The sequence below is a fragment of the Cupressus sempervirens genome, chromosome 1 (assembly GCF_028749045.1).
Source record: "Cupressus sempervirens isolate cs-2001-9-10 chromosome 1, ASM2874904v1, whole genome shotgun sequence".
Lineage (NCBI taxonomy): Eukaryota > Viridiplantae > Streptophyta > Pinopsida > Cupressales > Cupressaceae > Cupressus > Cupressus sempervirens.
Genome location: NC_143118.1, coordinates 411,988,292 through 412,132,470, shown reverse-complemented (window position 1 = coordinate 412,132,470; position 144,179 = coordinate 411,988,292). Strand labels below are relative to the sequence as shown.

Genomic DNA, 144,179 nt, shown 5'->3' with positions numbered 1-144,179 from the left:
CTAGTTTACCAAAATGATGGCCCAAATACATGCTCCTATTTTTTTTGGATTTTCAAACGCACTGATAGTTGAACTATGAGAGTTGGAACCTTTATTTGAGCCAAATGGGTATCCAAAAATGTAAATACATGAAATAGAAACTAAGTCTAAGTACATTTTTTTTGGGTGACACAAGATTGCCCTTATACCTCTGGATGCTCCTGCATCAGACACCCAGGGTAGATTGAAAAGTGACCCTATCACTTTATGGATGGTAGAGGAAATCCCAAATGGGAAACCTCAGCTACTAAAATCCAAGTTGAGTCCTCGATCGGCCGTCCTTTCCACTTCACCAAATACTCTTCATATTGCCTGTTTCTAGTACTCCTGCCCACACGATGATCTAGAATGTCTTCTATCTCCTCCTTCTTAGAGGCAGGAATTGGACATGGCTCTAACACCAGCTCCTCATCTGCACCATCATCATGATACTCTATTAAATCTACAATGTTGAAAATGGGAGAAATGTGAATACCATCTGGCAGCTCCACCTCATATGCATTTCCTGAGTCATGTTTCTTTAGAATTTTGTAGGGGCCAAATTTCTTCATTTTCAGCTTGTTGTAAGTATCAACTGGAAATCTTTCTTTTCGTAAGTGCACCATGACTAGATCCCCTACTTGGAATTCCTTATGTCTTCTCCTTTGATCAGCCCTAGCTATATACTCTTGATTCATCTTGATAATGTGTGCTTGAACCTCCTCATGTAGACGCTTGATGTGTTCAGCAAATTCCTCAGCTTCAGCACTTGTCCTCTCCCCTTGTTCTATCTTCCTCAATTCTGGTGCAGTCCTTGGGCCATTCCCATATACAATTTGAAATGGTGATTTTCCAGTACTCCTATTTACAAAGTTATTATAAGCAAACTCTGCCTGTGGTAGAATCAAATCCCATTGCTTGGGCTTATCTCCAACTAAACATCTCAGCAAATTGCCCAGACTTCTATTTACCACTTCTGTTTGGCCATTAGTCTGTGGGTGATGCGTGGAACTAAATTTCAAGTCTGTTCTCAACTTCTTCCACAATGTCCTCCAGAAATGCCCCACAAATTTAGTATCTCTGTCAGAAACTATACTCCTTGGAAGACCATGTAGTCTTACCACCTCTTTGAAAAACAAGTCTGCAATATGGACAGCATCATGAGTTTTGTGGCATGGAATGAAATGTTCCATTTTGGAGAACCTATCAACCACCATGAATACTGAGTCATTACCCCTTTGTGTCCTTGGCAATCCAAGAACAAAATCCATACTTATGTCCTCCCATGGCCTTGATGGAACAGGCAATGGCTGATATAGGCCAGTATTTTGACTAAACCCCTTGGCAACTTGACAAACCTGGCAACTCTATACAAACTTCTTCACATCCTGTGTAATTTGAGGCCAAAAATAATGTTCTCTAAGAATGGAAATGGTCTTATCCCGACCAAAATGTCCTGCCATCCCTCCACTGTGTTTCTCCTTAATCAGATTTTCCCTCATGGAACTCCTTGGAATGCACAATTGACTACCTTTGAACAACATGCCATCCTGAATCAAATAGTCTAACCACTTGGTTCTATCTACAACAACAAGTTCTTTACAAGCTTTCCATGCTTCAGCAAAATCAAGATCCTCAGGGTACAAATTCTTGAGTTCATCAAACCCAACTACTTCAACCTGCATTGTTGTAAGCAACAACTGTCTCCTACTTAGTGCATCTGCAACCCTGTTAGATTTTCCACTTCTATGCTTCAACACAAATGTATAACTCTGCAAGAATTCTACCCACTTCATATGCCTCTGATTCAATTTACCTTGGCTATTTAGGTACTGTAATGCCTAATGATCAGTATACAAAACAAATTACTTTGGCAATAAATAATGCCTCCATTTCTTTAAGGCCTAAACTATTGCATAGAACTCTTGATCATAAACAGAATACTTCTTCTTTGCATCATTCAATTTTTCACTAAAATATACAATAGGCTTACCTTCTTGGCTTAATACAGCCCCAATAGCGCTACCACTAGCATCACAATCCACCTGGAATACTTTTCTAAAATTTGGAAGTGCCAACACAGGTTGTTCAATCACCTTCTTCTTCAGCAATTCAAAACTTCTTGCAGCTGTTGCAGTCCATTTGAACTCTTTTCTATCCCCTCTTATTATATCAGTTAGGGGTGCACATATGCCACTGAAATTCTTAATAAACTTCCTGTAAAAACTAACCAGACCATGAAATGATCTTACCTCAGTAGCAGACCTTGGAGTAGGCCATTCCAAGATGGCTTTTACCTTCTCTGGATCCATTTTGAGACCTTCAGGTGATATAACAAATCCCAAATAGACTAACTCCCTTTTTGCAAAGACACACTTCTTTAGATTAATTAACAGTTTCTCTTCCCTTAGCCTTTCAAGGACACTACGAATATGCAGTAAATGTTCTTCCAAAGTCTTGCTGAAAATTAAAATATCATCCAAATAGACAATAACAAATTTTCCCAAGAACTTCTTAAGTACCTCATTCATGAGCCGCATGAAGGTGCTTGGGGCATTCGTCAATCCAAAGGGCATGACTAACCACTCATAAAGACCCTCCTTGGTCTTGAAGGTTGTTTTCCACTCATCTCCTTCTCAAATCCATATCTGATGATAGCCACTCTTCAAATCTATCTTTGTGAAGTACTGAGTTTCACTCAAGCAGTCCATAAGATCATCCATCCTTGGTAAAGGGAACCGGTACTTGATGGTTATCCTATTTATAGCTCGAGAATCTATACACATCCTCCACTCTCCATCCTTCTTTGGTGCAAGTATTGTAGGTACTGCACATGGACTCAGGCTCTCTCGAATCAAGCCCTTCCTCAGCAACTCCTAAACCTGTCTATTTAGCTCCTCTATTTTAGTAGGAGTCATCTTGTGAGCAGCCTTGTTAGGAAAACTAGCTCCTGGAATCAGATCTATCTGATGACTAATTTGCCTTACTGGTGGCAATCCATCTGGAACATTATCAGAGATAATATCTCCAAATTCCCCTAGTAAATCTAAAACTTCAAATGGTATTTCACTACTACCTTCTTTATCTTTCCTAGGAATCAAAGCATAGCACATATGCTGATGTTTCATGCCATCTAAAAACTTCCTTCCATCAACAAGACAAATCCTAGCACTGCTACATACCTTTTCACCTTCCTTTTTCATAGGCTTCAATTTGTGGCAAACTCCATCCTTTGTCAGAGAGTATGTGTTTGCATGTCCATCATGTATTGCATGTCTATCAAACTACCATGGTCTACCCAACAATATATGGCAAACATCCATCGAAATAATATCACAGAGAACTTCATCATGGTAACTCCCAATTTTGAATTTCACTAAACATTGTTCACTTACCAGGACCTTATGATCATCTTTTACCCAAGAAATCTGATAGGGTTGGGGATATTTCTCCCTCTTGAGCTTTATCTTAGAGACCATCTCTTCTAATACTAGGTTATCAGTGCTACCACCATCAATGATCACGTCACAACATTTATCCTCACACTTGCATCTAGTACGAAATAAACTCCTTTGTTGTCCTGGTTCATTCTCACCACTTAGTAGGACTCTTTCATTTACCAAGGTCTCTCCTCTTTTTGCATCCTCTGAATGTGATGATTGTGCATCCTCATCCACATCAGCAACCCTAGCTTGGCCCTCAGCTCTCCTATCTCTCCTTCCTTGTCGTTGAGGGCATTCAAAGGCACGATGACCTTCTTCATTGCAATGGAAATAGGTACCACGGAAGCCTCCTCTTCCTTGTCCACATCCTCTACCTCTTCCTCTTTGATTTCCAAAGTCTTGATCATGGGAGCAGTTGAAACCCTCATTCCTCTGGTTTCTGCTAGTACCCACATCTTCATTTTTCTTTTGGGTTTCATTGCAGCCTCCAGATGATCTACCGCTTCCCCTTCCTCCTTGACCGCGCCCTCTTTGTCTTCCTTCAAACCTTTTATTCAAATTCTCTTCAACTCGTAGGGAAAACTGGTATGCCTCTTCAACTCTGGTTATTCTTACTAGACTTAATTCCTCCTGGATGCTAGGTCGCAACCCACTGATATAACGAGCAACCTTCTCCTTATTTGCTTCTGCATGCCCCGCTCTAATCAAGAGTCGGTAAAACTCCTCTGTATATTCTTGGACTGATCTTCCTGCTTTCTTTAACCCATGCATCTTTTAAACAGATCAAGCTCATAGTCCACAGGAATGAACTGCTTCTTCAATTTGTCCACCATGTGTTCCCATCAAGTGGTATTAGAGCGGGTTTTCCTAAGTGTGTAGACAGAGCGCCAACTGTGAGGCAGTTTGCACCAGGACTGTGTGGTTGTGGGTTCAAGTTAGAAGATGCCTCCATGAAGAGAGCGTGGCAGAAGGGCCAGAGCTATTGATCCTGAGGAGGTTAGAGCCCTCCAGAGGTAGGTACAAGCATTGCAAGAGGAGCTTCATAGAGGAGCAAATGTTGCCACAGGTGACAATAGTGAGGATTAAAATGAAGAGGAAGTAATGGGACCAGAAGAGGAAGTTGATGGGGAAGTTCTGAATCCTATAGAGGAAAGGCTTTTTAGGACCATTACTAAGTTTGGGAAAAGACCTACAATTGAAGTGGGTATATTTTCAAGAAATCTGAAACCAGATGAGTTGATCGATTGGATCAATGAACTGGAAGAATACTTTGAGTATGAGGATATAAGGGACCCAGATAGGGTTAAGTTTGCAAAGGCCAAACTGAAAGGCCATGCCAAAATCTAGTGTCCATTATGTTCTTGGGTTGTTCCCCATCAAGTGAAACTAAACTTCAAAACTTGCCCTAAGGGCTTACAATAGCATAAATCTGGATAATATTTCTCCTTTTAGCACCTCCTCTCAAACTCCACTCCGAACTGCCTTTTACAATGCCAGAAATCTCCTTAAAGAGACCCCAGAGGGTTAAGGACTAGGATTACATTCTAGAAAGTGCTAGTAGGCATCCACCAAAGAAATAGAAGGTTCTGGAAGCTGTGTTAGAAGTCGGTGCAATTCTAGAAGAATCCAGAAACGGTAACCGAACTTTTGGGAGGCATAACTTTTGAACCGTAGCTCTGATTGATGAACCGTTTACATTTTTGGAAAGCTCTCAAAGTGCTCTATAGCCCTATGGACCAGCTTTGCTTGTCCCCCATTTTTCAACCCTTTTCGAGGTCATTTAATGCTCCAAACTTGACTTTGAAGCATTCTTAGGAGGTCTCCAAAACCCAAAAAACTACAATAACTTTCAAACCGTGGGGCCTATTGATCTAATTCTTTTTTTGGAATTCTCTAAATCATGATTACATTCATCTGGCCAATTCACACCTTCTAGTTTACCGAAATGATGGCCCAAATACATGCTCCTATTTTTCTAGGATTTTCAAATGCACTGATAGTTGAACTATGAGAGTTGGAACCTTTATTTGAGCCAAATGGGTATCCAAAAATGTAAAGACATGAAACAAAAACTAAGTCTAAGTACATTTTTTTGGGTGACATAGGATTGCCCTTATACCTCTGGATGCTCCTGCATCAAGATGACACCCACAAATCTCCACTATTGTAGTAATAAATTTTATCCAATGAAGGTTACAATGTTTGATCATGAAACATGATCTACCTTGTGAAAGGTATGCCTTATTAAAGGCTTACAAGATTGTTAGATCTTACCCAACTAAAGGATTTCAACACCCTATTAGAAGTGTGCCCGATAAAAGGACTTTAGCTTACAATGAAGTAAGCACCCTATTAAAGGATTTACAATAGGCTACTAACACTACTTTGTGAAGAGGTTTAACTAATTTACGTGTTAGAATGTCTCAGCAATGATCCTAAAGTTAGCACTTTACTACTAGATAAAAGATCACCTCTTTCTTGATGTTTATTTGATCCTTACTAATCATTTGTATCTCTATTTTCTTCTAATTCCTTTCATCTATTGTCCTCTAACTAATTGTGCAATGTATCTCAAATGACAACTCATTAGTCACCATGATTGCTTTGTTTTCACATGCAAAATTCTCTCTTTTCTCCTTATGCATTCATAAAAAGTCTAGGGTTTTTCCTCCTTAAGAAGACCTAGGTGACTTAGAATTAAGTATGAATCAACAATTTTGATTCATCCATATTATCACTTAATTCTTTCCTTTTTTTATTGGTTTCATGTAATGCATAGGGATTCACAATAAAGATTTAGCATTATCATCTAATATCACAAAATAATCCTGTCATCTCAAAAATGGTTACATAGAAGTTTGTGCCAATACAAATAAATATGTCAAAACTATCTTACTCAGCACTTAAAGTCCCTAATGCTTGGCATCAATAGCAACTTCAATGTTGTAACTCGACCTCTAAATGACTTTGCATCCATTGATCACTCGGTATCTGAATGACACAGCACTTACTATCTGCTTAGCACTTGAGTGACTCAACACTTACTAGTTACTCGGCACATACTAAATATCTCTTGCTCAACATTTACTATCTAACAACTTATGCTTAGCATGCATTACCATTTTAGCATGAACTAAGTAAATGACTTAAGTATATTTTCACTCATATGTCAAAACCAATCTGAGATTAACAAGGCTTACTAAGCTGTGAAAAGTTTTATTTGTACATCTAGACCTTAGATTACATATTCACCCCCCACTTTAGTTATTTGAAAAAATTCCAACAATTAGTATCAGAGCCATCTTCTTAAGAGGACTAGTTTGAAGGTACTAGAAGTAAAAGATCAAGATGTTAAAAAGAGAGGTACCCAAGCTTAACAAGGACTTCCATGTATGAAAAAATCTAATGAAGCTACACCTACGAGGTCTTGGAGATCATCCATAATCTACCATCATCACTGAGCATGTTGATCCTATTGGAGCCCTAACTATAGAAAATCTAAGAAAAAAAAAAAAAAAACACAAGTAGGCAATGCTAGAGATTTCCTCTACCCTAAGTTATTCTAAGTTTGATGATATCAAGGGTTGCGATAGTGCAAAGGAGATGTGAGATGCTCTACATACCATTTATGGAGGAGTCACAAATTTTCTAAGAGCCAAATCTAAAATTCATAGAGGTCAGTTTGATGATATGAGAATGGAATAAGGTGAGAATGTTGCTCAATATTTCTCTAGAATAATAGATTTTGTTAATGTTATAAGAGGAGCTACTAGTAAGATAGATGATAATAGTGTATTAAGTAAAGTACTGAACACTATTTCCTGTCTATTCTATTAGAGTTTTTGTCATGAAAGAAATGAGATGTATACCAGATTCTAATTTGAATTAGGAACATTTGGTAGGTAGGCTCACTGCCTTTGAGCTCTCTAATTTTGATAATTTCAAACTTGATAAAGTTGAATTTTCTTTCAAAGCTAAGCTATCATTGAAAGAACCTAAAGAGAGGAAGAAAAAGGTCAAATATATTTCCGGTGATAGTGATACAAATGAGGAAGATGTAGAATTGTGTGAAGCACTATAGCAAGGAGATTTCACTGAGGCAAAGGAAAATTTAAAGGTAAATTACATATTGTGTATTTTAATTGCAATGAGGTTGGTCAAATTTCTACTAGATGTCCAAAGAAAAAGAACAATAGAAGTGGTGACAAATATAGAGGTAGAAGAGATGAGGATAGAAAAGATTACAAAGACAAAGGCAAGTAGTCTTGCTACATTGTTGAAAAGGAAACCAAAGATGGATCTAATAATCATGATGATGAAGTGGTGTATGTTGCAATGAAGGATGAATATTATGAAGATGATGCAACTACACTAGTGTATTGTGTGAACAAAAATGATAGATAGATCATAGGTAGTGGGTGTTCACATCACATGACTAGAGATAAAAGTAAGTTCATTACCTTGAATTATTATGATGCAAATAGTGTAAGGTTTGGTAATAATGCACCATGTCTGATAAAAGGAAAAGGTTCTATCAAACTCACAGAAAAGATTTTGTGTGATAATGCTTATTATGTTAAAGGACTTAACTATAATTTACAGAGTATGTCACCACTATATGACCCAAAATTTTCCTTCTATTACACAAAAAATAGACTTTTTGGGATTAAGTGAGATTCCATGTTCTTGACATCTTTGTAAAACTTTCTTCAAATCATCTATGTGATTTTTCCTTTTCTTTGAAAAAATGGTGAGGTCATCCAAGTATATGACTATAATCCAATCCTTTAGATCTGCAAATGTTTTACTGATGCATCTTTGAACTATAGTGCCAGCATTAATAAGTTTGAAAAGCATTCTATGGTATGCAAAGATACCCCATGGAGTAGTGAAGGCCATTTTTTGTTGATCCTTCTCCTCTACTTCTATTTGATTATACCTTGAAACACCATCAAGCATGGACATCATTTCAGCTCCAGCTACTATTTGCAATAGGTAATACATATTGGGAAGGGAAAAACTATTTTTCAATGATGCTTAGTTCAAATTCTAGAAATCAACATAGATTCGTATTTCTCCATTCTTTTTCCTTACTAGCACTATATTGGCTACCCAGGTGGAATGATGAATGGGATAGATTATCCTCAATTTTAACATCTTGTCTACCTCTCTAAATATAGCATCAACTACTCTAGAATTATAATTCCTCTATTTTTTTTGGAAAGGGACCGCATCATGCTTTAGGGGAATTTATGTTTCACCATCCCACCCATATAACTCTTCAAGTCCTTGTAGCTCCAGGTGAATACATCTTGGTACTCTATGAAAAGTTGTCTAGCAGCTTCTTTCTCCTCTGATGAACAACACTTTCCAATATTGATCATTTTAGGATTATAAACATCTCTAATCTTCACTCCTTCATACTCACCAGTAGTAGGACCTTTTTCTACAGTCTTTTTCTTTATGTATGCATCATGTCTATTAAACAATTTTTCCAAAGATACAAAGTGTGGGGGAATGATATTACCTCATAATTAAACTTCACCAATTTGATCTTCTTTTGGCTCATGATTAGAGTCTCCATTATTGTCTTCGTTAGACTAATGTTTTCAAGTAGCCTTGCCATTTTCTAAGAATAGTCACAAGCTCATGTCATCTTCAAAGATTTGCTAGGATTCTATATTATCTAGAATAGAGGCTTGATACATAATCTCAACCTAGTATTTCTTATCTTTGAATTTAGGATGGGGTAGTAGCAGAGAAGTAGAAATAGCTAAGGAATTAGCTTTTTTGTTCATCTCCCTTGGTATTGCTTCAATAGAAAAAGCATCTAGGCCTTCTCTTTCAGCCCAAACTCAGTTTTTGTACTTTTTCAACTTATGGTTCTTTACAGAGTATTGCTCCTTAATTTGTCTCACAATATATTCTACATCACTCAGGCTTTCAAGATCTTCACTCCCTTTTCCTTAGTAGCTATTATCCCAAGGAGTAAGGCATCATATTCTATGGTGTTATTTGTGTCTACAAAATCTAGTTTAAAAGAAATGGGTTTAGGTTCTCCTTCAGGAGGTATCAACACTACACTTGCACCAAATCTTGAAGAGGAATAGCTTCCATCAAACTCTAATGTCCAAATATTTATTAACTCTTCTTTCTCATTGAGGATTCCATTTCTTAGGTCTCTGCTTCTTTTTTCATCTAGAGCTTCCTCAATAAATAGCATATAATTACCAAACTCCAGCTCCTAGTAGAGGATCTGAGATTTAGGATCATCTAACTTTAGCATAGTAAATTTTGCCTTTTCTTCAGGTTCTAATTTAACTTTCTTGTTTCCTAAGGGTATGACTACTTGGGACCAGTCTAATTTTATTTCTCCTCCTAAATCTTGAAAAAAAATCTTGCTTAAGAGAAGCCCATAACTGGCTGGAATATTTTCCATTAGGATAGTCAGTAATAGTTTCATTTTTGGATGAGAAGATAAGGCTACTTGAGCATCTTTGATCTGTCTGAGCAAGGGGACTTGTTTGGTGTCCATAGAGTAACACCTTCCATGAACTTTAGTGATATTGAGAGGTAGATATTTAGCTATAGAATAAGGCATCACATTTTCTAATGCACCTAAATCTATTATGCAATTGCTCAATTTGCATACATTAATATACAATGAAATATAAAAAGGGTCAAGTTTTTTCCCAGGAGAGGTCACTAGGATAGTAAACTCCTCTTGGTTGAATAGGTTAGATATCAAAGTTTTATCCCCCTCTTCAATGGTCACATTCTGATTCAAATCTGAAGCATTCCCTTTACAATGATCTACCAATCTTTTCAACTCAGAGGGATGAGATTTCAAATAATTGATAAGGGCAATTTGTATTTTTGACTTTTCATAGAATTGGATGAAATCAAAAGGAATTTTGCCTCTACCTATTTGAGATATTGGTGCTCCTTTATCAATGTAAATATTATTTGTTGAAGAATTAGAGTTGGTCCCTAGAGCATGACTGGAGGATTGATTCTTGAGTTTTTGGCCTCAAGTCAACACTATGTATCAAGTTCCATCAATGGTCATATAACATTCACCCTTAGGTTTAAAATATAACTCATACTCCAAAAATAAATTTCTAGAGTCGCCATTTGTGTATGAATCTAACTACCAGCAAGGAGTTGTAGTATTTAATTCATTGGTGGATAACAACCACATCATATGAGCAATTTTTGGACAAATCTCACTATCATGATCCATTGTCAAATGAAACACACACATGTTTCCTTTCTTTTGTGTGGCCTCAATTTCCAACCTTGGTTGTGAACCTTGCAAAAATTTCCCATCGTTATTCCTTCCTAGTAGATTTTGATAGTTTCATTGATAAGATTGATTAAATCTAGGTAATTGTCTCTTCACTGCTACCAACTCATTTGATAGCTTCTAAATCATTTCATCAAATGTGGTATTACTAGAACTACCTTTAGTTTGAAGTCCTCATTTCCATTTTCTCAAAGAAATCAAGTCATCTTCAAATTCAACTGCATTCTTTTGTACATCTATGGGATGTGCACTTCTTAGGCCATAATTGATATCTAGGGGCATTGCACTTATGAAGAATGTTTTTAGACTACCAATAGTGGGTCTATCAGTTGTGGGGATTCTACTAGTGATCTTATTTAAAGTCACAATGAAATGCCTCATACTCATGGTCGGTTTTTTTTTAATGAATGTCAACTGTGTTAACAAGACATTTTCACCTTCCATAGTTTCCAACCTTATCTCGAAGGCTATTCTCATTGTATCCCAATTAGTGATTGAACCATCATGCAAGTGATAGAACCAATTTGTTGCACTTTCTTTCAAGGTATCTACAAATAATCTTACAGCAACATCTTCATATGCAACCCTTAAGATGTGAGTAGCTACAAAAAAGGCCTTAATATATTCATCTGTGGTAACCTTCTCATCACCTAAAAACTTAGGAAAATTCTTCCTTGAACAAGTTGGGTGTGGGTGATATGCTATTAGTGCTAATGGACCTATTTTTTCAGCCCAAGGAGGAGCCATATTTTTTCTAGCAAGGTATGGCAGGAAATTGACAACTAGGGGAGTAGTAACTTCATGCAAGGCCAATATCTAGTAGCTAGTATGTGAAGATCTTTGATTTGTAATGGGTGAAGGTGGTCTACTCTATCTTTTCTTTTCACCTTTATTCTTAGGAAGATCTAGGATGGGAAAACCAATTTTGATGAGTTTATCAATAATAGGGTCTTTCCCACCCTGTTCTTTGGTACTTTGGAGAAACCTTGATTGTTTCAAGGTGCTAGATTAGTTTTATCTTTGAGATTCACGTCTTAAGTACCTTTTAGCCCTTCAAATTTCTCTCCTCTAAACAACTCTTTCTAATATTTCAACCCTAGATTCTTCTTCCTCCAATACTTGGCTACCACTCTTGTAGTGTTCAATGTTCCTCCTATTTCTCCAAAAAAATGTATTGAGAGATGAAATTATGTCTTCTTAGTAATCTTGGAAACCAAGGTTAGGTTGGAGCACTGGGACAATATTCTCATGAGTTAGTACTATTTTTCCTCATGATATAAACTTATTGGTCAAGTGACTATTCATGTCCCCAGTAGAGTTGCAAAAAATTTGTTGGTAAATAGATTTGTTCTTTATGAATTTAACTCTTAGATGCCCTAATGCATGAACAATAACTGATTACAATAGTTGGAAAGTTGCTTTTGAAGAGACTAGCTTCCATCTAAATTATTAGGTACAACTCCCTATTATAGATTTGCAATGAATTTTGTTTATTTCTAAATCTAAATAGTGTATGTTCTTAACTAGGGAATAAGAGAGGTAAACCAAGCTAAACCTATACAAGATTCAACTCAGGCTAGAAATAGTTTAAGAAGTTAATTAACTTTTGTGGACTCACACATCTTATAAACTCATAAAATTTAATGATTCAATGTTGTATGTTAATTGATGCTAAACTAAACTAATTAGAAACATAAAATGCAGAAAAACTAAACTTAACTTGAAGGAAAACACTTAAAGGACTCCTTTGAACCTAAGCTGACAATACTTATGACATTCAGCTCACTATCTCAAAGTAGGGGAATGAAGCTCTATTCACTCCTTGTTTTAATCCAGATAAAATTGAAGGTTAACAATTAATTACTAATAGAATGGAATAGAAAATAATTAATACAAAAATACCATTCAATTGACTCTGCAACATCAAGTACTTCACACCAAAAATTTGTCAACCTTTTATTAATCATTCAATATCATACATATAGGATTTTGAGATGATTTTTATAAAGGAAGTTTAATCTATTCATCATCTCAAAAATGACAAATAGAAAAGAGCTAGTTCATCTATTACAATGATTACATAACAAAAATGGAAAGGGAAAAATATGAATCACTTCACCTTCTTCCCCTCTTCTACCTTTTCCTTACAGGCTTTGGCAGCAACAATAATCAAAATCAGCTCTTCATGCTTATGGACATGCATATTTGTCTAACTCAAGAGCCAGTTAGAATTCTCCTAGGCTAGATCTCTAATAGCACCCAACTAGTCTTGTAGTTCTTCCATTGCCACGTGCACACATCCACCAAGCTTTTGAAGCTCAAAAATTCTATCCTGGTGACTAGATGTTATCCCTATCAGCTCATCTATGAAGTTTGTGAAGTTTACTTGCATGACAGTTACTCCAATTATTACCTTCCCTTGTCCACTAGATTGTGAGTCAGTATGCAATCCTTTTAGCAGTTCATAGTCTCTATCTTGCTCTTTCTTCATTTTAGCTTTAGTTTCTTTAAGTCCTTCTTTTGCCACCATAATCATTTTAGATTTGAATTGCATGCTCTGGAACCACTCAAATAGGGGCTCATCTCTTTTGGGTAAAATCTCTACTTCAATGGCCTACTTCACTTTCATGTGGATGATCATTTTCAACAAGGAGACACAATCATCACTCTTGACCTTTTTTGGAACCAAGGTAGCCCTATTTGATGATATATTATCTTTTTCTATTTCCACTCCTAAAATAGCATTACCAATCTGGTCTATAATAGAGAGTCCTTCAACCTTGATCTTCTCACTCCACTCTTTATCAATTTTCCCAAAATGCTTACTTCTTGAAGTTGAGATATAAGTGCCTAGACATCTACAGCAGTGGGGTTTCTCGTTGTAGGCATCCCAGAGATGCTTGCCAATAGAGTGACCAATTTTCTAATATACCTATTCAATTCTTGTATCTCTACTTTTATTCAAACCTTTGACAACTTAAGACTTTCTAGTTGTCCTTTGATCACCTTGTTCATGGACTTCTATAAGCTAACTTTGGTATCATGTTTGGCTTCCTAAAGGTCAACTAAATGCATGAAAAAATCATCTATAGTCATATCCTCAATCATTCCTTCTTTGTTAGGTTTGGCTATCTCCATTGTTAAATGCCCTATTTCAGGATCCCACCCGAGGATAGATAAGGTCTTCTATTTCTTCACCTTAGTCAATGCAGATCTAGAATGAATAGCAAGGGATAAGGTATCCTTTCCAGGAGCACCTTCATCTTTCCTCTTTCTCTTCCTATCCAAAGTGTCTTCTAACCATGAATCTATGCCTATCACCTTTGAGGTCATCCCAAGAGAATCTATGCTGAACATTTTCATTTTGATTGGAGTAATTTTTTTTGTGATCAAATAGAAAGGATTCTTTTGAGCTTGGGAGACAAGCTTTGAGAACTCTTAGCCTTTCTCTATCTCTATAGTCTTCTTAGCTACTTCATTTATCTCATTGGACTAACTATCACTACTTCCTCCATCGCCTAAGTGCACTACTTGTACATGAGGATTTCTTGGGAGGAGAAGTGCAGGGCTTGTAGATGGGACTAGACTACTAGTAGGTGAAAACACCAGAGTCATTGTACTATCTTTTACCTCATCTACTTTATTCTCAACTTCTAACTAGGTACCAACCACTGCAAGGGAGCTATCTTGACAAGTCTTAGTCAAAAGAATGTTTTTATCTAGAGGTTGGTCACCTCCACCTGCCAGTTGCCATTACTTCTAGATTGAATCTCCTCTCTAGCCATCCTTGGAGCTCCCCAAAAATTCTCATTGTAAATGCATCATTAACTCTTATATATTATGCATAACTATTTTCTAGTTGCAAACATGGGTAGAATTCATAGGACTTCACAACATCAGGGAAATTTTCTACCCTTGAGAGCCCGACCATAACTATAAAGAAGCTAACATGTAAATTAGAAAAGAGGACATATATGAAGTTGTTGTAGAATTTTGCAGCACTAAGAGCATTGGATAGATTCTCACTTACCTCATGAGCCTAATCAATTTATGGGTATCTGAACGGATGACTTGTACCAAAAAGAAATATTGCTCAATGAAATTTAAAGCTTCTACCTTACCTTCTAATCTGTGTGGGAGAACCAGGATGTCTATAATCTCAAGTTTGAGATTAGTACCAAAAAGGGTCTTAGAGACCTTACTTTTGGCACTCTGTGGCTTTTGAAACTATGACTACATAATTTCCTTTCTCCAAACCATTTTCTTTGCAGAAAACTTAGAGATAGCTCCACCAATTGTCAAATCTAAAAAATCCTCTTGTTCTAGAATTCATAGACAATTTGCCACTATTTTTCTATCAACAAAAATCAATATCATATCATCTGTTAATACAATCTACCTAGTGTCTAGGTTTTAATGATTTATGCATTTGTGGATCAATTCCTAGGCTTGGACTGCTCCTAGGAAAGTAGTTGCTTCAACTAGCCCACATCCTCAGAGCTTCTTAGTTATGAGATGAATTGGCTTCGATATTACTCTCTTCTGAAAGTCTAGCATATCATAGAAATAGAAAGAGGTGTCTATGAAATTCTACAATGTAGATTTGATTCCATTCAGCCCATCAAAACCCAAAAACCTAGTTGCCATTCTATTTGTGGGTGAATTTCAAAATCTAGGAAAGCAAAGAATGGTAAATGCACAAATGCTCACTTTTTAAACAAAAGTTGTGCAAGTTAACAAAATAATAGTTTGAGTAAGAGTGTTAATTTTTACAACGGTTGATATATCTCTATATAAAATTTTCAATCCATCCTTTAATCTTTAGGTTTCGTGCCACACACATGAATTAAAGGAGAGGTTTGTTGTAGCAATAAATGCATATTTTCAATGGATAACTTGATGTCCTTTCATTTTTCCATTGGTCCAATGGTAAATTTCTATCCTTCACATTCAATTTCTTATTTTACACATCTAAGTTTCAGAAAGTTATAAATAAAGTACTTCATAACAAAATATCTGCCGAAGTGAATTTTGCTTAATAGATATTTCTTACCATGGTTAGGTTTTTTTTTTTATCATCTTGAGAGGTTTAGCAAACAAAAAATGGGTTTCATTCACTCACCAACTCAATTTTCTTTAAAATCAAGAAAATTGTCTTCATGGGTGGAAAACCCACCGAGGAGAAGATGATTTTCAATTCTCCACCTAAGCTTGCCTTTTAACTTTTCTTTTTGACTTATTCCTTCCTTTGAGTTCAGATATGTCCATAAGGAGTGTGAAGCTTCATTAGGGACCCACCTTTCATTTCTTTTCCTTTAGAATTTTTTTTTGCAGAAAATAGACTTCATGGGTTGAAAATTCGCCAAGGAGAAGTCAATATTTTAGTTTTCTACCTAGGATGATTTTGAGAGTTGTGATGAATCTTTAATACTTCCTAAGGTAGATAATCATAAAGGAAACAATAATTTATCATAAGTTACTTCATCATCTTCTTATTGTGGCTCATGTGCATCATTTGGTGCTCTTTGCAATAAATTGCCTTCATGGGTTGAAAACCTGCCAAGGAGAATGCGGAGTCTAAATTTTCTCAAGCTTCTTCTTTTCATGGAGAAAATGATAGGCCACAAGTAGATAAAACTCTTGTGAATGATCATTGCATGTTATGATAATCTCCATTGGATTAGGTACTAAGCTACCTACAAAAACTCACAACACAAAAGGAAAACCACCTAGCTATGAAATGTGGGGAATAGGAAAATAAAAAATCTAATGAAGACCCCTTCCACCTAAAGGGGCTTGAATTTAGACTTGGGCATACCTAGGACTTTATCAGGACACAAAATTTCCACTTTATAGAATGATTAAGGGATGGAAAGTGGGGCAAATCCTGGCTCTAACTGGGGACTTAGGTAGACTATACCCAAGCAAGGAATCCAAAATCTCTGGTTTTGCAAAAATAAAAGGGGCACACAACAAAACTAAAATAAGGAAAAGCAAGGAAAAGAGGAAAGCAAGGGTAACTTAAGTAGGAAAACAAAAATAAGAAATAAACTTAACTATTGCATTGATCTCATATTAGTTTTTCCAATTGAGCATCAACACATTTAAGATATTCACTAACCTCATGCTGAGCTAGTAACACATGCTAAGTATAATATGTATAGATGCCAAGTTGCAATGAGTGCCAAGTAAATAGTTGATGCTAAGAAATTTCACGTGTTGAGCAAGATAGAATTACAGTAAGTGTTAGGCATCAGTATTATCAAGTGTCGAGTAACATAGAATGGAACTAGTTGCTTGTGATGGCACAAACAACTATGTAAACCACTTTTATGTCAACTTATGTATAGATCTTGAAGCTTTGAAGATAAGATCAAATCTATTTGGTTTTTCTATGCAATCAACATGTAACCAATCATAAAAATGGAAGGAATTAAGTGGGAAAATGAATGAATCTCAGTCGTAGATTCATACCTAACCCTAAGCCACTAAAGTCTTTATAAGGAACATGAAACCCTATAATTCAGTATGAATAAGGAAGTGATGTGTGTAAATAATTGAAGAAAGGAGAGGGGTGAATTGATCATAAAGCATTCAAGGTGACTTAGACATGTGAAAGAATTGTAGAATCAATTTGTAGAATAGAGGAGAAGTTATACAGCTTTGTCATAACTAATCAAGAGGATCAAGATGGACAAAACTATAATCTAAAATCAGCAAGGTAGTGTTTTAAGTTGTTAGATAAAACATTATACTATTAATTTATAACAACTGTATCAACAGAGTGACATCCTTTGGACTAAGGTTGATTTAATAGTCATTGTAAAATTCTTTAACAGGGTGACATTCCAAGTGAGTGTTCTAAAGTCCTTTAACCAAGAACACTTCTAACAAGATGTTAAAATCCTTTAATAGGCTAGGATCTAACAATCCTTTATAAGCTTTTAATACGGTAGGTGTTCCACAGGGAAAATCATGAGAATGGTCAAACTATGTAACCTCAATAGGTGACACTTTATTGCTATAGTAATGAAGAATTGTAGGTGTCATCCCCACCCCAATTTTACCTTTTGATTTGGAGGGTTTCTAGGTAATCACAGCAGGTGTCAAGTGTGTGTATGATTATATGTTTGATGCATTTTCTTTACATTTCATTTTAGTTTTTACATGCATCTAATGAATGGTAAAAATTGGTTTAAGTATTAAAGTTTGAACTTTTGATTCACCCACCCCCCCCAGAAGTATATATTTCCCATTTGAAAAAACAACAATTGGTATCAAAGCTAAGTTATCATCAAGAGAAGCCTTATAGCTTGGAGAAAAGATCTTGAAATGGAAGTTTTCAATTTGGGAAAGACTATTGAAAATTAGGAGATTAAGATACATCTCATACTACAACAACTAAATGAAGCTAGAGATGCTTTTAGGAGTCTGCTAAAGAGAAGGAAAAGATTTCTATGGTAGAAAATGACACACAATACAATGAGAATGACACCACAAAGTTATTTGTAGATGGTAACCCCTATAAATTCAATGTAGCAATTGCAAATCTAATGGAAAAGAATAGAGCACAAGCTAAAGAAATTAGAAATCTCAAGTTGGAATAAGAATCAAAAGCTATACTACTATATGAGGTGACTGAACAAAAGAAGAAAGTTATAGAAAACAAGGACATGATTGAAGAAGACAAAAGAATTTTGGCAAACAGAAAGGAGAAAAAGTTAGTAGATCTATCCAAGATCTTAAACATGAAATTGGATGCCCTAACCCAAATGATGAATGCTCATCATGAGTTGAATGTCAAGGACATTGAGATAACTATATTGAAGTTGCAGAATGAATAGCTACAAAATGACTTGAAATGAGAAAAGGAGTTTGCTAAAAGTTTGAACAAGCCAAATGAAGCCATCAAGTACTTTGAGCAACTACTAAAATCATCTAGATCCAGTAAAGACACATTAGGATTGGGCTACATAAGCACTAAAGAAGGAGAATCATCCAAAGATGTTGAGGAAAGGAACAATAAAGGTAAGAAATCTAAACCTACTTATCATCATTGTGGTAAGAAAGGACACACAGCCAATGTTTGTAGGAGTAAGAATACTAGTCAGAATGCTAAGCCAAAGAACATGACTCATTATCACAAGTGTAACAGAAAAATTCATTAGGAACATGAATGTAGAACCAGAACCATGCATGCACCAAAATTTAAATGACACTACTACAATTGTCAGAAGTTTGGACACAAAGCCTTTGAATACAGATCCAAGTCCACATGGTTATCAAACAAGCCAATAAAGGTAAGAAGCTATAAAAAAATCCTATAACTAGGATTACAATACAAGACATAGTTGTCATTATTGTCAAGAGTATGGACACATCCCTAATAATTTCATAAGAACACACTTCAATGGTAACTACAACAAATGGTTGAGTCAAACTACATGCTTTAGCTATTTAAAAACCGGTCATATCAGCAAGCATTACCCAACAAGGTCAAAGGCACCCAATTCAAAGTTCAACAAAGGAAAAGGAAAGGTAGATGTTGAACATATTAGAGGAGAGATGAACAAAACATGGAAGAAGAAAGATGGATGCAACACATCAAATGAAGGGATCACTTCACCTAATAGGTCAAGTTGTCACACCTCATCAAACTAAGCTAAAAGGAGGTATGTGGGACTAATATTTAAAATTTTTTATCATACATCAGTTCCAAATGAAGTTAGTACTAAAAAAGATATATTAGCATGAAGAAAGATGCAAAATAATAAGGAAAATACAAGGTCAAATCTTCAAGTTTTCATATCACTACCGAGTGTGAAAAGTTCTCTTTAGTTGCAGAGTAAAACACTAGTATGTGTCAAACTGTCAGCCAAAGCTAGTTGGAGTTGAGTTAGTAATAGTTTTTGAGTGAGGGAAATTTTTATAGGTTCCAAGTAAAGGTAATTCTAATAGCTGTCGAGTGATGGTACAATCAATGGATGCTAAGTAAAATAGAAATTGTATTGAAGCCAAGTTTATAGCTATACATGTCCCATGCAATAAATACTATATTTTGAAACGGAATAAGGATGAATTTCACATATTTATTGTCATTATGAACTCAGAGCAAGAGGAAGCAAAGTGAAGAAGTGATTCACAAGTGAGATCAAAGCATTTGCATGGATCATAGTGAAGATCAAGCATCAGTCCATCGATTTCAAAGGTATTCTTCATTTGTCGAGCTACACAATTTCATATTTGTTAAAACCCTAGCTTGCATAATGGCCTTAAGTTCAAAGAATGTAAAGGAGAAAGAAATTTTTGATGTTCAATTAGTCAGCAATGAGGTTAAACAACCAAATTTCAAGGCTATACCAGAAGTTTCTTATAAAAATGACCCAAAAGGCACATTATCTATCATTTTTCCTAAGGTTGTAATGGTCCAAGATGTGAGGAAGTGTTATAATTGCAAGGTAGGAGGAATTGCAGACATGGAAATTAGACAAGCATATGAAAAATTATGTGTAAACAATGTATTGAAGAAGGAATTTAAAATTGTAAAGAGGAAGGTCTTAACTTGTGCCCTAGATTTCCCAACAGTTTTCAAAACTGAATGGATCAAAATAGTTTTGAGCAGAATACATTATGGATGTCTATGATTACAAGGAGGACCCATTAAAATTTCAAAGAGAATTGTACATAGGGTTACTAGATATCCAACCCTAGATCAGCCCAAGACATTGAGGAGCAATTCTAAAGAGGTAATTAAGAGAAACACACGGGCTAAGTGGAATAAGCATGGAATGACTATTGACACTATTATAGATCCACTTCTTGAATTTTTCATTAGAGTCATATCAAATAAATTTTATTATTCAAGCAAACTAAATAGTTTGCCCTATATAGTAGTTGATGTAGACTACAAGATTGTCAAGAAAGATCATACCTATGATCTTGCAAAACTCTAGTTGCAGTAGATAATGGAGAACCTAGGAGCAATAAGAAAGTCAAAGAGTGCTCAATGTAAGTTTGGATAAATATTGGTATGTATATTTTTCTATGTGCAAAATGAGTTCCCATATTTTGGCAAATTAGGATGGAAGACCAACAGGTCAGTTGCTATGCAAATCAATGAGTATATTGAGAAAATGGGAGAGAATTTTGAGTTATTAATGACTAGCTATTTTGAAGACTTCAAGATGTCCATGAAATAGAGGTTAATAATTCCTATTTCCCTAGTACAGAAACATTATAATGATATGTGTTTCCTTGTAGACATTGACTACACTTTCATCCAAGCTATTGTACCTAGAGTTAGATGATTAAGGCCTCTGGGATATGAAATTAATATTGATGAAGCCTTAGCTGCTATCACTACACCACTTGTTGAAGAAGTTGATAAGACTGCTAAATTTTTTGGTAATTATGATGTTGTAAAGTCAAAGGTTGAGATTGAATTGAAGAGAGCCTCAACTTTGAAGAAGAAAGATAAAATGGTGAGAAAACTAAAAGCTAAGTTTGGGTAAGGTGTAGGAGATAACAATAAAGAAGATGATGAAGAAGATGAAGAGGAAGAAGAGGTACAAGGTCAAGTACCTCTTTCTTTGACCCAAGGCATGGGTGGTGTAGGAGCACCCCATCAAACAAAGTAGTTTAAAGTCTTTTAGGCTTTTTGAATCTTTGATTCTAGCATATTTTTAGGCTTTCTTGCATTATGATCCTATTGTGTGAACCCTTGAACAAATTTTGGTATTTCTATAAACTAGTTGTTTCATGAGGTCATAGGGGTCTATTAGTCTCCTAGGGTCTTGTTGGAAGTCTTAGGAGGTGTTAGAATCTTTTAGAAGTCATGGTAAAGTCATAAAAGCAAAATAAGTTGCATAATAATAGCAATAATGCAACATTTATACTATAATAATGATTTTTGTTTGTAATGGTTCCCTCCAATGGTCACAACCTTCAAAATTTAGTTGAGCTAGTTGGAGGAAGGTCTTTATCAGCCCTTATAGGTGGGTGGAAGACATACAATGTAATATTTTTCTTTGGAATCAATAAAAAACAATCTTTTTTCCTACAAAAATACTATGTTTCTGTTCATTGTATAGACTATATAGATAGTGGTGGCTAGAGAGTTAGATTTTATTCAAGCTTGCAGAGTCACCTTTCTAATGAGCCTACTATGGGCTCTTGAATCAATTGAAGATTGGAGATATAAGAGATTTTGTGAAAACTACTCACAAACCCTAACTACCTAGGGTTTTGAAGGAAAATGACAATTTCTCCCATTTCCTCGATTGGAAAAATCTGAGTTTTAGTGGAATGGGAGGTTGTCAAGTTGCTATAGGATTTTGGGAATTTCAAGACAAGAGCATATCTTGGTCATACTATACATGCAAGAGTGAGTTGGCATTACCATGTGACAACTCTGTTGCATTCTGAGATTTTCTGATTTGCATGCCTTAGGGTTTGAGCTAGTGGGTGAAACCTTGGAATCCCTCTTTCCTTGTCCTAACCTAACTATCTCATGCATTGGTTTGGTCCATTTCATTGAATGTTTGGTACTTCCTTTGTTAAAGTGACCTAATTGGGGCAATTAGATCTGTTAAGCATTGTTGTTTTGGAAGGTCAAAAGGTGACTTCATAACTTGGCTTTTTGGGAATACGAAAAACTCAATAAAGGGTGTCAAGAATTTTGATTTTTTCTTAGGGTCCTTTGGAGAATTTTGCACTTATGGCACAAATTGCTTTGGAAAGGGCTACTAGGCTTGTTGTTGCATTATTAGGACAAGGTAATGAAAGTTGCATTTGGATTGTTGTTAGATTGTGATTCCTTGGTTTTTGGTGTTGTATTGAATCCCTTGACATGCTAATAGATCTAAAATGTGTGAATCCACCATTTATGGGTAATGAGTCAAGTTTTCCAAGTGTGAAGTTGAATGGATTAGTAACAATCCATTCGTGTTATTCTTGTATTAAGGTGTAGAAGTTTGGGTGAATTGTCAGTCCAGATTGGATTGGTGTTAGCATAATCTATGATTGTGCTTATTAAACCCTTACCTCTACATCAATTGATATCAAAGCCTTAAGATCTATAAGGCTTGAAGTTTTTCATCATGTCTAAAGAAGAAAGAGATGGATTGTCATTAAGGATGAAAAATGCTAAGATTGTGAAGTATTTGAGGGAGAAAAAACAAAAGGAGACTGAGAAAAGAAGTAGGGATGATCTCAGAAATACTAAGATAATGCAGATGAGGGATGGGATAATTAGGCTTAAGGTAGAGCTTGGAAAGAGTAGTGGGAACTCTGGTGATCTTAAATAAGGGAGTGATGATGAACCCCTTTTGGAGGAAGAAGAAGAAGAATGCCCTCCAGATTAGAGGCTACTTGTGAAGACTCTAAAGTCCATAGAAATGATATCCTTGGATGCTAAGTTTGATTTACCCACTTATGATGGGAAGATGGATCCTAATGCTACTGTGGATTGGGTGAATGCCTTAACTAGTTTCTTTGATTGTGAAACCATCCTTGAAAATCAAAAGGTTAAGATAGAAAAATCAAGGCTAAGAGGGTTTCCATTGGTATGGTGGAACTTTATTCAAGATGATAGGGTAAAGAAAGGAAAAAATCAGGTCTCCACATAGAAGAAAATGGCGGCCTTGCTCCAAGAAGCCTATGTACCTATAGATTATGAAGTGAAACTTCATAAGAGGAGGATGGGATTGAGACAAAAAGACATGGATGTTTCAAAATATACTAAAGAATTCCACAATCTTGTGATGAAGTTTGGTATTGTAGAACCAGAGAACTTGAAGCTTGCAAGGTATTTGCAAGGACTGAAATTGTCAATTCAAGATGAATTGAGCCTAACCACCATAACTACTATCCAACAATGTTTCATGTTGGTTTCCAAGGTAGAAGAAAGGTTCAAAAGGAGGAGTGAACAAGGTGGAAGAGGTAGAGGAAGGAATTATAGATCAAGAACAAACTCTTGGAATAAAGGGAAATTAGATAAGTCAGATAAGTCCTCTGATCAAGAGACTAAAGAGCAAGGAGAATCTAGTTCAAGAGGATATGCAAGAACTAGATATCCTTTGGTAGGGGTAGAGGAAGATCAAATAGGCCTCCAAAGTGTTACAGCTACAATTAAATAGGAAATTACTCCAACAAATGCCAGAGAAAGAAAACAAGAATGAAGGTGAAAGGATAGCTCAACTTGTCTGTGAGGAAAGAGACCTTGAAGCAGAAGAAGGCATAGCATTGATGATGAGACAAGAATTTTTGTAAGTGCCACATACTCAAGAGCATCCATAAAGGAATAATTTTTTTAGAACAAGGTTCAAATGCCAAGGGAAGGTATGTAATCTATTAATAGATTCTGGTTCCACTGAAAATCTAGTTTCTAAGGAAATGGTACAAAATTTAGAATTAGTCAAGACTCCTCATCCTTTCCCCTATCAGGTTTCATGGCTCACTAAAGGTTAACAAACCCTTGTGACTGAATAAACCATGGTAGAATTCTCCTTGGGTGACTTTAAGGATATTTTCCTATGTGATGTAGTGGAGATGGATGCCTACCAATTGCTACTTGGTAGACTCTAGCAATATGACATGGATGCCACTTATAGTTGCAAGAAAAATACCTATACCATAATTAGGGATGGAAAAACTTACACCTCAAAACCCTTGCCTAACCAAAAACATGAAAAGGACCCTTTAGTTTTTGTGGTGAATGAAAAGGAGATGTTTGAAACCATTAAGGAATGATATTAGGGGTATGTGTTAATCCATAAGCCTAGGGAGGAAGCAAATCCTGATAAAGTTAAGCCAATCCCGAAAGAGGTGCAAAAACTTCTTGAGGAGTACCATGAGGTAGTAGTAAATAATTTACTTTCTTTCTTGCCACCCATTAGGGATGTAAGTCATCAAATAGACTTTATACCCGATGCTTCCTTGCCCAATAAAGCCCCTTACAAAATAACACCTGCACAAAATGTTGACATTGCTAAATAAGTCAGTGAATTTCTAGGAAAAGGTCTAATACAAAAAAAAGTATAAGTCCTTGTGTAGTGCCTACTATTTTGGCTCCAAAGAAGGATGGAAAATGGAGATTGTGTACTGACAGCAGGGTAGTCAACAAGATCACTATTAAATATAGGTTTCCAATCCCAAGGATAGAGGATTTTCTTGACCAACTAGGGGGTGCTTCCTACTTCTCAAAAATTTATTTAAAATAAGGTTATCATTAAATAAGGATAAAGCTAGGGGATGAATGGAAAACAACATTTAAAACAATAGAAGGTTTGTATGAATGGCTTGTTATGCCATTTGGATTAAGCAATGCACCTTCAACCTTCATGACATTAATGAATGAAATTTTTCAAGACTACAATGGAAAGTTCTTGGTTATCTATCTTGAGGATATACTGATTGCAATTTGGAAGAGCACCTTAAACATTTGAGCATGGTATTCAAAAGGTTACAGGAACATAAACTAATTATCAACCTTGAAAAGTGTACCTTCTTGCAAAAGGAACTTACCTTCTTGGGATTTGTGAACTCTCAAGGAACTTTGAAAATGGATCCTTCAAAGGTTGAAGAAATAGTTAACTAGCCTCCTCCTAAAACACAAAATGATGTTAATAGCTTCCATGGGTTAGCCACATTTTATAGGAAGTTTGTGAATAATTTTAGCCATGTGCATGCTCTTATTTTGGATACCATTAAAGGTGGAAAAAAGGTTAAGTTTGTATCAAAAAAACAAGCCAATGATGCCTTTGAATACCTTAAATCTAGGATTGCACAATATCCTATACTAACCCTCCCTGATTTCAACAATGTTTTCACAATGGAAATAGATTCTAGCAACCTAGCTATGGGGGTAGTCCTAAGTCAAGATGGAAAACTAGTTGCATTTTTCTCAAAAAAAAAAATGATGCCAAGAAGAAATATTCCACCTATGACTTAGAACTTTATGCTATGGTCCAAGCTCTTAGAAAATGGAGACATTATCTCCTACCTAAAGAATTTTTAGTTTTCACTGATAACCATGCTTTAAGCTACCTAAACTCACAAGACAAGTTGAATGGCAGGCACCTTAAATGGATGGAACAATTGCAAGCATATTCCTACAGCATTAAACATAAAAAGGGTCAAGCCAACAAGGTGGCTGATGCATTGAGTAGGAGGATCACTTTGGTGCAGAAAATCCAACTCCAAAGCATTGGGATAAGTGCTCTCAAGAACCTTTACAAAGATGACACTAATTTTGGCAATATTTATCAGGTATGCACTACATTAGTGGGTAGGTATAACACTTATTTCTTTGATTATCTCATTCAAGATGGCTTACTTTTCAAGGGACATCAGTTATGTATCCCTAAGTGTTCAATGAGGGATAACATTATTAAAGAAAAGCATTGTGGGGGAATAAGTGGCCATTTTTCATCTAGATAAAACATTAGAGGTAGTTAGGAGGTATTACCATTGGCCAAAGATGCAAAATGATGTCAAAACATTTGTGGAAACTTGTGTCATATGCCAACAAGCCAAAGGAACATCAACTAACCAAGGTCTTTACCAACCTCTTCCTATACCTTCTAGGTCAAGGAAAACTATCTCAATGGACTTTGTTATGGGACTTCCAAGGACAAAATAGGGCTATGATAACATTTTTGTGGTTGTGGATTGTTTTAGAAAAATGGCACACTTTATACCCTGTAAGAGTACTCATGATGCATCACATATTGCACAATTATTCTTCAAGGAAATTATTAGAATCCATGGGTTTCTTGAATCTATTGTGTCAGATAGGGATGCCAAGTTCCAAGGTCATTTTTGCAGAACCTTGCATAAGAATTTGGGAAAAAATTTGCAATATAGTTCTACTTATCATCCTCAAATGGATGGGTAGACAAAGGTCATAAACAGATCTCTTGGTAATCTCCTTAGGTTCTTAACAAAATAGTACACTCAAAGTTGGGATCTTTTGTTACCACAAGCTAAATTTTCCTTCAATGACTCCTTAAATGGATCCATAGGTAAAACACCCTTCCAAATAGTCTATGGCATGCATCCTAGGGGACCTATGGAGTTGAGGGAACTTCCAAATGATTTTAAAATTAGTGCTAAAGGGTAAGAACTGGAAAAGATGATAAAGTAGGTGCACAAATAGATAAAGAATAGTTTGAAGTAATCAGCACAAAAGTACAAGGCAATGGTAGATAAGAAGAGAAGGGAGGTTCATTTTAAGGTAGGTGACAAAGTGTGGGCTTACCTAAGAAAGGAGAGGCTTCCTAAGGATCAGCACACCAAGCTTCAAATGAAGAAAATAGGGCCATGCACAATACTACACAAGTTTGGTGAAAATGCTTATGAAATTACTCTCCCACCATCCCTTTCCATTTCTCCTATTTTTAACGTTGCTGATCTAACTCCTTTTAAATGTAATGTAGATATTATAGGTACCAATGATGAAGAAAAGTCACATGTTTATTGGTTGCAAGAACTCCCACCAAGCCAACGCCTTCAATTGGAGAAGATCCTTGACACTAAAATCTACAAGAAGACTAGGTACAAAACTTATTTGTAGTACCTTTTTAAGTGGAAAGGTTTTCCTGACATTAATGCAACTTGGATGACAGAGCAAGATATCATCAAACATGGTTACACATTGGATCAACTAGCCTCAAGTGGGAACTTGAGTTTTAAATAGCCTAGGTAGCATGGTGTAGGAGCACCCCATCAAACAAAGTAGTCTAAAGTCTTTTAGGCCTTTTGAATCTTTGATTCTAGCATATTTTTAGGCTTTCTTTCATTATGATCCTATTGTGTGAACCCTTGAACAACTTTTGGCATTTCTATAAACCAGTTGTTTCATGAGGTCATATGGGTCTAGTAGTCTCCTGGGGTCTTGTTAGAAGTCTTAGGAGGTGTTAGAATCTTTTAGAAGTCATGGTAAAGTCATAAAAGCAAAATAAGTTGCATAACAATAGCAATAATGCAACATTTATACTATAATAATGATTTTTGTTTGTAATGTTTCCCTCCAATAGTCACAACCTTCAAAATTTTATTGGACCAATTGGAGGAAGGTCTTCATAAGCCCTTATAGGTGGGTGGAAGACAGACAATGTAAGATTTTGCTTTGGAATCAATAAAAAACCATCATTTTTCCTACAAAAACACTATTTTTCTATTCATTGAATAGACTATATAGATAGTTATGGCTCGAGAGTTAGATTTTATTCAAGCTTGAAAAGTCACCTTTCTAATGACCCTACTCTGAGCTCTTGAATTTCTTGGAGATTGGAAATATAAGAGATTTTATGAAAACAACTCACAAACCCTAACTACCTAGGGTTTTGAAGGAAAATGATAATTTCTCCCATTTCCACCATTGGAAAAATCTAGTTTTTAGTGGAATGGGAGGTTGTCAAGTGTACTATAGGATTTTGGGGGTTTCAAGATAGGAGCAGATGGTGGTCATACTGTACATGCAAGAATGAGGTGGCATTACCATGTGACAACTCTACTGCATTTTGAGATTTTCTGATTTACATGCCTTGGGGTTTGAGCTAGTGGGTGAAACCTTGGAATCCCTCTTTTCTTGTCCTAACCTAACTATCTCATGCATTGGTTTGGTCCATTTCATTTAATGTTTGGTACTTCCTTTGTTAAAGTGACCTAATCGGGGCAATTAGGCCTATTAAGCATTGTTGTTTTGGAAGGTCAAAAGGTGACTTCAGAACTTGCCTTTTTGGTAATATGAAAAACTCAATAAAGGCTATCAAGAATGTTGATTTTTTCCTAGTGTCCTTTGGAGAAGTTTTCACTTATGGCACAAATTGCTTTGGAAAGGGCTACTAGGCTTGTTGCTACATTATTAAGACAAGGTAATGAATTTTGCATTTGGATTGTTGTTAGACCATGATTCCTTGGTTTTTGGTGTTTTATTGAACCCCTTGACATGTTGACAAATCTAAAATATGTGAATCCACCATTTATGGGTAATGAGTCAAGTTTTCCAAGTGTGAAGTTGAATGGATTACTAACGATCCATTAGTGGTATTCTTGTATTAAGGTGTAGAAGTTTGGGTGAATCATCAGTCCAGATTGGATTGGTGTCAACATAATCTAGGATTTTTCTTGTTAAAACCTTACCTTTGCATCAATTGGAGAAGAAGCCAAGGAAGCCAAGGAAGCGCTAGCAAAGCCACAACCAAAGAAAAGAAAAGCCAAGACACATCCTATTGCACAATCAAAGGCAATAAAGACTATAAAACCAAGTGGAACAAAGCTTACAACTCTAAAAAAAAGAGCCACTACAAGGGAAACTACTCAAAAAGCCAAGGAGCAAGAAAAATAGAAAACCAAGGCTACTGAATAGACTAGTCCTATGTAGAAGAAACCAAGAAGAAAGTACATAGCACAACCAGAGATAGATGATGAGAAGATAGAGTCTAAGGACACAAGTCAATTTAGAATGGTAATTCATGCTCCCAAATCTAATCTTGAAAATATTTTTGATAATTTTAGGAATAATGTAGATTTGACAAGATTGAAAAACATTGAATTTGGAAAACTTGGTAGAGAAGACTAGAACATGATAGAAGAGTTAGTATATGCAATGATGGAAAAATTCAAGAACACTCCTCTTGAATTTGATAATAAAATGCTAAAGGAATTGTACACCATTATTTAGAATAAGTGGCATCATTGCCTAAATATTGAAAAAGAAATAAGAGAATCATCATTAGCACAAGTGATGCCAAAGTTAACAAAGGGGCAAATTACCAAAGCAAACAAAAGGTATGGAAATCAATTTGCACCCAAATATAAAGCTTTTAGAATTTTGCAAAAAAAGATTAAGGATGTTTTCAAGAAATCCACCCAAATGTGGAAGTTAATATATGGATTGACAACTATCAAAGAAGGAGAAGAAGACCCCTTTGAGGGAAGAAACAATGAGGAAGAAGGTGAGGACAAGGAAGAAGAAATAGAAACAGAAAAAAAAGACACCATTGTGGAGGAAACACAATAGAAGAAAGATGAGATGGCAACAGCTGATGAGTAGCAAACATAAAAGAGTGTGGAAGACTCGTAATTTCTAGCAATGAGCCTCTACATGACACAAACACACTTGTAGAGACCATAATAGTGAAAGATGTTCCTGATAACTCACCTCAAAACATTAATCCATTAACTACAGAGGATTTGAAAAAGATACATGACCAATCCACATTACAAGCAAGATTATGTAAAAATCATGTATTGGTTAGTATGGATGAACTTCAAAAAGAAATAGGTAATATAACAAGGGAAAAGGTGAACACACAAGATCCACCTTCTACCATCCCTATAGCTACTAGTGCTCAACCAATAATACAAGTAGAGGATAAATCTAAAAAGTTTGATACTACTACAAAATTTTATGTAGTTGATACAACTCAGACTACAAAAGTAAAGGAGCATAGAACAGAACAAGTAGGATAGATAGATGTTTCTATACCCAATTCATAAACACAGGGTGCACCACAATTAATTGTAATTAATCAAGGAAAATTTGATGAAGAAAAGGACACACCCAAGGAGAAGGAGCAAGAAGCCATATAGACATTGGTAAACTTACCAACTTCTAGCACTCCTACTAAAGTACTTCAGAGGCCGAGCACTGATGCAATACCATTGTAGATTTCAGCACTAGGCTCCAACTCAACAAAGGTTTCTAAGGTATTTCACTATGGTGATTCACTTTTAGATGAAGAAATAGTGATATCCAAATATGACTATGCAACCATGACATTACAATAGATCATTATAATGCAAGAAGCATTGGAGAGAAAGAAGAATCAAGAAATACTCAAGAAAGAGTACAAACAAAGGCAAACACTTAAGGAGATCAAAGACTTCTTTTTAGATGCTTTTAGCTTGCAAACACCTGATGAATCTAAATCTATATTAGAACAACTATCAAAAATTGTTGAATAGGTGACTAATGAAGACCAGGATACTAATGTTAAACTTATGGAATGGTTTGAAAAGAAATTTCAAGGGAAAGTCAATGAGAAAATATCTAGTGAAATATCACTATCACAAGTTGAATTGGCTAACAAAATTGAGAAGGTGAAGAAAGTACTTGAGAACATATTCTCATTGTACAAAAAATTGTGTGATCCCACACTCTTCATACAAGAAACGAGCCATAGAATTCTAAACCTAGAAAAAAACTCGAAGATCTTAGGTATGCAACTGCCCCAAAATCTAGCTCAAAGTGAGAAGCATTTTAATTTAGTGCTTCATCCACAAAATCAACTAGTTGTGTTAACAGCAAAAGAGGCTAACATAAGAGCCAAGTTGATTAATATACAAGCTTCCCTTACCCCTCATATGGAAATAATCCAAAAGGAATTAGCATATGTAGAAATAGTATTAAAGAAAGATTCCAATCTTTCAACATTGGCTAGATTAGTTCACCTCATAGTAGAGATAACCATCCAAATAAAATCCTTAGATGGTGCATTAGACAACTAGGATGCTACTCTATATATTATAATGGAAGTTCACAAGAATTTTTTGAACAAATACACAATCACTGTATGGACCCTTTGACATCAGTGTCAAAAAGGGGGAGATAATAAGAAATAAATGGGGAGATAAGTATGCAAGGGGGAGATAATAAAGAATACAAAGGGAGATAACCCAAAAAGGGGGAGAGAAAAAAAAGGGGGAGCAAAGATCAAAAGAGTAGAAATAGAGTATATCAGACAAAGAGTATCAACATGAAGAAAATCTGCTCAGAGAAGAGAAGAAATTTTGGACACAAAACAAGTACGTTAACTCAAGGGGAGTTACAAAATTTTGAGAAAAATTTTGAGGTATATGAGTCTATTACAGAGTTTTGAAAATTTTGAAGTTTAATATATATGTCAAACTATGTATATTTTATACTCGAGGAAACTAGATGTATTATGTATAGTTAAGTGTTTTTGACACTCATGACAAAGGGGGAGATTGTTGATCTTAGATTGGTTTTGACAATTGATTGTCAACACACTTAAGATATCTACCAAGTTCATGCTGAGCTAGTAATGCATGCCAAGTATAATATGTATAGATGTTGAGTTGCAAGTAGTGCCGAGTCACTCATGTGCCAAGTGAATATTTGATGTCGAGCAAGTTTAAGTGCCAAGCAAGTGTTGGACAGAATTATAGTAAGTGTTGAGTATTAGTATTATCAAGTGTCGAGTAACACAGAATGGACCTAGTTATTTGTGATGGCACAAAAAGCTATGTAAACCATTTTTATGTTGACTTATGGATAGATCTCAAAGCTTTGAAGATAATATCAAATTTATTTAGTTTTCCTATGCAATCAACATGTAGTCAATCAAAAAAATGGAAGGAATTAAGCAGAAAAATGAATGAATCTTAGTCGTAGATTCATACCTAACCCTAAGCCACCAAAGTCTTTATAAGGAAGATGAAACCCCATAACTCAATATGAATAATGAAGTGATGCAAGAGAAGAATTGAAGGAAGGAGAGGGGTGAATTGATTAGAAAGCGTTCAAGGTGACTTAAAAGTATGAAAGAATTATAGAATTGGTTTGCCGAATAGAGGAGAATTTACACAGCATTGTTATAACAAATCAAGAGGATCAAGATGAATAGAATTATGATTTAAAATCAACAAGGCAGTGTTGTAAGTTATTAGATCAAATATTCTACTATTACTTTCTAACAATTATATCAACAGAGTAAAATCCTTTGGACTAAGGTTGATTTAATAGTCATTGTAAAATCCTTTAATAGGGTGACATTCCAAGTGAGTGTTCTAAAGTCCTTTAACTAGGCACACTTCTAATAGGGTGTTAAAATTCTTTAACAGTGTAGGATCTAACAATCCTTTGTAAGCTTTTAATAGGGTAGGCCTTTCACAGGGTAGATCATGAGAATGGTCAAACTATGTAACCTTAACAGGTGACACTTTATTGTTGCAGTAGTGAAGAATTGTGGGTTTCATCCCCACCCCAATTTTACCTTCTCATTTGGAGGGTTTCTGGGTAATCATATCAGGTGTCAAGTGTGTATATGATTATATGTTTGCTGCATTTTCTTTACATTTCATTTCAATTTTTGCATGTATCTAATGAATGGTAAAAATGGTTGAAGTATTAAAGTTTGAACTTCTAATTCACCCCCCCTTCTTAGAAGTATATATTTCCAACATATTGTACAGCACAAGGGTTACCTATTTTCAATTTGAAATTTGATAAAGATTTAGATCCTGACCATTATAAGTCAAGGGTAGCACCTCACCATCTACATATGCCAATTTAAATGAATTATTCTCGAACACTTAATGAATAGTGAAAGGGCCTTTTCACAAGGTATCAAATTTGTTATGTATACCTCTTGGAGCTCTTCACTTATCCCATAGTAACACACTATCTCCTATCATGAATTCCACAACCTCACCTTTTTATCAAACAAGTTCTTCACACGCATCTAATGTTCCATGATGTGATCTCTGATTTCTTCCCTTTCCCCTTTGAGTTTGCTTTAGTACAGTCCTCTTCTCTAACCCATCCCTATAGATATCATCTTCAATTACTATTCTTAGTTTATTTGTAGCTAATTCCAAGGGTAATGGGAGATTAGTTGCAACCCCATAGACCAATTTGAAATGAGATATGCCAATTTTCCTTTTAGGTGTCACCTTGTCTACCCACAGTGCCTCATAAATTTTCTTGTGCCAAGTATTCTGATTATTCGATGCCAATTTCTTAACAATATTCATCAAATTTTTTTTGTTGGATTCTACCTGACCATTTCCTTGTGGGAAGTAATCAAATGTATGACTGACTATGATTATATGCTCGAAGCAAAAATTGGTGATATCTATTGAGGAAAAATATGCTACATTTTCCATCACCAATTTAATAGGAACACCAAATCTAACTAGTATATTTTCTTTAAGGAATTCACATACCACTTTGAAAGTAGTTTTCTTGGTTGCCTTTGTTTCTACCCACTTAGTGAAATAATCAATTGTAGTTATCACATATTGGTGACCAGCATTAGATGCTAGGTTGATAGGCCCAATGAAATTGAGGCCCCATTTTTGAAAAGGACCTTCAATGATGATAGGCCTAAGAGGCAAAGCAACTTATTGGGCAAGCCTGGTGAACATCTTACATTTCTCACATTTTACCACCCAGGCATATGCATCCTTAAACATTCACAGCCAGTATTAACACTATCTTAGTATCTTGAAAGCTATGACTAAAGATGAGAAATGTCCTCCATAGGCTTCATCATGAAATGTTCTCAATAGCTTTTCTTGTTGTTGTTTGTTACACACCTAAGGAAAGTGCCATCTATAGCCCTTTTAAACAATTTGTCATCCCAAATTATGTATTTAGCTATTTTTAATTTGAGATCTCTTCTTTGTTTTGCTATCATGCCTTATGGATATTCTTCATAGGTCAATAAGTAAAAAAATTTCTCGAACTAGGAATCTTGCATGCCTACTGCTAATACTAACTATCTTTCTCTTGAGTCCTCTATTTCTTTAACAATTCTATTTTTTGCAATTGCTTTGCACAAGGCATTGCCTCTCACTAACTTAGTAGGCTTGATTTCAATATCATGCTCTTGCATTTTTGCTATCCATGTCCCTCTAGCATTACACCCTACATCTTGTTGTGTCAACACACTTTTTACTACTACATCTGGGACATAGACCATGGAATGTGAGTGCAATAAAAAATTCTTAAGTGCTTTGACTATTGCAAAGACATGTTTCTCGATTTGTGAGTATTTCAACTCATGATTTTTCAAAGGTATGCTCATGAAAGCTATAAGGGCTTATATTCCTTCTTTGTTATCTTGCATAAGTATTTCTAATAAAGTGTGTTCATAGGCATAATAGTAAATGATGAAATCTTGTTTATAATCTGGATGGCATAATACTAGAGCATTAGCAATGGTGGTCTTAATGTTCTAGGAAGCTTCTTTCCTGGCTTCATTCCATTTAAAACCTGAATTCCCTTTAGTCATATCTACAATGCATTTAGAAGTTTTTGCAAAATCTAAGACAAATCTTCTAAGGAAATTTACTTGTCTAAAGAATGACTTAACTCTTGTTTTGTTTACTAGCAAGCTTAACCTTTGAATAGCCTCCACCCACTCTAGATTAATTCGGATACCTTCCTAGGAAACTATATGATCCAAAATTTTACCTTTTGTTACACAAAAATGGAAATTTTGGGACTAACTAAGATTCCATATTCTCGACATCTTTGTAAAACTTTCTTGAAATCTTCTGTGATTTTTCCTTTATTTGAAAACACAATGAGGCCATTCCAACTATATGACTATAATCTAATCCTTTAGATCTGCAAATTTTTTACTCATGCATCTTTGAAATGTAGCACTAGTATTAATAAGTCTAAAAGAAATTCTATGGTATTGAAATGTACCCCATGGAGTAGTGAAGGCTATTTTGTGCTGATCCTTCTCCTCTAATTCTATTTTATTATACCCAGACAAATCATCAAGCATGGACATCATTTCAGCTCCAGCTATTGTTTGCAATAGGTAATCCATAATGCGATGGTAGAAATTGTCTTTCAATGATGCCTAGTTCAAATTCTAGAAATCAACACAAATTTGTATTTCTCCATTCTTTTCCTAACCGGTAGTATATTGGCTACCTAGGTGGAATGATGAATGTGATAGATTATCCTTGCTTTTAACATCTTGTCTACCTCTCTAAATATAGCATTTTCTACTTTAGGATTATAATTCCTCTATTTTTGTTGGAAAAGGACTGCATCAAGATTTAGGGGAATTTGATGTTTCACCTTCCCACCCCTATAACTCTTCAAGTCATTGTAGCTTCATTTGAATACATCTTGGTATTCTATGAAAAGTTATGCAGCAACTTCTTTCTCCTCTAATGAACAACACTTTCCAATATTGATCATTTTAGGATTATAAACATCTCCAATATTCACTCCTTCATACTCACTAGTAGTAGGACCCTTTTCTACCCTTTTTTGCTTTATGTAGGCATCATGTCTATTAAACAATTTTTCCAAAGATACAAAGTATGTGGGAATGATATTACCTCGTACTAGAACTTCACCAATTTGATCTTCTTTTGACTTATGATTAGAGACTCCATTATTGTCTTCATTAGATTGATTTTTGCAAGTAGACTTGCCATTTTCTAAGAAGAGTTGCAAGCTCTTGTCATTTTCAAAGACTTGCTAGGATTCTATATTGTCTAGAACAGAGGCTCGATAAACAATCCCAACCTAGTATTTCTTATCTTTGAATTTAGGATGGGGTAGTAGTAGAGAAGTGGAAATAGCTAAGGAATCAACTTTGGTGTTCATCTCCCTTGGTACTGCTTCAACAAAAAAAGCATCTAGGCCTTCTATTTCACCCCAAACTCTATTTTTGTAGTTTTTCAACTTATGGTTCTTTATAAAGTATTGCCCCTTAATTTGTTTCATAATAAGTTTTGCACCACCTTAGGCTTTTAGGATCCTCCTCCCTTTTCCTTAGTGGCTATTATCCCAAGGAGTAAGGCCTCATATTCTATGGTGTTATTTGTGTTTAAAAACTCCAATTTAAAAGCCATGTGTTTAGGTTCTCCTTCGAGAGGTATTAACACTACAATTGCACCAGATCCTAAAGAGGAACAACTTCCATCAAACTCTAATGTCAAGATAATGGTTGACTCTTCTTTCTCATTGTGGTTTCCTTTTCTTAGGTCTCCACTTCTTTGTTCATCTAGAGCTTCCTCAGTAAACAGCATATAATTACCAAACACTAGCTCCTAGTAGAGGATCTAAGATTTAGGATCATCTAACTTTAGCATAGTAAATTTTTTCTTTTCTTTAGGTTCCAATTTAACTTTCTTGTTTCCTATGGGTATGACTACTTGGGACTAGTCTAACTTTATTTCTCCTCCTAAATCTTGGCAAAAAATCTTACTTAAGAGAAGCCCATAGCTTGCTATAAGCCACTAGGATATTCAGTAATAGTTTCTTTTCTAGATGAGAAACTAAGGCTACTTGAGCATCTTTGATCTATCTAAGAAAGGGGACTTTTTTGGCATCCATAGAGTAACACCTTCCATGAACATTAGTGAGATTGAGAGCCAAAGCTTTAGCTATAGAATAAGGCATCACATTTTTTGATGCACCTAAATCTATTATGCAATTGCTCAATTTGCATCCATCAATATATAGTGAAGTATAGAAAGGGTCAGTTTATTACCTGGGAGAGGTTGCTAGGATAGAAAACTCCTCTTGGTTAAATAGGTTAGATGTCTAAGTTTCATTTCCCTCTTCAATGATCACATTGTGATTCAAATCTGAAGCATTGCCATTACAATGATCTACCAATCTTTTCAAGTTAGAGAGATGAGATTTCAAATAATCTATAGGGGAAGTTTGGATTTTTGACTCTTCACAAAATTGGATGAAATTAAAAGGAATTTTGCCTCTACCTATTTTAGATATCAATGCTCATTGATCAATGTTAATATTATTTTTTGAAGAATTGGGGTTGGTCACTAGACCATGATTGGAGGATTGATTCTTGAGCTTTTGGCCTTGAGTCAACACTATGTATCAAGTTCCATCAATGGTCATATAACATTCACCCTTAGGTTCAGAATCTAACTCACACTCTAAAAATAAATTTCTTGAGTCACCATTTGAGTACGAATCTCACTATAAACAAGGAGTTGTAATATTCAATTCATTGGTGGATAACAATTACATCATACAAGAAATTTTTAGATAGCTCTCATTATCATGATCCATTGTCAAATGAAACATGCACATGTTTCCTTTCTTTGGTGTAGCCTCAATCACCAACCTTGGTTGTGAACCTTTCAGAAATTTCCCATTGTTATTCCTTCTTGGTGGATTTTGATAGTTTCATTGGTAAGATTGATTAAACCTAGGTAATTATCTATTCACTACTACCAACTCATTTGATAGCTTCTAAATCATTTCATTAGATGATGTAGTATTATTGGAACTTCCTTTAGTTTGAAGTTCTCATTTCCATTTTCCTATGGAAATCAAGTCATCTTCAAATTCAACTACATTCTTTTATGCATCTACCAAATCTATGGGATGTGCCCTTATTAGGTCATAATTGATATCTAGGAGCATTGCACTTATAAAGAATGTTTTTAGATTACTAGTAGTGGGTCTATCAGCTATTGGGATTCTACTAGTGATCTTATTGAAAGTTGTAATGAAATCCCTCATACTCATGGTGGGTTGTTTTTTAATGGATGTCAATTGTCTTAAGAAGGTGTGTTCATCTTCTATAGTTTTGTATCTTGTCTCAAAGGCTATTCTCATTGTATCCCAATTGGTGATTGAGCCATCATCCACATGATAGAACTAGTCTACTGCACTTTCTCTCAAGGTCTCTAAAAATAATCTTATACCAACATCTTACTGTGCAACCCCTAAGATGTGAGTAGTTGCAAAAAGGCCTTAATATGTTCATCTATAGTAACCTTCCCATCATTTGAAAATTTAGGAAAATTCTTCCTTGAACCAGCTAGGAGTGGGTGATAGGTTGCTAGTGCTAATGGACTTGTTGATGTAGCCCAAGGAGTAGGCATAATTGTTCTACCAAGGTATGGTGTAAAATTGACAATTGGAGGAGTAGTAACTCCATGCAAGGCCAATACCTAGCAGGTAGTATGTGAATAGGTTTGATTTTTAATAGGTGAAGGTGGTTTTCTTTGGCTTTTCTTTTCACCTTTACACTTAGGAAGATCTACGATGGGAAAACCAAGTTCTATGAGTTTATCAAAAATAGGGTCTTGCCCACCCTATTCTTTGGTACTTTGGATAAAACTTGTTTGGTCCAGGGTGCTATATTAGTTTTATCTTTGAGCTTTATGTCTTATCTACCTTTCGACCATTTTGATTTCTCTCCTCTAAACAACTCTTTCTAATGCTTCAACCCTAGATTCTTCTTCTTCGAATACTTGGTTAGCATTCTTGTAGTGTTCAGTGTTCCTCCTATTTCTCCAAACAAATGTATTGAGAGATGAAATTATGTCTTCTTGGTCATCTTAGAAACCAAGGTTAGGTTGGAGCATTGGGACAATATTCTCATGAGGTAGTACCATTTTTCCTCATCATATAAGCTTATTCGTCAAGTGACTATTTGTGTCCCCAGCAGAGTCACCAAAAAATTGTTGGTAAATAGATTTGTTCTTTATGATTTGAACTCTTAGATGCCCTAATTCATGAACAATAACTAATTACAACAATTCGAAAGTTACTTCTAAAGAGACTAACTTCCCTTTGAATTATTAGGTACAGCTCCCTATTATAGATTTGCAATGAATTTTTTTTATTTCTAAGTTTGAATAGGGTATGTTCTTAATTGGATAACAAGAGAGGTAAACCAAGCTAAACCTATACAAGATTCAACTCAGGCTAGAAATAGTTTAGGAAGTTAATTAACTTGTATGGACTCACGCATCTTATGAACTCACAAAATTTAATGATTCAATGGTGCATGCTAATTAGATGCTAAATTGAACTAATTAGAAACATAAAATGTAGAGAAACTAAGCTTAACTTGAAGGAAAACACTTAAAGTACTCCTTTGAACCTAACGTGACAATACTTATCATGTTTAGCTCACTATCTCAAAATAGGAGAATGAAGCTATGTTCACTTCTTATTTAAATCCATATAAAAGGGAAGGCTAATAGTTAATTACTAGTAGAATGGAATATAAAATAATTGATACAAAAATATGATTCAATTGACTCTACAACATCAAGTACTTCACACCAAAAAATTGTCGACCTTTTATTAATCATTCAATATCATACATATAGGATTCCAAGATGACTGTTACAATGGAAGTTTAATCAGTTCATCTTCTCAAAAATGATAAATGGAAAAGAGCCAATTCATCTATTATAATTATTACATAATAAAAATTTTGAAAAGGAGAAGTATAAATCACTTTTCCTTCTTTCCCTTTTCTGCCTTTTCCCTATAGGCTTTGGCGGAAATAATGATCAAAATTAGCTCTTCATGCTTATAGACATGCACATTTTTGTACCTCAAGAGCCACTTAGAATGCTCCTGGGCTAGATCTCTAATGGTGCCCAGCTAACCTTTTAGTTCTTCCATGGCTACATGCACACATCCACCAAGCTTCTAAAGCTCAGAAATTTTGTCCTGATGACTAGAATTTATTACTATCAGCTCATCTATGAAGTTCATGAATTTTACTTGCATGAGAGTTGCTCCAATTATTGCCTTCCATTTTCCACTACATTGTGAATCAATATGAAATCCTTTTAGTAATTCATAGTCCATGCCCTACTCTTTCTTTAATCTAGCTTCAACTTCTTTAAGTCCTTCTTCTGCCACCATAATCATTTTAGATTTCAACTACATACTCTAGAATGACTCGACTAGGGGCTCATCTATTTTGGGTAAAATCTTCACTTTAAAGGCCTCCTTCACTTTCATGTGGATGATCATTTTCAAAAAAGAATCATAATCATCACTCTTGACCTTTGTTGTAGCCAAGGTAGCCCTATTTGATGATATATTATCTTTTTCTATTTCCAATCTTTAAATAGCATTACCAATCTGGTCTATAGCAGAGAGTCCTTCTACCTTGATCTTCTCACTCTACTCTTTTTAGATTCACCCAAAATGCTTATCTTCTTGAAGTTGAGATATAAGTTCCTAGATGTCTACGGTAGTGGGGTTTCTAGTCATTGGCATCCCATAGATGCTTGCCAATGGAGTGACCAATTGTCTAATATACACTTTCAATTCCTATATCTCTACTTTCATCCAAACCTTTGATAACTTAAGACTTTCTAGTTGTCCTTCGATCACCTTGTTCATGGACTTCCATAAGCTGACATTGGTACTGTGTCTAGCTTCCCCAAGATCTACTAGCATAGTGAAATCATCTATAGTCATATCCTAAATCCTTTCTTCTTTTTTAGGTTTGGCTATCTCTATTTTTAAATGCCTTGTTTTAGGATCCTGCCCAAGGATAGACAATGTCTTATTTTTCTTTAGCTTAGTCAATGTGGATCCAAAACAAACAGCAAGGGATAAGGTATCCTTGCTAGGAGCACCCTCATCTTTTTTCTTTCTCTTCCTATCCAAAGTGTCTTCTAACCATGAATCTATGCCTAGCATCATTTAGGACATCCCAAGAGAATCTATGCTGAACAATTTTCTTTTGCCCAAAGTAATTATTTTCACAGTCAAAGACAAAGGATTTTTTTGACCTTGCAAGACAAGCTTTGAGGACTCTTGGCCTTTCTCTATCTTTGTAGTCTTCTTGGCTACTTGATCTGACTCAGTGGACTCACTATCACTACTTTCTCCATCATCTAATTCCACTACTTCTACATAAGGACTACTTCGAAGGAGAAATGAAAGGCTTGTAGATGGGACTTGACTACTAGTAGGTGAAGGAACTAGATTTGTAGTACTATCTTTCAGCTCATCTACTTTCTTCTTAGCTTTTGATTGGGTATGAACCACTAGAGGGGATCCATCTTGACAAGTCTTAGTCAAAGGAATGTTTTCATCTGGAGGTTTGTCACCTCCACCTACCAATTGAGCTAGTCCTTGAGTTATGGTGAGGGTCACACCTGATGTGTCAACTTGTGAGGAAGTAGGGGTAAATGCTGAAGGAGCTTCAGTGAGGGTGCTTTTACTTTGGCTTCTATATTCCACTCAACCCACTTGCTAGTACTTTTAACAATTCAAGCCATCATAATATCTAGACCATCCCTAGTATCTTGGTAGGGCTCTGAACTAATAGGAGTATTTCTTAACTTTATTAAACATGTATTATTATACATATTTTACCCATCATCTTCAATTCCTTCAACATCAAGGTTGATTTTATACATTTTTATTTGATCTATTGTGGGCCTAGTGAAAACACACTCACAGCTCTTGAACTCATCTCTGCAATCAGCCTAGTAGTCTTCAATAGTGGTGACATGTTTGATCACACTACCAATATAGAGAATATCTCTTGCATATCCTTTTGGATCAAACATAGGTCACAAGACCTCATACATCTCCAATTGATACTTCATTTCAAACACTTTTAATATGTTGTTTATAACATAATGAGACTCATAGCAGAAAACTCCCACTTTCATTGGAAACTCATAACCTTTCTTCTTTAAACTCCCACTCAGCACATTCACTTGGATTTCTTGCCTCACAATCTTGATCAACACAATCATATCGCTTGGATACCTCAGCAACTTCAAGGGGAACCCGTTAAAAGCTACAAGACACAAATATGAAAAAAATAAGAATTGGATGAAAAAGCTTCCAAATTGACTAATAGTCGCCATTGCTTCTAGACTGGATCTCCTCTCTAAGCATCCTTGGAGCTCCCTACAAGTTCTCATTGTAAATGCATCACTAACTCTTATATATTCTACATAACTATTTTCCAGCTACAAACATGGGTAGAATTCATAGGACTTCACATCATCAGGGAAATTTTGTACCCTTGGGAGGCCCAACCATAACTTTAGAGAAGCTAACATGTAAATTAGAAAAGAGGACATATAGAAGGTGTTGTAGAATTTCACAGCACTAAGAGCATTGGATGGATTCTCACTTACCTCATGAGCCTAGTCAATATATTGGGTATCTAAATAGATGAATTGTACCAAAAAGAAATATTTCTCAATGAAATTTAAAGCTTCTATCTTACCTTTTAATCTATGCAAGAGAACTAGGATGTCTACAATATCAAGTTTGATATTAGTACCAAAAAGGGTCTTAGGGACCTTACTTTTGGCACTTCGTGGCTTTTGAAACCATGACTACATAATCTACTTTCTCCAAACCATTTTTTTCGTAAAAAACTCAGAGATAGCTCCACCAATCATCAAATCTAAAGACTCATTTTGTTCTAGAATTCATAGAAAATTCATCACTATTTGTCTATCAATGGAAATCAATACCATATCATCTAGCAATACAATCTATCTCCTGTCTGAGTTGTAATGGTTTATGCATTTATGGATCAATTCTAGGGCTTGGACTGCTACTGAAAAACCATCTATTTCAACTAGCCCACATCCTCAGAGCTTCTTAGTTATGGGATGAATTGGCTTCAATATTACTCTCTTCTAAAAGTCTTGCATATCATAGAACTAGAGAGAGGTGTCTATAAAATTCTACAATGCAGACTTGATTCCATTCAACCCATCAAAACATGTGAATATAGTTTCCATTATGTTCATGGGTGAATTTCAAAATCTAGGAAAGTAAATAATGGTAAATGCATAGATGCTCACTTTTCAAATAGAAGTTGTGCAAATTAATAGAATAATAGTTTAAGTAAGAGCGATAATTTTTGCAACTGTTCATATATCTCTATATAGAAGTTTCAATCCATCTATTAATCTTTAAGGTTCGCACCACATGCATGAAATAAAGGAGATGTCAATTGTAGTAGAAAATGCATATTTTTAATGGATAACTTGACATCCTTTCATTTTTCTATTGGACCAACGGTAATTTTCTATCCTTTACATTTACTTTCTCATTTTACATAAGGTTTTGAAAAGTTATAAATAGAGTACTTCATAACAAAATATCTGCCGAAGTGAATTTTGCTTAATAGATCTTTCTTACAATGGTTAGGTTTTTATTTATTATCATCTTAAGAGGTTTAGTAAATTAAAAATTGGTTTCATTCACTCACCAAATTTTCTTTAAAATCCATAAAATTGTCTTCATGGGTTGAAAACTCGCTGAGGAGAAGATGATTTTCAATTCTCTGCCCAGGCTTTCCTTTTAACTTTTCTTTTTGATTTATTCCTTCCTTTGAGTTTGGAGATATCCATAAGGAGTGTGGAACTTCATTAGGGATGCACCTTTCATTTACTTTCCTTTAGAATTGCATTTTGTGGAAAACAGACTTCATGGCTTAAAAACCTGCTGAGGGGAAGTCAATCTTTGGTTTTCTGCCTAGGATGATTTTGAGAGCTCTGATGAATCTTTAATACTTCTTGAGGTAGATAATCATAAAGGAAATAGGAATTTTTTCATAAGATGACTCATCATCTTCTTATTGTGGCTCATATGCCTCATTTGGTGTTATTCATGAGAAATCACCTTCATGGGTTGTAAACCCACCGAGGAGAAGACAAAGTTCATATTTCTACAAGCTTCTTCTTTTCATGGAGAAAATGATAGGTTGCAAGTGGATACAACTCTTGTGAATGATCATTGCATGTCATGAGAATCTCCATCAGATTAGGTACTAACCTACCCACAAAAACTCACAACACAAAAGGAAAACCTCTCGGCTATTAAATGTGGGGAAGGGGAAAATGAAAAATCTAATGAAGACTCCTTCCAGCTAAAGTAGCTTAAACTTAGACTTGGACATATTTAGGACTTTACTAGGACACAAAATTTCCACTTTATAGAATGATTAAGAGATGAAAAGTAGGGCAACAAGTATGTCAGGAGACATCACCCTATTGCACAAATTATTGGAGATAAAGATGCTAGATGAATGACAAGGAAAAAGCTAAGAAATGATACATATTTTTTAAGAATCGATGAACCTAAAATAGTGAAATATGTCTTAGACAATGAGGACTAGAGTAAAGCCATGAAAGAAGAAATTGAAGAGATTGAGAAAAATAAGACATGGACTCTAGTTCCTAGACTAGAAGATAAAAATGTGATTGAAACCAAGTGGATAAATAGAAATGAGTTAGATGAGAATGGTGAAGTCACAAGGAAAAAGAAAAGATTACTTTGCAAAGGGTATGCACAAGAAGAAGGGATATACTATGGAAAAATAGTTGCAAGATTGGAAATAGTAAGAACTCTACTTACAAATGTTTCAAAGTTTATCAAATGGATGTAAAATCTATATTTTTGAATGGCATATTAGAAGAAGAGGTCTATATAGAACATCTAGAAGGATTTTTTGATGCTAACAATAAGAACATGGTATGTATACTACAAAAAGCTTTATATGGTTTAAAGAAAGCATCAAGAGCATGGTATGAAAGTGTTCATAATTATCTTATGAAAATTGGATTTAAGAGGACTAATGATAATGGCAATTTGTACTTGAGGACAGAAGGACATAAAGGTATTTTACTAGCTACAACTTTTGTTGATGATATCATATTTGGAGGTCAAGATGGATTATGTAGATTATTTGCAAATGAAATGAAGAAAGAATTTGAGATGTCTATGTTTGAAGAGATCAAGTTCTTTCTTGATTTGCAAGTATATCAAATGAAATATGGTATGTTTATTACTTAGTCTAAATATGTGAAGGAGATATTGAAAAATTTTGGACTAGAAGATTCAAAACTAGTTAACACACCTATGGTGATAGGACACAAGTTGTGAAAGAATGATGATTTAGCTAATGTGAATCAAACATTATGCAAGTCTATGATTGGTAAATTGTAATATGTAGTACATAGAAGACCTAATATTGCATTATCTATTGGAATAGTTGCAAGATTCTCTACTAATCCTAAGGAGAATCATTTGATAGTTGTTAAGAGAACAATGAGATATCTAAAAGAAACATAAGGTTATGGTTTATACTACAAGAAAAATAAAAAGTTTGAGTTGAAAGCCTACACTAATGTTGATTGGGATAGAAGCATTGATGACAAAAAGAGCACTAGTAGAGGATATTTTTCTTAGGAAAGAGGTTGCTCACCTAGACTAGCAAGAAACAGAACTACATATCTTATTCTACTATTGAGGCTAAATATGTTGTTGTTGCAATAAATTATACAAACATTGTACGGATCAAAGAGTTGCTTAAAGGTATGAAGGAAGAAATCATTGAACCTATGATAATTTATTGTGATAATACAAATGCTATAAATAGATCAAAGAAACCTATGATGCACACAAAGGTTAAGCACATTACAATCAAGTATCATTACTTGAGAGAGTTAGTTTAGGAGAAAGAGGTGAAGATAGAATATATGAATACAAAAGAGTAGATAGCTGATATATTCACAAAAGCATTACCTAAGGATGCTCATGAATATCTAAGATGTAAAGTAGGGATGATACCCCTATCCAAAGTTTCTTGAGAAGCATGAGTAGTACCTTGCATCAATTGAAGTTGACTATTATATCTTACACATTGATGTAGTGGGTCTTACTTTAGGAGATACCTAAAGTAATCAAAGTGTCAGAATAATAGATCAGTCACAATTAAGGTGACAAAGAGAGAAACTAAAATTGTTCATATCTGCATGTTGAGATGGAAAGTTTTTGGCATTGTTGTTAAAGAGGGAGATAGTGTACCAATCAAAGAGAAATACTTGAAATATCTACTCAGAGGGAGTTCGTGTACTTGATGCTTACTACAGAGGTAGAAATGACTAAGAGAAATACATCTACCTAGTAAGAGGGAGATAGCGCTAAGGGAGATATAAGAATAGTGTAGAGATACCTGAATAATATATAGAGGAAGTGATCAAGAGGGAGTCATAAGGATGAGTTGATTGTTTGTTTATCAAAATTATAGAGTTTTGTATCCTATACAAAAAATGAAAGTTATTGATAGAGGGAGAGATTGCAATACAACGAATTATTTTCTTTTTGCTATTGATGTTGGTATGGTTTGTCATCAATTCCAGAGGGGGAGATTTTTGAAAATAGATTGATATAAGTATGAGAATTTGTTTCAATAATTTTTTTGTCAATAATGTCAAACCTGCTACTTGCTGGTAAGACGACTACCTAGTTGATTTGAGTACTATCATTTATTTGATTGATGAGGAGTTTTTGATTAAATATGATAACAAGAACACCTAGAGGAAAGTTTGAGTTATGGTATCTAAAAGGAGTACAAATATTAGTTAAGACAGTGATGACATAGTGTATTGATTATCTACTTGAGGCTAGAAAGGGTGGATACATTAATTATGTCTAGAAGAACAACTAAGAAGAATTGAGTCTTGTAAGCTTGACTGAGTGGATAGTAGATGTCGAGAAAAGTTAGTGCAAGCTTAGTAGAAAATCAATTGCAGTCGAGTAAAGTGAAGTTTCATCGTATGCTAGGTGAACTTAGTGTAAGCCAAGTAAGGTTTAGTTGATGTCAAGCACTAGTAAACTTTAGTGTTTGCCAAGTTATCTAGTGGATGACAAATTGAAGAATAGTATGGAAGCTGAATAATAGCTAATTGATGTTGAGTGCTAGTATTCATGTTAAATCATAGATTTGATGAATCTGAGCTGAGTATTTTGTTTTCTTGAATTGTGTGAAGTGTGTGAAAGATAACTATGATGAGTCGGTGGCATAGAATTCAAGGTAAACCATTTTGAGGTGAATTCAAAGAGGATTGAGAGAGAAGTTTCTAGAGGAACCAAATGGAAAAGTGGGTAGATTCATTGTATCCTACCTAATCCTCTCTAACCCTAAAATGGATGATTGAGGTTGAACAGAAAAAGATATTAAATCTCTATCTATAGAGAGAGATGGTAAAAATAAAAGGTTGTCATGTACAAGAACCTAAGACAAGGAGTCTAAGGTGTTGCTTCATTTAGTGGTCAAACAAAAGAGAATTTTATTGGCAAGAAAAGAAAGAAGGATTAAGAGTATGAATTCTTGAAGGGTGAACAAGCTATCAAAGTTGAAGTGTGTGAAAGCCAAGTAGAATGGAGGACTAAAATTGAGGTTTGTAATCTAGAAGTGAGCTATAATTTTTTAGCTGATCAAGCATTGCTATTACTTTCTAATCAGTATATTAGTCTAGGATAAATCCTTTGGATTAAGGTTGAACTAATAGCCATTTGTAAATCCTTTAACTAGTGGACATTCCAAGTGAATGATCTGAATTCCTTTGACAAAGCTCACTCCTAACTGTAATACCCCAAAATTGGCACATTGTCATGTTAACCAATTCTAGTCTATTTGATCAATCCTAAAGTCCTATTTCACTAGGCAATTCTCATTCTAGTTCTTACTACTTGACTTAATTGTCAAATGGAGAAAACCCTAGTCTACATTAATCACACTATTTATTTAATTCCTAAAGTATTGACTTGAATTAGCTACATTAAACCTATTAATTAGATTTAATTTAATTTAAAGTATTCATGCTTTGGTTAAATTAAATTATCTCATTAAGATAATGTACTAAGGAATTAAACTTATTTAATCTAATAATGTCCTTATCTTAATTGTTAGGTTTAATTACTCAATTAATTAAAGTTTATGCATTTATGAGGTCATGTATCACTTTATTAAATTAAATAATCTCTTCAAATCTTCTCTTCAGTTCCAAAATGGAAACTCTGAGTGAACTATCTCCCGAATTGGAATTAATTTAGTTAACTTGTTCTCACATTCATGTGAAGCTCAGTAAACTACTCATCACACTCAGATCTAAAATAGTTAGCTTCACCTGCACAAGGAAGTTTCCATCTTAATTGGATCTCACTTCAATCTCAACCATCCATCTAAGTTTATCTTCACCATTGATTGATTTTAGGGATTCTATTTAAGAGGCTTCTAATTACTCATTACAAAAAGTTGGAATTTGAATTGTGTCAAACTACTATCGAATTGCAAACTCATTTGCTTAATATTCTCATAGTTGTCATTATTTAGTATTAAATATCATATAGATTAAAATGCAATAATATAGTTTAATTTTATTTATCTATTATTAGATTAATTGCATCTCTCATCTAGATTAGTTGCATTATCATTTAGTTGCATAAATCCTTCATACTAAAAAGGTTTGGTTTCTTGCTTTTCAATCTAAGAGCAAGGCAAAATCCTTCTAGTTAGAAGGTAACAGGTCGTGTTGATTGGATTACTTGGATGAACAATTCAATGTTCATTCCGAGATGATCTCTTAGGTAAAGACTATGTTGAAGTGTGTGTGAGAATCAGAGGCCCACAATTCACCCATACACTAATAGGGTGGTTGAAATCCTTTAACTAGGTCACATTTAATGGTGTGTATTGTAACCTTTAACAAGCTTGGCCTTTCATAGGGCATCACTTTAGAAGAGTGAGAATTAGTGGCATGTTACTGGTGGTTTTTTCCAAATTGAGTTTCCAGATAAAATCCACATGTCAAATGTGTTATTGAATTTGTTATGTTTCATGTTTACATTATTAAAAAGTTATTTTGACCTAGGATAGTAACCTATATGTTTATGGATTGTGTGATCTAATGGATGCATGCATATTAAGGTTTTATGAATATGGGTTCACTAAGTTGTCAAAAGTTTTATCTATACATCTGGACCTTAGATAACTAATTCACACCCCCTCTTAGTTATTCTAAAGAATTTCAACACATTTCAGTAAATAATGTGTCAGCCACAAAGATTTCTACCAACACAATCTTCTTGTCTAGTCCTTCTTTAGCATATAGGTTATTGTTATCATCTATCCTTTGAAAACCAATCTTTATCAAGTAGTTATGAGGTCTTTCATACCAAGATCTAGGAGCTTTCTTGAGACCATATAATTCTTTGTGTAGTTTACAAACCATATCCTTTTTGCTAGGATCTAAAAAACCTTCAAGTTGTTCCATGTAAACTTCCTCTTCAAGAATTTCATTCAAGAATGCAAATTTCACATCCATTTGATAAACTTTAAATCCTTTATATGCAAAATAATCAAGTAAATTCCTAAGACCTTCTAATCTTTCAATAGGAGAAAATGTTTTACCATAATCAATACCTTCTTCTTGAGAGTAACCTTTGCATACTAACCTTTATTTCTTTCTTGAAATTTCTCCATCTTCATTCAACTTATTTTTGAAAACCCACTTTGTGCCAATTACATTTTTATCCATGAGTCTAGGAACAAGAGTCCAAGTCTTATTCCTTTCTATGTGGTCTATCTCTTCATTAATTGCTTCAATGCAGCATTCATTATCCAAAGCATCTTTAACTAATCTAGGTTCAAATTTAGTAAGCAAACATGTACCTTTGAATTTTTTTCTTTTTATTGTACCATTTGACTTATCTCTAATGATCTAATGAGGTGCACAATTCCTTCTAAAATATCTTGCTAACATGGGTACTTTGAATTTAGAACTTGTTCCACTAGCCTCACCATGATCTTCTATATTAAGCTTGGGTCCCAATGTCTATGACTGAGGTCCTTCAAAATCGATTTTCTTTGGTTGTAACTTGGTAGCTTTTGACTATGACCTAGGTCCTTCAAATTATGACTCAGGTTGTATTGGATGCAACTCAGGTGCTTCTAGAGATTTTGGGGACTCAAGAGGTCAAGTTTGTTGACTTTCAATTAGATTTGGCAATGTATCAAGTTCAAAGTAAATAAATGTTATGTAATCCTTAGGTTATTTGCTACTCTCTTCTTCACTCTTTTCTACAAACTCATTAATCTTCACTTTCTATGATCTTATGATTAGACAAATTCAAACATTTATATTCTTTACGTCTATTGGAGTATCTTAGGAATATTCCTTCATCACCTTTGACATCAAATTTACCTTTCCTAGTCTCTTTTAGAATATAATATTTTCTATCAAATACTTTCAAGTAACTTATATTAGATTTGTAGCTATATTATAGATCATAATGAGTTTGATTTAAGTCTTTCTTCAATTGTACTCTATTCAAGGTATACATTATTGTATGGATTGCTTCCTTCTAGTATTTGATGGCAATATTCTTTTCTATCATCAAAGTTCTTGCACAATCCATGATTGATATGTTCCTTCTTTCAGCTATACCATTCTGTTGAGTTGTACCAGGGGTTAATACTTGTCTTTTGATTCCACTTTTAGTGAAGAATTAATTGAATTAATTAGAAATTAATTCACCACCTCTATCTAATCTCAAAATTTTCAGCTTCTTTCCAATTTCCTTCTCCACTCTTGTTAGATACCACTTAAACTTTTGAAAAGCTTCAAATTTATCTTTTAGATACATTACACTCATCATTCTAGAATAATCATCAAAAAAAATAATAAAGTACTTATCCCTACTATAACTCTCAATTCCAATAGGTCCACATAGCTCAGTATGAACCAACTCCAAGACTTCTTCAGAATGATAGTTCTTGCTTTTGAAACTTGTCTTGTCCATCTTACAAATTTGACAATTTTTGCATAGGCCCATATTAGATTTTCTCAAGCTAGGAAAACCCCTCACTCTTTTGTTTTTTCTTATCTTGATCAAACTATCAAAGTTCACATGACACAACCTTTTATGCCATAACTAGCTTTCTTCTACTTGAGCAATGAAACCTGAACTTTCACTAAGATCTAGGTAGAATAAGTTACCTTTTGTTTGATTACCAAACCCAAGTAGATTTCCTTTTCCATCAAGCATCTTGGCCTTCCCATTCATGAATTCTACCACACTTAGTATATTATGCTTTAGTCCTTCAACCTAATAAGCATTATCACATCTAAGTTCATTGGTTAGTGAGATACAACATTTTTTCTTTATGTAACATGGTTCATTGTTTCCAAATGTTCAAACTTTTTTTTACCACTAGTCATATGATGTGAGCAACCACTATCAATAATCCATGTATCATTTTTGCTAACATGAGAGATAAGTGTCATTTAATCTTCAACATTATCAGATTCATCTTTTACAAAAATATAGACCATTTCATCATCATCACTACTATCTAAATCTTTAGCCATAAAAAAAGACTTCTAACCTTTTTCTTTGTAGTCCTTAAAGTTCTTGAAATCCTTCTTGCTTTTGTACTTTTTGTGCTTCTTTTCATCTTTTTCTTCTCTATTTGGACACCTGGCAGTAATGTGACCAAATTATTTACAAGAAAAGTAAATTAAAGAAATTTTACCTTTGTACTTTCCTTTTCCTTTGGGATACTTTCTTGCAAAAAATGCTTCAATGGCTTCAAGATCACTGTGATAACTATCTTTCTCTTCACTTTCAAATTGTTTTCCTTTAGACTTTGTAGCTTTCTTCTTGAGTGATAACTTAGCTTCAAATGTAAACTAAAGATTACTAGAACTAGGAGTATAATTATCATAGTTATCTAGCTCAATGTAGTATATTTTCTAACTGGAGCATCCAAAGTGTAAGAATTGGGCTTAGCTTAGAATTCACCCAATACCAAGGAACTCAAACACAAGCACATATGTAGACCAAAGAGAGAGTATGATTAGAATGATGTTATATTCATTCAATATGCCATATGCCATATCAAGAGTACACTAGGAGTGCATGTATATAAAAGCTTCAAGAGAGCTTCTAGAATGCATAGAAGTCAACATCATGATAAGTCATACAACCAGGCACATGTCCACCAGATATGGGTTATCCTCCATTAAGCATGAAAATAAGTGTGATGATGTGAGAATAAGCCTACAATGGTGTAGCACACAAATTAGTGATATAGACATGTGCTAGATGAGGAGTGCGAATAATTGTATTGTCTACATGACAACTCAGTGAATGATGCAAACTCCAATGTTGTAGACACCATGTGCTTAATTAGAGTTGCGTACTTCTATGTTGTCAACATGAAAACTCATGAGAGTACACAAACTCCTAAGTGTCTCACCTAAATAGAATAATAAAATAATGCATTAACCTAAGTAAATTTAAGTGTAAATAGTAAATACTTATTTACAACAACACCCCCCCCCCCCCCCCCTTAAGTGCAACTTAGAGGAATTCCCTTAAGCTTACGAAATATAGGATCAAGTGCATGATGGATCTCGTCTACTAGGCCATGTTAGGTGCCTATGTACATAATGAAATGCAGTCTCTCATAAAGTGGAGAAAGAGGGGAAACCTCATGGGAAAAACCCTCCCCCAAAAAGAGAGATGAAACAATGTATGGATGTATGGAGTAATCAAGCCCCCCCCCCCCATTACAACATACATCCAATATATACATAAGAGAAATATGAGAAGAGGAAGAGAGATAGGATAGGCTCTCCCCCCCCTCCCAAAAGAAGAATGCCTACCAGTGACTACCCCAATGGAGAAGCTGATCCAATACTACAAAATGGTGTTCCTCCCATTAGGAAGAAACAAGATCAAGGGTACAAATGAGATGCTTTTGTTGTGCATGGAAAGAATCCCATGGATAAGTGATGTCTATGAAACTTGTTCAACTAGCTAAAGAACCTATCTCAAAGAATTGTCTATCTGCTCAATTGATGAAGAAGCCCTCTGCAACTATTGATCATAAGTATCCACAATCACTTCAACCTATGATGATCAATCATGTAGAGAATGAACAAAAGGGTTAGATGGAGCCCTCATGACAACTGAAGAAGGTGCTATTTCATCAAGAAGAAGAGGTAGATCATCAATACTATCTCCCAAATTTGTCACTAAAGTTGGACTTGGAAGACTGGAAGTACCCTGTTGTGCTAGACCTATCACTGTGGTGATATATGCATGTGGATTGTACTGATGTAGTGACCTCTCACTGCAACTGTCAATAGGACTCCACATGTCTAAATCTATTGAAGTACTATCATTGGTATCACTAATAGTTTCCACATGGTATGTTGTGCAGAGAGGATTAGAGGACAAGTTGGGTGAACTTTCCTCAAAGTGGAAATCCTTCTCCACAAAAATATAATGTGTCTCAAGATCCAATAGTCTATATTCCTTCACACCATCTTCATAACCAATGAAAGTAAAAGGTCAAGGTGACTATGCCTTGCAACCCCTAGAAGATCTATTTTCCCATGCAGGACAATCGAAGACTCTAAAGTGTGTCACAATAGGTTTTCTACTGCACCATGCCTCAAAAGGAGTCTTGCCATCTAAGGCTAGATGAGGAGATTTGTTAAGAATGTGAGTGGCACTATTAATTGCTTTGACTTCAAATGATGGATCTAGAGACTTGGCATGTATCATGCAACTTTCCATAGACTTAAGAGTTCGGATCATCAAAGCTACAACATCTATCTTATGTAAATTGAATGCTAGCAAATTATGAAGATCAATGCCCTCATGTCTACAAAAGTCTTTAAGTCTTCTGTTCACATGCATGCTTCCATTGTCCATTTGGAGAACTTTGATGGCTTTCTTGGATTTTCATTCAACATGAGTCTTGAAGGCTAGTAACTTGTCCAACACTTCATTCTTACTATGAAGAAAGTAAACCCAACTGTATCTTGGAAAGTCATCAATGAACGTCACTATGTAGTGTCCCTAATTGACTACAAAAGGACCTGCTAATACCATGTGAACCATCTATAGAACAATTGGTGCTCTTGAAGATTTCCCTTTTTGTAACTTCCCTTTTGGATGCATATCCAGTAAATTTTTTGAACATTCACCATGGGTAAATTTGATTTGAGGTATACCTTTGACCATTCTATTTGTGAAAAGTTGCTGAAGATAGTGGAAGTCAAGATGACCAAACCACTGATGCCATAATTGCATTGTTGAATTTGATTGAAATATCAAGGCCTTTGAAGGAGATTTGGATACAAAATGAGAGAAAGAGTACAACCCTTTGTTATGATTCACTTTCCCCACTACAACCAAAGGGTCATCTTTAAGACTATGCACCTGTATTGAGTCTGAAGGGAACCCAACTCTATGTCCATCTAAAAAGTGATGATTTGGTAGATTGATAGGAGATTAGAACTTAGGTTTTGAACATAGAGAACATCTTGAAACTCTCCATTTTCCATTTCCATTTTTCCTTTTCCTTCAACCTTGATTTTAGTATCATCTCCCACGAAGATGTGCAATACCCTTGACCCATCATTGAAGAAAAATCCTTTTTGAATAACTCATGTGATAAGAGGAACCTAAGTCAAATATTCATTCCTTTGAAGAATGTGAATTTTCCATGAGTGCTAGCCCTTTGCCCTTTGAATCAAAAGAAGATCCTTTATCCTTGTAAGCATTAGGAAATGGAACATTATGTTTCTTCATGATGTTGGTCAACTCATCAATCTTCTTAAGATAACACTCATGCTCTTCATGACCTGATTTCTTGCAATAGGCACACTTTTTCTTCTCCTTATTGTTGTCCCCCTTCTTGTTGGAATTTGAGGACTTGCATTGTTGATTGGATTGTGATGTTGTCTTTTTTGCATCCTCTAATTTGTTCTTCCACTTATTCTTACCCTTTCTTTTATTTGAAGACTATCCAACTAAATTTTGAGAACCCTCATTGTTGACCACCAATGCTTTAGACTTAGGTGATTTGAGAATCCCCATTGATTTCAACTTCTTTTCTTTTGTATCCAATAGATCAACATACTCATCAAAGGAGACTTTCTTATAGGCAGATCCTAAAGTAGTCTTTGAAGTGTTAAAAGAAGATACGAATGTGGAATACTCTGATGACAGCTTGTTATATATGAGATAGATCAATCTGTCATCTTTGATAGAACTCCCACAATCAGTAACCTTTTTCCTTAGTTCATTCACCTTGATGATGAAATCTTTTATGGAATCAAATGACTTAGGATCTAAGGAGACAAGCTCATCTTCAATTTTGAAAATATTTTCTTCAAACACTTTACCATATAGGCTTTTGAGGGTATCCCAAGCTTCCTTCGATGTAAAACACTTCTTAATTTGATACATGATCTTATCATCAACCCCCAAACATATATCACCTAGGGCTTTCCTATCCATCGCTACCAAAGTTGAATTATCACTCACTGATACCTTATCACCTGCTAGTTTAGAAAGAGTACCATCTACATATTGTGAAACTCCATTATGATTAAGCGATACCACATTTTGATAGACCATGTAGCATAGTTATGTGGAGTTAATTTTGGAAACTTAAAATTTTTCATAATGTAGAAAATGAAAGAAAATTGTAGAAAAGAGAGAACACAACACCAAGAACACCCCCCCTTTTCACTAAATCAAGAAACCCCCCCAAAATAGATGCTTTTGTCACTTTATCAATATTGCGATTATAATGGCCACTTGCCAATTTTGGCCTTTGTTGACTTCTAATTTTTCTTGTTACAACTTCTATATGAAATACAAATCTAGAACTTTACAATGTGCTACAATTTTGAAGTAATACAAAGCAAAGAAAGGTCCTATTTCTGAAAGTGACACTTTTGTCCAAACAACCCTCCAATCTGACTATAGATTTGAAAAGTAGACCCAAAAAAAAAAGCACTTTCAAAAAAATAGAACCTATTTTTTACTCCAAATGTGCCTGTACGGAGCATTTGAAGTTGCAAAATATAGGAATATGTAGGTATAGTTGCCAAAAAATGAAAATTTTGACAAATTCGTGCACCAAAACCAGAAAAGAGTTGCACCACTAAAAAATTTAGGAAATTCTACCCAATTTCAAAAAAAATACACTTAATTTGGAGTCCAGATGTCCAAGTGATGGCCTCCCAAAGTTGAACTACAAAATCAAAAATCAATCTAGAGAGGGGTTGCATCAACAAAAGATAGGGCTGAATTTGATGTTCATGCAGCCATCATAGTAGTTCAAATTTGGCCTGGTATAATGGTTAGATGGTTGTCAATTTTAAGCTCATGAATAGGATGACATTAGTGACTCCCATCCCTATGATGATGTTAGCATGATGTCAGTTGTATGGATTTGTATGTTCAAATTGCATGGATTGTACAAATAGGTGGCAGAAAAAAATGATGTGTCTGCTTGGTCGAATGTTAACTGGATTAGATTGTTGTGTGGTAGTGTACCACATGTTGGGCATAGATTGGAGGTTTCTCCATCCTCATGGTGTAGGTGAGGATTTGTGGCAACATAAGTGAGAGCTGTGTGTCTGGATCTCTATACTTCCACGTGCACTGCCAGAATAAAATATTGCCACTGGGGTCTTTAATTTCTAAAATTTGACTTCGCGAGCTACTAAATTTTGTAGTGCGCATGCTGGTGAATTTAAACTTTGTGGGGACTGAAGATTTTGTGTGATCACCAAATTTTTATGAGTACCAGAATCTATGTTTCACACTAGGAGTATGGATGTAGTAGCCAGAATAGTGTTGAGAAAAGTTTTAAAGGCCACCAGACTATTGGCAATAGTCCCACATTGCATGGAAGGTAGACTTTAATGTTGTTTAAAAGAAGACCCCCATGGGGAATTAGTAAACAAGGCCCACAGGTGGTTATGTGTTGGCATGTCTTGTGATATAACCCGCCAGATTTGTAGCCCTTGGCCATCGGTTAATATATAGGGGCTATACCAAAATTTGCAGTATGGCCTACTGAATAAAAATTAAATATTCCCTATGAAAAATTACAGAAATATTCTTCGAAATTACAGAGCAGAGTCGAGGTGTCACTGCTTGGTTCTGCTAAAAGAATTTTCTCTACCTGAACTCTTGATTGGGCTTCAAAAAAATAATTTTAAAAAATATAGCAGAATTAATAGATCCAAAAAATAAATTTAACAAATCAAATGATTACCACACCCGAACTGTAAATTGGGGCCTCTGGGTTTTGATTTGCAAAAAAATTTGCCTCATGATCAACTTTCACCTAGCATAGGCAAATTTATAGTCGATCTTCACTAAATTGGCATTCCAGATGGAACAGTGAGGTTAGATCTAGCTCTAGATGCTCCTAATTTCTATGGATGCTCCATATTCAAGTCAAGGTGCTGAAGCATGAACAGACTCAAATGGCTATGTGTAAAAAATCTCCCCAAGCTGTGATACCATGTAAGAATTAAGCTTAAGCTAGAATTCACCCAAGACCAAGGAACTCAAACACAGGCACAAAAGTAGACCAAAGAGAGAGTATGATCAGAATGATGATATATTCATTCAATATGCCATATGACATATCAAGAGTACACTAGGAGTGCATGTATATAAAGGCCTTGGGAGAGCTTCTAGAATGCATAGAAGTTAGCATCATGATAAGTCATACAACCAGGCACATGTCCACCAAATATGGGTTATCCTCCATTAAGCATGGAAATAAGTGTGATGATGTGAGGATAAGCTTACAATGGTGTAGCACACAAATCAGTGGTGTAGACAACATGTGCTAAATGAGGAGTGTGAATAACTATGTTGTCTACATGAAAACTCAGTGAATGATGCAAACTTCAATGTTGTAGACACCATGTACTTAATTAGAGTTGCATACTTCTATGTTGTCAAAATGACAACTCATTAGAGTACACAAACTCCTAAGTGTCTCTCCTAAATAAAATAATAAAATAATGCATTAACCTAAGTAAACTTAAGTTTAAATAGTAAATACTTATTTACACCAACATTTTCTTGTTATTTGGATCACATCTCATCTGTTGAATAAAAGACACTCTAATTTCATAGATAGGAAGAAGGGTTTCAAGTACCTTTTTTACTACTATTACATCTTCAATTGTCCCTCTAGAGGCTTTGATTGCATAGACACTAGCTTTGATTCTCTCAATATATTTGCAATGTTTTCATCTTCTCTCATCTTCACCCAATCAAACTAACCTCTCAAGATTTTTTCTTTGTCTCTTTTCACATTATGATCACCTCCATAGATGTCCTTTAGTTTGGGCTACATTTCATGAGCAGTAACAAATCCTTTGACCTCATCAAATTTAGCATAGTTAAGAGCTGATGCAATGTCAATCATCATAATGTTATGATTTTTATTTTTAGCAATCTCCTCCACAATCAATGTTCTAGTAGGAGCCTTGTAAGAATTTTCCAAATATTTCAAACCTAAATCACTAAATGGTTACCAGGTGCAACTTTATAAGTTCTTTCCATGCTTTGAAGTTAAATCTGTTTAGCTTGGGAATCTCTCTTCTATAAGACATTGTGATCTTTTAGCTTAGGTCCTTAAAACCTTTTTTGCAAGCACCAAAAGATCTGATACCAATTGTTGGAAATATAAGAGTAACTAAGAGGGGAGAGGTGAATCAGTTGCCACTAAAATATATTCTAGATCCCTTAGATGTCGGCATAGAACATAAACTCTACCAAAAAATTATTGTAGCTTGGTAAACACATAGGAACTCAGTTAATAGTAATAATATGATGTAACTCGATAACCACTGAAATAACAACTATAACTCAGCCAATTCTAAATATGAAAATATTAGGATATTACTTGTGATTAACTTTAATTAACTTAGTTTCATACCCATAGAAGAAATAGCATGAGCACAAGTGACACAAAGATTTAACATGGAAATCTAATTTAGGAGAAACCACCAATTACAACTAGATACTAATTTTCACTCTTTTGAAGTGAGCCCTATTTGGAGCCAACCCTATTAAAGGTTACAAAAAAAATTGTTAGATATGACCCTGTTAAAAGATTTAATCACCCTATTAGGAGTGGCCTTATTAGAGGTCTTTAGACACTTCAATCTAGAAATCCCACCTTGTTAGAGGATTTACAAATAGGTATTAAGCCAACTTTGTTAAGAGATTTAGATCATTGCTACAATGATTAGAGAGTAACAATGAGATGACCTAATTTCTAATGCAACTGTATTTCTGATTTCAAATCTCAATTCTGGCTCAAATACTTTATACTTCCTAATTGAATGTATCTTTGCAACTCCTCAAGGATATTTTACTTATCCTTCTAATTCACTTCCTCTAAGTATCTTTTATTCATCCATGTACTCACACATTCAATCCTCAACTTGACCTTATACTAATATCATAGACATTGCCAGTTCAGCTTGAATATATCTTAGAATAATTTGTTAGATACAATTTTTAATTGTGTATTGTCTTTAATGTTACACAAATGTCATATCAGTCATCAGATAGAGTCTACTGAGCTCAGATGATCAGCAAAGCAATTTACAGTATCTACCGAATATTACAGAGAAAAGTTAATGTTTATCGAGCTCACTCAGGCATCAAAGGATTTTGTAGGAGAAAGTTAGTGCTAACCAAGCTCTCAAAGTTAATGAAGAAAAGTTAATGTTTACCGAGCTCACTTGGGCATCAAAAGATTTTGTAGCAGAAAGTTAGTGTTAACTGAGCTCCCATGTTTAACAAAGAAAAGTTAATGTTTACCGAGCTCACTCGAGCATCAACGGATTTTGTAGCAGAAAGTTAGTGTTAACCGAGTTCCCATGGTTAACGAAGAAAATTTAATGTTTACCGAGCTCACTCCAGCATCAAAGGATTTTTTAGTGAAAAGTTAGTGTTAAACGAGCTCCCAAGGTTAACAAAAAAAAGTTAATGTCTACCAAGCTCACTTGGTTATCAAAGGAAATGTGGCAGAGAGTTAGCTTCTACCGAGCTCACAAGGTCAGCAAAGGAAGGTTAGTGCTTACCGAGTTCACTCGGTCTCCAAAGGATTTTTGCAAGGTTTGCAGTGTTTATTGAGCCTCACTTGGTTAACACTAGAAAACCATTCTGGAGCAGTGGTCACTGAGCTGGGTCGACCAACGAAGGATTTTATTGTTTTGCTATTAAGTTCAATTGTTTCATGCAGCCAACTGATGTAATGATTTTTTTAGTTGTTGTAACTTATATTTGAGTTGACTTGATAATCTGAAAGGTATATATTTAGATGTTCAAGTTGTAAATTAAAGTGTGTGTGCAAGTATATGGATGAGGATAGAATAAGAAAATATTGACCGAATTCTGATGAAGGATTAGATATCCTGTTGGAGCTGCAAAATTGTATTCAATCAGTAAGGATCCAATAAAGCAGAGAAGAGATCTATAATCAGAAAAGATAAGTTGCATATCATTTAGGTCACTTCATTGTTGCTTTCTAATCATTGTAATAGTGAATCTAGAATCTCTTAACAGAGTTGGTTTAACAGCCATTTGGTAAATCCTCTAATAAGGTGATAATTTAGTTGAATTGTTCTAAAGACCTCTAACCAGGCCACTCCTAGTAGGGTGATTAAATCCTCTAACAAGGTCACACCTAACAGTGTGTATTGTAACCTTTAACAGGGTTGGCTCCTAACAGGGCTCACTTTAGAAGAGTGAAAATTGGTGACTAGTTACTTGGTCATTTTTTCCATATTGGGTTTCCACATTAAATTTGATGTCTCTTGTGTTCATTTATTTTAATCTTTGCAAGCATAATAATATCTATGAATGCTAGATGATCAGTAATTAGTTAACCTACCAAGTTATAGTATTCCTGCACTATTTACTGAGTATCAGTAGTAAATAAGTATTATAGGCATCTAAGAGATTTTGGAATTGTTTTTGTGGTAACTGATTCACCCCTCCCCTCTTAGTTACTTCATCTATATTTTCCAATAATTGGTATCATAGCATTTGGTGCTTGCAAGACAAGATTTCAAGGATCTAAGCCAAAGATCAGGATGTCTTATAAGAGAGAAATTCTAAGACTTAACAGGGACAACTTCTCAGCATGGCAAGGGTTGATGAGACTTCATCTAGCTTCTATTGGAGATATAGGATTAAAATACATTCACGAAAAATATGCAAAACCAGCAAGTACATTATCTATCAATGATATTGCTGAAAAGAAGACCCACAACATTATGATGATAGATATAGCATCTGCTTTGAGTTATGAAGAATTTGATGATATTAAGGACTACAAATCTGCTTTTGAAATGTGGGAAAAGCTGAAAGAAATCTATGGAGGAGATGATAATGTAAGAAGAGCCAAAGCAAAAAGTCTAAGAGGACAATTTGATCAGAGAAGGATGAGAGAGGATGAAAACATTGTAAAATATGTTGAAAAAGTCAAAGCATGTGTCAGTGCAATCAAAGCATCTGGAGGAGATATCAAAGAGGAGACAGTAATAAGTAAAGTTCTTGGAACTCTACTTCCCATTTATGCAATCAAAGTTTCTATAATTCAAGAAAGAAGATGTGAAGCAAATCACAAGATAAATCTAGAGGCCATAGTTGGAAGATTAACTGCATTTGAACTAGACAACTTTGATAACTATGTTCTAGGTTCCAAAAATGTTGAATTAGCATTTGAAGCCAAGCTTTCAATCAAGGAGAAAAGTAAAAAGAAAAAGGAATCTTAGTCAGGAAGTGAAGATGAATCAGACCAAAGTTCAAATAGTGATCTTGAGGTAATTGAAGCTCTACTAGCAAAAAATATTCTAGAGGCAAAGGAAAATATAAAGGTAAAGTTCCTCTAATTTGTTTTTCATGTGAAGAAGTTGGTCATATTTCTGCTAGGTGCCCAAAAAAATAGAACAAAGATGAAAAGAAAGGTTACAAGTACAATGGCAAGAAAGACTTCAAATCATTCAAGGAAAAAGGTAAGAAAGCATGTTTTATGGCTAAAGATTCTAATGATGAAGAAGAAGATGAAATTGTCTACATTGTTGTGAAAGATGAATCTGATAATGATGAGGAAATGGCACTCATTTCTCATATGAGCAAAATTGATACATGGATCATAGATAGTGGTTGTTCTCATCACGTGACTAGTGATAAAACTAAGTTTGAATACTTTGAAGACTATGATGGTGGCAGTGTAAGATTTGGTAACAATGAACCTTGCTGTATAAAAGGAAGAGGAAGAATCTCTCTAACCAAAGAACTTATATGTGATAATGCCTATTGTAGGAGGACTAAAGCATAATCTGTTGAGTGTGGCACAACTACTCAATAATGGATTCAAAGTAGAATTCATGCATGGAAAAGAAAGACTGTTGGACAGCAAAGGAAAACTGATTGGATTAGGCACTCAAACAAAAGGCAACTTCTTCTACCTTGAACTAGGTGAATGTTCATGTTTTATTGCTCAAGTTGAAGAAAGTTGGTTATGGCATAAAAGATTGTGTCATGTCAATTTTGATAACTTGGTGAAGATAAGAAAATTCAAGAAAGTAAGAGGCATTCCTAATATAAAGAAACCTGAGGTTGGTCTATGCAAGAATTGTCAGATTGGTAAAATGGGAAAGACTAGTTTTAGAAGTAAAAACTATTAGTCTGAAGATATATTAGAAATTGTGCATACTGATTTATGTGAACCCATTGGAATTGAAAGCTATACTGGAGAAAATTTATTCATTTTTTTTATTGATGATTACTCAAGAATGATGACTGTCATGTATCTAAGGAACAAATCAGAAGCATTTAAGAAATTCAAATGGTATTTGGAAAGAGTAGAAAAGGAAACAGGAAAAAGATTGAAATGCTTGAGGTCAGACAGAGGAAGAGAATTCATTTCACATGAGTTCAATAACTTTTGCATTGAAAGAGGAATCAAAAGAAGGTATCAGCCCCTAGAACTCCTAAGCAAAATGGAATAGCTGAAAGGAGGAACAGATCTATCATGGATTTTGCAAGAACCTTAATGATTGAAAAGAAAATTGCTATCAAATATTGGAAGGAAGCTATCAACAGTGCAGTTCATACCTTGAACTGAGTATAGCTTTAAAAAGACTCATTCAAAACTCCCTATGAGCTATGGTATGGCTATAAACCTAATGTAAGTTATCTAAAAGTATTTGGAAGTAAATGTTACATTTTGAAAGAATCTAGAAAAGGAAAATTTGATATAAAAGGTGATGAAGGAATATTTTTGGGATACTCTTGCAAAAGTAAAGCATATAGATGTTTGAACTTGTCTACTTACAAAGTCATAGAAAGTGCAGATGTGAAAGTTGATGAGTTTGCAGAAAGGACTGAAGAAGAAAGCAAAAGGGAACCAGAACATTATAGAAGGTTTGTTTTCACTAAACCTAATACAATACCAGTCAATCAGGAATCTTCTACTCTCAAGTCATCAGTAATCGAGTTATAGGAAGTTCAAATCGAGCTACAGCAACCTGAGTTACATTCTGATGCTACCGAGCAAGTGTCTACCGAGTCTAAAGGACCCGAGCCAATATCTATTGAGCCAAAATAGCCAGAACCTGAAGTTGAAGTGCAAGAGGATAACAATGAAATTCATTCAAAAGGAAAGGAACCTATATTAGAAAAATATGTCAGGAGACATCATTCAGCAGATCAAATCATTGGAAACAAATCTGAAGGAACCATGACAAGAATTAAGTTGAAAGGTACTTGTTTACTTACTGATTTTGAACCTAGAAATATCAAAGATGCATTGGGAAATGATAGTTGGATTGAGTCTATGAATGAAGAAATAGAGCAGATAGAGAAAAATGAGACATGGACTCTTGTACCTAGGCCTAAAGATAAAAATGTGATTGGAACTAAGTGAGTATTCAGAAACAAGTTGGATGAAGATGGTAAGGTATCAAGAAACAAAGCTAGACTAGTATGCAAAGGATATGCTCAAGAAGAAGGAATAGACTATGGAGAAACTTTTGCTCCTATTGCAAGATTGGAAGGAGTCAGAACCTTACTAGCATATGCTACTCACAAAGGATTTAAAAATTATCAAATGGATGTCAAGTCAGCATTCCTCAATGGTATACTGGATGAAGAGGTTTACATTGAACAACTTGAAGTTTTTTTTGATCTAGATAAGAAGAACATGGTCTGCAAATTACACAAGGCATTACATGGTCTGAAGCAAGCCCCCAGAGCATGGTATGAAAGATTGCATAACTATCTTATTCAAATTGGTTTTCAAAGAACTAATGATAACAGTAGCTTGTATATAAAGGAAAGACCAGATAATAAGATTGTTTTGGCAAAAATATTTGTAGATGATACTATTTTAATGGGGAATGATGATCTTTGCAAAGAATTTTCAGAACAAATGAACAAGGAATTTGAAATGTCTATGTTTGGAGAGATCAAATTCTTTGTTGGTCTTCAAATTCAGCTGAATAAAAATGGTATCTAGATCACTTAATAAAATACATCAAGGAGCTATTGAAAAAGTTTGGTATAGAAGATTGTAAACCAGTAGGGACTCCTATGTGTACTGGATTAAAACTTACCAAGGAAGATGAATCAAAAGAAGTAGATCAAACATTGTATAGATCTATGATTGGAAAGTTGCAGTATGTAGTTCATACTAGGCCAGATATTTCCCTTGTAGTTGGTATTGTAGCAAGATTTTCAGCAAAACCAAGAGAAAATCACATGATGGCAATCAAAAGAATAATGAGATATTTGAAAGGAACTGAAGATTATGGTTTATGGTACAAATTTGGAGGTAATCTAGATTTGAAAGTGTTTACTGATGCTGATTGGGTAGGATACCTTGATGAAAGAAAAATTACAAGTGGAAGAGCATTCTTTCAGGGAAAGAGATTGGTTTCTTGGACAAGCAAAAAGAAGAATTGTACATCTCAATCTACAACAGAGGCAGAGTATGTTGCTGCAGTAGTAAACTGTTCTAATATTGTTTGGTTTAAATAGTTGTTGGAAGGCATGAAGGTGGAAATAAAAGAACTAGTTGTTATGTTCTGTGATAATACAAGTGCAATAAACATATCTAAGAATCTAGTGATGCATTCCAAAACCAAGCACATTGCAATAAAATATAATTTTTTCAGAGAATTGTTGCAAGATAAGGAGATCAAATTGGAATATGTTCATACAAAGGAACAAATTGCTGACATATTCACAAATCCATTACCTAAGGATGCATTCTTGTATCTAAGAGGTAAGTTAGGGGTCACTCCCCTATCTCAAGTTCACTATAATGAAGTTTGAGTGATGCATCAACACATATCAAGTAAAAGATCTATTAGTTGATGCAACATAATCAGGAAATATTGCATATGAATCAGTACTAAAGGTACATTGAAATTCATTTGAGTTGTGTTTTCTTTGGCATGTGTTGTCAAAGAGGGAGAGTTTTACTATCATATCTTTCTAAAATTTGTTTAAGAAGAAAAGTTTGCATTCCTTCATAGAGGGAGATTACTGAAAAAGGGAGAGTTTGTTATCTAATATAAAAAGTTATTCTAATAGAAAAAGACTTGTTAGACTTGTTTTTAAATTTCATTCTACTATGACATATTGTGTTGCCATCAATGCCAAAGAGGGAGATTGTTGGATACAATTGTTAATTGTGTATTGTATTTGATGTTACACAAATGTCATATCAGTCATCAGATAGAGTCTACCGAGCTAAGATGATCAGCAAAGCAATTTGCAGTATCTACTAAATGTTTCTAAACATTACACAAAAAAGTTAATGTTTACCGAGCTCACTCGAGCATCAAAGGATTTTGTAGCAGAAAGTTAGTGTTAACCGAGCTCCCAAAGTTAATGAAGAAAAGCTAATGTTTACCGAGCTCACTTGGGCATCAAAAGATTTTGTAGTAGAAAGTTAGTGTTAACCAAGCTCCCATGGTTAACGAAGAAAAGTTAATGTTTACCGAGCTCACTCGAGCATCAAAGGATTTTGTTGCAGAAAGCTAGTGTTAATCAAGCTCCTATGGTTAACAAAGAAAAGTTAATGTTTACCGAGCTCACTCGAACATCAAAGGATTTTGTAGCAAAAAGTTAGTGTTAACCGAGCTCCCAAGGTTAACAAAGAAAAGTTAATGTCTACCGAGCTCACTTTGTTATCAAAGGAAATGTAGCAGAGAGTTAGCTTCTACCGAGCTCACAAGGTCAGCAAAGGAAGGTCAGTGCTAACCGAGTTCACTCGCTCTCCAAAGTATTTTTGTAAGGTTCGCAGTGTTTATCGAGCCTCACTTGGTTAACACTAGAAAACCGTTTTGGAGCAGTGGTCACTGAGTTGGGTCAGCCAGCGAAGGATTTTATTGTTTTGGTATTAAGTTCAATTGTTTCGTGCAGCCGACTGATGTAATATTTTTTTTAATTGTAACTTATATTTGAGCCAACTTGATAATCTAAAAGGTATATATTTAGATGTTCAAGTTTTGAATTAAAGTGTGTGTGCAAGTATATGGATGAGGATAGAATAAGAAAATATTGAGTGAATTTTGATGAAGAATTAGATATCTTGCTGGAGCTACAAAGTTGTATTCAATCAGTAAGGATCCAGTAAAGCAGAACAAAGATCTGTAATTAGAAAAAGATAAGTTGCATATCATTCAGGTCACCTCATTGTTGCTTTCTAATCATTGTAACAGTGAATCTAGAATCTCTTAACAGAGTTGGTTTAACAGGCATTTGGTAAATTCTCTAATAAGGTGACAATTCAGTTGAATTTTTCTAAAGACCTCTAACCAGGCCACTCCTAATAGGGTGATTAAATCCTCTAACAAGGTCACACCTAATAGTGTGTATTGTAACCTTTAACAAGGTTGGCTCCTAATAGGGCTCACTTCAGAAGATTGAAAATTGGTGACTAGTTACTTGGTGGTTTTTCCCATATTGGGCTTCCACATTAAATTTGGTGTCTCTTGTGTTCATTTATTTTAATCTTTTCAAGCATAATAATATCTATGAATGCTAGATGATCAGTAATTAGTTAACCTACCAAGTTATAATATTCTTGCACTATTTACCGAGTATCAGCAGTAAATAAGTATTATAGACATCTAAGGGATTTTTGGAATTATTTTTGTGGTAACTGATTCACCCCTCCCCTCTCAATTACTTTATCTATATTTTCCAACATAACTAATATTCATCTCCTTAGTTGGATAAAACCAACAAAAAAATCCATTAAACTCAATATGCCAAAACAAGAAAATCCTTCATTAGCCAACCATGCTCCATAGACAATAAAATGATTTTCCTATGTTAACCAAGTCAACTCGGTTAACACTTCATCTTTACAAACTTCCTTTGGTAACCAAGTGATCTCAATTAACACTTGTTCCATCCAAATTTTCTTTGTTACCTGATTGAGCTCGGTTAACACTCAACTTCTATGAACTTATCTTCAATGCCCAAGTGAACTTGGCAACTACTGCCATTTAAACTTGGCAAACACTAGAATGATCAGTAGACACATGAAACTGTCTTCATTGTCTGAGTGAGCTTGGCATACACTAACTCATAAAGATATGACATTTTGTGTAACATCAAAGATAATATACAATTAACCAATTTTTTTCAACAATCTTGACAATAATTTAATTAGTTGGCCTAATGGTTTCTCTCATAGTATTTATGATAAATTTTGGAACATCAGTCCATCCATCCTTATGTGGAAGATTTGGAAAGAAAGAAATAGACGAATTTTATGTGAGGAGGAAATGAATATCCCTATATTAATTAACAAAATAGAAGCATGTATAGTAAAAGTTATGAATACTCATTTAAGGAAAATAGTAAAAGAGGAAGGTACTTTCACTGATTGGAATAGAAAGATGAAAAGAAATTGGAGCAATCTAATCAATCCCCCACTTGTATATAAAAAGAATAAGGAGGTAAGGAATAAATGTAAACGGGAACCACCTCCAAAAGGGTGTTCAAAATTGAACTTTGATGGCGCTCCTAGGGAAAATCTAGGAAGATCAAGTATAGGATGCATCATAAATAAGGATTTTGGAAATTGGATCATTAAAAGAGAAAAATTTATGGGTAATATTTTGAATAATTTAGCAAAATTAGAAGCCCTACAAGAGGGAGTCCAATTAAGTTTAAACTTAGGTATTAAAAAACTTATAATAGAAGGGGATTCTCAAATAATGATCAATGCTTTAAGGAAGAGGAAAACCCCAAATTGGGTATTGAATTCAAAACTCAAGGAAGTTTTAAAATTATTTGATCTTATCAAAGAAACTAAGATTCAACATATATTTCAAGAAGTAAACCAATAGTAGATTATCTAGAAAACAAGGGGGCAAATGGTGAGGATATATTAATTTATCATAATTAATAAAAATAAACCATTATTTTATTAATAGTAGTGTAATCACATATAAATCAACTCAATAAGATATGAATTAAAAAAATTTAGGAAATTTCTTAGTAATGATTATAAATAACATAATTAGTTGGTAATCTTGATTGGGACTAAGAACAATCATAATGTTGAATCATTGAAGTGTTGAACCCTTCTAGAGCTTTTGGCTTTGATTTCCTCTATATATGTGTTGTCACTTTCCCTATTCTTTTTCTGTCATCTTTTATATAGTTTTTTGGTGATAAATTTCCAAGCAAGCATAGAGACTGTAGTAGTTGTTTATCATGCCCTAGGAACCAGAACTATGGCTTTCAGGGGAAATGTCAAACTAGAGAGGTGGAATAGAATTTTGAACCCAATAGATGACTTATCCATGGTTGTACTAAGTAGATTCTTAGGTGAGAAAGTATTCAATTATGAATTTACTTGGAGCACGAATAGTTCTTTATTAGATCATTTATAAATTGCTCATCTAGGGAAAACATAGGGCATGCATAGATTATCAGTCTATGTTGCAATATTTTTATCCTACCTGGTTAGAAGGGTTAGATCATGTTGTTTTAAGCATCAATCAAAATCAAAGGATTCCACTACCTGAGGTTTATATGAGTCACCTAGGTAGAAGTTTGCATCAAGCTAAGGTATATAGGCATCTTATTTCTTCAATTAGGGACAATGTCATGTTCTATCAAGCTTGGTTCAAGATGGAGACTAACATCAACTTTCTTCTACATTGGAGAGGGATCGTGGTGGAGACTAATGTTGAATGGATCTAGAATTATTTAAATCTTTATTCTGTATGCATTGAGCAAGAGGTTGAACTAGACAATTTGGATAATGTAGATTTTATTCTCCACAATCTGGTCAAATCTAGCAAAGATAAGATAGCTTACATATTTCCACTTAGGTGCCTAGTGACTAATCCCAAGGAAGCAGAGGAAATCATTATGGTTTGCATAAAAAAGGATGAGGTATAATCCTTGGAGATATGGTGTTTGAATTGGAAGTATTGTCAGTACTTTTGGTTTTAGTTTGTTTTGGTTTATAGGGCTTCTGTTAGGGTTTATGTTGGTTTATGGTATTATGGCTTATGGACAATGTTTTGCTAAGTCATGTCCTTGACAACCCATTATAATCAGGGTTTTATGGTTTTTTGAGCATAGTTGAAACTCGTAGTTCAATTTTATAGTTAGGTAGTTGTATAAAGAATTTTATGTTCATCCTTCCCTGGCGAACTCTATTTGTAAATATTTGACATTATAAATACAAATATATGTTATTAACTCAAACAATTTGTCTAGAAGTGATGGTATGAGGTTTCATAGGGTTTTTTCATATCTTGACTCCTTTGATTGGTTTTGATTTCTTATCATGGTTGAAAAGTTAAGGCTAATAAATAATCATTAAGCAATCACTAGATAAAATCAGGTCATGTCTTATTTTGATTAATTTTTTAGAGATGAAAGAGCTAGATACTAGAATGTGTGAGACTATCATGATAAACACTAATCCAAGGATCAGAATTAAGAAATATATGCAGATGTAGATCTCTTGAAAGAGGTTAATTAGGAATTAGAATCAAGTATATGCATACTATGTTAAGTTTAGGAATTAATAGATCAAAATCTAAAAGAGAACTAATTCATTAAATGATAAATGAATTGGCATTAAATTGGACAAGTTCGAGTAGGGACCCTAATCTTTGTCTAGGAGCTATCAATCATTATGAAAAAGACATAGTTTTAGTAAATCATAGATTAAAGAATATGGATTCAAAATAAAAACTACTATTAGAACCTAGACACTTAAAAAATTTGACTAAGAATTTTGACATCAATCCAGAGACTATAAGGATTTAGTAAGTAGCATAGGTGGATACCAAGTGAGAAATTGAGTTAGAATATTCACAAAATTCAGTTCTTATTTTAGAAATAGTTCATAAAACTCAAATGAAAATAACTTTAGGATATCCAATCAGGAATTCAGGGATACCTTATTTGATTTTTTTAATTAATAGTACTAATGATCATTTTGAATTGCATCACTGATCAACAAGTTGGCGAGGTGTAACCAATTCATCCAAAATAGCAGAAGAAGAATCTTTTACAAAGTAAATCAAGATGTTAGCAATTATCACTCACATCCTTATCAATGAAAGTAAAAAATTTTGATAAAGAGATCATAGAAAAATTTTAATTTAGAGTAGAAATCTTATCATTTATATTGTAAGTAAAAATAAAAATTGAAAGCTAGAAACTAGGGTATGCCCCTTTTAATAATCTAACAATAAAGGACTATAGTCTCGAGTAAGACTGGAGGTTTTCTTCTTTGTTCTTTCCTACCAGTGCTCGTTTGAACAGAGATACGCTAATGTAGTTTTATTAAATTAATATAATTAAAGGCTTTAGTCATTTACCGATCAAAAAAAATAATATAAATATCAAATTTATATTTAATTTTAGATCTAGTAATAAAATATTTTTAAAAATATATTTGTTGTTTAATTATATTTTTGGATTTTAATACATTTGATTTGGAAGGGAAACATGACTTATTAAAAATCACAAATAGATTTTTAGAGAGTTTAGGTTTATGTCATAATTAGGGCTAAAAATGTGTCAAGGATTTGGTTATGATTGTTTAGGATTAGGGTTCTAGTTAACATTAGGATTAGAGTTGGGCTTACGATTAGAGTTACATTCAAATCTAGGGTTTAGAGTTAGAATTTTGGTTAAATAAGCTAAGAGAGCACATTATACTTAGTTTTATGTTTAGGGTTTATATTTTTATTACATACTGTTATAGTTAGGTTAAGGTTAGACTTAGGAATATAGTTAGTTTTATGGTTGAAGTTACGATTTTTATTAGGGTAAGGCTTAGGATAATGGTTTAGTTCTATGTCACAATTAGTATTAATATTTTGTACCTTGTTTACCATAATGATTAATATTTGTGATAGGGTTTGATTAGGTTAAGGTTTATGGTAATAGATATGATTAGATCTTCCTAATTTTAGAGATTTTTTTTATCTATTAGTTGTACAAATGTATTCAAAAGAATACACCCATTTTTTTCTAATTGGCCTTCACCAACATTTTTTTCTAATTGACCTTCAATATCTATTTTCCATACCTATTGCACCCTAATGTGTGATTGCTAGTCTTATCCCCAGTTAAATTAATTCTACCTTTGAGTAGAACTTTCATGTTAGATATTTAGTATATATTTAAGCTAAAAATAAAATTTTCATTGTTATGTGACATGTAAAACATAGACAATAATATCAACTTGTGACATTAGCAAAAATTTAAAAAAATTAAAAGTTCATGGATCTATATTTTCTCACCAAGTCCTAGGGGCCTATTCGAGGTGATAGAGGAAATTTTCAAGTTTAATATATTGAATGTGAACCAAGTTGTTGTTTTGATATACATGTATACATCTACATAGCTCTAGATCATTTCAAATAAAGGTAAATTACTTTTATCTGTTATTTGATATATCATTTAGAATTTATTTTAATACATAAAGATTGATTATTTATTATTTAAAAATTAAAATAAATTCTAACTTAATTTTTTCATATAATGTTATCAATTCATACATGCGAACATATGTGAATAATTGAGAAACTACAACACTTACCAATTTATAAATTTAATACATCTATTTAAAATATTAAACTTACATTCAATTCAAATGTACATACATCACCTTAAACTACAAGATTAGGGTTACATGGTTAACTTTTAGAAATATCATTTTTGGGTATGTGTTTATAAAACTTGGTTAGGTGTAGTGTTAGGGTATGGATATGGGTATCTAACATCATGGTTTACATTTACGTTTAGAATTTAGTGTCTATATGGTAGGGTTAGGAATATAAGGTTTGAAACTTAACTTATTATCTAGAGCTAGGCATTTAATGTTTAGAGTTAGATGTAGGATTGAAGTAAGGATTTTAGATTATGTGCATTACGTAGGGTTTAATTAGGATGTACATAAATTAAGGTCAATGTTACTAGTGCTCTAGTTAAAATTGGATTACATGATTAGCATTCAAATTAGGATTATAGTTCAATCCTAGGGATTATAGTTACCTAAGATTTGGATTATATAGTTGAATTAGGGATACAAATAGGGTAATAAGTTAATATATTAGAGTTAGAAAAATATTTCATAAACATGTATTTAATATGTACAACAAACTAATTTACAATTACTATTTAATTGAAATAAATCTAAAAACATCAATGTAAATACATGTTTAAACAATCTAAACATCTAATGCATCTATCTAATCATCCATCACTTTAACTTTAATTATGTGTCATATAAATTAAATACATCAAAAATTTTAAAATAATAATTTTTAAATGAACATCTACAAAAAAAAAATTAAATGAACATCTAACTATCAAAAAAGATAACATTTTAATTTGCCAAGATTTATAAATTAACAATAATCTAAATATGAAACTATTAACAATGGAAGTGTAGAATTTCACATATACAAAACTAGTAAACTGAAAAAAAAAGTAATGAATTGATGGAATTATAAAGAGAAAAACTAAAAATAATGAAATTAAATAATATAAAACAAAGAACCAAGGGTTAGTAGAAAACAAAAAATGGGCTCCCATTTCCAAGCATAAATTGGGCTTCTATTCAACAATGACCATGAAAATGACCAAAAAAAAAACCACAAAAAAAGGGTTATATGTTTTTTGCAAATCGGGCACTTGAACCATAATGGGTACCTGATTTTAACAAATTGGGTACCCGTTTCTATAGAGGTCTCATTACTTGAAATTGTGACCCAACTTCTTGCACTTACCCTCAAACCTGAAGTCATAGGAGTATTAACTTTGCATTCAACATGCCTACAACATCCAAATCTAGAATAAGGAAAGGGGAAGATTTTTGGATTTAGATCATAGTGTACTTTACAGGGAGTATGTTTTAACATGAGACTTAAGAGATGCACCAGTTATTAAGTAATCAAATAATAGTAAAGTGCAATTGTTTATCATCTCTCTTTGACAAGTTGCCTCCCTATAAGCAAACAGAAAAAGGAAGATGGTTGGTTAGTTATAAAAAAATCCCTAAAAGCTATATGACATTACTTCACAATTAACAAAATGCTCAAAGAAAACAACTTATCATCTCAAATTTACATTTTAAATTGTTGATATTTTATATATTAAAAGTAGAAAAATATTTTACCATGGATACAAAAAAAGAAGAGAATTTATTTATATTTTAAAATGAAAAATCATGTCAAGCATATCAAGAAATGCCTACAAGAGACCTACACAAGTAACACAAAAAAGCAATATTGCATGTCTACTATTGAGAAAAAAAAATGTAGAAATGTTCACAAGGGGGAAAATGAAAATCAATTGTAATTGCCACACACAACATACTTATCAAGTACCTAGAACCTCTCCAACTTAAATTTGAATTATAAAGATTTTCATTTTCTAATTGTTCTTATTTGAAGAATTCAATGGACCACAAATATATATTTAGAAATGGTACAAAACCATAGACATATTATTAACGAAAGAAGAGTTCCTCAATAGAAAGGATGAAAGATAAATCATTATGTGATAGAAGAATATTTCTAGGAAGATTCATACAATTTAAATAAGTGAGATAGACATATAAGAAAATAATTGTTCACTAAATTAAGCCAATGTAGCGTATATGAAAATAGCCAAAGCACAAGATTTCATGATAACACTCCAAGGAATGTCTCTCTTTCCCTTTCTAACCAATCCTTTCACAAGCAAATGGAGATTTATGACTACCCAAACACTGCACAAATACTCTACAAACAGCCTCTCTTTGATCTCACTGACACTGCCCGCAATTGAAATAGTGTTCCAAGAAAGTCTTGCTAAGTTTAATAATAATATTGTAGTTGGTATGATGAACAATGCAAAGGAATCAAACGTAAGCTTGCCCTCATCACCATTATCTTCTTCCCCTAACCCCTTTAGAGTCACAACAAATAATGTCTCAAACAATCCCAACAAGTTCACCACAACATCAAAGAGTGCAATGAACCATGAAGATGTGCACACAATGAGCCACATGAATTGGTTATTCCACCATTCTCTCACTAAACACCCAAGAATAATGTACTGCACAAGTTGATATCCATAGACTAAAAGGAAGAGTGCTAGTGCAATTGGAAAAGTAACCTTTGCAATCCACATTAGTAGTAAAGCTAGTGTTAAAAATGAAAATTATGGTATAGAAATATATAAATAAAAATGAGTTCAACTTTTTGATATAATTTTAAAAATGCATTCTAATATTTGACTTGTTCAAGTGGTTCATCGCTCATCTTTATGATATAATTTAAGCAACACATTCTATGATTTGACTTCTTTGGGTGGTTCATCTGAAATCACATAGACTCATTTACTAATATGATTAAAGATGCACCAATTCAATAAATCAAATGGGTGGCTTAAAACATCACACACTAAAGCCTAATTGTTAAATAGTCAAAATTGACTTCCTTTTTCAAAACTTATCTTGTCCTAAAGATGATCTAAATCAAAACACATAATATCTTATTCATGACACAACCATATGATGAGACCAGTGGCTAATAGGTTAATAGTGTGTTTCAATTTAGACAGATAAGATGATATTAATATAAAATAAAATTTGACTAACCTTGGGCAGCAAGGATTTATGATTAGCAGACTCATGGCAGGAAGTAAGGCATAGCAGATAACTGGTACCGACCAAAAAGCCCATAGGCATAAATAAGCATAAAACATCTTCTGCCTCAGGCTAATGCCTCTTCTGAGTTCAACAAAAAGACAAAGCTTCCTTAAAAATATTTTAAGTAGTCCTATTGCCCATCTCTTCTACTAAACAAGGGTATCTGGACCAGTGGTTGCTACTCATCCCATGAAAACTGGTTCCTTTGGTTGGACACTAATGGAATGCCAAACTAGACTATGAACCTTCATTATTTTCATAACATCCTCAACTGTAGATCCATACATCCATCCCACCTGCGACTAGTCAAAAGTGAGTTAGCATCTATGTTATGGAAGATTTTTGTGGGTTGCATCAAATATCTAATATATAAGGTGATATGTAATTTTTTTGTGTTTGGATTTAATTGTGTATGTTCTTTTAGCATCAATGTTTTAGATCACGCTTCTTGATCCATCATCAAGATGAGAGAATGCATTGAAAAGTGAAATATACAAACCAAGCCCAACCAAAGGGAAATAAAAAGAAAAAGAGGATTGGTTTGCATATTTCACTTTTCCACTCTTGCTTTCTCTTATCTTGATGATGGATTGCAAAGTGTGATCCAAAAAATAGATGCTAAAAAAATATACACAATCAAATCTAAAAAAAATTTACATTGGATGGACCTCTAATAAGATTAATATAAGATGGAGGGAAATCTTTTAGTAGGAATTTTTTTTTATGAAAATAACAAGGTTATGCATCTTCTACCACTTTGCCCCAAGCAGTTTTGGTTTCATAGTTGCAACTAGCAAACTTCAAAGATTCCTCTATAACCAAGGAAGGAAGGGTATGGTGATTACATGGAATGTCACTTAGTATAGCACGAGCTGCTTCAACTAGGGCATGGAATTCTCCAAATTCTTTCCTCAATGCCTCAAACAAACAAGATGGTGCAAAGTCTGGAATCTCTACTTAGACAACATCATACATGTTATTGATTGAATATTTGAAGGGTTTATAAAATAAGTTTTATAAGCCTTTTATGAATTGTAAGAATTTGACTTAGGGAAAAATAACACCAAGATCATGAAGCTCAAGAACTTAGCACAATATGGACCAATAATATATGATCATAATAACAATATGAGAATGAATAATTGATGTATACACACTAGAAGTGCCTATATATAAAGGCCTCTAGAATGATTAGGAGTTAGCAAAATAATAAGCCTCACAACTAAGCACATCTCCACCAAGAGTGGTTTATCTTCCATTGAGCATAGGATTTTGTGCGATGATGAGAGGATAAGCTTACATAGGTGTATCTCATAAAGAGATGTAGACACCATGTGCTCAATTAGAGTGCAAACTGTAGGATTTGAGCAAATAAGCCAATCAAATCCACAAAGCCTTCGAATCCCTGCATGCAAAAACCTGTCACAGAAGAAAAAGATGAGAAGAGGCAAGGGTTTTGCTAAAAAATGGAGATAGAAGAAAAGTTTCTCTCAAATGAAAAATGCATAAGAGATAATGAAGAAAGTAAAATGCTCATCCTTATAAAGGTGAGATAGAAACCCTAAACTAAAAAGCTAGGTTGCACAATATAATTAATAAAATATTAATTATATGCACCTACAAGATAGCTTAAGCAAACTAGAGTAATAGGAAAATTAATTAATTAAATCAAAGTGATTTAATTAATAAGTGCAAACAAATAATTACTCTAACACCCCCCCCTTAAGCGAAGCTCAGGAGGTAAGCTAACCTAGCATAGCTATGAAAGTAGAATTAGGTCTCGGCAACAAGGTCTGATCAGGTACCCAATTACAAAAAAATCTCTATAAAGAGGAGAAATAGAGAAAACCAAATGGGAAAAACCCTACTCAAAAAAGAGATAGCAAAGAATGTTCCAGAAGAAGGAACAAAGAGATAAGAAGAGAATCATTGAAGCATGAAGAACCACAAAACTCTGTCAAAATGCTGATCTGGAGAACCTCCATGGAAATAGAAGGCATGAACCGAGCGTGTCTATATGGTAGATGATCCATCTCACTGAAATGCATAGGTAGCCAGCCACTGCAATCGCCTAGTATGTAGGATCAGGTACTAAATACATAGCTCACACCAATGAACCATCAACCAAAGAAGCATAGAACAACAATATAACCTCCCCTTAAGGCAGGTGAGGTGACAGGTAGCTGAAAAGGTGAGCCAAAAAAACTCCTACAACACAGGAACCAGACACATCAAGAGTGAGGTACAGACACCAATAAAGGCACGTGTCATCGACACTGCATGAGAAAGAAGAGAAAGAGGGCCTATAAGCGGCAAACAACTATCCCCCCCCATGGCACTTTATATAATAGTACGAGTACAACAAATCACAATGATGAAAAGGATCTCGAAACACAAGAGTGGCACTTTATCTCAGTGCGTTGCATAAAATTGCTTACAATGAATATCAACAATGATCAAAAAAGACATAAGGCTGAAACAATAGAAGGTAGAGCCCAAAACGAAGCAACTGAAGCAACAAAATCGATCCCCGGACTTGAAACAATCAGGATATCCACCAGAATGCTAAAATGCAAAAGACTGAATAGGATGTTCCTGGAATAGAAACTAGAACAACAACTAGCATCACTAGAAAGAGCACAGAAAGAGCTTCCCAGTGATATAAAGAAGTCCAAAATCGGAGATCGGAAGCTCAAGATACGCCTCCCGGAGTGCAAAATAGAACATCCAGCTTTGACTGCCAAAATAGGCAACCAAACTACAAAAAAACTTTAAAAATCCTATACCATCATCTCCATCTCGGAACCAGCTTTCCGACACATTTTTTGGATCGAAAAAATACGTCCGTATGCTCAAGTTACGGAAGAAAAACCGACAGGGCCTCTGAAAAAGCATAAAAAATTTTTTTTTTAATAAAAAAATAATTTTAAAAAAAAACTTTTTAAAAAATCCACCACCATTGCTGGCTGAGGTGGAGCAGAGGAGGCGGCGGAGCCGTTGGCGGTGGAGGAGGGTGGGAGGTGCAACTCTGGCGAAGCTGAGGCGGAGCCGCGACCGGAGCCGTTGCGGGCCGCTGGGCGGTAACCGCCAGCGGTGACCGCGGCGGTTAGTAAACCGCCAGCGGTGACCGCGGCGATTAGTAAACCGCCGCGGATTTAAAACACCGCTGTAAAAAAAAATTTGCAATTTTTTATTTTTCCACCTCGATCTGCATGCCAGGGGCCGTATGGCCCTGTTCAACAAAAAAAATTTGCCTCCCAGATCAAAGTTGTTCAAATCGGACAAATTTTATATCAAAACAGGGGTTTTGACACCTTCTGAATCCATTCGTGAGGTCTGTTTGGCCTCAAACTGCTCTAAAAATTAGTGACCCCCCCTGTTTTCTTTTTAAAAGCTCGAAAAAACACCAGATCTGATCCGCCAAACCCTTGTTCTCCCTTTTTCTTGAAACACTGAACAAGCTACAGTAGATCTGGCTCTGATACTATGTAGGATTTGAGCAAATAAGCCAATCAAATCCACAAAGCCTTCAAATCTCTGCATGCAAAAACTTGTCACAGAAGAAAAAGACGAGAAGAGGCAAGGGTTTTGCTAAAAAATGGAGATAGAAGAAAAGTTGCTCTCAAATGAAAAATGCATAAGAGATAATGAAGAAAGTACAATGCTCATCCTTATAAAGGTGAGATAGAAACCCTAAAATAAAAAGCTAGGTTGCACAATATAATTAATAAAATATTAATTATATGCACCTACAAGATAGCTTAAGCAAACTAGAGTAATAGGAAAATTAATTAATTAAATCAAAGTGATTTAATTAATAAGTGCAAACAAATAATTACTCTAACACAAACAACTGTGTTGTCTACATGACAACTTAGATGAATATGCAAATTTTTGTGTTGTCAAAAAGACAACTCATATGACTATGCATACTCCTAGGTGTCTACATGACAACTAATATAATAATGCATTAACCTAAGTAAACTTAAGCAAAGTGTAATAATAAATAATTACCTAGGGGAATGCACTTAAGCTCACAAAAGCTATTATGAAATGCATGATGGGTCTCAGCTACTAGGCCATGTTAGGTACCCATGTACAAATGCAATGCTCTACATATAATGTTATGCAACGTAATGCAATCGCTCTAAAAATGGAGCAAGAGGGAAAAACTCATGGGAAAAACCCTCCCCCAAAAAGAGAGATAAGTACAATGAAGAAGAGAAGAGTCATGTAACCCCCCCTAGTGAAAAAGCTTGCACCCCCAAGAGATCTTGCAAATGAAGATACTTGACCTCAGTGAAGAGCTTGGTGAAGATGTTTGCAATCTACTACTCTCTAGGGCAATATTGCAATGCAATGACCTACTCATGAATCATCTCTCTGATGTAGTGCATATGAACCTCAATGTGTTTTGTCCACAAATGCTACACTGGATGTTTCAAGATTTTAATGGTACTCTTATTATCACAATGTATGATTGTGGGTCGAGGTATGTCAAAACCAAACTCCTCTAGAATATGTTGTAACCAAATAGCTTATGTAGCCGCATTGACAGCTCCTTGATACAAAGAGAAATAGTGTTCTACTTTTTACTTTGCTAATAAATGGGGCCAAAACCAAGATGAAATATATATCCTAAAGTAAATTTGTGAGAATCAAGATCCCCTCCATAGTCTGAGTCTGTATAACCCACTAACTATAGGCCAGTACTAGCTGCATAGCATATCCCATATGTATGTGTACCTTGGATATAGTGTAGGATGTGTTTGGCTACCTTCCAATAAAGTTCATGTGGATCTTGCATGAAGTGAGAAACCATGTCAACTATAAAAGATATGCCAGGGTGTGTATGTGTCAAGTAGATGAGGCTTCCAACCAACTATCTATACAAAGTAGCATCAAGTGGAGTGGAACACTTTGCTTCAAACTTAACACCTAAAAGAAATGGAGTGGATGCAGCCTTGCAGTCACTCATGCAAAATCAAACAAGTAGATCAAGATCATACTTGGGTTGTGATAATGTGATCCCTAATGGAAACTTATGTATCTTGATACCAAGGAAATAATGAAGTAGACCCAAGTTTGTCATCAAAAAACTTTCTTGCAAAGTAGCCTTGACACTATCAAAGATGGATGATGTATTTCCTGCAATGATCAAGTCATCACCATAAAGTACAAGTAGCAAGTGAGAATCATACTTCTGTTTAATGTAGACATTCAAATCAGAATGACATCTAGTGAACCCTGTTGAGAGAAAGAAAGAATCCATCTTGGCATACCAAGCTCTTAGAGCTTGTTTTAGTCCATAGATAGACTTTTTCAATTTGCAAACCAAGGTAGAATTTTGAATGAACCCCTATGGCTGCTCCATATAAATCTCCTCATAAATATCACCATTCAAGAATGCACTCTTCACATCCATCTAATGAACAACCCATCTGTGAGTTGCAACTATAGCTAGTGTCAAATGAATGGAGTTAATTTTGGCAACTAGTGCAAAGGTTTCAGTGCAGTCAATGCCAAGCACCTGAGAAAAACCTTTGGCAAAAAGTCTAGCCTTATGTTTATCCACAGTTCCATCTAGTGAAAACTTGAACTAATAGATCCACTTACACCAAACCAATTTTCTTCCCTTAGGAAGAGAGACTAAGTACCATGTGTCATTTCTCATAAGAGAATTGTATTCTTCCTGCATTGTTTTATCCTATTCTAGAATTCCTAAAGCTTCTTTGAATGATTGAGGATAGGAAGCAACTACAATATAAGCATGAGGGAGTGAGTTATGTTGTGATCTTGTCCTCGTAGTATCTAAAGGATTCCCTTCCAATGGTCCTGACGCATCCAATCTTAGCTAAGCCCATTTATGTCTTGTGGAAGAAGATGTAGAAGGGATATCCTCAACCTCATCTAGCTAATGCCTTTGTTTGGGTTATGGATGAACATCTTCCAAGTCACTATCATCACTCTCACACTCTTCAATAAAAGAGGAAGAAGGAGGAGTTGAAGAAGTAAATCTTGGACAACTTGCTTCAAAATGTACACTCCTCTCATAGAAAATGTCATGTGTCTCTAGATCCATCAACTTGTAGGCTTTATGAGAGTCTGCATATCCAACAAAGGTGCAAGGTTTACTTTGAGGTTCCAATGCCTTATGTTTCTATGGAGGTATTCATGCCCATGCTGGACAACCAAAGACTCTAAAGTTCTTTACAGAAGGTTTCCTATCAGTCCAAGCTTCAAAAGGAGTTACTCCATCCAAAGCTTTATGAGGACTCCTACTCTAGATGTAGTTTGCACAATTCATTGCTTCAGCCCAAAAGACTTGATCAAGAGACTTGTGTAGCAACATGCAAGTGGTCATCTCCTTGAGGTTTTTCTTCTTCCTTTTGGCAATACCATTCTATTGTAGCATGCATGGTATTGAATGTTGAAGGTCAATTCCCTCTTGAGTACAAAAATCTATAAGTCTTGAGTTAACATACTCCCCTCCATTATCTATTTGAAGAACTTTGATGGCTTTTCTGACTGCTTTTCTACTTGAACCTTGAAGCTGAGAAATCATTCAAACACTTCACTCTTATGAGCCGTGAAGAATACCCAAGTATAGTGAGAATAGCCATCAATGAAGGTGAGTGCATAGCGATACTTTCTAAATGATGGCACTAAAAATGGGCCTGCCACATCACTATGAACTAGTTCAAGAACACATTGTTCTCTCTAAGACTTCCCCTTGTCAAACATTTTTTTTGGATGCTTCCCAAGTGTGCAACCTGAACAAACACCATCTAAAAATTGGACTTGATGTAGACCATTAACCATGTTCTTCCTACTAAGGTGTTGAAGATACATGTAGTTGAGATGTCCAAACCTCTCATGCCACAGTTTTCTTTCTATATTTGAACGCATTAACAAGGCTTGTGCATTAGATTTAGGCATAAAGGAAGAGAAAGTGTAAAGCCTTGAATCATGATTAGCTTCACTTATTGCAACCATAGAATCATCATTGATACTTTTCACAACAACTGAATTTGGAAGAAATTCAACCTTGTTTCCACCTCCATAGTGAGTGATTTGATAGACTAAAAGAAGGTTGGAGGTAAGATTAGGAACATAGAGAAATCCTTGAATGGTCCACTTTCCATCTCAACTTCACCTTTTCCATCAACTTCTACTTTAGTATCATCCCCTACAAAGATGTGAGGTACCTTTGAAGGTGTCAATGAAGAAAAATTTCTCTTTGAAGCACCCATGTGATGTGTGGCACTTGAGTCAATAATCCATTCTCTTCGACTAATAGTTTTTGTGAGTAAAGATTTCCCTTTGCTCTTAGAATCTGAAGATGAAGACCCTTTTTCCTTATAAGTATTAGGCAATGGAACATTGTGCTTCTTCATGATTTTTTTCAATTCATCAATCTACTTGTGATAACACTAATGTTCATCATGACCAATTCCTTTGCAATGGGCACACTTCTTTTCCTAATTATTGTCCCCCTTTTTTTTGGTATAAGGAGAAGACTTGCCTTGTTGTTGATTTGATTTAAATGTTCACTTTTCTATGTCCCCTTATTTGTTATCTTTTCACTTCTTCTTTTTTCCCTTGCCTTTGTTTGAACTTTCACCAATTAAATTTTTAGAACTCTCATTGTTAGCCACTAATGCCTTAGACTTTGAAGACTTGAGAATCCCCATTGTTATTAACTTAGCTTATTCATCCTATAACAACTAGGCATAGTCATCAAAAGTAATTTTCTAATAAGAAGACCTTAGGGTAGCCTTTGTGGTGTTGAAAGAAGAGACAAATGTGGAGTATTTGGATGGCAGCTTACTGTGAATGAGATAAATCAACCTGTCATCCTTAATGGGACTACCACAATCATTAAGTTTTGTTCTCAACTCATTCGCCTTAATGATAAAATCCTGGATAGAATCAAATCTCTTAGGATCTAGGGAGATAAGCTCATCTTCAATCTTGTAGACATCGTCCTCATTCACTTTTCCATATAGGTTTTTAAGGGCATCCCAAGTTTCCTTCGATGTACTATATTTTGTGATCTGATAGAGGATCTTGTCATCAACCCCTAACCTAATGAGTCCTAGGGCTTTCCTATCTATTGTTTCCCAAGCATGAATTTCACTTTGAGATATTTGATTACCTATTGGTTTTGAAAAAGATCCATTTGCATATTAAGAAACTTATTCATTCATCAATTCACACCATTTTTTAAGTAACCATGTGGCATAGTTATGTGGTGTTAATTTTGGAATCTTAAGGTTTCCCATAATGCAAGGAAAGAAAGATAATAACAAGAAAAGAGGAACACAACACCACCCCTTTGTACTCAATCAAACACCCCCCCAAATGAATGATTTTGGCTCTTTATACTTAGTGTGATTACAATAGCCATTTGTCAATTTTGGCCTTAGTGCACTTTTGATTTTGTTGTTTACAACCTCCTTTTGGAGTTCAAATCTGGTACCAAGCACTATAGCTTAGATGTACAACAATTTTGAAGTTTGATCAAAGCAATATAATCCAAAAAAGGACATATTTTCAAAAGTGGTATTTCTATCCACACAAGCCTATAATCTAATTGCAAATCTGGAAAGTAGACAAAAAATTATGCACTTTTAAAAAAATAGAACTTGAAAATGTGTCTAGATGAGCCCGTGCTGAGCATTTGAAGTTGCAAAATGCAAGATTGGATAGGTATAGTCACCAAAACCTTATTTTTTTGACAAATCCATGTACCAAACCAAAAAAAAATAGTACCACTAAAAAATTCAAGAAATTCTAGCCCAACTATTAAAAAAATTGCACCTGATTTGGAGTCTAGATGACTAAGATATGGCCTCTCGAAGTTGGATTATCATATCAAAACTACATATGGTGAGGGGTCTACTCAATAAAATACTGAGTTAAATTTGACATCCAAACAGTTATTGTAGCAATGTAATTTGGCCTATTGGTGACAATTTAATGGCCATCAAATTTAAGATAGTGAAATGGTGACATCAACAAAAAAAGCCAGCCAGCTGACGTGGCAATACGATTTGATGACTATGCAAGTGATGTGGTTGTATAGACACTGATGTGGCAAATCTGTACAGGTGATGTGTTATCAATGTAGATTGCTACTGTGGTGAACTCATGGTAGTGTGACTATTGTTGTGGCCCTGCTGATGTGTATGCTGATGGGGCTGACTATGATCTGTATTGGCACTGACGTGTTGGATTTGGGATGTGGTGGCTAATAGTTCCAATGTTGCTAAGTTAGTGGAAAATGTGGCATTGTCCATGTGTCGGTAGGGGCATTTGTTGTGTCACCATGGCTAATGTGGGTCAAGCAGAAGTGAAGGTCGTTGGCAAGTGGACTGTTGACATTGGCAAAGAGGTCGGCAACAAATAGGTGGATGGCGAGTGGTGTCAAAGAGGGGCCAGCTTTTCTTGCTAGTAGGAATGAGTGATGCCGACGGTGAAGTGGGATTAATCTCACATTCATCGTCTGGTAGTTATGTAATATGTTTAAAAACTGCTACACTTAGTTACTGTAATAATTTGCAAGTTGTCAGATTGTTGATGCTCGATTGCTATGTTGATGTCATTGGTATGTTGTTGGATCCATTGGAATGTTGAATGTTTTCGGTTATGAGATGTCTGTTAGTTTATGTGAAGTCCACCGGTTATAAGGAATATGCTGGTGGTGTTATAAAATATTCTGCATGGGCTGCCAAGGTTCGATCGCTCGATTTGCCTGCACAAAATGCTCCTCTACAAGCCAAATAGGCCAAAAAAATTCGCAAATACAAATCTGAAAAATTGTAGAGAAATTTGTAAAGATGCAAATAATAAAAAAATTGTAGATCTAAAAATTAAATGCACAGATCTGAAAGATCATACCAATTCCACATATCAAGCCTTCGGGTTCTGATTTGCAAAAAAAAATTCCTGGAATTTGACTATGGTCTAGGGTAGGAAAATTCATAGTCAAAATTCACTGAATAGATGTTTCAGACATAATGGTGATGTCCACTTTGGCTCTAGATGCTCCCAATAGCTGCAGATATTCTAGATCTGAATTATGGTCCTTTGAGAGGTGAAGCAAAAATGGTCTCCAATGGCTATGAAATGAAGTTCCCTCAACTCTGATACCATGTAAGAATTTTCCTTAGGGAGAAATGACACCAAGATCAAGAAGCTCAAGAACTTAGCACAATATGGACCAAAAATGTATGATCATAATAACAATATGAGGATGAATAATTGATGTATACACACTAGAAGTGCCTATATATAAAGGCCTCTAGAATGACTAGGAGTTAGCAAAATGATAAGCCTCACAACTAAGCACATGTCCACCAAGAGTGGATTATCCTTCATTGAACATAGGAGTTTGTGTGATGATGAGAGGATAAGCTTACATAGGTGTATCTCATAAAGAGATGTTGTAGACACCATGTGCTCAATTAGAGTGCAAACAACTATGTTGTCTATATGACAACTCAGATTAATATGCAAACCCTTGTTTTGTCAACAAGACAACTCATAGACTACGCATACTCTTAGGTGTCTACATGACAACTAATATAATAATGCATTAACCTAAGTAAACTTAAGTAAAGAGTAATAATAATTAATTATTTACACTAACATGAATCACTATTCCAACCACATGTCAACATGATTGTTCCTCACGTTTCATTTTCTATAAATAGATTTTATTTAATAAAATATAATAATGCATTATCAGATGAAGCTTCTTAAAAAATAATAAATTAAAATAGGATTGAGTGCAATAAAATCTTAGTAAATAAAAGAAAGTCAAAAAGAGGAATCCTTATCATAATTACCTCAAATATCTACTAGACACTATATTTTTCATGCACCTGGAAACAAAGTGATGTACAACTATAAAAGTAACTTCTAGAAAGCTTGCTTCAAATAGGATTGAAATTATAATTTATTATTTTTTTATTAGGTCTGGGGAGTTACCCAAAGGACTCTCATAGTTTTACAATGTTGTTAGTACACAACAAACACTCAACAAAAAATAAATCAGCAAAGATAACAAGATTATACCTAAATATAAAAACAATTAAATATTTATTGTTAATATACAATACTATTATGAACATTAAGATATTAAAAGACATTTAGTAACATATATCATTATTTAATGTGAAGTATTTGAATTTGGTAAAACAACATGCCATATATTGAACTTCAATTTCTAAACCAATTTAATGTCAAAGATTTTTTATTACCTTGTCTTTACCTTTCACTTCCTTTTTTGTGGTGTTGATCAATCTCAGGTGGCAACCCATACAAGCCTTTTCTTCTATAAAAGCAGTTGGTTCCTCCATAAAGATGGCCTTGGAGTGCATTTGATCCCTTCCCAATAGTTTGCATACACTCAACATCTCCATTGTTACATCTATAATCATGTAATAACTCGGCCAAAAATGCTATAGAGCTCTTGAATAATCAGTCTAAAAAAAATAGTAAAGTATTTCTTACTTCTATGAATATTTTCAACTGGTTTCCAAATGGATCAACCTTGAGACTTCCATGGAACACTTGAGGGAATGGAACAAAATATTCTTTCTTTGATTTACATTCAAGGAAAAAACACATAGCATGTTGCATAGCTCTACAGTCACTGACATGCATATCATTGTCCACATTTAGTTTGAAAGGAGCATTTGTCATCAATATTGAGACTCTTGCCTGAAAACCCAACACCACATTAGATCAGTAAAAATCATGTTAAGAAATATTATATATTTTCAATACCATCAAAACCTATCATAGTTGACAGTATAATATTATATATTTCATTATTTTCTTCAAAGTTGACATTACTATTAAAATTTGCAAACAATTATTCAAAAGCTTTTTCAATCCTAATTTATACCAAAAACTTTGTAAATAAGTTCTAGAAAGATAAATAACAAAAATATACTAACCATGACATTCATGGCACCAGCCTTATAATGATGGCTGACCTTGGGGCATTTCTCTCTAGCAACGTATATTAGATGGGGTAGAGCATCAACTTTCTTGTCGTGAACCATTTTGTTTTCATGAATAACCTGTACATATAAAGAATTAATAGTGTGAGATATTCATCCTCTAGAGAAGCTCTTACTATCTTGATTAAAGTTTATACTGCAAAAACATAACAATCACTTTAACTTCATAGTCTCCCTATTACTTGTACTATACTTGTATGGTTTCTAACATCTGAGTTTCTATACACAAAACCATCAACACTGTGATGAGAAGTAAAATCATGTGGAACTTATTTTTATACCACTATTCTTCTTATCCTCTTCTTGAAACCTTCATACTCATCCTACAAAATATCATTTAACAATGTTAAGGAAGCATGATGATTTAATAACACGGGAACTATTGATTTTTGTATTTTAATCACATCATCATCACCTTCATATCTTGCCATTCTTAGACAAAATCAAGATCAGATGACTCATTTTCTTTGGAGAAATACATAAAGGGTGCCTATTCTTTATTTTGAACTTTTTTGCAGAATGGTACCCATTTTTTGACAAAGCTCAAAGTTTCTACAAGAGATTAGAAATTGATGTTAGATGCACCATCATCTAAGATATAACAAGCAACTTTTTCTACTAGATAATCAAGTGCAAGAATAGAAAGAATTGTATTGGTAGTTATCAATGCAGGCTCCTTGAACGGATCTGTTGTGGTGATGATAACATCCACGATAGGAAGCTTGGAAATAGATTCTCCACTATATCTACAAAATAAAAAAATAACACAACACCCAAGTTTTTGTAGTGTTTCGAGGAATAAAGATATAAGACCTTTACTCATAGAGAAATAAATATATAAGACCACTTTTTATGATAATAAAACAAATGTGTAAATGAACAACATTTATTTCTACCTCTCTGCAAGCCTCTCTGGCTATGCATTATAACCCACAAACTTCCATGCCATGTTGTGATAGAGCATCCACATGAATGCAAACCAAAGCTCACATGCAAAAGCTACATCCAAAAATTCTAAGAAAATGTAGAAAATGTTTTGGCTCTCAAAGTTCTGAGGAAAGGGAAGGAGATAATTAATGATCTCATAATTCACATAGAACAATGAGGAAAATGAAAAACATTTGAAGAATGGAATTGAATTTTAGAGACAAACCAAGATAATTCCTTGAGGGATGGTAGGATGAATCAATCCTCCCTCATGCTCAAATTCTGCCCCATGAAGAAGAGGACCAAGGAAGAAAAGGGAGAAGCTTTGATAGATCAAAGGGTAAAATCATGCCTTTAGTCACTATAAAAACAAGTCAATCTTGTTGTAGGAGGAATAAAATGATTAAATACAATGTTTTACTAGCTTAAATAGGTCAAGTTAGCCTTCATAGGGATACACATCATCAAGGTATTCATTGCCTATATTAAGGACACATGAATTCATTTTAACATTAAAAAAAGATGTTTTAACTCTGTTAATTAGCACTGACTTCTCTTGTTAGCAGCGATTTCTCTTCATCTAAGGTAACATTCTCCTACCAAAATTGCAACGAATTCATCCTAAAAGAGAAATAATCTATGTTAACGTGAAGTGAAATATCTAAAGGGCAAGGCGGGGGGGGGTGGATTTTTTAGGAAGGGCCAATTTAGACAAAAACAAGCAAGTCTCTTCAAAAATCAAAGATAAGGGCAAGAAAACAAAAATTTGGGTACGTTATATTGTAGAATTCATTGGTTTTCCAGATTTAGCAAACTTCCATTTCAAAATTTTGCAAGAGGTCAATATGGGATCACTAGAATAGGTTTCATTTTGAGTTCTAGTTTTCTTTTGGAAACTACTTAGACTATCTTAAAGAAGGAAAGCTAGGAAGTTATAGATAGAATTCTAATCCACTTAAGCATTTGGAAAGAGAATAGTAGACCTATGGTGAAGGCATAGTTTTGGATGTTGCATATGTAAAGTTAAATGTGGAGTTTGAGAAGGCCGAAATGGAATAATTGGTAGGGATAGGGTTCTGGTGCTCCCATCTAGATCTAGCTGCAAGACCAAAAATGAGGCAAGTGGTAAATTTGTTGAAGTTGGAAGATCGAGTACCTAATCTTCCTCTAGAGATTCATACCTATACCATAGAGTATCATCCCATCATTCTAAACCTACAATGAATGAAATTGATTAATTAATGAGGTATGTTAGTTTGAGCTTCACTTGGTTTCAAGAATACTTTAATATTCTCTACTTAACAAGGCCAACCACGTGAAGGTAGAAGCTCATCTTGCCTCACCCGCCTCCCCTTAACATCAATCTAAATTCCCCATTGACATCTAATTAGATACTTCATTCATTCATTCATCCATTTATGAACTATAACATTCAATCAATACAATCGCAGGCATTCATCAATATGATATAAAATTCATTAATACACAATACTAATGAAGACTTCATTAACACATAACAATATTCATTAACATGACATAAAAATTAATATTAATATGCAACATTTATAGATAATTACTTAAAATGTAGCATTCATAGATAATTACTTAAAACAACATTCTTTCATTGTCGAACAAAGTTTATCAAGCATCATGATCATCCAACAATTGTTATCATTGAGGAGATAACTAAACAGAGCATCGATTACCAAATCAATCTGCAATAAATGGTAATGTTAACCATGAAATATCAGGTAGCAATCATGTCAAGATTATCACCTTATGTATTGCTCAAATGATCATCATAATCAACCATCAATTATAACCATTACAAGAGGTATTGATTAGGAAGATTGAACATCAAAGGACAAATTTTATCACATCATTCAAGTGTTCCCATGTTCACATCAAACAACATAAATGTAGCCATAGTTGTGTGTGTGTGTGTGTGTGTGTGCGTGTGTGTGTGTGTGTGTGTGTGTGTGTGTGTGTGTGTGTGTGTGTGTGTGTGTGTGTGTGTGTGTGTGTGTGTGTGTGTGTACATATGTATGTAGTTTCCTATCAGCAAATAGACAAACACATTATCAACAATCAGCATGATATTGTCTTTATCACCACCTATGGAAGATTAATCAAATAATGACAAGTAAAGTGAACAAACTAATCAATAGCAATTATTCATAACTATGAAAAGACAATGATTAACCATTAAATGCCCATTTTTGAAAATGAAAGGTGTTATCCCAACCTATGGGTGCAAGTATCCAATAACAATGAGATCTATTATAAGAATCAATCCCATTTTTAAAGACAGCATCGAGTATTTCTTATCAGCTATTTATCCTTATTGGATTTTTCAAGGGATTACTTGCCTTTCGAAAATTAGTTTGCAATTACTGAAGGAAAGTAATCATGAAGAGTCCACTATCTTGTATATTTCCAAAGACAAGGTAGACATAGCAATATCATTACTGTAAGCAATATTGATGACAGTTGCATAGGTATAAGGTACATATCAGAATTAGCAATATCATTGCTATAAGTGATGTTAGAGACAAGTACAGATAAGAAACAACTATATCAATGCAATAAGTGATATTGAGATATTTGTGTACTTATAAGGCGGATTGGGAACAACAAGATACATCATTGCTATAAGCAATAAAAGTAGACTTCAGCATATTAGTGTCATATTAGTGTCGGCTATCAACATATTGAGAAGACTTGTATATCTTGTATTGATATATTAGAATCAAATAGCAGCAATTGAAAGGAGACTTCACACAATTCATATTGTTATAATAGAAGTGCAGATTTGATATATAGTAGAGATCATCTTGGCATAAATCTCATCAATATATCTGAGATGGTTGTGATACTCTATTTTATTGATAAGTATTATATCTTATAGCATCATATTATAAGCAGTATCAATAGTAAATCATAATCTTTCATTCTTATATTAATTAGTGTCGATTACCATCATTACAAGTCTTGTAAAGGACTTTTACAGCCTTGTTGAAGGAAGTTTCTCACCAATTTTTTTGAGTTAATTGTCCCTAATTCCTAAGAATTAATACAAGGGGGTATTACAATATTGATGTCCTTGTCACTAGATTGTCACTCAATTGTTGGGCAAAAGATGTAAATGTAATCCATTGGTTGGTAGTCATATATTCAATCTAAGATTGGTATCTCTTGTTGGTTGTTGTCTACTTATTGCAAGTGATTCATTATTATTGTGAGGTTGATTGTCCTGTGATTTTTCCCATCTTGGGTTTTCACATAAGTTTATTGCTCTTGTGTACTTGTGAAAGATTTCATATTGTGCATTTTTTATAGTTTATGAATAATAGCTATACTAAAGTTAATTAAAGTTTAAAATTGCATCTATTGTTTCACCCCCTACCTCCCTTATAGTTGGTATCAGTGTAGGTTCCTTTGAAAAGGTTTAGCAACTTAAGTTAGATATGTGATAGCATAGGATTTTCTTATTTGATGATGTTGATTACCCATTCACCAACATGCTCTTGCGCTAGACATGTCGAGTAGGTAAAATATTCCATGAGTTGGCAGAATCAAGAACATTTGGAGGTGTATGGGATGGTAACCCCATGTTTTTTTTTAATCTAATTTTACTCCTTGTCGATGGAAACTCTTTCACTCTTATGTCCTTTATCAATCTCAAGGACATTATATATATAATATCTATGTGTGTGTGTGTGTGTGTGTGTGTGTGTGTGTGTGTGTGTGTTTCTTGTGTGAGTGTTTGTGTGTGTGTGTAGATGGTAGGCGAATGTGTTTGAATAATTTTGTTTAGTATAAAAATATATATATGTGCATCCATTACCCTATGTTAAGGGGAAGACTTTCAATGAATCTGTAGAGAGGAGATAAGTAGGCATTGCCTTGTCATCATTAGGGAAGGGTTAATTTCCTTATAGTATGAAGTGTCCATTGCTTGCGAGAAAAAAGTAGTTTAATTCTCATACACCTATATGCACCATTGTGGTGTGGTAGGAAAACTCTTTTATTTGGTTATGGCTGGTTGATTCTTTTTTTGATATTTGACTCTGCTTTGTGTATGAGCAAGTGCACAATTGCTTGCAAAACAAATCACTTGGATAAGTTCAAGAAGTTTTTATTGTTGTTTTGTATTGATACCATAGTGTTGAGCAAGTGGTTTTGCTTGAGCCAATAGATTGGCAACTTGCTCCATCCTAACTTTAGTCATATCCATTGTAAGCCAAAATAACTTGATCAAGTTTTCCCTGGGTTATTGTTGAGGTAGAAACTCAATTTGTAGCTCACTGACTCTTTTCCTATACACACCATTCAAAATCTCGATAATTCTATAGGTTTTATCGATATCACTAAGATCATTCTTGATCTACTCACATTGTATTTGAAAATTGGTTGCTACATGGCATTGCCACTATAGACAATATTTGTAGAAGATATTAATTTCCTCCATACATGTTTTGATCTAACCAATCGCAAGGGACCATACCTATAATACAATGTTATACTTCTTATCCATTTCCTTCTCAACCCACTAATAATAAATGTCACATTGTAACAACTATTTCTCAATATCTAAAACCAAATCACTAGAATACACTCCACAAATATGAGATATCACCACATCATTGTCAATAACATGATCAACGACCAATAACAAGGGGTTGGGGGGCATTTTATATTTCTTCTTATTTTAACCATGAAATTTTTGTAATTATTATGACACTCCACAAGGTTCCATTTTTTTGTGATATCCCAATCTAAGGACTTGAGAGGACAACCATGACTAAAAGGATGCAAAATCATCATATTTTCCTTGATTATATGGATAAGGGCCTAAAAAACACCATTGACATCTTTCTATATTTCAATATCATATTGTTTCTCTCTTTCCAAATAGACCAACTTCCAATCCAACTTAAAACAAATGAAATAAACTATTTATAATGATGTACAAAGAAACTCAAGGAAAACTCTTAATAACTTACGTATGTAAAATATTGTTACAATGTTGCAATAACTACTAATTATAGCAACAATAAACAAACCTCCTGCAACCTATACAATTCAAAATTTGTATTTTGGAATCCACATGACTTGAATTCTAATGGATGAATATGATATAAGATTGTAGGAAAGAACATTATATAAGAAAAGAAAAATACCACAAAGAATGTCTTGACGTCTTTCCCTACTACATCTTGTAGAAAGCTTAAGAACCAATTAATTTCATTTTTGATAGTAACAACAACATCAATAAAGATATTCTCTAGAATAGAATTTCGGGGAACACTTGGAGGACACCTGAAAAGAAATAAATACGAAGCTTAAATATTTTTTAAAGCACAAAACCCATTAAAGGTAGACTACATTGTGAGCCACTACATAGAAAAATTAGCCTAACCTATAACATAATATGAAAGCAAGTCTAACTTGTTAAAGAAAAATGCAACATTTGACTAGAGAAATAAGATGGTCATACAAAATACAAGGCCAATGCAAATCAACATCAACAAGTGGTACTCCAACCACTCTAAAAGAAGTCATATGAATGTGGCACTAGCAAGAATGCTCAAAAAAATTCATGTGTTTCTCCACAATTAGACATCGGTAGTTGTATACAAAACCAAACATTGAGAAAAAAATAGCTTAATGAAAATTTCAGTTTTATTCTTTGGGACAACAATTGCCCCTGCCCATGCCCCTAATTCAGATGAGCGAATTTTTACAACTCTATGATAACCCTTATTTTACATTATTGTAAAGCAACTTTTAGTGTAAAGTTCTTAAGTGTCTAAATTTTTATGATCTACAGAAAAACAATGAAATTTCAAAAATCTAGATTAACTTAGGCGCTTTGTTTCTAAATTGCAAAACAATAAAACTTCCCCCTGTAAAAACACACCATTGCTCAAAATGTTAACAATAAGGCTTCAGAAAAAAAAAATTTCTTGTTACATTTGCTCCACTGAGCAGATGATGAATGGGTTTCTAGCATCCAAAGAGCCCATTAAATGACTCGAAAACTGATGATTTTTCACTCCTTTTGAATAACGTCTCTGAGCTTTGTTTGGGAACGCTTCTCCCAATCAAATGACTTACCAAAGAAATGAGCTTTGTTTGTCAGGTTCATATAAAAAAGTTCTCAAAACAGTTGGAACATTCACGGCCACAAACTCGCATGCTTTCACATTAAATAAACCTTCATTAATGTCTACTAGCTTTGAGATCTTTATTGGGTTGTACCACAATGGGACTTCCAAAGATTTAGCAAACTTTGTAAGTCTTCTTCCACTATCTTCTGGGTTATCAAAATTCACACCAATGGTTGTGATCTTGAGATGCTTAATTGTAGAAGAAGATCTCATGGAGGGGGATTGAATCAACGTCATCCATTAACACCCAGTTTGGATTCCCAAATCAATCAAATGAATTTGCTTCCCATGCATCACGACATCAATGGTACCTTGAACAGCCATAAATCATATCACTTTGAAAAAGGTAAGTACAGTAGTATAGAGATCAAGTATAGAATAGAACTTAGCTTTTGATTTATCATTGTGCAAGTTCTCAATGAAATCATTCTTGTAGTTATTAGTGAAATGAGGGGTTTGTTCTTTCACCTCATTATCTTTTGCATTATCCCTTCTCTCTTGCCTGCAAGCTCATAGTGAAAATCCCTCCTCTCATGCACTTTTCTCTTTTTATTATTTATAATCCATGTTGGTCAAAATTTCAACCAAACAAACTCATGTTGGTTGAATTTTCAACCAACTCGGGATCTTAATAAAAAAAATGTTAAGATCAAATGGAAAATGGTCAAAAATTAACATCAAATCTATTAGTGTATTATCTACATTTTTGTGTGCCATTATGAGAAGGTCTTCACTACGTAGGGTCATTCCATTGCGCGAGAGAAAGCTTTGTAGACTTGCATTTTTGTTACCCCTAATAGGCTTACACGTAAGCAACATGTTTTTTGTGAGCAAATGCTTACACTTATTGATGTTAAAGAGGTTTTTCTATGGTGGATGATAAAGCTCCTGGGTGTGATGGCTTTCCCTACAAATTTTACAAAGCTTTTTGGGATGCCATTGGCCCCGATTTGCACAAAGGCTATCTTGAAGCCTTTCAAAATCATTCATTAGGGAGCATAATAAACAAAGGCAATATAAAATTCATACATAAATCTAGTGACCCAAAGGATATTTGCAACTAGCAACCCATCACTCTCTTGAATGTCTCCTACAAAATCATTGCCAAGGCCCTCTCCCTCAAGATCTGACACCTTTTGTCACAAAGTGTTTGTCCTGAATAGAATAGATTTATCAAATCCAAGTATATTCAGGATAATATCATTGCAGTTTGGTAAGATATGGAATGGGCTCGTCAATCCAAATAGCAAGCCCTATTTCTCAAAATTGATTTTGCCAAAGCCTACAACCGGATTGAATGGCCTTTCATTCTAGCTATGTTGCAAGCTTTGGGGTTTGGCCTTGTTTTCTTGTAATCTACGTAAATGCTCTTTGGGATTTATCCATGTGCATCATCATTAATGGGTGGCAATATGATGCCTTAGGGTTATTCAGATCTTTTCACCAAGGGTGTCCTCTAGTACTCGCTCTTTATGTGTTGTCATTGAAGGGTTTGGCTACTTGCTTGATAATGCCATTTTGGCAGGTCAGGTCCCTGGCATTGCTCTCCCAAACTCCTCTGACCAGTTCGTTAGTGGTCACTTCGTTGATGATTCTTTAGTACTCTCATTGAGAAGAAAAATATTGCCAATGCCTTATAGTGCTTGGACACCTTATGCTTAGCATCTAGCTTTGTCACAAAGTGGCACAAGACTCTTTGTTACAGGCAGTCCTTCCTGATTGGTTTGCCTTGGCTTGCCCAATATCAATGAAAATGGATTCATCATGGAAAAGTGTTTTGCTTCCTTGGCATACCCTTTACCTTTCGAGTGTCCCTTGTGGAGATTTGGAATGTAGTCTTGGCCAAGATTGAGAAGCAGTTAGAATACTAGATTACCAAACCTCTTTCCTTAGCTGACAAATTTCATATTTTCTCCAAAATGTTGGTTGCCACTCATGTGTACTATTCCTCCTATTGGGCACCTTTGAAGGCCTCCTATCACAAGCTTGAGCATTTGTTGCAGGAATTTCTCTGGGCTTCGAACGCCTCTCATCATGGCTTCCACAGGGTGGTGTAGGACTATTGTTGTCTCCCTAAGGAGTCGGGTGGGTTAGGTCTACTTTCTATCCAAAAATAGGGCATTGCCCTTTGTGCCAAGTAGGTCATTCATGCCCTCACTAGCAATGAGGCTTGGAAAATTCTTTTGCAACATTGCATTGCTTCAGGCTTCCTAGTTAATTGGTCTGCTTGGAAGGGGATTGGCTTTCAAACCCTTTTGATCACTCCCAAGCCTTCGCAAAAAGTGTACTTTCATTGTTAAGAGCATTTGACCCTAGAAAGTCATGAAGTTGTGGCTCTGTTGGGCTAGAGATGGGTTCAGAGATAGCCTCTCTATGAACCAACGTAATTTGTGGTGGTCTCCCTTGTATGTTGTTCAAGGAGTCCCTTTGGCTAAAGTCCAAGGAGCCAGTACGCTGCATTTTTTCAAACATGGCATTAGGACTTCTAGAGATTTGTTTCTAGTCACCATGAGCCTTTGCTTATGGGAAGATATGCAAGTGCAATGTCAGTTATCTGTCTAGATCGGCAGACATTTGGTCTTCTAGTTTTTGTGGTGCCTTTGCATATGTTGCACAAGCTTGGTATTCAAAGTGAAACATTGGTGGAAGGATTGGAAGTGATATCTTGCCCCTCCCATGACCAGCTATAAGCCTAGGTTAGGTCATTAATGGTTGGTTCCCCACCTACCTATGGTGGACACGCTCAACCAGCATTGGCATTTGCAATCTTATAAGAAGACTTGGAGACCTAGGTTCACCAATGTTTGGAAAATGATCACTAACTTGAAGATTGCAAACTTTTCTTGGTGCATCCTCTTTTAGGGGTTGCTTTTGGGGCCTCAGCTCATGCATTTAGGTGTTCTTGACCATAGATGCCCCTTTTGTGGGCAACCAGAAACCTTTTTGCATATTTTCCAATTTTGCAAACATGCCCAGTAGTATTGGCACTAGATTCATGATTTTTTGTAGTCTTTCTGCCCATAAGCCTTTTCTTGGCATATGGTGTTGCTGGGGGACTCACCCAGGGTCCCCTTTAAGTACTCTCAGATTTGGCTTGCTTTCAGACTAGAAATTTTGTTCACTCTTTGGAAAGATTGGAATGTTGTCTTGTTTTCTCACAGCTTTCATGACATCAATGTTTCTCTGTACACTAAAGCTTGCATATGTAACAATGTAATGATGTAGATACAAGTACAAACTGACAAAGTCACGCTAGAGGTGGATTGCCTTTAGGAGCTTCAGGCTCATTGGAGAAATGCTCCATGTAAGGTGGCTAGGGTGCCACTCGATTCCACCTTTGGAGACCATACGCCTCCCTGTGGCCATCAGTAGGGCTGCAATTCTTATGTGCATTGCTCTCACACCCTTGGGTCGCAACCTCCTCGTCGCTCTCCCAATGGTGGTTTTGGAGGTCATCGGTGCTCAGTTTCTCCTCACCCGAGGCATGGTTCCGGTTGGTCCCCGGTGGTTCCTTCTGTTGTTCATGCTTCTGTGTGGCCTTCCTCTAGTGGGGATCCTAAGTGGTATATCCCACGGCTTGACTTGGCGATTTCACCTCCCAGGCTGGAGGGAGATAAAAAAAAAAAAGAAAAAATTGATGATGTTGTTGATGGGTGGGTTCCTTGTGAGCCATCCACTAACCCTATTGATGCATGGAATTATGTTGACCATAATTTTCCTCCCTTGGTTGGCACTACTCTTGCAGCCTGATGGTTTTTTTTTTTTTTTTTTATGAGTAGCTAAATTTTCGACCTCTAGCTAGTTAAACATCCACGGGATGATCCTTGTATCCCTTGACCCCTTTTTTTGTGAATGTGTAATTTTATTATTATCTTAATAGAAATCGACTATTCATTAATGTGTGTGTGTGTGTGTGATCCTTGTATCCCCCTAGAGATTGGTTCAGAGATTGCCTCTCTATGAACCGACATAATTTGTGGTGGTCTCCCTTGTATGTTGTTCAAGGAATTTCTTTGGCTAAAGTCCAAGGAGCTAGTGCGCTACATTTTTTCAAACATGGCATTAGGACTTCTAAAGATTTGTTTCTAGTCACCATGAACCTTCACTTATGGGAAGATATGCAAGTGCACTTTCAGTTATCTTGTCTAGATTGGCATACATTTGGTCTTCTAGTTTTTGTGGTGCCTATGCATATGTTGCACAAGCTTGGTATTCAATTAGTGAAACATTGGTGGGAGGATTGGAAGTGATATCTTGCCCCTTCCATGAGACCAACTATAAGCCTAGGTTAGGTCATCAATGGTTGGTTCCCCACCTACCTATGGTGGACACGCTCAACCAGCATTGGCATTTGCAATCTTCTCAGAAGACTTGGAGACTTAGGTTCACCAATGTTTGGAAAGTGATCACTAAGCCGAAGATTGCAAACTTTTCTTGATGCATCCTCTTTCAGGGGTTGCTTTTGGGGCCTCATCTCATGCATTTGGGTGTTCCTGACCATAGATGCCCCTTTTGTAGGCAACCAAAAACCTTTTTGCATATTTTCCAATTTGCAAACGTGCCCAGTAGTATTGGCACTAGATTCATGATTTTTTGTAGTCTTTCTGCCCATAAGCCTTTTCTTGGCATATGGTGTTGTTGGGGGACTCACCCAGGGTCCCCTTTAAGTACTCTTAGAATTGGCTTGCTTTCAAACTAGAAATTTTGTTCACTCTTTGGAAAGATTGGAATGTTGTCTTGTTTTCTCATAGCTTTCATGACATCAATGTTTCTCTATACACTAAAGCTTGCATATGTAACAATGTAATGATGTAGATACAAGTACAAACTGTCAAAGTCACGCTGGAGGTGTATCGCCTTCAGGAGCTTTAGGGTCATTAGGGAAATGCTCCATGTAAGGTGACTAGGGTGCCACTCGATTCCACCTTTGGAGTGCATACGCCTCCCTGTGGCCATTAGCAAGGCCGCAATTCTTATGCGCGTCGCTCTCACACCCTTGGGTCGTAGCCTCCTCGTTGTTCTCCCAATGGTGGTTTTGGAGGTCGTCGGCGCTCGATTTCTCCTCACCCGAGGCATGGTTTTGGTTGGTTCCTCCTGTTGTTCATGCTCCTGTGTGGCCTTCCTCTAGTGGGGATCCTACGTGGTCTATCCCACGGCTTGACTTGGCGATTTCACCTCCCAAGCCAAAGGGAGATAAAGAAAAAGAAAAAATTGATGATGTTGTTGATGGGTGGGTTCCTCATGAGCCATCCACTAACCTCGTTGATGAATGGAATTATGTTGATCATGATTTTCCTCCCTTGGTTGGCATTGCTCTTACAGCCTGATGGTTTTATATGTTTTTTTTATGAATAGCTAAATTTCCGACCTCTAGCTATTTAAACATCCACAGGGTGATCCTTGTATCTCCCAACCTTTTTTTTTGTGAATATGTAATTTTATTATTATCTTAGTAGAAATGGACTATATATATATATATATATATGATTCTTGTATCCCTCGACCTTTTTTTTTGTGAATATGTAACTTTAACATTATCTTAATAAAAATGAACTATTCATCAAAATATATATGTATGTATGTATATATGTGTGTGTGTGTGTGCGCGCGCGCGCGTGCACACGCGATGTGAGAGAGAGAGAGAGAAAGAGAGAGAGAGAGAAGCTCTACTGGTTCCCTTTATCGCAATCACTCTAATATCTAATCCTTTGTTGTCTAGAAACTACTTTTTTCACTTAGTTTCCTTCATCACACCACCTCAAATATCTATATTAATTTCTTTGTGATTTATTTCCCATAAATATTATAAGTTCATTCTCGAATTTTGTAATTTCTGCTGTTTCACTTATAAATATACCATGTGATCCCGACATTTAGGTTATGGTCACTTGGATTTCAGTTATTTAGCAACTGTGTTATGCTGATGAAGTAAATTGACTCAGAAAAAGCCCGCAAGGGATCATGTATTGATGTGTACAAAATTTGTAATGCTTTAAAAAGATACAAAACTCATATTAGGAGACTTACGTGATACAGATACTCCACTCCTCCACTTTTGACCAAAGAGATCGTTTATTCATGCAGCTTTGATTTGGACTCCCAAAGCTAATATGTTGCAAAAATGAAACGAGGTCATTATAAAAACTCACCCCAAGATAATCAAAAATTGCTTTACCTTTAACCAAAAACTTGCCCCAAGAGAACCAAATCTTACAAAGTCGAGGCTCTTATTTTCAAAAATAAGATCTCAATTTATCTTGTGGTTTTTTAAAAATTTCTTTGGGATTGTATAGATGACACTTCCAAGTAAAAACAATTTTGCACGCTTTACAGTTGCTCCTTAGCAATATTATTTGTTAATTCAGCAAATTTGGCATTTTGCGAGCTTATGCGATTAGAAGAACACCATTCTCTGGGTTCCCTTTGAGTTTTCACTTGTGTTGACTTTCCTTTTCTTAAGAGAACACGATCTTTGATATTGGGAAGTACCTTCATTTAGGTAAAAAGAAAAAACTCCATAATTAGATCCTAAAACCAGGCAAAAACATCGACACGAACACTGCCTTAAAACACATAATATAAAACATCAATTAGAAGAATGCATCGGAGCAATCTATTTTTGGTAAAACACATAATACAATATTACTCTAAGAAAACATTCAGATAATATATTTTTGGCAAATCACTTGCTTCATTAATTTGAAAAACAGTCACCGTGCCTTCCATAGATGATATGAATAGTCTAAAATTAGTCCCATATGCTCTACATTTAAAAAGGTGCACTAACATAATTTAAATACGGCACAAGATTAGGGGCTATACAATTGCATTTGAAAGGATTGCTAACATAATCTATATACAACACAAATTAGCAGCAACTGCAAGTGTTAGTTGCCCTAATAAACATCAATTTGTTCGTCGTAGTAGGTGGCTTTCATTGAATAGTTGGCAATTGCAGTTGGCACGTCCATTTGCCCATCCCACACCACACTCATAGCAAAACTGATAGCCGCACCTGCACAATCCCATTCCAAGCTTTACTAATTTAGACAAACATATAAACAAAAAAGCTACAATAATGTTTCTTCAGCTTGGTCAACGGAAAGAAACAGAGCTGACCAGCAATCAAACCCCATTTAAACCAACATACCAGGTAAAGAGTAAATTTGACATTAAACAAAGTCTACAAAATGAAGCTAACAAGAAGTGTGTAGAGGCTTGTTAACCTGCATGTCATGTGAATGCAGCCGTATAATAGCTCAATCATTCCTTTGCAATTTCCACAACGTTTCCACTTGCGGTCTTCAGCAAGCTTTAAGAGCTGCAAATCTTCCTGTGTTCGTTCAGCTGGTGGCAGTTTCTGAAATTCTGAGCACTCAAGGTCAGCATGCCAGGGCACCATGCACTTCAGGCAAAACATTCTATTACAAAAGGGGCACTCTGCATTGAGCAAATTCTCGGTTTCTTCCTTCAACAGGAGAGCCGAGCAGTCAGAAAAGGGACAGTACACCTTCTCAGACTCGCTAATTTGTGCCTCCAGCTCAAGGGCCGACCATGCATCATATATCTCAGCTGGGAGAAAATATGCACACTCATGTGGTGTCAGGGCCTCCCCACAAGAATCATGAGGGCAGTATATTTGGTGCCTCTTTTGTGCCACCCTTGAATTCACATACCGTGTTATACAGGAATGACAATAGCGATGTAGACAATGCAGCCCCTCATGCATCTCTTGTTCTGCATCATCAAAACAGATGCCACACAATTCCACCTGCAATGAATTTGTTATATTGTACGAGCATTCCCGGGATTGGAATTCAGAATCCACTTGCTTTCCTTTCGAAATCTTCCCGCTTGGATAAACCTGATAATGGAAAATCTAGCAGCATTAATGGCTCAGAACTGAAACAGGGTTATATTTGAAAGACTAAAAAGAACACATTTTTGTTTACAACTAACTTGAAAGTTCGCATAACACACAACAATCGTCCATTACATACTTGCCTAACTTCTTCATAAATAAGCTATATAGCTAGTTGGGCTTGGATAGAGGCTACCTTATAGTGGAATAAATGTCATTTACTAGAAATCGACTCACATTCCTATCTTCCCATTGTACTAACTAGTCTTCTTTAACCTTCAAATTCCTTCACTTGAATAAACATGATTATAGCAGCATTAACGGCTTCGACTCGAAAGAGAGTTTACTTTACATTATTTAATATTATATGATATATCAAAAAATAGATGATTGACTATATATAGAGAGAGACATAAATGCAAACATATAGAATTTGAAATAAATAATGTATATGAATGTTATTATTAAGAAGGATGTTTTATATTTTACAATGAGATAAATAGATAACATACTATGAGGGAAGAGATTGATCTAAATACTAATTGTGTCAGTATGAGATATTGATAATCTCCATCTGAGTTACACGACCTATAATCTCTACAATGTCAGTATGTGAGATTGATGTAATCTCCATTTGACCGACATGCCTGGGACTAATGAATCTCTACAATGTCGGTATGTAAAATTAATGTAATATCCATCTGACCAACCTGCCTGAGACTAATGAGTCTCTGTAATATCAATAGGTGGGATTAATATAAACAGTAATCTCAATCTGACCAACATATCTGAGACTAATGAATCTCTATAATGTCAATTTGTGAGATTAATAATCTCCATCTGACCGACATGTCTGAGATTGATATCATCTCTACAGTACTGGTATGTGAGATTGGTTTAAATGGGGTTTGATTGCTGGTCAGCTCTGTTTCTTTCCGTCGACCAAGTCAAAGAAACATTATTGTAGCTTTTTTGTTTACATGTTTGTCTAAATTAGACTGACATGCCCGAGATTGATATATTAATTAGTATACCAACATGCCTAAGATAGATATATTAGTGTCAATATGTGAGAGTGATCTCCATCTCACCGACATGAACAAGATTGATGTGCCAAAATATTCTGATGAGTCAACATATGCATTTATAACAAGACCTTGGATATGGAATGTCCCTTACAAGAAGAAACCTTAGGGGGTGTGCACTCCAAAGAAGATGGTGGAATAATCTCCATTTGACTGACGTGTCTGAGATTAATGTCATCTCTGTAGTGCCGGTATTTGAGATTGGTATAATCTCCATCAAACCGACATGCCTGAGATTGATATAATAGTGTCAATATGTGAGTGATCTCCATCTGACTGACATGACCAAGATTGATGTGCCAAAATATTCTGATAAGTCAACATATGCATATGTAACAAGGCCTTGGATGGGGATTGTCCCTTTCAAGAAGAAACCTTGGGGGTGCACTCTGATGGGGCTCCAAATTTTAGCAAAATTTTAGCCCTAAGCATCATGGAAACGACAGATATGCTTATACAATGATTATTCATATATTGCTTGACATGTTTCAGGAAGAGCCTGCAAATATAAGAAGGTGATATAATGATCAGAATGGGAACATTTTGTTGAAGACAATTCAGTTTCTCCAGAGACTCCTAATTCAGAGAAGTTAAATAGTATTGGCATAGATGATATCTTAACATCCATAGCTGACAGTTATATAGCAACACATATTTCTGCTACCTACAGAATGCTTCTCCTGATCCAGAAATGAAGGTAAATCTGACACACAACAGATGGTAAATGTGCACATATGGAGGTTACCAAATACAGATCTATATTGAGGTAACAGGAGGAAGAATGTCCCAAGTATAGACTGCTGTATGTATCCCCATTTTATAAGGAGATATTGCTCAGTCTGAGACTTTTTATGAGTTGAAAGTAATTCTTCTAGTTCTGAAGTTATTGCGTGTTCTTCATGTCAAATAGAAGAAGTTTCTAAGAAAGAAAAATATGAGCCCATTCAAGTTTGTGACTACAAAAAAGATGCCTCGACATATTATTCTGAAATTACAACATGTTGCACTCACTTTACATGCTGATTTGCAATTCAGTACAATTTCTTTGCTCCAACTTATGGATGTACTAAATAAGCTTTTTCTAGAGCAGCAACATCTATGTTTGATTCACAAGAATGTCATCCTGGATGCATGAGGAACGTTTTCAGAATGGAGGAATGCATTCAAAGTAATACATAATGGATATTGACAGTGAGAAACACATTGGGTATAAATGCTACAGAAAATCTGATACAAGAAGAGCCTGTTAAGAAATATTTATCAGTGCAGACGAGTTATAATGCTGGTTTGGCATCCAGAGCAATTGTAGAAGAGCTTTCAGGTATTCCTGTGACAGTGGAAATTACAAGTGATTTGCTTGATAGACAAGGACCAATATATAGAAAGGACCAATATACAGTATAGATATTTGTTATTCTTACATTGACTGGGGTGATAAAAAGGATATAGGATTGTTCAATGAACATACTTCATGGATAGTATGGAGAACCAATCTGAATGCGACAGGCTGTCTTCTGGAAGCTAGTAAATCAGAAACTTTATGGCAGGAACGGATATGAATAGTCCATGGAATTGAATTCATTATTCTCAGTCTTACATCTGCAGCAGAACAGAGGGACACACCTTAAGTTTTCATATGCTCGATTGAAGGTTTTACATGAGATTCGAATTATTTGGTTTTGTTTATCAACATCTAACTTTTCTTTTCTTTTGTTTGCAGGCACTGAAGCATGAATATTATCAACAGCACTATGAACAGGTACGATGGAGGGTAATTGGGAAGCGTTCCTTATGCATATGAGGAATTATCGCATTTTACTGTGTAAGAGCGAGGGTCTCCTGGCACCACCCGGCGTGAATATGAAGCACTCCAGATAACAAAGAATGAAGGGTCTTCATGCTAGAAATTTGATGATATTCATCGAATCCGCACACGGCACTGTTTACCTTCATTGGTCACGATTAATAGCTGAACAAGGAGTGGTATTCCCGTTTCAAACTTGGAGATTGCGTGTGGGAGAAGAGCAGAAAGAGTACCTACGCTGAGCTTGATTGAGCGTAGACATGGTGCGAACAGGCTGAAAAATTTAAGGATCTGAATCAGGGCATCTCATATGTTTGAGAATTTGCTCTCAGTAAAAACATGATTGAAAAGTCTATCGAATGGAGAAGGGCGTGTGCGAAACAACCTGGGAATAACCTTACCAAATCTTTATCATTTTCAAACATTAATCAAATTCGTTATAAGTTAATGTTCAGAAGACATTAACTTTTCATTTGTTTTAAGCAAAACATACGAATTAATTCATAGTTTGGAAACGGTGTGATCTTTTGGAAAGATCTTGTATCTTTCCAAAAACATAAGATCTCGTATCTTCCCAAACTATATGAATCCGGATAATATTTAATACGGATTATATTAGGGTTAAGGTTCGGTTATTTATTATAGAAGGGTGCAATGCTTAATAATGCCCCTTCATCAATATAAATATGAGATGTAAAACATAAGAGAGACTGAGGACATCATTATTATTCATATTTTAAAAAAAAATTTGCCTTGCGATGATGTATTATATTGTTTTAATTGGCGAAGGAAATGACCTTTTGAACTAAGCTTCTAGATGGTGAATTATGGAATAAATTCTTGTGCGATTCTGGAGTTGAATTATATTGGATGGATCACCTGTAGGGAATGTCTCCAGTACAATTTTATTTCCGGATCAGTAAGAAGTATTTATTTAATTTATTTGCGTTAGAGTTTTAATTTTTTATTAAGTTGTGTCCTTTATAAACATTTTTAATTATTTTCTATAAATATTTTAATATTTGGATAAGTGGACTAGATCGTTATTGCATTTTAAATTTGATAAACATAAATATTGTGAAATATTTTATTGTTTCCATATTTATGTCTAATTTGCTTCAACAGGAGTTAAAGTGCATTTTAGACTAATTTAAACTGCTTTTATATAATTGATTCGTCGCGTCCAAATCATTAAATTTGTTTATAGTTAAAATATATTAAACTTTATAAAGTTGTACGTTTCAACTAATAATATTGACTCTATTGCCCATTTAATTAGGCACTGGTCTTTTATTCTTAATTCATAATCCATACGCTGGCAAATGTTTCATTTCTTACCTTTGCAGAATTAATATATTCATCTGTTGCATTAATCTATATTTATTTTTTATTTAAAACGTTATTTCAATCATTTGCTTTTGTTCTCAATTCATAAATCACAAGTTTAAAGTTTTCCTATATTTCTTGCCATTTGGAAAACGTGTATTGTGTTCGCATTCTAATCTATCTGTTTTGAGTGTCTTGGATTTAAGTGTTTCATCCAGGATTGGGTACACCCGCCTCAGTCTTGTAGAGCCGGAAGCGCGGGGGATTTAGATCACATTGATCAATCCCGTCAAGTTGGCCTCAACCGGTTGGATATCCCAACATCGAGCAGGCAAGGCTCGTAGGATTCCAATCTGCGGTTTTGGGAACCAACACACTCCAAAGAAGATGATCGATTAACGAATGATTAGGAAACCCGATTCAGAGATGTCCTTCAGGTTTGGGTTAGAAATTGAGGTAGAATATTATAGTTAGACTTGCTATTGTTTAATTCTAGCATTTCTTTTGCATGTATTACTTATCCCAAGCTACTTCCTGTAGTGGGGACATTACATATTGGTCAGAGATGTTTGAGAGGGTGGTCTATATAGGGCTCAAGTGCAAGAATATTTATCATTGATGTCAAGTACAGAATTAGAAAATCTGATAAAAGGCAGAATTTAAATGAAATTTGCAGGAGCCCTAGTCCCATTGAAATACAGACTGGGTTGATAATGAAGACCAATAACATGCGGATATATTGGTTCAAAGAAGATATTTCTCGTCTTGTGACTGATCAAGAACAGTAACAGACAATTAATATTGTCTTTGCACCGATCAAAAAAGTCATCTTGATGCTGGTTTGATCTGCATATTAAAAGTTTGATCTGCAAATTTGTGTATTTGATCAAAATTATGTTGTGTTTGGATTCCTCATGGTTTCAATATAGATTTAATGATCAATCATTATTTGCAGGCATATCTGCATACTCAGTATTGGGTTATTCCTTCGAAATTTTGTTCTGCATAATGTAAATATTGTCTTTCATAGATCGGTTTGGATGGTTCAGTTGTAACTGATTTTGCCAACTGTCACAGTTTGGTTACAACTGTTTTGGGCATTTTGTCAACTGTATTGGAAGTTACATTTCTTAATGAATTACATTTGTAATGGATAACAACTGAGATTAGTTATAACTGGGAGGACAGTTGTGAGAAATTATAACTGATTTCTTGTAACCGTCTGTAGCTGATTAATGGTTTAAAGGTTCTGTATAAATGTGGTGTGCGTGGTAATCAATTTTTGCATGAGCATATACAATTGGCAAGAAGAATGATATAGCAGAGACATCATTATGTTGAGAATGTGTTGAGAGTTCCTTTCATACAGAAAAGTGTGTCAGCAATTGTGAGAAATCAGAGCGATGAAGGGATTTAATGATGTTTAAGGCTGCAGCAATACAATTTATTGAAATTGTGTGAAGAAATCTGAAAACAATTTGAGAGAGCCAAGTAAGTTCAAAGCTGTGAAGGTTGAGTAATAGCAGTGATATAAGTATTTTGATGAGATTAAATAACCATATCTGAAGATTGATAGTACTCATATTGCGAAAGTTCAAATATTGTGGAGTAATATTTCTAATTTGTAAAACAGTGGCATTTTGAATTTGTAACATCCTTATGGTTGTCACCTCAAGGATGTCAAGGGTGTGCTCTGTTCGAGAATTTGGTGCTTCTGTTGAACTTGCTCACCTCAAGCAAGGAATTTGGTGATTCCTTAGGGACGATGCCCTTAAATCTTTGTACACATTTTCTTCATGAGGCTAGATTAGGACAGTAGATCCTAGCAGCATTTCCACCCATTCTAAGTTTTCCACATACTTCATGTCTTTTGGCTTCTATGTGTGGCTGCATTCTTTTCAATTCTAGTTTTAAGCTTATCAGTTTATCAAAGACATTTTAATTGTTCAAGGATCTGAGACAACTTCCAAGAATGAAAACAATGAAACAAAATTCAGCAAAAAAAAAATTTTTTAAATTTCCAAACACAAATTACAGAAAAAAATGCTCTGATACCAAGAAAACTTTGGAAATTGCAATAGGGTACATCTACCAATTTACAAGGGTTTCAAACTGAAACTAAAATCTTCTAAAATAGAAGACTTAAATAAAACAAGACAAGCAACACCTGAATGACCATTAACTAAAGAATCTAAAAAGTTGGCTCAAATTACCAAAAGATTCTAAGAGACTAAAATAGCAAAAATATCTATGGTACTAAACTATTCTAATAGGAACTACAAAATAGAGGAAGAATGTCCAGAATCAAGCAAAAAGGTTATTTCCAGTTTTCAATACTACTCTAGCTTGCCATAACAAGGTATGGTTGATACCTACTGCCACTACGAGCCCTAGAGTCTTAAGTTACTAGTCATCTGAACATGGATGCGGGTACAATAATCCAGTATGTGGATACATGAAATATTTTTCGAGGTTTTGTATGCGTTTAGGTATATATATATATATATATAGACACAAACACACCAAAAAAAAACTGCAAGAAATGTACAGAATAAAATCATTTGATAGTATTATACTTCATCATTGATCAATGCCAAATGTCGAACATAAACATTAAATGCCAATTGATAGTTCACAAATATTCAAATATGACATCATATATGTCTATGTTCACGATCCCAATGACAATCAAAAAATGTATGGTGTTCAAAAAATGTGCTCATATCAGCCTAAAAGCAACGCACTTGTACCCATACAATTTTTTGCATTGTTTGTGATTACCTAGACAAAATTCTCACTGCCCACCATCTCTACGGACTCAATGAGAATTCATGGAAATGAATTGTGCATCTTTCACTTCCCCTTTACAACCAACTACCCTCAAAAATATTGCCCCTTTAGGGAACACTACATTAACATTAATCAATAAACAGCTTCCCCTATATTTCCATCCATCAGAAACAATATAAACACTTGATTCAATCCAAAAATCTCTAATTGGTTTAAGGCTATAGCATTCCTTTCTCTTTGCAACAAGGTGGCGTGCACCTTTTTCATACCTAGGACTTTGAAACCAGTTCGAGCACTATTGATTGTCGACATCATTTCCTGTTAGTATGATGATATCACCAAGTTGAAAGGAAGAGGTAACATTCGATGTTTTTGTTCAATAATGTCTCTTGCCTTTATTTTAAATGTCGTATCCAACAAACCTCTTTTGCAGGTGGTTATTTGTACTTCATCATCATCTTCCACTTTTGATATAGGCAACAATGGGCTTTTGGAGGTTGCAACTGAATCAATGGATAAATCCTTCTTTTTTTCAGCTCCACCAGTATAAGCAATTCGTTTTGGTCTTAAAACCAATTTATCACCATCTTGTTTGTTTTCAATTCCTACTATTTGTGTGGTAGACAACCCCTTCTTATTTGGGCCTTGACACAGTCCTATCCATTTTATATCCATTTTACAAGGCCTATAAAGTGAAATTTCACTTGACAATATGAGCTATTTTATGATTTAGTATTACAATAATTACACTTCCAAATATATGCCCCACCTTCCAGAACCTATGAAATTCTTGTGGTATGTCTCCATAAAAGAGATGTCATATCAATTTTGAATTTATCAGTTCCTTCCCACCCACTAAACTTTCACAAGTTATTCTTGCAATTTAATTTCTTGCTGCTATAAATTTAACTCTAAAAGAAATTCTAAGAAATACAAGCATACAAGTACAAAAAAATGATACAAAAATATTAATAAAGAGCTAAACTTGTTTCTTTATTTCTTGAAAAGGGGAAAAACTTGAAAATTCATCAAAGCTATGTGGCATCCAACAAACTATCATTTTCGAATGTTTTCAACTATATTTTTGTTGGCAAGTAATCAAAAATGAAGGCATAAATGTTGTCATTAATGGCAAAACAATCAGATCGTAGGGTTGTTTCGACTTATGTCCAATTTTGGTTTTGGTTTATTAAGAAAATTGACTAAGTATAGTTCATGAAAATTGTCAACAATTGAATTGCTTTGATCAGCAAGCTTAGCAAGATATGTTTTATTGGCCACAATTTTGGTTATTAGTAGAATGGAGTCTAAATATGATGTCAATATGTTCGTCGGAGTTGATATGAAAGTTAGCTCACATTTTCGTTGAAGAATGTGAAGGCAGGCTTATATCGCAAAATACAGGATAAGTGACATCGGGCATTTTGGCCTAAGGAATTAAATTGCCTTGTCATTTCAATTACTTGGCAATGTAGGGACAACAAGTCTTGATATTCTATTTTGGAGATGTGCTACACTTCTCATCACTAAGGCCAACTAGTTAATCTGATTGGAAAGGTATATAAGGGGATAGTTTCCTCATGCGGAGTATGGTATTGATATGTACATGACATGCAAGCTTTATGAAAAATGTTGTGATGTTTTTTTGATGGTTAGATGTAAACTATTGATGCATGAACAAAATCACATGTGAGGTATATAAAAGACTAATTAGATATTGCAAATATCCATATAGTCAGTTTTGGTATTGTTCTATTACTCATTGTAAAGATTATAAATCATTGTAGAGCAGTGAGCTCACATTGTAAGACAACTCCTAATAGGATTGAGACCTCTTACAAGGTTTAGTCCTCTCATAAGGACTAATGTACTAAATGCATGTAATGACTCCTAACAGGGAACTTTCAAATTAGTACATTGTTGTGGGTACCATCCCCACCAAGTTTTTCCCTTGGCCAGGAGATCCTCAAAAACAAATCATGGTGTTATTGAGTTTCTTATTGTTGTGTGTTTTACATTTCAGCTTAATAATTTGTGGATGCATATGGTTAAGTTTTGAAAGGTATAGCTAATCCTAAGAAATACAAGCACACAAGTGCAAAAAAAAGATACAAAAACATTAATGGAGAGATAAACTTGTTTCTTTATTTCTTAAAAAAGGGGAAACCTTGAAATTTTAATCCCAAACTTAAAAAAATTCATCAAAATCTAAAGAAATTATTAAAAACTCAAGAATAGGGTCAAATGCTTACCTTAGACACTTAGAACTCCTTTGTGGAAAGCTATGTGACACCCAACAAACAATCCTTTTCGAAAAAATTCAACTATCTTTTAAAATGCCAAAATGCAAACCAATTGAGAAGAGGAAAATAGCAAACATAATGATATGCTTTAACAATGAAAGGCGTCATAAAGAGTCTTTTTAGGGTTTTGTGAAAAAATAATTAAATACTATTTTTAAGCACATGTTATAGGCGAAATTTTTCTTTATTAATATTTTTTGGTGAAAATATAGGCATTGGATAACCAAATGCTCACATGGAGCACACCCACAAGGACTGAATCCGTGCTCAGATGCACCCACAAGCAGAGGCAAAGGCATGCATGAATTCAATATCATAGGTTAGAGTGGGAAAGACTGGTTGAACCATAATGTCAGATTGATGGACAGATAGAAAATTTGGACCCACATCAACTCTCTTGTCCCTTACTATAGAGCCCAAAATTGATAGTGATGTGATGGAGAAAATCAAGAGAAGCTTTGACCTATAGCTTCATTTTTAGTACCTGAAATCCTCTTGTATAACTCTCTTTGTAGTAGCAAACAAATAAGGCATATTGTGTTAAAAGGCATAAAAGAAAAGAAAATAAATAAAATAAGTATGCATAATGTTTCATGCTGGTATCTTGAATGATACAAAAATCCATACAAACTTAGACTGATCTGATCTACTCACTGTGTAGACTTTTTGAGAGAAACATAATATGACTGATTTCTGTCTAAAGAGATATTTACTTTAGTATTTATTGTTCTCGTATGACTGATTTATATGTATGTGTGTTTTATACATATGCCTTGTGTCTTAGGTGATTGCAGATTAAGTGGTTGCTGATTAGATGATTGAGATTAGAATCCATCCCACCCAAGATTGCTTGTCCTCAAACAATGTTGATTTTGATCTTATGTGTATTTACGTATTATCAATCATCTAATCAGCAATCACTTAATCATCACTCACCAAAACCTAAAATGATACAATCAAAGGAAATAAATCAATCAAACAATCACTGAGCAACAATCGAACGATCAATCAAGGAGGATCAGATCGGATATAAAAATTCTACATTCAAAAAGCAGACATGTGAACTAGCAAGTACTGTGGTATCCAATGTGGCAGTAATGTCTAATATATATCTTCATATGGTTTTTATCATCAATCAAGTATTGATATAATTTAATTTATTCTCCTACAAGCAATCATGCATCGGTTAGTAAGGAGACACAAGCGGGAAAGAAGATACAGGTTCCCATGCCACACCAATGTTGGATGGAGAGAGATTCCTGAAACTTGTGGCCGAGATGTGTTATACCGTGCCCTTGGGCCTAGTTGTGGAAAATGTTCTAGGTTCCATATGTGCATTCCTCTCCAATCCTACGATGGTTGGTTGTTTGAAGTGAAACTAGAGAATATAAGCAAGCATGAACGATCTAGTAAGGAGACACGGTTGGAGACCACATACAGCTACCCCCTCTTAAGTAGGCCACCATAATGTTGGATGGGGAGAGATTCTTGCCATTTAAGACCAAGGGATGTTATACCATGCCCTTAGGATCAGTTGTGGTGAATATACTAACCTATTGTGTGTTCCTCTCCAACCTTTACAATGGTTGGTTGTTGGAAAAGAGACTAAAGAGTATGAGCAATCATGTATGGGTTAGAAGACATTGTTGAGAGACCAGTTGTGGATTCCCCCTCTAAGTAGGCCACTCCAATATTAAATGGAGAGAGAGAATCCTACCACTTGGAGCCAAGGGGTATTGTACCACTTCCTTGGGCTTAGTTGTAAATGTTATAAGGACCTTATCGTGCACTCCTCTCCAATTCCTACTATGTTTGGTTATTGGAAATGTTAATAAAACTATAGATTTAAGCATGTGACATTCATTTCTTAGTTACTTTAGAAAGTCAAATAGACATTAATACAATAGCATTTGTATTGGCAAATGTACTTTATCAAAAGGTTCCTTTTTATTATGGACTTCCACTCAATTTATGATGTCATATGTTGGTTATCACAAAGGGACTTAAACTATTCATTCAAAGGATATCAACTTGACCTTAACTTCTTCCAACCAAACAAACTACAAGGAAGAGGGTTTAGAAATCCTATCTCTAAGAATGTGGAACAATATTGATTATGGGATGAGCCTCTAACCAATCCTTGCTTTACAATGTCAACTAGGTATATGAGGGTGCTATCTTCTGTGGATGCGAAAATTGTTTTCACATTGTCACTACTGATTCAAATAGCCTACGACCACAATCTAAATATGTTGGAAATCTAATTCGGAAAGTGAGATACTGAGAGTCGGGGGTGAATCAGGAACTATAAAACTTTAATCACTTCAAACATGAAACATTTTTTATGTCTTCACATAAACCCTCATTCGAACATTAAACTCATATCAATGTGATAATTTACTTCAACATAGCATCAGATCTAACTTCTAATTGCATGAATGAAAACTCACAAACACATAACAGGTTAACACACAATTTTGGTAATGCAGAAACCCTCCAACGTGAAGGTAAAACTACAATGGCGATGACACCCACAAAATCTTCACTACTGCAGCAATAAAGTTGTGCCTGTTAAGGCTACAATATTTGATCACTTGTGCCATGTTAAAGGCTTACAAGACTGTTAAGTCATACTTTGATTAAAGGTTTTTTACATCACAACTAAGTGAGTATTCTGTTAAGAGATTTACAAAAGCTTGTTAAAGCTAACTCTGTTAAGAGATTTGAACCCTGAAACACCTGTTAGAATGTTCAGTACCTGATCCTTCAGTTTGCACTTCAATGCTAATAACAAATATCTTCTATGCAATGTATTATCACCTTATTGTGATTGATCTTCTTTGACTCTACTTAAAATTGTTCACTGCACTATTTGGTCGCTTATCCTGATTCACCTCTCTACTTCGTATGCAACCAAACTCTTAATCATATATACTCCATACACACTCACACACGTGAACTCTCTCGAGCTAGGTCATAAACCCTTCTTAAATAGTTGTTTGGGTGAACCTTCTAGATCCCAAACAAGATCTAGATTCATTTCTTTTAGAAAGTAGTCCTTGCAATTTTCCGATTGGTGGATTGTCTCGTATAGGGATTAATGATCCTCTATTAGACACATAATCAACTCCCTAATTAGCTCCTCAATCTGTAAAACACACTTCCTATTACATTCCAACTTTTGACCTAGCTTGAAATATAGCCATTAAGGCTCACATGAAGTCAGTTGGCAATTTAATTTGTTATAATCTGGTGAAGTGGTAAGATAGTTAGTCATTGTGATTTCAAGTGAAGATGACATGTTAGTTGATCGTTAATCACGAATTCATGGGATTTTGAGATGAAGGTTAACTGTTATGATTATTTATGATTAAATAATTTATAATTTCATTTCGGAGAAATTCCTTGCAAGAAGCATGTCAAAGGGGTGGAAGTATTGTCAGAAAAGAATTGGGCAAGGCATCACCAGCATTGGGTAGATGGGTAGATGGGTAGAGGACCTAGCGATTTGGAACAGGATACATCTGTGGAACCACATGAGTTATTTAAATAAATAATTAAAATTATTGAGTTAAAATATATTAAGTATCTCAAAGGATTTTAATTTATCTTTCATCATATTATTTTAATTAATATTTAATTATGTGCATTTGAATATAAAAATGTTTTGGCATCTTTATATTTAAATAATTTAATAAAGTGATGTTTATAAGTACATATAAGATTTTAATAACATTTGAATTATAATAATATTTGAATTATTATAATTTTCGAATTCCAACCTTCCAACTCTATTCTTTTAAATTTAATATTATTTTCTTTTAAATGATAACACTTGGCATAATTAATCGATTTAAACATTTGGCAATTTGAGTTTTAATCTTTCCAACTTCTCTTCCTTATCTTTAAAAAAAAAATTGAATTTTTGATGTATTCATATGGTCATCTTGGAATTCGAATAGATTATTAATCTTTTGTAACCGGTGAAGCTGAGAAGTCACCGCTAGTTCCTTATTAAGGAAGTCGTGAGGGAGAGAAGGCATCACCATTTACCTTAGAGCCAAACTTTTTCCTTCTTGCTACGTTTTCAGATTTCCTTGCTTCATAATCAATTCAACCCTGCATTGATGCATTTATCAACTGCAAATTGCTAATGAAAAATGTCTTCAAATACCCATGTTATGTTTGCAATCTACCATTAATAAATTGCTAATCCGCGACCCTGTTCAGTTCTGAGTGTTTCCGACTCAGCCGAGCAAGCAATTCCGGCTAGGGCATGGAGGTAAGTGCTAAAGAATGTGAAGGAGCCGATCAGATTGTGGCCTCCATAGTACGATTCTTGTCCTTGATTTTTATTTATTAATCTTGCAAAGATATATAATGTTGTATCTGATGTCATGGTATAATTACTGCAAATGGTATCGTCTCTAAAGAGGCAATATATGTACCTGCAACCTGCTAGTGGTCTATGCAGCTGCAACTCATAAGGGTAGTTCCAATAAGGAATGAAATATATTCTAAGAAATCTTTGATCGTGCTTTTTCGAATATGAATTGTTATCATCACAATCATTTATTACTTGTAATACAATCCTTGCAAATAATAATTTACTTGGACTTGTTGCTTGATTGGTTTTAGTCAATAATTTCTATCATGCCATAAATGAGCATGATACCATTGTGTTGATAACTGGATGATATTACAGAATTAAATCTCTTTAAAATAGATTAGATCATGGCAATTGATAACCAAGTAATCCATAGTATGGGTCCCTAAATCATTATGCCACTGGATATTAAATCATTTCTAGAATCTATAAAGAACATAAACATGTGAACACAAATTGTGGAATGCTGGATGCATGAAATCTTCTTGTATAATTAACAGAACCAGTTGTTCTGAGATTTTCGAATACCTGGGACTCACCCGGCTGTGTAGCCAAGAAGATGGGTGATGAGGTGTGAGAAAGGAATCACCAATGATATGAATCAGTGTCAATTATCCCAGTTCAATATTTATCATTTAATATAAATTAATTAATAGCTCATTCATAATCCTGCTAATGTAATCTCCTGCTACCAAGTCGTATGGTGAGTTAATACCAGGATGCCCAGTGGGTGGCAAGATGACCCCTGTCCATTCCGAGTAGGGAGGGCCTTTCTCGTTAGAGATTGTATGAGGATAAAGTTGTGGTCCGAGGTTGGGTAGTTAAGCCCCTGACAATGTTTCACCTCTCAAGATGTCGGACATGCGTCAGACAGAGATAAGCCATGCATTCAATTGTTTATCAGAAAAACAGGTGTTATGATTTTTATTTATGAGGAGGTACGATTAAATTGAGTTATTTCATTGTTACTATTATTTTACACCTAGATATAAGAGATAGAATCATGGATTGCTTTTCATTTATAAGAATATCAAATATAAGCATATTTCTAATCTTGAGATAATGTCACAGTTAAATAATCGGAGGAAAAGGAAACTGAAGCCCTAATTGATTGAGAGATGATTGGAACCCTAAATGATACAGCAGTATCTAAAGCCCTAATTGAATCCAAGGTATTGGAAGCCCTAATTGAATCTGTGGTATCAAAAGCCCTAATTGAATTCGTGGTATCGAAAGCCCTAATTGAATCCGTGGTATTGGAAGTCCTAAGTGAGATAGTAGTATCAAAAACCCTAAATGAATCGAAGGTAAACAATGCCCTGTATGTGATGCCCTAATTTTACATAATGGTATTTAATGATAATCGTCATTTGATATTGGTTTAACAATATTGGATAGAAGACGTTTTTGTGGTATTGTTATAGAGGTATTTGTGGACTAACTCGAGTGGTTACAGAAACATCCCTAGTTGATTTGAATCTCTGTTTTCCAAGGTATGTAGTTTTCAATTTCTGTAATAATTTTCATTTGATGGTACTTCAAGTTTTTAAGTTAAGAAATTTTGTCTAACTGTTTTTAATGGTAAATCTTATTCACATGAACATGAATGATATAACTGTCTTCTTATGAAACGAAGTAATATCTGTATTCTTTGAGTATGTTAGATGTTAATTTAGACCCGAGAAAATTGGATGTTACACTTCCAGCTCAACAAAAACGGGTTTACGTAGGATTTTGTGCAATTCCAAACAATTTTGCAAAATTGTATTGCTCGACACTTGAATATTACTGATGCTCGGCATAAACTATGCCATCCTGCTGTCCCTCGGCCTTAACTATGCTCAGCATATATTGAATTGCTCTACCTCTGTATCAATCGGCTTCAATTGTTTTCTCTGAAAACTCAGCAATCACTGGAGTACTCGACAATCTCTAGCTTGCTCGGAAGTAACTCAGCACATAACTTGAAATATATACAAGTCTTCAATACATGACTCGGTTGCAGTGATGACCGAATAACCCTACCTTGTGAATGACTAAGTGTTTGACACTAATAGACAACTTTTCCTTAGGGATCAACAAAATGAACATATCCATTAGAAGTTAAACACTTGTAATTTAAGCTATGAACTAACCTTGTACTATTACTTACAATCAGCCTGTGCCAAAAGGTATGGGCATTGGCTCCACCATTAATCATCATTTAATAATATCGTCTGCTCATCTACTTCTACTTAAGATGAAATGATATCTAATCTAAGTGAGGAAATGTAATAAAAATGCAATTCTCCAAACTTCAAAGACACTCACCATAAAAAAATGAAAGGAATAATTTTGGTAGTATTATGGCAACAATCTCTCCGAGTCTCTTCTACTCTACTTTATCTCCAATCTGCTCTCCTTTCTATTGAATCAAAACCCTTACAAATGAGAAGGTCGTTCAGTTACATTCATGGGCCAATATCGATTCAAGATCAAGGACGAAGATTTACCCATTACAAACCCCAATTAGGGTTGCCGCCACTATCATCTAATTACATGAAGGCACCATCCTGTGGCACCATCCTGTGGGCCAATAGAAAAATTAAAATGCTTTTGAAAGACAATAAGAAAATAGATTAAGTGGACGCACTAGATGCTTGCCACACACACTTGGTATAATATGACTAGTTTATATTTGACACACGCAAACTTGAATTTTTTGATTGGTTGGAAATGGATAGGCGCCACATCAGCATTCCTCTCTTGCAATCCTTGTTTGAATTCTTCTTCTCCATCTTCAAAATTTGGAAATCTTCTCATCAGTATGAACTTGAACTTGCTTGTGCATGAAATCTTGGTGTCCCTTCTGATGTCTTGACCATGATCTGGAACTTGTTGGCATCTTGGACTTTCCATTCTAAGAGGTGTACATATTTGCAATTCAATCACCATCCTTGGTTGAATTTGAGCATACAACATTGATCATTGTATCAAGGATGCCTCCCTCTTTCATGTCATCCAAAGTTGCTCAGAGTCTCCTCTTATACTTGGAGACTTGGAAAATTGCAATGAAGCCAGGACTAAGTAAACAAATTACCCTACTGCCAAGCAAAAAGAGGGTGTCCCCTTTGCAATGGAGCAATGATGTGAAAACCTCACACCATGACTCAAATCGAGATTATTGTTTTAAATCAGTTATAACAAACCAAAAGAAAAAGAAAAGTTGAAGGAATCAAATCCAATAAGCTGCCACCAAATATCGGTTGCATAAAATACAAGTCGCTCAAATCTAATTTAGCCTCAGCTAAAGAGGCAAACACAGTAATTTTACAAAATTAAAAGTTGACTTCACTTCAAATTGGTGGAAGTAATGAGGTCATTTATATTCCTCATTCTCGTGCATTTGGAAGTTTATACATTCATAAATTGTGCAGTCAAAGGAAGTCATTGATAGAAAAGAGAGAAAGACCGCTGGTCAAAGACAAAAGCAAGATGGTGTTTTCTTGAAAGGACCGCTGTGTGGGTGAAGGAAGTTGCCATGTGAGGAAAGATCAAAGCTGCCTACTGAGTAAGAAAGAAGGAAGCAACAGTGAAAGTGCACTTAGTAGCCACTGATCCTTTTTAAGATTATTGTTTTTTCCTTGAAGTTGTTCCAAAGGGAAGAACACATCAGAAAGTAATCAAAAATTCAAATCTGTTGAGGTCATAAAGTCCACACCAAAGTTTTCTTGATGAAGTATAACTGCCACAAAAGATTGTAGAAGATCTAAGCGAAAAAGAAATCATCTACAGAAGGATTGAAGAGGAGATCACTGAACTGCAAAAGTGTACAAAGAGATCTCTAAGGTATTTTTGTTACTTTGATTTGTTCACAGTTTTAAAGACGTCGGTGGTTTAAAAAGGAATCTCAGATAAGAGAAAGGGATCCAGAGAAAGATTATTGAAAGATTCGTCATAGCAGTGGAGGCTATCTTGGAATGCAAACAAACCTAACAGAAATTGCTATATCAAAATCAAGTGAATGAGGTGAATTTTAATCATTTCTTGCAATGAGAAAAATACGCAAAAGGATCAAGGAGAAAAACAATTTAGAAGAAGAATTAAAGGAGGCTAAAAAGAAATTTTGAAAATTATTTTGCAGTTATAAAAGAGAAGCAAGAAAATTAAATGCCAACTTCAGATAAAATTATGATCTTTGGAAAGAATTGAATAGAGTTGAAGAGAAGAGCAAGAGGAAAAGTTTAAGTTCTTTGATGAGATTAAGAAAGGAATGAGGAAATGCTCCAAAGAGTGAAGTTGTTTGCTAGTTTAGAAAAGAAACTAAAGAGATAAGAAGAGGAGAATAGTTTATAGATGAAAGAAATACCAAAGTTGAAAGAAGAGAACAATAAACTAAGTCAATAACTTATAGCAAACAATGAATGGTTGAAGCCAAAGCCATCAATTCATGATCCTTCATGCAGTACAGAAGCTTTGTATTCTTTATCTCGTTAGTGTGATTTGCTTGAGTAGTTTTGTTGACCCTATGGCAAGACGTATTGTCAATTAGTGACAAACCACTTAAGCTATCCAAGAGGGTCAATTAATACTGCAACCGAGCTTTCCATCAATAAGCAGATTTTAGTGTAACTCGAGCAGATGAAAGTATACTGTATTAACCAAGCTCATAGTATAAACCGAGTTATTCAATAATATCAGTGGAAACCAAGGCTCCTGTGTGAACCGAGTTCACAGTGTCAACCGAGCTCTCTATGTAAACCGAGCTAACTAGTTCAAGTCAGATTGCTCCTACATCACCCGAGTGTAACAGTGTTATCCGAGCATCCAATACTAACCAAGTAACTCTGTCACCCAAGCTCACTGTATAGCCTGAGTGTCAGCAAAACATTAAGTGCACAATATTGCCTAAGCATCAATATTTGGGCCAACCTAAAGGTATAACTTGATTATTTGAAGATATCTATTGTGGGAGTTGACTTAGTGTGAAGTTATTGATTAAGGGATACATGAGGAAGGAAAATTCATTTGTCTGAGAGATTATATAGAAAAATGAAAAATACATGATTATTTTGAAGATAAGAAGCGAATATGAAGTTTAAGTAATCAGGCTACAATGCAGTATAAAGGGTAGAGCAAAGATTCATCCATCACAGTCAAGTGATCATTTTAATCAAAGGATTTACATCAGTAAATCAAGTTGCAAAGCAGAGATCAACCTGTTGATTCATCCTAACAGGTGCATCAATCAAATCCTCTAACCAAGTGGACCTAACAGTCTTGCGAAGTCTCTTAATAAAGTAAATACTTCATTGTATTGTAAAATCCTTTTACAAAGTGGACCTAACAATTCTTCATACTCTTAACAGAGTAGATCACCAGAAGTGATCAATTATAAGCCCTTACAGGCCAACTTTATTACTGCAATAGTGAAGCATTGCGGGTGTCATCCCCACCCCAGTTTTACCTTCTACTTGGAGGGTTTCTGGGTTACCATATTTTGTGTCAAAGTGTTATGGTATTGATTTCTTTATTGCTTTATGTTCATGCATGGAAGTAGATTAGATAATCTAAAGAAGTAAGGCAGAATTAATCTAAGTGCTAAAGTTTAATTGGTTCCTAATTCACCCCCCCACTTCTAAGTCACTTGCTTGTCATTACATTTCCAACAAGTTTGTGAAAAACAATGTGAAGAGGAACATTTGACATGTAATGACAATGTAAATGATTTTGCAAATGCTAGGTGTTTGATAACGATATCGGTTTGAGAAACATGGAAAGAATGGGTTATAAAGGTCAAAGATTGGGAGAGCTTGGACATGGAATGAAAAAACCTATTAAGCCAACAATAAGGCCAAAATATGAAGGCCTTAGGTATGTGAAAAGAAAAGGAAAAAACTAATCCAGCTTTAAACAATACATTTCAAGGAATGTAGAGTATGCACTACTCACACTGTAACAAGAAAAGACATACAAAAGACAAGTGTTGGGATCTACATTTAGGTGCCACATGTCAAATAGAGAGTGGAATACATCTATGACAAGATGCATGAAAATGGATAGTGGATGGAGCTATTGATCAAGTTGACAAACAATTATAGGTGTGATCACGAGGTTATTTAAGTACAGATGTTCATATGTGGAAAATGATAACAATCGTGGAAGATTTGAAAATTCAGAATACATCACAAATGTTTTGGGTCAAAAGTATATGTTGTCTACCTAGACATTTGTGCATAGTGATGAAGATTGTAGCTATGATAGAAATCTTTATCTCTGACTTTGCTACATGTTAAATTGGGACAATACCTCTGTATTGCATCAACAGCTAGAGAAAATATTTATGATGATATTTTTGTCATATTAAGTGAGCACAATGTGACATTCAATGTGTGCTAGGTTTCTCCTCATATGAAAAAACATTGGACATGCGAAGAGTCCTATGTTTGGAAATGTGAAAATACTTGAATTTGGAAATTGAAGAACCTTCGGTTGTAATATGAAGAGTTTCTCAATTCAATATAAATATATGATTGTTGTGCGATAATGCATCACATCAAGTGGAAAGCATTGTACTTGAGCATTTATTATATCAATAAAAGAGATATTTTTCTAGTATGGCTGGGTTTTTCCCTTCAAGCTGAAGGGTTTTCCTTCTTCTTACATCTTTTATGCCTATTTTTGTTCTCCTTTTGATTATTGTTGTTTATCATTATCTCTAGGCTAAACAGCAGCATGGTATCAGAGCAAAGTTAGATAACAGCAATTAGGAGAATTTTGAGAAAAGTAGCAGAGATATAGATCTTCAGTCTTTATATTTCTGCTCATACAACTTATAGAAGTTCTGTTCATACCTCATTAGCTTGATGGCTTTTAGTTCAACTTGTCTGTGGATATTATATCTCCTCTGAAATGGTTGTGTTCCCTAGTTATTGCAAGTTTTGTATTATCCTTCAGCAAATATGATGTTCTTCTCTGCAAGTTGTTGGCTAGAGGGTTGTCGTGGGGAATGCTCAATCTATCAATTTGTGTGGCTTGACAGGTGATTGGGATCTCGTGTATATCTGACTCTTATGTAACAATTTTGATAAAAGATAGAAAGCCTCTATGGCAAAAAGATGGATACACGAATGTTAACAAGGCCTGTGAATGGTGTGAGATTCAACATCAAGAGGGCAGATCGCTTAGTCAGGGGCAGGAGGATTTAAGCAAAGAGTTTATTGCATATTTCGCAATGGCCAGCACCATTACGGCATCTTAGTTGTCACTCTTTTAATTTGAATTGGCATGGTGTAGGATTTAACATCACGGGGGTATCATTTCGGATTGGCATTTGCCCCTAGGTTAGGCTTTTGTCAATTAAAGAATTCGACATCTAGGGAGATTCAAATATTTGTCATTTAAGAAGGGAAAACATGGTTATCAAGTGTGAAAGCAAACAACAACAGTGGTCGAGAAGATAGAGGGTGGAAAGGACAATAACAAGGTGCAACAATTGATTTGCATCATGAAATTTGGTGATTCTTCAGTTGCATCAGCCAAAAAAAATGAAGGAAGTTGCTGGTTTAATTCTTAGTTTTCACAATGAAAGGCCTAACTGGTTTATCTGCCATGGGAAAGAAAACTAATAACCTCTTCCAGATTGTGTGGTCACAAAAACAAACACATTGGAGCTTAGTCAATTTTATAGAAATTAAGGATTTGACCTCGAGTTTGATATCCGAAGGCACAGTCGATTCAAAAGATGTTAAGAAAGGTCTGCCAGATTTGCTGAAGAAAAAAGACAATACAGCAAGGGCAAGAAGTTCTTTGCGAGAATATGGGCAAGGTAGTCCTAGAAGGGAGAATGGGAGGAGTGAGCATGAAAGTGAATCCAATGCTGAATGTGTTGGCCTACATAGACCCTAAGGGAGACAATTTTTCAAGGATTTTGACATCATGGGCTTGGCATGTATGGGGATTTTCTTAGATCATTTGTATTCCGTTTTGCCAAGATCTTGCAGCGTGAGAACATTTTCTTGTGCACTCAAAGAGATGAGTATCCTATAATTATATCTTGAATATTGAATTTATGTTCTAGCACTAGGAATAGTGTTTTCTTTGAGCATTAATCTTTGTATATCTCTTCATGATTGATTTTTATAAATTATTATTAATCTCTCTTCATTGCAGGATGCAATGAGATGATGAGAGATTCATGAACATGAGGACATTACTTAATTAATGATACAAGAAATGATATTCAAAGGCAAAATTATTTCAACTTCAAAGGAAGGTTATGTGTGACAGAGGGAGATGTCTAATTCTTTCCAAGCTTCTGTAGTAGTGTAACTGCTAAAGCTCCATGTTTGATCAAACTGGAATCAGCTACCTTATTGTGGTGTTCAAAGTTTGTTGAGAAAGAATCTGAGTCATTCTTATGCATGGTGTTAATAAGTTCTTCTCTACAAAGGAGAAGTTTGAGGTGAAGTCCCTTGTTAATGAGTTCTTCTCTATATAGTGAGGCACTTAAAATGAGTTTAAATTCATAGAGATACCTAGCTGATAAAGTATGATGAATGCAGCAGCATTCTCATCTGGTGTATTATTTTAGCAATCAATTAATGGAAGATGAAGCGCACTGCACTTGAGTATGTGTTTATTTCTAAATTTTTTCATGTTCATATCTCCATCCACCCCATCAATTTGCTAAACCAAATAATGTTGTCAAATTGTTGCATTGGGCAAAATCAGGAATACCCAGGTAGGGGACACTGTATAAGAGGCTCCACCTGAATTAGAAGAGCAAAAGCTGGCAAAATATGACATCGACACTGGCATGGATGGATACACGGGCCTCGATTTAGAATCAAAAAACAAATTACATTCGCAATTTCTTGCAATTTTTAATCCAGGCGTGGACTGAGAGTGGACAGAAGACCTACACAACAACCCCAAAGAGATTTGCAACAAAAGTTAAGCAAGTTGACACTTCCACCTATCAATGGATCAGCAAATCTCTTAAATCTATCAATATTAAATACCATTAGCAATTATAAATTTCAGCAACATTGCAAATCAAAAGCACTTGAAATTGAATATGACATGGTAATTAAAAATAGTGTAAACCCATAATCAACATTAAACTGAAATTCGCGTCTCACCAGTTCATCAGGGATATAATTGGGGAAGAAGCTCTTATCGGGTATGAAGAACCCATCTTCTTCAAACGCAGAGGAAGAAGCCGAGGAGGAGGAAGAAGCTTCTTGAGCTGGAGACAATGAGGAAAAGGATGCCGGGGAAGACGACTCCCCATGGCAAGTGATCTCGGCGAGCTGGAGATCATAAGCAAATGTATAATGCGATAACTGCAGAACTTCATCAAGCTGGATCCGAAACGCAATGTCATCAATAGAAGCCACAATTGCTTCTCCCAATTGTTGATCTAGCTCCGCATCAGACCCGGCAAAAACATACTGGTTGGGCTCTAAAGCTACCGCAGCCATTCTACAGATATGGGGAGTGAAAAATTGTGCCCAAAGACGTTGTGTGCAATCAGTTCGATCTGAATTAAACCCCAAAGCTCTCTTTACTTTAACCCGATACCTGTCTCTCTAAATAAAGGCCGCCCACCGCAAACCCTTGCAAAGAAAACCTTTGAGGAGAAGTAATGAAGAAGAAACGACATTTAAAGTGGGTTGCATGAAAAGGAATTTTCGCTTCTGCTCAATCAAAATCCGTAGTCGGCGGAGAACATAATAACGGGATTCCTATGAATGTAACGCTAGCCATTTGTAAATTCGATAGTGCTTGTACGGCGTTTCCTGCTTTCGCGGCATCTCCTCATCTCATTTTTTGGTTTTTTTAAATTGTCACAGGAAATTATTTGGCCCCATTGCCCCCAAAAAAGTCATTTGTAGCCCTAAAGATATAATTTTACCCCTTACGGAGGAATTTTCCCGTTTAATGTACCTTGGCCTAAAATAATGTATCGGAAGATTAACATTCTACAATGTGACGTATCCAAAGAACAAAAATATTAACAATAATAAGAATATTTAAAAGATATTAAAAAAATATATTAAGCATTTTGAGTAAACTTAACACTTCCAACAAGTGAAGGGTTATTATTTAAAAGATATTAAAAAAAAATATTAAGCATTTTGAGTAAACTTAACACTTCCAACAATTGAAGGGTTGTTTTATTTTATAAAGAAGAAAGTCACTTTTCTCATTTTCACATTAGTCAAGATACCTATTATATTTTAAGATTATTTCTTTTCAATTGAACCTTAGAAATTAAAGTTAGTTTGGGGTCCCTTTAAGAGAAAGAGCTTTTTTTATTTATACGAGGTAGATAACTTGATCATTCATCTTTTCTTTGAACACAAGATATTCTATGCCTTCACTTTCTCCTTGGATCAATTTACCACAGTAACTATTAGAGCCTGTTTGGTTGTAGGCATAGGAATGGAGAATAGGAATGCATATTGGGAAGAGGAATAGTTATCCCAATAATAACTATTTTTTTGGAATGGGCATAAGCTCATTTTAGAGGTAAAATGGGAATATGTATTCCTATTCTATATTCCAATTGACATACCAAACAGAAAATAGAAAATGTATTCCTAATTTTCCATTCGTATTCCAACAACCAAATGAGCCCTTATATCATAGTTTAAAAAGTATTAGTATTTAAAGTGGTGTTTAGTTTGTGGTTAAAGTTATTTAATTTATAAAATAATTATTTGATATAGTCTTAATGAAATAATTTTGATGAATCATAGTTTTGTTGATATATATATATATATATATATATATATATGTTATACAAGAATCGTAAAGGGGACTTGTTAAATAATTTCAAATAGCAAAGGAAAATAACACTTTATCTTGATAGATTTATAACTCTCACCTATTATAATTCAACTTTCATGTAGTGCCTGCCCCTAAGTCGCATTTATGTCATCCTTGCCAAACTCTTTTAGGCCAATTTATGTTTGATGATTAGTATTATTATTTTAGAGATTATCAGATATTGTTTTACACTCAGTTTATTATATGATGGGATTACTTGGTACTCTATATTTCATGCATGTATGATGATTATTCAATGGTTTCAGTTATCGATGATGATTAGTTAGATGGTTTATTATTCCATGTGCTTTCTTATGGATACTTACCCCATACTACATGTGTATGGTGTGCGTGTTTATTTTATTTATGTATGGTGTTTCTGATGTGGTTAAGGAAGGGAGTCGTAGTCACCTGCTAGTCGGGATCTACACGATGCACCACTTCTTGCCATTGTCTGTTTAGCTTAGAATATTGTGTTTGTACATGCGTGGATTTTATGCAGGTTGCAGGTACCGGGTATCGACTTCCCTGAATTGCCAGGATGAGCGTACCCTATCGCATTATCTCAATGGTAAGAGAGGGGAGATAAATTCTTAAGTCCAAATTCCATACCTTTAAGCCATTTGTTCTAATTGAAAATTAGGACAAGTATTTGAGTCAGTACCCTCCGAATGTGTCAAATGACGTTAATTCGTGATTATAACCATTTTGTTTGTTTTAGTATGTGCTTTGCAATGATGGGTTTTCGTATGTTGCTTTATGAGTCTTTGGTGTAATTTTTATTAATTAAGTCTAATTAAAAGATTAATTAATGATTTAATTTAATAGAAAATTATTATGATATTTTAATATTTAATTATATTTAATTAATTGAGAAATTAATTAAATAAAAAGAATTAAATTTGGTGATAAAAGTTAAAAGTTTAAATTTAGAACGTGATAATATTTATTTAATTTAATAATAAAATATTTAGAGTTCATTTTTAAATAAATGCTAAATATTATTATTAATTGAATTAATAAATATTTTATTAATTAAGTTTCTAAAATGAATTAAGAAGTGGAAAAGATATTAAATTATTAAAAAGATTCTACATTGCATGATGCGTGCATAAGTTTAAAATAAAAGAAATTAATTAAAAAGATTAATTAATGATTTAATTTAATAGAGAATTATTTTGATATCTTTAATATTTAATTAATTGAGAAATTAATTAAATAAAAGAACTAAATTTGGAGATTAAAGTTCAAAGATAAATTTAGAACAGGATAATATTTATTTAATTTAATAATAATATATTTAGAGTTCATTTTTAAATAAATGCTAAATATTATTGTTAATTAAATTAATTAAATATGTTATCAATTAAGTTCTAAAATAAATTAAAAGTTGAAAGATATTAAATTATTAAGAATTCTAGATCGCATGATCTAAGCATGAGTTTAAATATGAGAATTAAATTAAAAGATTAAATAATAGAAAATAATACTGTTATTTTAATTTCATAAAGTGCACATGAGATTAAAGTAATAAATTAATTTAAAATAGAAGTCAAGTGGATTATTAAATAAAGTTATTTTATAAATCAACTTAATGTGCATGAAAGATGAATGCAAAATAAAATAAAAGATAAGAAAGGTTAATTGGAGTTAACTCAGTTGTGCAAAGAGTCTTCTCGGGTGAACGCACAATTAAGTGCCCCAGTTTGAGGAGAAAATTGGCTTATCACAAACGTTGGGGGGTTCATTTTTGGGAGAGGAATTGGAGACAACATTTTTAAAGACGAATTTGGACGCGAATTTTGGAGGCGAATCTTCTCACAATTCTTGGGTGTTTGTGTGTTAGCATCAGATTCAGGTAGGGTCTTGTGTTTTGATCATTGCTTGAATTATGCAATTTGATATTTCTGTCTACTTCGTGATTGTAAGAACTTGTCTTCTCAAATTTCATTGTATGAATGTGTCAATTCTTCATTCTGGACCTTTTTGCTATTCGATTTCATTTGTAAATCTAGATTGGAAAACCATTTAGAAAACCTCGTTCGTAGGTAAAAAGGGAATTTGGATCAAATTGGGATTTGTGTTTAATTAATAGACTTAAAGAATTTAAATTTGGCAAGAGTTTGAATCTTTGGAAATGAAAATTGTAGTTGAAAATTCGAATGGTTAATATTATTTTCTCTATCAGATTATATTTGTGAATGTTTATAAAAAAAAATAAAATTAAAATTTAGAATTAATTAATTATAAAATATATGTAATAATAAAACATATATTATTGAACTTAAATGAGAAGGGTTGTCTTTTAATAAACAAAACTATTTTTTTTAGTGGAGGCGATTTTAATTTAATTTAAAAGTTTTTATTAAATATATATATATATATATATATATATATATATATATTATCAAATGAAAGTGAGTTTGTTTATACAAATAAAATCTTTTAAAAAAAATAAAAGTTTATAAAAAAAAAAAAAAGATTAAAACCTACCCCCCTTACCATAGGTTAGCGGCTTTTGAGCCGACGGCGGTTGTTGCAGCCGTACTTGCGACTGTGGTCGCAGTACGTCTGCATTAGAATCGCAGTCATACAGCCTGCGATTTATTTAAATCGTACTTTGCAAATTGGTATATATTTTTAATATTAGTTATTAATAATTTTAAATAAAGTTTTTGTTAATTATTAATAATTTTAATAAAACTTCTAATTAATAATTAATCATTTTAATAAAAGTTTAGATTAGTTTTATAAAAATTTAATTAGTAGTTAGTAACAATATTAATAATTAGTTTGTAATGTTATAAATAATAATTATTTTATTTTAACATTACTTTTCTATTATTTAATAATGTGAGTTTTATTATTATTTATTGATTTAAATATTGAAGCATTTAAATATAGTTTATTTTAATTAATAAAATTATTGATAATTTTATTAATTATTGATATCTAATAATTGCTGGGATATTAATATAAGTACTTAGGTTGATAATCAATAATTAATTTAATTAAAAATTAGTTTAATTAAATTAATGATGAATTTATTTTAAATGAAAATTGTAGATCTATTGTAATATATATATTTTTTAAAAATATATATATATATATATATATATATTTTTTTTTTTTTAAATTTTTTTTTTAGATCAGAAGTATTTATTTATTTCAATAAGTTAAATAAATAACTTGCCTTTAGATCATTTTAGAAAATTGATTTAAACCAAGTTGGATAATTGGACTTCTATTTAGATATGGGACATGGGTTAAACTATAGGGATTAAGATGTACCCCCTTTAAATTCAAAAACTTACACTAAAATGAAAGTTGGAACTTTACTATGAACTGTGAGATTATGATGTTTTCTATGTTCTGTCTATGCTTTGGGAGTTTGGGGGTTGTTTAGTTGACCAGTCTTAGGTTGTTACCAGAGGCTCGGGGGTTATGTGAATGTGATGTTATGATGATTTGGTCTCGATCTTCCTTAACCTGACCATGGTAATGTGATGAAGTGCTCTATGACATGATTGTATTTACTGTTTGTTATTGCTTTCTAATTTCCTTGTGTGAAGCTGAGATGTATGTATTTGAGATACCTGACTTAACCATTTTCGAGTCTCGATCAGTTATATTTGATAACCATTTTTGAGTCTCGATCAGTTATACTTGGATTGCTTTTCGATCGCTTGAGAGGACTGAAGTGTTTGTTATGTTCTTGACGATGTCATGTTTTGACTTGACCATTTTGGAGTCTTCGATCAATATTGTAATTTACTATTGGGATACTTTCTGGTTGCTCATTGGAGAACCATTGGATTTTGTGATTTATCATTGATGCCTTCAGTTGCTGATAGAGAACTGTCGTGGTCATATGATTATTATTTGGTGCTTATCTGTTGCTCATGAAGAACTGATGTAGTTTTGTGGCTTATCTTTTATGATGTCTTTTCAGTTGCTTGTATAGGACTGAGGTGGTTTTATTATGATTCTTTGATTTATGATTTCATGAGCCTAGGGTAGGTTATCTATGTGTAGAGTCGGGAAGTGGCTTGCAATGGGGATCGGGGCCCTAAGAGGCTGCCTGGAGTAACCCATTGTAAGTTGTTTTAATAAGTGAAAACATTTACACTAAATAAGGGAAAATGAACCAAATAAGATAATTGTATGTTCTCTCCCATGCCTTGAGTGCTAGTACAGACTAGGATGGGGTAGAGAGAACGCTTGGTTACGACCTTGCACTCCATAGTATGCCTCGTCAGTACGAGAGGATACTAGTGGCCGCAGGGATCAGTAGGGACCCGGGATTCCTAAGGGATTGCTCGGGTAACTTCTACGTGACTTTTGCGATGACACTTTCCTGCTTGCATATTAGGTTTCCTACGTGTCTTTGTGGTGCCTTTGGGTCTAGATGTCTATCTATGTTGGAACCCTTGAGTTAGTATACTTTTAGGATTTCCAGACTTAGAGAGTACTTGTGTTTTGTGTTTTAATACCTTGTTTGGGACTTGAGACTATCTCCTCAGCGCGGTGGGAGTGGACCATTTAGGTTCCACGCGGTCGGGTGGTAGTGCTTTTACTCTTACCATTGAGATCCGTCTGTGGTCGTCGTGGCTGGAGTTTTCTTGGTTGGCATTTACCTTCACTATGTTCTTGGATTATTATGATGGATGGTTAGATTTTATGATAGATGTTTTATCATTATGGATGTATGGATGTATCATGTATGGTGAATAGTTTCATATATTTTTACTGTACTTTGTATCATGGATTTGAGGATGTTGTATCTTTATCTTTACATATGTATATTCTTTTAAGCCTTTCATACCCTGTGACTTGTACAGTGGATGATTGAGCATTCCGAATTAATTTGCCAAGAGGCATTTGGAACAAATGTATATTATGGACATGGGACTTTCTGATTATTCTTTCATATGTATGTGATAGTTGTTAGACTTAGAATTAATTAAATTTAAAAGTAACTCAACGTCTTGGGATCCTTAATAAATATAACTTGCAATGTATATTGGTCGATGATTACATGTTATTGCTTCCGCTACTATGTGTTTGATGTGTATGTTATACATTCTTACTTTTAAAAAAAAAAAAATGTTTAGCAAACTTAGTGAAAATTTAGGGTAATTCTTTTGGATCCCTTGGCGGGGCGTTACATTTCACGTTGTTCATTGAATGTGAGGACTTATCCCCGCTACCTAATGAATGATGGGTTGGGACCTTAAAACATTAATGTGGTTGTTTTGTGCATGAATGCTAGTTTAGAAGAATTTGTTCATGCAGAGCCCACATGATTACTGCAAGCACAAACTAAGGATGACCCTAAGTTTGAAGGATGCAAGAATGCTCTTAGTGGCAAAAGTCAAATAAATATTGACTAGGATGATGTCCCTAATTTTATGCAAACATAGGGGGACCCTACATTACTACTTCTTGATGTGATTGTGGATCACGTGTGTCGTCAATGAGAACTTCCTTGGTTGGGAGGTTATTCTCCTCTAGATTGACTATAGAAATGGTTAGGGAATGGGTGGCTCCAAAAATTGGAAGTTGAACAGGAGCATCATGATAGGTGTTACACCTAGTGGACTCGTTCTATTAAAGTTTATTGTGGAGAATGATTTTGTTGCAACTCTCATGAGCTTGTGGGTTTACAAGATACACCATCTCTCTCTCTTTGTAGATAGAAATCGGGCTTTGATCCTATTGCATATCTAAACAAAACATCATTGGTATGGGCTCATATGTTTGGATTCTCCCTTGAGTTTTGGTTTGAACAACTCCTTAGGTGAATCAAGAGCACATTTGAGCACTATATTGGTATTGATGATATTACTAAAACCAAGTCCAAATTAGTGATTGGTTGGTTTTGTGTTCTTGTCTATATCAATAAGACTATACCAAATTTAATTAATCTATAATCTTAAGTGGACAAAAGGAGCCAAGATCTTTTCTATGAAAATGTCATTAACTATTATGAAAATTGCTCTAAGTAGGGACACTTAATCTCTTAATTGTAGACCATAGCATATGAAGTACAAAAACCACATGAAATCACCTCTACCTCAGAGTGTTTGTCTAAGAAGTTACAAATTGGTGGGGAAACTCCACAAACTAGAGGTGGGGAGGTGGAGAACTCCATAGCCTATGTAAGGTGTATTTTCTATTGTAGATATTATAGGTGTCCCTTCCACAACTCAACCCCAACAAATAGAAGAAAGGCTTGTTAGGCAGTTTTCATGGATAAATAGGAAACTCTACACTATTGATTTTTGTAAAAATGCCACCTCTTTGGGTAATAGATGATCCATGAGGATTGAGGGATTTTCTAAACTAGTTTTCATTTATCATCCTTGAGAAGGACCTTTGAATTCCCAAATAAGAAGGATGTATGGACTTCTAAGAATAGGAAGATCGGGAATAAGTAGATTCACATTGAACTGAAGCAAAAGAGTGGCACACCATCAAGTCAACTCACTAGACATAAGGAAATTGTAAGAAAATGGAGATCCTCTCTTGGAATTTGAAAGGTTTGAATAGTTCTTAGAAATACTATGCTCTCAGAAACTATATTTTGGAGAAGAAAGTTGCCATTGTGTTACTACAAGAAGTGAATATGGCAAAGACTTATTTCAAACCCAATTTTATTATATTTGGTCAAGTGCTAAATTTCTCATTAGAAATGTCAATGAAGCTTTGTACATCAATGGTTACTATGTGAGATCCTAGGATTTTGAGTGGGACCTTGATATATGTTGAGTTGTCATTTTGCACAATACTTAACGATGGGAATCTTTTTGAACTCCTCTCTTGAAAAGCTAATCTAGGATCAACTCTAAGGTTTTGGGCAATCTTGCAACCTACTAGAATCCACTCAATTGAAGATAAATGTATTTGTTTAGAGAGAGGCCTTTGCTAGTTCGGACCAATTTGGATAATACATTTGATTTCACTATTTTGAAAAGTAACCAAAAAAGAGATATATTTTTTAGTATTTTATGTTTTATGATGAAATGCAATAATATGAATTCCTAATTTAACCAAGTGTTAGCAAAGCAAATAACAAAGATAAGGTAATAAGAGATCAAAGAAATTAACTTGAAACGGAAATTCCTAAAGGACATAAACTATGGTAACAACATGTATGCGAGTTAAATCATTGAAAAGATTAGGTAGGAAACCAATGAAAATGGGAGCAACACTTCCTCAAATCCATTGATGCAACCATTGATGGGAACTTAGTATAAAACTTAAAAATGTTTTACTTCTCATCGAATTGCAAGACCACAGAAAGTACGTTCATGTGAGACAAGAAGCTATGTAAGAATAATAGGGTGATTTCTTCTCCAACTTGGTATGTCTATGGAATTTGTCAGCACGTGGAAAACACCAAAACTAAAAGATTGCACAATCAAATCAACACAAGAAAACCATTGGCTCCATTATTATTCATGAACAAGAATTCACAAAAATAACACACTCCAACAATAATAACTACACTCATAATAAAAGCACCAATAACATATATTGTTGCATCAAAATAACGGCCTGGGATACATATTACATTTCTTGAATTTATAAGAAATCATCTCTTCAATTTGTGTTGAGAGTGAGAGATCTCTTCATGCAAATATATGCTTAAGAATAATAAAACAAATCTAATTATATACAAATTGACTCTCTAAATGGTGCTAAATAGGTCTTCACCCTTATTTTTATCAATTAATGGGTGCATGAGCCTTTACATGACTTAAAACAAAGAAAGAAGAAGTAGATAAGAAGAAGGAAACTATAAGAGGATCTGAGAGTCACTGGAAGCTCTAAAAATGGAAGCTTGACCTTCTCTAGATGTTTCTAGGATTTGAACTACCATTCGAATGTATTTTTGCTGCATGGAAAGCTCTAAATTAGCAACTAGTAGTTAATTGTCAGCGCACTGTTACTTCTTCAAAATTGTCAGCGCAACTATGCACCTTGATGATAGGTTCAAAAAATCCAAAATTTTCCCCCAAGTGTCAAATGAAATTCTTGCTTCTAGGTTTTGTACGCCTTTATACCAAAGCAATGTTTGGATGTTTGCTCTTGAATTTCTCTATAATCTTTGCTACTTGGTAAGCTTCCAGCAAATCCAATGCTTTATACTTATTTTTAACTATTTGTCGGTAGTTACTGACCTCCATACGAGTCTCTAGAAAATCCTCTAGTGTAGTGTCAAGTTTCAACAATACCTCCTCACTCTTAAATGCTTGCCTAATATCTTCGTCAGATGAAGCATCCTCAAAATTTATTAGGAATTGTGTCATGAACCCTCAAATTATGTACTTGTATATGACAATATATATATTTGATAAATTAATTGATATTAATTATCAATCTCAAAATTTCATTATTAGATAAATTATTTGACATTTAATTATCAAATCTCAATTTGATAAATTATTTGATATTAGCTATCAATCTCAAATGTTCATTATTTAAAATTATTTGACATTTAATTATCAAATCTCAAATTGTCACCATACATTCATTAATTAATAAAATTTTGACATTTAATTATGAAAATTAACCCAAGACATTATTTACCAAATACAAAAACCCATGGCATCACATAAACACTAAAAAGGGTTATGAAAGGTTGCATCTCCTCACCATGTCACATTATAAATGTGAAGACATGGACCATCACATCAGGGAAGAAGCTATTGAATGCAACAGGGAACTAGATTTGAAGTGTTAAAGGAATAATTTTGCATGATAAAGTAAGAACTCTGTTATTACAGGTACCCTTCTTTGAAGGAAGTGTCAGCCACAATACTATCACCAAGTACGTTCAGCACCTATGGGCCAAAGTCAATGCATATTAAACATACTATGCTATTGGGTTAAGGCTTAAGAAATAATAAGCATATAGTGTGACCATGAGGTGGTAAATTCTAAGGTATGTAACCTTTACCCTTGATATATATGGGATTATATATCTTCTCACCATGTAATAGTGAAGTAAATAAATAAGACCATTAATAAAATTAAGATAATATGTATAATTATAAATTTAATATTAGTAAGATCATATAACTCTTGTATTAGTCACATGATGGATAGGGAGTGTGCATAGGGGGAGGAGTAAATCGGTCGCATTGGGGAAAAATGAATCCCAATAACATCTGAGAGAGCCCCAAGCTGAGCGTGTCCAAACTCGAGCCGTAACAAACCTTCCATTCATCATGGGGTCTACTACAAGGGCAACAAGTATAAAAATCTACCAATAATAATAGCATTAAGTGTTTCCACTTAAGAGTAACCCAATTCAAGATAGAATTTCTCTCTAACATTTATTTATGTTTTAGGATCATTTAATTTTTGACCTAGTAGAAGGGATCATTACAAGTGGTATCAGAGCATAATCCTACCATCTTGTGAATAAAGGGTTATGGAAAATCAAGAAGGAAGGACAAAAAGAACTACTATGAATGACATCACAAATGAAATGAGATCTTACATGGAACAAAATAACAAACATTAATTAATCAAATGGAAAGATCAAATCAAGCACTTATCCAAGCTCTACAGAATATGGGAAATTCAATTAGTAACAATTTGAAAGACCAATCTATCCGTATAAAAGACTCTAGCTCAAATCACTCAGAAAATAACAATGTTTCCTTCAGAGTTGAGATACCACAACCTGCCTTTTTGCCTAGGGGAGAATTATTAAGAGAAGAAGAAGAGGTAGAACAACCCATAAATCAAACTAAGGATATAGCAAGAGCATATACCGAACTAGAACCTCACATTAGAGTAGTGGTATCATTTAGGGAATTCTGTGAAGATAAGAGAAAAGAAGCACTGAGGACACATGTGAATAAGGATCTTAGGCATAAAGTAAAAGAAGTAGATGTTCCCAATTTTGATGGATCAGAAAAAATTATGCATACAATTGGCTGCAAACACTAAACACTTACTTGACATTCAATCCCATGACTGAGGAAGATGCACTCCAATTTTCCATTCTCCATCTAGTAGGTATAGCATGAGAATGGTAGCACTATGAAAAAAACACTCGAAACCATGATAATATAACCTCGTATAAGGATTTCACACAAAAATTTATAAAAAGATTCGACCGAAAACATCCCCAAGAAGACTTCAAAAGACTAACAAATATTAAACAATATGGAACAGTTGAAAGTTACGTTAATGAATTTGATAGGATATCAGTAAGAGTAACAAAAATGGATGAGGACAGGTTCACTTATTTATTCAAAGAAGGGCTAAAAGAACCGCTCAAGAGATTGGTTAGTTCATTAAAATCCAAGAATCTTGAAGATGCATATGAAGATGCATTGAGTCTAGAATCTTCATCAAATGTTAGACCAAAAAATAGCCATGTCAAGACATATCATAAAGGGAATGGCTCCTATGAGAAAGAGAACTTTCACAAAAAAGAGGAATCCCACAAAAAATTTCTATCTGAAAGGGAGAAGGAAAAACTAAGAAAACAAAATTGATGCTTCAAATGTAAAGGAATATGGGAAAAAGGACATGATTGTAGCAAAAAGAGACTATTCTTTACATGCAAGGAGGATTGGGAACCTGGCCATAAATGTGGGAAAAGAGAAAGAATACAAAATATTGAAACTATTTATGATGAAGATAATGAAGAACATACTAACAAGAAACCAAGGAAAGAGGAAGAAGAATAAGAAGAAGAACTTGGGGTAATATCAACTTTCATTAAAGCATCTAAGCATCGAGTAATGAGAATTAGGAGCACTCTTCAAGGGAAAAAAGTTATAACTTTAATTGATAGTAGAGCTTCCCACAATTTTATTGACAAAAAACTTGTTTAAAAGTTAGGGTTAAAAACAAAGAATTTTAAAGGTTTTCAGTAATACAAGCCATCGGATCCTTAGTCAAGTGTACAAAAATAATTCCTTAACAAGAATTTATGTTGGGAAAACATTGTGTTAAAGAAGAATTACATGTGGTACAATTACATAGTGACATAATCTTGGGGTCACCTTGGATTTGTTCCCTAGGATGCTTTAAGTTTGATCTATCTAATTTGAAAATTTATTTTATGCATGAAGGACAAGAGATAACCTTAGAAGGAATTCTAGATGGATCACCACAATTAGTTTCTTGTAAAAATATTGAAAGAATATTTAGGCATGGAAGAGGAGAATGGGCCGCCCAATGCTTAGTCTTTGACAAATCCACCTCAAAGGATCCACTTATACATATTGATATTCAACCCATCACCAATAAATATAAGAGAGTATTTGATGAAAGTTGACTAGGTCTACCCCCAAAAAGAGGCTTTCAACACATCATTGAATTAGAAGGAGTAAAACCAGTAATCACTACTTTGTACAGACACCCCCAAAGGTATAAGGATGAAATAAAAAAGACAATTAAAGAGCTCCTAGAGATGGGACACATACAACCTAGCTCTAGCCCATATGCCTCCTTAGTAGTACTTATCAAAAAGAAGAATGGAACAATGTGAATGTGTATAGACTATAGAGCATTAAATTAAAAAACTATTAAGAACCGCTACCCCATTCCAAGAGTGGACAAGCTTATTGATGAACTACATAGGGCTAAATACTTCTCCAAAATTGATTTAAGGTCTAGTTATCATCAAATAAGGATGTGGAAAGAGGACATACCAAAAATAACTTTTAGATGTCATTATGGACATTTTGAGTTCCTAGTTGTACCATTCGGCCTTACAAATGCACCCAGCACTTTCCAATCATGCATGAACTGTACCTTTCAAAAGAAACTGATAAATTTTTTTCTTATATTTTTTGATGACATCTTGATCTATAGTAGGACATGGGAGGAGCACCTATAACATATCAAATAATTCTTAACCATTTTGGAATCAAAATCCTTATTTGCAAAAGCTTCAAAATGCAAATTTGGACTAGAGGACATTCTCTATTTGGGCCACAAAATAAATGTAGAAAGAGTCAATGTGGATGAAGAAAAAATTAGAGCAAATAAAGAATGGAAGATACCTAAAAATCTTTAACACAACTTCAAGGTTTTATTCGGTTATGTAGTTACTACAGATGCTTTGTGAAAGGATTCTCTAAAATTGCAAGCCCCCTTACAAACTTAACCAAAAAGAGATCTTTTGGATGAAATTAAGCAACCCAACAATCCTTTGAAAAGTTAAAAGAAGTGATGAGTTCTTGCCCAGTTCTAGCCATTCTAGATTTTTCACAACCATTCGAGTTATAGTGTGATGCTTCAGGAGAAGGGATTTGAGCAGTCCTAATGCAAAATAAACATCCCATCACCTTTGAAACTCACAAACTAAATGAAAGTAAATGACACTACTCTATCTACGACAAAGAAATGTTAGCAATTATGCATGCTCTAACTAAGTTTAAACAATACTTAGTATTTGGAAAATTTAACATCAAGACTGACATAACGACCTAAGGTTCTTTATGAATGAGAAGGATCTCAATGACCATCAACAGAAATGGGTTAGCAAAATTTAGGCATATAACTTTGACATTGAATATGTCAAAGGGACAAATAATGTAGTAGCAGATGCCTTGTCATGGAAATATTATATAAATACAATAACAAGTTATAGCCAAGATTGGAAGAAGGACATTACAGCCAAATACACCAAAGACCCACAAACAAGAGGAATCATGGAAGGAGACCCACCAAGTGACGAATATAAAATAGTTGAAGAACTCATTTTTTATAAAGGAAGGATATTTCTTGCAATGAATTCAAAGGTAAAAACGAATATTATGGAGGAATACCATGATAACCCCTTATCAGCACCACTCAAGATTTCACAAAACTTACAAGAAGATTTAAGAAAGATATTCTTCGAAAGGCCTCAAGAAGGATATAATCAAGTATGTCCAAGAATGTTTAACTTGTTAGAAGAATAAAACTAAAAAAACTCTCCCATAGGATTACTACAACCACTCCCCATTCCAAACAAAAAATGGGAAAGCATTTCTATGGACTTTATTATAGGCCTACCCAAAGTACAAGAGAAAGATTGTATATGTGTGGTGGTAGATAGGTTAACCAAATATGCACACTTCATGGCCATCTTCGTTCACCATAAAGCACCCCAAATTGCATAGGTATTTTTCAAAGAGATCTTTAGGTTGCATGGAATTCTAAAGAACATTGTTAGAAACAGGGACAATAAATTCCTCAGTCTATTTTGGAAATAACTTTTTCAATTAACAAGAACTCATTTAACTCCTGACACAAGCTATCATCCTCAAATAGATGGGAAAACTAAAATTGTCAACAAATGGATAGAAGGATATCTGTAGAACTATGTAATGGGACAAAATAAGGCTTGGGTAAAATGGTTATATTTAGGAGAATATTTCTATAATACTACTCATCATATGTCCATCAAAATGAGCCCATTTAGAGCCTTGTATGGGTATGAGGCAACCACACTAGGAGATTTGGTCACTAAAAAAAGCAAGGTACCAGGAGCCCATGATTTCTTTTAGCAAGGTATTGATATTATGAACACTCTTAAAGATAATTTGCACCATGCCCAAAATCAACAAAAAATGTATGCAAATCAGAAGCGAATAGAAAGAATATTCGAAATTGGTGATTGGGTATTCTTGAGATTACAACCCTATAAACAATTAACTCTCAAAGAGAGTGGAGCAGAAAAATTGAAGTCGTGTTTTATGGACCTGTTGTCACTAAGGTTTGCACCCTTTTCCAAAGCCTATGCATGAGGACAACCTAGTGAAACATGGAAACAACCTCCAAGCTGTGGGACTTGAACTATGAGGTTGAGTCTCTAGAGAAGGTTGGCTTCCTCTTACTATCAGGGTGCACCTAACTACTCTTGAAGAGGAAAAGGGAGAAGGAGAGCATGAAAGCAAATCTACCTAATCTAATCTAAAGAGGTGATGGACCAAAATAGAGTGTTCAGACCAATCTCTGCCCATATATGCACTTTTGAATTATGATGACACCAAAAATATACACATTCAGACCTGTATTAATCTAACAAGCGCATGTAGATCAGAAGACCAAGCTGAATGAAACAAGGGAAGAGAGATTCACTTATATTATCATTCATAGGCCAAGGAGATACAATCATGCAAATCATAGATCTCTACAAAACACTAGTAAGAGGCAAAGAGTTCTTTCACTTTCATACCACTGGCTGAAAGAGATAAGGCAGAAAATCATATAGTTCAAAGGCATAGGGGAATTTACACAGAGAATCTGCAGAGAATAATAGAGAAAATAGAATTCATAAAATTTTTCCTTTATAGCTCAGGCATAATTGGGATGTCCTCCAACTATAATTACTTTGCAACAACCTACCATTAAGTCTTGCAGAGAACAATCATGAAGAAATTCTGATCTGGATACGAATCTAGATGCAATGATATCTGATCTTTTGTGTCAAATAATGCCTTGAGAGGATGGAAACAGTGCCATTAAGCCATTCTAACTAGGTAGATGGATCAAAAAATGGGTAGTGGAGTGTCCCTCTCATTCTGCACTCATTCTAGGTTGGTCAGATTCGCAAGATAACCCTGGTTTTCCATCATTTTGGCTTGTGAATCAGCAAGTCAATGAGTCAAACTAAAATTGCAAGTAGGACGAGCCATGTGGGCCAATAATTTCTTTCCTTTCTGCCACCTTGAAAGGTCTTCCCAAGTTGACCACCTCTTTCATTACTAACCGCACCATCTTCTTTAAAAAATCCTGACCGCAACGTTATACTAACTGCCGGCCATTAACCGTCAATGTCTTAATTGCTATTTATACCTTAGCCAGACCTCATGATCCTAACTGGCACCAATTGGTGGTTTCATAATACTTGGCCCCACCCTGCCACGCATCGCCAAGGTGCTATGTCGCTATGCGTATCCTCCGAGCAATTTCCCATAGCAAGATAGTGCCCACCGTGGATCCAAACTAATTTGATGATTGTGAAGACTCGTCATATTACTATGCTATCTCCCTTTAAAAAAAACTTGAAAACCTAGGCCCACGAACCACATGGCACAATGGTTTTATGTCGCTATGGGTAATATCCTCACAACTTTCCATAACGAGATAGCGCCCACTGTTGATTTTCCTTAGATCTATGGCGAGAAAAAAAATTGCATGACTACACACCGAGTTGGCTGAGTGGACCAATGAAATACCACCATTGTACTATGACCCACCTGACAACTGCCATCGAGGACAAGCCGTAATATTACTTTGGAGAAGGGCGGGCCCATGATGTCATCTGTGCCATGCATCGCTGAAGCACTATGTCGCTATGGGTAATATCCTCGCAGCTTTCCATAGCGAAATAGTGCCCACCATTGATCTTATGAGATTTGGCAGCGAGCAAGATGGATTCAACCTATCAGTATACCAACCAATAAGAAACTGGCCACGTGCCAATCTATCTGACAAATCCTCGTTTGCGGCCTGCCAAGTGAAGCAGGACCCACATTCTATACAGCCATACCTTAGCCAATGAAAAAATTGACCAACTGCCAATGTGTGCCAAATTTCATCATTGATATCCGACGGGACATACTTGGGACCCATCTTCCTTCTGATGTTGCCACAGTATCACTTTTCATCTGGGCACTATGTTGCTAACTACGAGGAACATAGATTTTTTGATAGTACCATAGTGCCCTCCAGAGATCTACCAAAATTTGGTGCAGGAGAAACAACAAGGAAAAGGGAGGACCCATCGGCCATGCGGCCAAAGGGCGCTATGTCATTATGACAAAACAACATGCAACTTTCCATAGAGAGATAGCGCCAACTATTGATTTTCCAAGATCTGGCGATGGGGACCTGCGGGCCCACAAAAACATTAAAATGTGCAGGGAAAGAAATATACAAGTTTGAACGTAAAGTATTTTGTGCCCCTTTTGAATATTTGAGTATTTAAAACTTGTAAATGTTACTACGTCAAATTCAAATGTAGTGATTCTAGCGAGAAGGCAAAAATGACCAACAAATCTGGCGACTCAAAGGGGATGCAAGCCAGCTATGTGTAGACTAGTGACCTCATGCATCCATTGGGCTATAGAGTCAAAAAGATGTGGATCCTGTGTATATTGTGAAACCCTAACCCTACCTCTAAGAGGAAAACCCTGAAACCCTTGTGTCTACAACTGGAACCAGAGACCAAAACCTCCTTCTGCGACCTTCAAAATTTCAAAACTTGTTGTCTCACAGAGACAATCCTGTGCTTGTGCACTTCTTGGAAAAGCAGGGAACAAGCTAGAAATGAAACTAAGCTAACTATGTACATGGAATCTCAAACCCTCAGAAACATGGCTTGAGATAGATCCCATTGACTGGGATGGGCAAAATTTCAACACCAGGCTTACTTAATTGGAAAGCATTGGCCTACTTGCAACTGAAAATCAAATAAGGACCACTCCATAATGCATCAAACTTTGAGTGTCTTCCTAGTTTTGCTCCATTTTCATCCCATTTTAGAACCAAATCTCCCTCCTTGAAGATTTTGACCCTAGCCTTCTTGTCAAAACTCTTTTTTACCTGCTGCTGGTGTGTCTCTAGGGTCTACATGGCTTTACTTCTCTTCTCTTCTAGCTCCATCAGCTCTACCATTCTTACTGTCATGGCATCATCTTTAATCAACTCCAGCTGATGAGCTAGCTCTAGGGATGGGAACTCCAATGAAATTGGAAGCCTTGCTTCTCTGCCATAGACTAACACAAATGGTGAATTCCCTATTGACCTTTTAGGCATTATTCTGTTAGCCCACAGTGCAGTCTTCAATTTTTTATGCCAACACCTCTAGTTATCTTCTATTGTTCTTTTCATGATCCTGATCAGGTTCTTGTTGGAGGACTTAGCCAAACCATTACCCCGAGGATAGTAATTTGAGGATGTGCTCAAATAGATATTATGATCCACTGCCCATGCAAAAATTTGAGCTCTAACAAAAGACTTTGCATTATCTGAAATAATGGTTGAAGGGGCACCAAACTTGGTCACAATTCCATCAAGGAACTCAATAATTGAAGATTCAGTAGCATCTTTCAATGCAACTGCCTTTGTCCATCTGGTGAAGTAATCTGTAGCAGCTAAAATCCATTTGTGACCTAAATTAGAAGGAGGATTGATAGGGCCTATGAAATCCAATCCCCATTGGGCAAAAGGCTGGTCCACCTGAATGGGACGAAGGGAAAGAGCTGCAAGCTTCTGTTTACTAGAGAAGAAAGCACATTTCTCACACTTCCTCACATACCTATGACAATCATGAAACAGGGACGACCAATAATAACCAGCCCTCATGATCTTCGTTGCAGTTGTCCTTGCTAAGAAATGACCACCATCAAGACCATCATGAAGTTCTTTGATCATTCTTTCAGCCTGGTCTATATCAAGGCATCTTAATAGGGCTCCATTAAAATCTTTTCTAAAGAGGACACCATCAACTATGACATAAGGA

General features: G+C 34.7%; 2 protein-coding genes and 1 pseudogene across 2 annotated transcripts; all 3 read right to left on the bottom strand.

Annotated features, from left to right (window-relative positions):
- Positions 1-74,128: 74,128 nt before the first annotated feature.
- LOC149578049 (putative cellulose synthase-like protein H3) lies at positions 74,129-74,662 on the bottom strand. Its single transcript, XM_089799091.1, has one exon. It carries the CDS (start codon positions 74,660-74,662, stop codon positions 74,129-74,131), a length of 534 nt encoding a protein of 177 aa, XP_089655217.1.
- Positions 74,663-78,034: 3,372 nt separating this feature from the next.
- Positions 78,035-94,554, bottom strand: LOC149578048 (cellulose synthase A catalytic subunit 3 [UDP-forming]-like; annotated as a pseudogene).
- A 6,434-nt stretch (positions 94,555-100,988) lies between these two features.
- LOC149578047 (E3 ubiquitin-protein ligase RSL1-like) lies at positions 100,989-125,719 on the bottom strand. Its single transcript, XM_089827372.1, has 3 exons — positions 124,996-125,719; positions 101,544-102,181; positions 100,989-101,332 (listed from the first exon to the last, which is right to left on the bottom strand). The coding sequence occupies exons 1-3, from the start codon at positions 125,335-125,337 to the stop codon at positions 101,224-101,226; spliced, it is 1,089 nt and encodes a 362-aa protein (XP_089683498.1). The 5' UTR covers positions 125,338-125,719; the 3' UTR covers positions 100,989-101,223.
- Positions 125,720-144,179: the final 18,460 nt, after the last annotated feature.

What these genes read in the sequence shown, in the direction of transcription:
- LOC149578049 (XM_089799091.1), bottom strand. Translation starts at nt 74,662, where the DNA reads ATGTGGATTGCAAAGGTTACTTTTCCAATTGCACTAGCACTCTTCCTT.
- LOC149578047 (XM_089827372.1), bottom strand. Translation starts at nt 125,337, where the DNA reads ATGGCTGCGGTAGCTTTAGAGCCCAACCAGTATGTTTTTGCCGGGTCT. An exon ending in ATTATATCCCTGATGAACTG is followed by an intron (nt 102,182 to 124,995) that starts GTGAGACGCGAA and finishes TTCCATTATCAG; the next exon opens with GTTTATCCAAGCGGGAAGAT. An exon ending in TGCATTCACATGACATGCAG is followed by an intron (nt 101,333 to 101,543) that starts GTTAACAAGCCT and finishes GGGATTGTGCAG; the next exon opens with GTGCGGCTATCAGTTTTGCT.